General features: G+C 46.8%; 5 protein-coding genes, 2 long non-coding RNA genes and 1 pseudogene across 15 annotated transcripts; 6 read left to right on the forward strand and 2 right to left on the reverse strand.

The window, feature by feature from the left end:
• Positions 1–453: 453 nt before the first annotated feature.
• MRPL46 (mitochondrial ribosomal protein L46) lies at positions 454–9,076 on the reverse strand. Of its 2 annotated transcripts, none has more exons than XM_010975724.3 (4): positions 8,826–9,073; positions 7,555–7,741; positions 6,632–6,805; positions 454–844 (listed from the first exon to the last, which is right to left on the reverse strand). In XM_010975724.3, the coding sequence occupies exons 1-4, from the start codon at positions 9,051–9,053 to the stop codon at positions 594–596; spliced, it is 840 nt and encodes a 279-aa protein (XP_010974026.1). In that variant the 5' UTR covers positions 9,054–9,073; the 3' UTR covers positions 454–593. The 2 variants fall into 2 exon arrangements, with proteins under 2 accessions (XP_010974026.1, XP_031296398.1); XM_031440538.2 differs by lacking the exon at positions 454–844 and adding an exon at positions 851–1,144 and having other exon boundaries at positions 8,826–9,076.
• Positions 4,871–6,119, forward strand: LOC135319548 (tudor domain-containing protein 3-like; annotated as a pseudogene).
• Positions 9,077–9,163: 87 nt separating the features above from the next.
• MRPS11 (mitochondrial ribosomal protein S11) lies at positions 9,164–19,020 on the forward strand. Its single transcript, XM_010975725.3, has 6 exons — positions 9,164–9,503; positions 9,631–9,753; positions 15,070–15,168; positions 16,356–16,485; positions 17,796–17,861; positions 18,608–19,020. Exons 1-6 carry the CDS (start codon positions 9,439–9,441, stop codon positions 18,713–18,715), a joined length of 591 nt encoding a protein of 196 aa, XP_010974027.1. The 5' UTR covers positions 9,164–9,438; the 3' UTR covers positions 18,716–19,020.
• Positions 19,021–25,788: 6,768 nt separating this feature from the next.
• LOC135319563 (uncharacterized) lies at positions 25,789–32,803 on the forward strand. Its single transcript, XR_010378270.1, has 3 exons — positions 25,789–25,926; positions 31,712–31,878; positions 32,708–32,803. It is a non-coding gene; the product is annotated as an uncharacterized LOC135319563 (long non-coding RNA).
• Positions 32,804–38,826: 6,023 nt separating this feature from the next.
• Positions 38,827–59,705, reverse strand: DET1 (DET1 partner of COP1 E3 ubiquitin ligase). Of its 2 annotated transcripts, none has more exons than XM_010975726.3 (5): positions 59,586–59,705; positions 52,806–53,898; positions 49,810–49,997; positions 42,902–43,093; positions 38,827–39,490 (listed from the first exon to the last, which is right to left on the reverse strand). In XM_010975726.3, exons 2-5 carry the CDS (start codon positions 53,886–53,888, stop codon positions 39,301–39,303), a joined length of 1,653 nt encoding a protein of 550 aa, XP_010974028.1. In that variant the 5' UTR covers positions 53,889–53,898; positions 59,586–59,705; the 3' UTR covers positions 38,827–39,300. The 2 variants fall into 2 exon arrangements, with proteins under 2 accessions (XP_010974028.1, XP_031296399.1); XM_031440539.2 differs by having other exon boundaries at positions 42,902–42,964; positions 59,586–59,704.
• A 21,493-nt stretch (positions 59,706–81,198) lies between these two features.
• AEN (apoptosis enhancing nuclease) lies at positions 81,199–103,881 on the forward strand. 4 transcript variants are annotated; one of them, XM_064480568.1, is made up of 6 exons: positions 81,199–82,474; positions 85,217–85,333; positions 91,698–91,780; positions 98,968–99,571; positions 101,929–102,129; positions 102,735–103,881. In XM_064480568.1, the coding sequence occupies exons 3-6, from the start codon at positions 91,776–91,778 to the stop codon at positions 102,969–102,971; spliced, it is 1,047 nt and encodes a 348-aa protein (XP_064336638.1). In that variant the 5' UTR covers positions 81,199–82,474; positions 85,217–85,333; positions 91,698–91,775; the 3' UTR covers positions 102,972–103,881. The 4 variants fall into 4 exon arrangements, with proteins under 4 accessions (XP_064336638.1, XP_064336639.1, XP_031296400.1 ...); XM_064480569.1 differs by having other exon boundaries at positions 81,199–81,515; XM_031440540.2 differs by lacking the exons at positions 81,199–82,474; positions 85,217–85,333; positions 91,698–91,780 and adding an exon at positions 94,689–94,778.
• Positions 103,882–105,304: 1,423 nt separating this feature from the next.
• LOC135319595 (uncharacterized) lies at positions 105,305–108,614 on the forward strand. 3 transcript variants are annotated; one of them, XR_010378392.1, is made up of 4 exons: positions 105,305–105,546; positions 105,876–105,940; positions 106,147–106,929; positions 107,089–108,614. It is a non-coding gene; the product is annotated as an uncharacterized LOC135319595 (long non-coding RNA). The 3 variants fall into 3 exon arrangements; XR_010378391.1 differs by having other exon boundaries at positions 105,876–106,929; XR_010378393.1 differs by having other exon boundaries at positions 105,876–106,929; positions 107,094–108,614.
• A 107-nt stretch (positions 108,615–108,721) lies between these two features.
• ISG20 (interferon stimulated exonuclease gene 20) lies at positions 108,722–119,301 on the forward strand. 2 transcript variants are annotated; one of them, XM_010975728.3, is made up of 4 exons: positions 108,722–108,913; positions 109,210–109,461; positions 118,561–118,761; positions 119,092–119,301. In XM_010975728.3, the coding sequence occupies exons 2-4, from the start codon at positions 109,234–109,236 to the stop codon at positions 119,176–119,178; spliced, it is 516 nt and encodes a 171-aa protein (XP_010974030.1). In that variant the 5' UTR covers positions 108,722–108,913; positions 109,210–109,233; the 3' UTR covers positions 119,179–119,301. The 2 variants fall into 2 exon arrangements, with proteins under 2 accessions (XP_010974030.1, XP_010974031.1); XM_010975729.3 differs by lacking the exon at positions 108,722–108,913 and adding an exon at positions 108,920–109,093.
• Positions 119,302–141,208: the final 21,907 nt, after the last annotated feature.

The following is a 141,208-nucleotide window of genomic DNA, read 5'->3' on the forward strand; positions in this document are numbered from 1 at the left end:
AAACACATAAGCCGTGATTAAATTGTTTAAATATAAAATGCTTTAAAGAAAAAAAGAAAGAAGGCATGAAAATAGGAAGGAGGGGAGGGAAGGAGTGAGGAAGGGGAAGGGAAGGAAGCAAAGTAAAGCAAGGAAAAAAGAAGGAATCATTTCCTAGGCTAGACTGATACACTTTTACATCAAGTAAAAAGAAATACAAAACAAAATGACTAAGAAACTACATAGCACTGGGTTTTGTTTCATGAGCCTTGAAGCTTTCACAGAACTCAAGGCTTTTGATTCATTTCCTTCTGTGCTTTCTTCATGGGCCCAGGAAGCCAGCTGATTCACTACAAAGTAATGCAACACAACTCAGTTACCAGCCTGGGAGAAAAGGAAGGGCACCCTAAAAGGCGGCTCTCTCTTCACAGGGAGAAGCCAGCAGTCCTCAAAGGACAAATCAGCCGAGACCCACACGATAATAAACTCGTTTATTTCTCAGAGTTTAGTTTGCCACTTGACATTCTCTGCAAAGATGAGGCAACCCCACGACATCCGTTCTTCAGGCCAAACCGCAGACCCGTCCGAGCACTGACCACAGGCAGCTCAGTCCATCAGAGGTCCAAGAGAAACCTCTTAACCTGGGCCAGGTATTTTGGTTTCAAATAGTCATCCAGCTCCTCCTTACTGACCCATACATGATGGCCCTTCTTCCCGGCCTGGGAAAAGTCTCCAGTTAGTAGTAGTGCTTTAAAGAAGAATATTTTGGCCCCAAGGCTGCTCTCTGTCCGCACTGCCTGGGGGAACTTGAACTTGTAGTGGCCACAGGGTGCATTTCCCAGGAACTTGGCTTCCATGTTGTTTTCTGAGGGAGGAGGGGAAACAGAATCGGAAGATGAGGACACACCCACCTGTTTACTCTGGTGCCCAAAATCATCGGGGTCTCTGTGAGAGTCACTTCCGGCCTGAAGTAAAAAGCAATCCCTGGGAGTGAGAGCTCGGGTCACTCCTGAAGACCCTTGTCTCCTCTCAATCCAAAGGCTCCCGATTCAGAGTCCACTCCTCGTGCCAAGCTACTGCTCTCAGGCTGAGGCCAGCAATGCAGCTCAAACACCACCACCGGGGAGTCAGAGCCCCGAGCTTCTAGACTCAGCCGGGTCACTAGCTGTTGACAAAGGATCAAGACACTCGGTATCTGTAAAGCAAGGTTCGTCAGCCTTTTAAAGGGAGTGTCTCATGGAAAGCATAAAAAGGACCCGATTTGACTGCTGCAGGGTGAAAACCAAAGTTAAAAGGCAAAGACAGATGGACAGATGATATCTGCAATCTACAACAAAGGGTTAGTAACCCCAACCCAGCTTTTCAAAGGATGAGGAAATGACGAATGAATTACTAAATGGCACTGGGATGATGGACTAGCTAACAGGAAAAAATAAAGCTCACTCCCCACATCAAAACTGATACCATACAGATCAAGGATTTAACAGAAATGTAAAATTTTCATAAACGGTTTGTACATTCTGGGTGATGGTTTAATGGATGTTTAACAGTTTCTGAGTTTTCCTGTATTTTAAATTTTTTCATTAAAAAAGAAACCATAAGAGTACTATTTTAAAATGTGGGATACTTTCTGTATCATTTATGAGAGGGGGAAGTCCTAACCAAGACACAAAATTCAGAAATCCAAAAAGAAAAAACATATTTATTCACATAAAAACTAAAATCTTTCTGCAAGGAAAAATGAAGCATAAAAATGTCACAGACCCAAAAAAACACAAACAAGGAAAAATATTTTCAACACATTCAACAAAGGAATAATATCTTAAGGTATAAGTAGTACTTAGAAATCAATGAGGAAAAAAACCAACAACTCTAAAAGAAAAATGAATCAAAATATGAATAAGAAGTTTACATGAAAATAAGTATCAATGACCTATAAGCTCATTAAAAGATGCTCAATCTCATTAACAATCCAAGAAATATAAATTAAAACACAAACAATACATCATTATTACTGAAGCTCCAAAACTGAGCTATACACTGCTCGTCAAGGATAAGGGAAAACTGGGTTCTCTCACACACACTGTGAGGATGTAATCAGTATAACTGCTATGCTTGGCAAGAGGTATCAATTTTAATTACATACACCCTTTGATCTAGCTACTCTGCTTCTAGAATTTCATCTTTCTGGGTATATTTATTTGCCCATGTGAGCACAGCGGAGTATACACAGATGTTCACTGTAGTTTTATTTGTAAAAGCAACAGACTGGTTAAAGTGCAGTACACACATATATGAAATGGTACACTGGCATTAAAAGTATAAGATATGTTTTCACTTGCTGATAAAGAACTATGTTTAAAAGCTGTATATAAGAGAAAGGAAGGCATGTAACTGTGTGTGTGTGTGTGTGTGTGTGTGTGTGTACACATGCTCCCACTATGAAAAGAAAGAAACATAAAAAACCTATGTGCCTGCAAATTCTAAATGGATACACAAAAAACTATTCATGGTGGCTGCCTCTGAGATGGGAAAATTACTTATTATTTCCTATAGTACTACATTTACTAGACACTGTTAGATATTTTTTCACAATATACAAGGAATTGCTCTTCTCAATATTAAAAACACCACCACCATGATCAGCATGAGATGAGGAATTCATGTATGACATGAGTTCTCCTATAATACAGAATGTCAGCAGTGGGGATCTGTAGGTTGTGGAATTATCTTGACATGCTTCTTTATACTTTTCTGAACTTTCCACTTAATTAAGTGAATACATACTGCTTTTCTATATCTGGAAAAAGTGGATTAAATGTAATCAAATTTTTTAAAAAATTTCATTACAAACACAAGCCAAGAATCTAAACGGGTGGTTCACAGAAGAGATACAAACAGCCATAGGAAATACGAACATATGAAAAGATGATCAATCTCACCAGCAATCAAGAAACTGCTAATCCAAAAGAGATCATTTTTTTACTGACTGGACAGGCAAAAATTTTAAAAAGAGACTATTTCACACGTTGGGAGGTCGAGACAAACAGGCACTCTTATACACCACTCCTGAAAACGTCAAATGTTGTGCACGTTCTGCAGGACACTTGGGCAGTATCTATCAAATACTGAAATGCGTCATCCTTGACCACTACTTCCACGTCGAGGAGTTCCATCTTGCAGACACACTTGGGAAGTGTGCCAGCGGGGAGGAAAGGAACATTTGACTTTTTTATGTATGTACTTTTATACTGCTTAAGCTTTCCTTTACTGTTTTAATTATTTTATATTATTTGCCACTCTAATGAATTTGAAATAAATCAACATATTTCATTTTACGTGCACCTATAAAATACTGATGTATCCCTTCACACTTATTTATGACAATGGGAATGTTAAAAGGAAAAAAGTGTGGTGCTAAGGGGAGCCCCTTCCACGTGGCGCACGACAGGTGGGGCGGAGCATCTAGATACAATAACCCCACAAGAAACCCAGCTGCCAACTCCAGTGTGATGGTTGAAAAACTGAGAGCGCAGCACAAGCTCCTCCCATTCCATCTGTCTCCTTACCTCTCCTGCAGGCCACAAGGCCCCTCTCCGGAAAGGATCAAGACAGCACACCCGGCTGCTGACATTTCATTGGCAGGTACTTACGCTGGTGGCAAGGCCAGTTAAGTGGCTGTGCGCTTACACCACCAAATCATTTACTCAGTACGCACTCAGCAAGTACCTACTATGTGCCAGGTACTTTGCTAGACATTAACTATATTTTCAAGGGAGTCAGAATTCTGGCTGGGGAGAGACCATGTGGTACTAATTATACAGCAATAGAATAAATGAAGAACGTCTTCTCCGCTGAACGTAATCTCCCAGGAAGCACAGGCAGTGCCCTGTTCATCACTGTGACCCCACTGCCTGGGGAGTGTCCAGCAAACAGTGGGCACAGAGTAAATGTCTGCTGCATCAACTGAGTAAGGGCACACACAAGTGCTAGGAAGCCTAGAGGGAGGAGTAGCTCCCTCTACCTACAAGGCTCCACCACAGAAGACAGAATGTACGAGCTGCATTTTAAAAACTGAGCAGTCAGACTAGAGAGGAATAAAGCCTTCCAGGCAGGGACCAGCAGGCCCCAAAACAGAGACACATGAAAAACCACATTATTCAGGGAATACAAAAGGTTTGCTAGGTTAGAACTTAGAATATACGTTAATGAGAGGCAAGATGGAAGACTGATGAGCTTGAGAACAGAGCAAAAAGGATCTGTAGACCACGCTCGAAAGTCTGCTTTTATGGGACACCCTTTAAGAATTCTAGGCAGAGAAGTGACAAGGGAATTGTGTTTTAGAAGGCTCATCCTGGGGCACTGAAGATACGACACGAAAGCAAGGGGGAACTTATTTGGCATCTACTTCAATGGTCCAGTGTAGTGGTTCTCAACCACTGTGACTTCACTGCCCCGGTAACATCTGGCAATGCCAAGAGATATTTTTGGTTATCACACTAGGAGGAGTGGGGATGGGTTAGTGCTACCGGCATCCAGTAGGCAGAGATCAGAGATGTTGCTAAACGTCTTACAATGCACAGAAGCCCCCACAAAGAATCATCTCGCCCCAAATTTCAACAGTGCTAAAGCTGAGAAACCCTGGTCTAGTGAGAAGTGAAAAGGGTCACAGTTAAAGCCACAGGAATCAACAAGGCACTACTGAGAACAAACCATGTTGGATTCACAGACTTATGGATGCTAGAAAGAGGTCAGGGATAACTCTGAGGTTTCTAGTTAGGTAAATGGGTAAAGGGTGGTGTCAGTAAGCAAGGCTGCAAGGACAAAAAGAGAAGTAGCTGAGAGAATGGTAGAAACAGCAACTCTGAATGTACTAAATATAAAAATCTCCATGGGGGAGAGGGAGCACGCAGGGATGGTGCCTGCCAGCCTCTGTCCATGAAGGGTATTCCAGTAGGCCCCTAGATGTGTGCTGAATTGGAGGCCTGCCCCCCCAGGCCAATGCTTTATGTTAAGTAAACAAGCCTTTTTCACAGAAAGTCTGGGTGCTTTTCAATTGGCTGCCTCTGTACTGGGCCTTCAGGGGCAGAATCTCAATCATAGCTGTCAGGGACAATACAGACTGTTAAAAACCAAGCAAAATGGGGCAAAAGAGAATAACCAACCAAGATATCTTCCTCAAAATGGTATCAGATGACCAAGAAATGAAAAATCTCATTTTCAAAGGAACACCCAAAATTCAAAGTCAATCTTAGAACTAGGCAGCGGATTACCTAGACACAGAGGTTCTGAAAGACTGAGCACTTCTCCAAGATCTGAAGTACAGGCTGCAGAGATGGAATGTGACAGACCACATTCGAGATGTGACAGAACTGAAGCTACTCCACATCCTCTAAGTTCCCAGCACAATGATGCTGCTTTAAAAAAGAGGGGTAGCTCTATGTAAAGCAGATCAGGAAAAGGTCCATACTCTGCAGAGGTGAAAGAAAATCCACTCCCCTCAAGAATCCATAAATTATAATAACCAAAAATGTGGGAAAAGAGAAGACCAAACAGCAAATCCTGATCATTTTTATGACAGGAACCACAACAATAAATAATGACGCTTTCAGTGCTGTAAAACCTGAAACACATCTCAACATAAGTACTAATTATCAGAATCTTGTTGAAACTAACAGTTTCACTGGTGCTCCAAATGGAGAGACAAACATGCCACTGAAGGGAAGGCCAATAGGATCTATTAAGCCAGACCCATCATAGCTACACCCTATTGATGATAGAACAGTTTACAGCACTGCACCCAAAAGAAGATCTCGGTCAATTAAACCAGAAACATTACTGGAATCACTTATTTCTATGGAGAATGCAAAACTGTGGAAACCTGGAGGAAAATGTTTTGCACTTTATTGGAAGACACAAGTTTTACCGAGCAGAAGCTGCAACTCCATTCTTCAAGTATGACAGCAGTGTATGGAAACTGAAGTGCTACTAAGCAACATTCGGCCCATCCAAATAGAGGCAGCGAGGAAGACCACATCTAAAACCAAACTCCTGACCTCTGCAGAGGAGGTGATGGCCACCCAGGATGATGCACTCAGCCAACCCAACAGTTCTACCAACCTCCCCAGGCTCAGAACTAATAATGAGAAGAGTCTTTGTGAAGAAAGCAGTGGTGACTGAAATATCCTGGTCAACACCTGTTGCCAGACCTCCTACTTTCCCAACAGAATAAAATGCAGCCATGGTGGATATTATCATTTGGAGAATGAAAAAGCAGATTTTAGGGGAAAAAGAATTCAACCCACACAAAGAATGGGAAAAAATGTGCAGTTAAATAAAGCAAAGAACTTTTATAAGTGAAAGAGAGAATTCTTCCTTCTGCCATCAATAAAACCAATGCACTGTTATAAAATAAATAAATAAATAAATAATTTAAAAGAAATAAAATAGAAATAAAATTTTAAAGTCTCAGTGATAGAAAGACTCTCACTTGATCTAAGATTATCTTCCTAGCTGAAATTTTTATAAATACCCAAGTTTCCATTAACCTTCCCACCTTCGATCCTTAAAGTCATGCCCACAGTCAGCCTGCATATCCTCTGGCTGAGTCCACAGTGTGTTTTGTGGTGCTTAAGGGAGGCAAAGAACTCACCTGAGAGGTTCGCCAGGCTTCGCTCAGCTGTTTGTCGCAGGGTCTCCCCAGGCTGCCACTCTGCCTGTGGCAGCATCCACAGATCCTGGTCTCCAAGCTTCTCTTTTATCAACAGAATAAGGTTCCTGTCCAGTTTGCGGTGCAATGAGGTTTGGTCATTCTTTTCATCGGCTTCTGCAAAGAAAACAGGGGGTCAGAGGAGATAAGAACTCTATGATCTGCCAGAACCAAGAAGATTAGAGTTTTACAGTTCTCCTTTAAGGTAGAGCCACAACCTTGGCCCTCAAAGAGCTATTAAACAAATTACAACCCTGACCCGTCACTCAAACTCTGGCCCTCTCTCAAGATACTCTCCCAATCTTGAGGAAACTAAAATGTACGGAAGAAACCAGAAGCTGAACTCTTCCTTTGAAGAGCAAACTATAAGTACTCTGAACCTTTGGAAAAGCAATATCCAAACACTATTTCTTTGGTTTGGACACTCTTACTGACTTAACCAGTCCCTACTTTCTCTGTTCTTTGGTCTTCATCATGAAACAAAGATAAGAGAACTCATTCCCCTGCTTTAGGATATATTTCAGCTAAAACACAGGAAACTAATGGGAAAGGCTTAATTCCTGCACTCTTAGTCCCAAACTAGGAGTTAAACTCAGATAATACCCATGAATTTTAACTGAGACAGAAAAGGCTATCCCAAAACCCTTACCTCCCAGTCAAAAATAATAGACTTTTTAAAAAGTAAACTAGGGTAGATGTGAGGAACAGGGAAAATAATTCATTTTTCTTTTACCTGAAAGAAGTCTTGTCATCTGAAATCATTTGTAACTTAATACACAAAGCAGGGGTGAAGCAAATGTCCTCTGTTTGGGAACCATACCACCCACCTTTTCCATACCTCTAACTGGCCTGAATATACCACAAACCTGTTATTCGAGCCCCAGGTTTGAACTGTAGGAATTTCTGCTCCCACATGTCTTCCAAATCCTGAGCCAGCAATATATTTCGCTCATCTTCTTCTTCATAAAGGTCACTTTTCCTCTTTTCCAGTTGCTGGGCTTCATCCAAAGCTCGAAGCTCATGATCTGAATACAGACTTCTCTCTATCTCGATCTGAGAAAATTAAAAGGGCAAAAATCTACCCCAAACTGGGAAAATTAAAAGGATCAAAAAACAGGCAGACTAAAACAGAGCTACAGCACACTTGACAGACTCAGACTGTTTACCACCCAACATAACCAGACACATAATCAAAACACCACAGTGAAAACAGAGAAAGGATAAAGGTCACCTGCACTTTGGGCCTAAGTTATATTTGCTAAAATGTCTAATTGTGACTGGAGGTCAGGGCTACTACAAAGAACAGGAGACTAGGACAGGCATTGCCTACCCAGTTACCACCCTCTAGTCATGTAAGTCTTTGATCAGAATCTCACTCATCATGGACTTTCCTGCCTCAGGAAGTTTACAGATGCTGATCCTTCTTCCTAGGGTGTTTTAACTCATGCTTTACTGGGAGATTACTACTCACCCTTTGGAACTCAATTTAAATATCATTTTCTTAAGAAAGATATTTCTTGACACCTCCCATAAAATCAAATTAAGTGTCTCTGTTAAACACTCTTTCTGTACCCTGTGTTTTCCTTTACAACGCTAACCAGAGACTGCAGTTCCACATAGGATTACTTGGTTATTGACTGACACCTCCTCCACTAGCCTGAAGTGCTCTGAGAACCAGAGCTATGTCTGTCTTACTCACCACTGCATCTCTAACAGTTAACATAAGGTCTGTATCAAACAGCTGCTAAATGATTATCTGTAAAGTGATTAATAAAATATTTACAGAGTAAATTAAAGTAAAAAGCACGTAAGTGAGGTTTATATCTCTCAGTAGCCAAGACAAAAACATCACAAGTTCTGGGAAAACATAGTATCTTGTAATCACTCTCTATGGGGATTTAACCCCCTCAGAGCCATTACACTTGTTTTTGCCCATGTTTCTTCATTTGCCCCTCATACAAATAAACTTTAGTACTTACTCTTGCATGTAAGTATACTGAAGTTCATAGAACTAAAGTGACTTTCCCAAGGTCATACAGATTAATCGGTGCCTGAGTCAGTCTCAAACTCAGGCCAGCGTGCCTCTACTGCTTCCCCAACTGTGGCCTTGAAGCCACGGCCCGCACCTCAGTCTCACCTGCTGCAGCAGAGCCGCCATCTCTTCCTGCAAGGGGGTCAGCGGCTTCGAGACGAGAGGTGGCCGCTGCAGGCACAACGCGCCCATCAGGCGCCATGGAGACCCGCTGCTCGAGGGCGCGGCAGCAAGGGCCAGGCTGCGAGAACCCAGGCTACGGGGCCAGGGGCCCTCGAAACGCCGCCAGCCTCTCGCCACCCCTAACACAGTCCGCTTTATGGGCGCTGCCATCTTACAACTTTCCCACAAGGTACCGCGCTCCCAACGGGGTTTTGGGCCAATCCCTTGTTCCCACAAGGCAGCGCGGGAGCGGCCAGAAGGGAAGAGCTCGGTTCCCCAGAACTACTAGAACGAACCATTCCAATTTGGAGGGGTGGGCGAAGATCTCATATTAAAAAATTAGGAAAAGTGGGGGATTCCCAGTTGCACTCGTAACGATAGTTATTATGGAGCGTATAAATGGGAATACAAATCTTTAATGTACCTTATGAAGAGGAATCAGGTGACTTTTCCTCTGCACACACCCCCCACTAGCGCTCGTGGTGCTGGCGCCGCTGCAACTCCACCAAGCTCCGCGGTCGCCGCGGCCGGGTCCTGACTGGGGTCAACTCAAGTCATGCAGGTTGTAAGAAACGCGGGATCTCAGCTCTTGAGGTCATGGGCTTGGCCACCGACTGCCAGGTAAGAATGATTACCCTCTCCGAACCCAGAGCCACCCCCGGGAATGTGCTCCTGCCCATGTCGCACGAGCCATCTAAACGCCAGTGGTAGTTAGGCCTGGACCTCACCGAGCTTTCCTTCTCCGCAGGGTCGTGGCAACAGTGCCGGCCCCCACCATCCACACGGGCGCCCAGCAGCTGCAAGACGCGGCGGCCAAGCAGGAAGTTGAGGCGAAAGCGGAGGCTCCGGCTCCGAGTCGCAGCAGCTTCAGGTGAGGGTCGCTTAGGTCCAGCCCTCAGGAGACTAGCACCACCTTCCAGAGTCAGAACCGTGAATTCCCAACTCTGTCACTTGCCATCCGTGGGACCTTATGCAGATTAATCTCTGAGCGTCAGCTTTTTCGTCTAAAAATGGAACTAATGCCGATAGAGGTTGTGAGGATCAAATGAGATGAGCTTTGGCACAAGGTGTACGCTCATGAACTTTGTTTCCCTCTGAGACGGGGAATCACAGACTAATGGCCTTCTTGGGCCTCGGACACAAAATTGCTCGGTGAGGAAGTGGGGAGAGGCGGTGTTTACACTAGGATATAGATTGTTGTGCACTTTCTAGAGTTGGTCCAAGGTCAAGGGTGGTTTTTGTCCTCAGTCCCAGGACTGGCATCTTGCTTTCCACCAGTACCACCGCCTCTATGTGCTAGTTGTCCTTCACATGCGTTTAACAAACATTTACTGAGAACCAGCTTGGTGCCAGGCACCATGCTGGGTACTGGGGATACAAATACAGGGGATGATTTCTCCCCACAAGTAGTTCACAGTCTACCAGGGAAGACAAACATGCATAATCTGATCAATGGTGTGCTGGAGGTAAGAGATGGATACTTTGAAGTGTGAAAGAAAGAGTGTCTCACTCCTGAGGAAGCCAGGCAGGAGTGCTGGAGAGATCTGAAGCTTAGAACTGAACTGAAGGGGAGTTCAGCTGGACAAGATAAAAGATTGTTTTAGGCAAAGCTATCGGTAAAGGCGTGTGGTATGACAGAACATGGTGTATTCAAGTGTATGTGAGAGGTGGCAGATGAGGCCAGCAGAGCAGGAAGAAATCAGAAAGACGAGGGTCTTTTCTGGAACACTGGGGCTTTTACTCTGCCTCCACTATAGGCAGTGGGGAGCTGCTGAAGGAATTTAAGCCAAGATTCTGTTGTAGTCATTCAGTGACCAAACACACAAAAATCCCTGCCCCCATGGAACTTAAACTTGAGTGGATAGGGGACAGTAAACAGAAAACAAGTGAAACAGATACGACAGATTGTAGAGGTGTGCCTAGTGTTTGTGAGCAGCAGCAGGAAGGTGGATGTGGAGTGAGGGGTAAAGATAGGAGAAGGGGGCAGAGCGAGCAGCAGGTACACAGAGCTCCATCCTGTTGGCCATGTGGACCATCGCGAGGACTTCAGCTTATTCGCTCAGTGAGATGGGAAGCCACTGGAGAATTCTGAATAGAGGGTTAACACGATCATGCTTACATTTGAAAGAGTCCCTTTGGCAGCTGTGTGGATATTGAACTGTAGGAAAGCAAAGATGGAAGCTGAGAGAAGTCTCCTAAGCAGTTAGAAGACTAGTGAAATAACGTAGACAAGAAATGATGGTGGCTTGGACCAGAGTGACAGCTGTAGAGCTGGTCAGACTAATATACTTAGAAAGTGGAACGAACAGGATTTGTTAGCATAAGATGGGAGAAAAGGACAGGAGTGAAGAAAACACTCTAAAATTTTTGGCCTAAACAACTGGAAAGATAGAGTTGTCACTAAGACTACAGGAGTTTTGATTTGGGTCGTTAAGTTTGAGACGCTTAATTAACATCCAAGTGGAAATACAGTATTGTTTATTAGAAATGGAGTTCAGGGGACAGATTTGGGCTAAAGATATACTTTTGGGAGACTTACCACATAGACGATGTTTAAAACCATAAGATACAAGGTCATCAAGAGAGCAAGTGTAGATGAAAAGAAGAGGTCCAAAGACTGAACCCTGGAGCCCTGTGGCATTTAGAGATTTGGGAGATGAGGAAGAATCAGCAAAAGAGAAAGAATGACCCTCCAGAAAAGTAGTAAGAAAACCTGGAAAGATTTTTCTTTTTTTTAATGATTCAAGATCAGAGAGATCAGCTATATCGAATGCTGCTGATATGATAGATCCATAGACTGATGACAGAATTGGTCCTTGGATTAAACATTGTAAGTTGGTTGGTGACCTTGACTAGAGCATTTCTGGTGGAGTGTTAGGGGCTAAAGTCTGAATGGAGTGGATCCAAGGAGAATAGAAGACGGGAAGAAATAGCAAGTATGGTCAGTTCTTTAAGGGGTTTCTGCTGTAAGGGGGAATAGAGAAATGGGTATGAGCTCGAGGAGGCTTTGAAATCAAGAGGTTTTTTTTTTCCGTTTGTCTTTACTTTGGGAAAATGACAGCATGTTTTGCTGATGGGAAAGATGCAGTAGAGAGGAGAAAGGATGATGATGCCAGAGCAGAAACATTGCCGGAGTGCTGTCCTTGAGAGGCTAACGCACAAATGGAGCATCATAGCAGGAGAGGAGGCAGAGACTGTGGACACAGATGTTTGGTAGTGGGAGCTGGAAGAAATTCTGATTGCTTCTATTTCTCTGTGAAGGTCATCAGCTGGCAGTGAGGAAGCAGGAAGGAGTTGGCGGTTTGAGGAGACAAAAGAAGGTATAAAACAGTCATCTAGGACAGTGGAAGGATAATTGAACTGGGGATGTGCTGTATGATTGCCAGGCAGTGCTGAGGGCCCACTTGATGTTAGAAGTCATTAAAATAAAGCAGTGGTTCTCAACCTGGGGCAGTTTTGTGTCGAAGGGGATTTTTAGCAATGTCTGGAGACATTTTTGGTTATCACAAGTTGAGGGACAGTATCTAGTTAAGTAGAGGCCAGCATGCTGCTGAACACCCCATAATGTGCAGGACAGCCCCCCTCCCCCAATAAAGAATTATCTTACCCAAAATGTCAATAGTACTGAGGTTGAGAAACCATGGTACAGAGAGAGAACAGTCGGCACTACTGTGTATTTTTCTCTAGCCAACTGTGCAGGTCCATGCACAGGCTCAGAGCAGCTGGGGAGGGGATTTAACCAGGGTTAGGGGCTTGCCAAGACAACACAATGAAGTAAGAGGGGTCAGAGAATTAAAGGTATATGCAAGGGAGTGATTATAATGATTGTCCGTGGAATTAACTCAATGTCAGGAGAGGAGTGAAAGTGTGAGGGGTGTGAGGGCAAGTGAAAGGGTGGTAGGATCAGTGCGACTGAAGGGTTCCTGGAGGGAGGATAGGAAAGGGAGCCAGTGGGTGTGCCGATGGGTGGTGGCCAAAGTGTGATGCTTGCAACCAGGGTAATGATGGGGTTGCAGGAATGGTCGTGACAGGGACTAGCTGTGACCACCAGAGTAAGTAGCCAGGGTAGGATAGAAAACACAGGAGTACTGGAGAAAAGGAGGTCAAAAAACGGAAGCCACGCAGTTGGAAGGATCTTACTGAAATCATACGTATAATCATGACAGGAGTAGTGAGCAGGAAGCTGTCATCTTTGCATTTTTCTATATTATTTGCATTTTTTAAAAATCATCTCTAGCTGCAATTAGAAAATGGGCTGAAGAGCATGAAGTAGAGCCTTCTCTAGTGAGAGCAGAACTGCAGCTTACCCACCCCAGATTCCAAAAGCTGCCACATTCATGTCAGGGTCAATGTGCGTTGGCTTTGCCCAGGGATCAGCAAATTCTCATGCCTGGAGTGCTAACAGCAGAAGTCAGCCCCCAGACCCTCAGCCAGAGAGAACAGTGGGCTGTTTTCAGGCCTCTCAGCCATTTGGAAGAGATGCCATGTGTGCAGACCTGGTGTGTGGATGGGTATGAAGGGGCAGCAGACCAGCACCCAAAAACTTTGTCTTTCCTTTTTCTGGGCTGCCTCAGGATGAACCACTTGTTCGTTTGTACACTGGACCTGGGAGGCTTAAAAGCTTGATCTTATCTGTACCTTCAACTAAATGATTCAAGCTCTAAATCCTTCCTAGCTCAAAAACTTTGCTCTACATAAAAGGCATCATGCTGGTATGTTCAGACTTTAGAAGGCTTAAGCTTTTGACCCCCAAGATAATAGAGGAAGTTATCGATGGGGATATGATGATGTTTTAAATGTTAATGTCATCTCAGAGCCTCAAACACTTTCCGTCTCTGCCTGCAGGCTGAGAAGCTGGCAACCTGATGGGATGCTAAATCATCTCTAAGATCAGGCCAAGCAGGGAAGAATACACTTGTAACTTTGAATGCCACTCTGTTATTGTTTTGTTTTTAAAAATACCTCTAGGAAAGCGGGTCAGGCTTGGGGGAGGACAGTGCTCAGAGAAATAGCGTATTCTCTAAACCAGAATCCGCTGTAGTTCAGGTGGCCTGAGGGAGTACAAACTCGGACGTGATCTGTGCACGTGGGCAGGGCGCAGCAGCGGGTTTCCTCAAGCCTGGAGTGCTGAACAACATTTGTGTGCGTGAATAAAAGAAAGCACAGGTGGTGAGGAGAGCTCTGAACCTAGGCAAGTCCCCTCAGCCCACGGCCTGGCTTCCCTTGCTAACCTTGTTCCCCTGTTTGTCCTCAGTTTCTCCACCTGCAAGTGAAGAGTTCTGACCTGGAGATAGCCAGAGAACAGATCTGACTGAGATAGAGACAGATCTTGAACTCAACACGATGCCTTGGCCATGTGCTGAACCCTGCATTCACCTCGGCTATTTCAAAATGGATACTTCCCGGGTCCCATCCAGAAGTCCTCAGTGGAGCTTAAACATCAGAATCACTTGATTCTGCTGTTCAGCCCGGGGGGACAGCCACTGGTCCGGGGGTTGGCAAGCTGAGCCCCGTCCCCATCTGGCCAGTTGCCCATGTTTTCTAAATAGAGCTTTATTGGGACATAGTGACACCCATTAACTCACCGTTGTCTGTGGCTGTTTTCGCACCACAGTGGCAAAGTTGAGTAGTTGTGACTTCATGGTCAGCAAAGCCTAAGCTATTTACCATCTGGACCTTTACAGAGAGAGTTTGCTGACCTCTATTCCAGGCAGTAATGGGTTTTCTTTTTTTACAATTATATTATTGTAAGTATTATTGAGATTATTTTGTCTTTTTTTTGATAAAGTAGAGAGTCAAGATATCTGTGGTTGTTGAAACAAGAAATAGAGGGTTGCCTTTATTTAATTGCAGGAAGAGTAGCCTATAGTAGACTGAAAATAGTGATCTGATGATATTAGAAGGGACAGGGAAGATGGGGAGTGTGGGTTAAATCCTCTTCGCTCCTAGCAGAAAGTCACTAGCTGTGTCTAGAGTCAACAACTCGAGAAACGGCCACTGAAGCACAGTGCTCACAGACGGGCCACAGCCCTGGAAGGACCAGGGGCAGCGACTGTAGGAGCAGGTCGGGTGGAGGGCTACCGTTTGTTATTATGAGTTCATCTGTACTGTTTGATTTTTTTAAAAAAACATGTAATTTTTTTTTTAATCAGGATAATTTTACCTAAAATGTTTTTTCTAATTGCAGCATTTACCCTCCAGTTCCAGGACAGGAGAGCTCTCTGAGGTGGGCAGGAAAGAAATTTGAGGAAATCCCAATTGCACACATTAAAGCATCCTACAACAAGTAAGCGGGGACGGGGGCAGGTCTCAATGAGCTTCTTTCCCATTCGCGGGGAGGACGCGTCAGGTTGGCCCCGGGCACTCTGCTTGGGGCGGAAGTCAGGGTGCCGCGTTCTGCATGATGGTGCTGATGCTGGGGTTCCCCCCAGGCTCCCTCCTGGTTTGGGGAAACCCACCTCTCTCTCTATAAAGTTTATCCAGATTTCATGAAAATGTGAAGTAGGTTGGGCATATTGTACTGATAAGATTTCTTTGTTCTCCTTGGAATTGTATTTCCTGGTTCTGCTCAGAAGTTGGAGAGAGTGTATTTTAGGGCCGGGGTCCCTCCATGAAAGTATTTGTTAGGTGTTAGTACTGGGGATAGGTGATTACTAGATAAGCAAGATTATTGAAGAATATGGTTTATTAACAAACTAAGCAAACCTCCAAATAAAGGTCGCTTTAAAGTACTCACCTTGGGCGACTGCAGCAACCTCTGCCTCGCAGGGCTGAGCGTGGGTGGAAGGTTAGCATTGCCCATTTTCAGATGGGTGCGGGGAGACTTCCTGACTGTGTGTTGGCGACAAGCCTTGCTGACATCTTTGCAGGCCACCCCTAGCTTGTAGATTATGGAGCTATGTTAGCTCAGGCTACTGTAACAGAATACCACAAACTGGGTGGCTTAAACAAAACACATTTGTTTCCCACAATCCTGGAGACCAGAAGTCAGAGGTCAGTGTGCCAACATGGTCAGGTTCTAGTGAGAGCTCTTCCTGGTTGCAGGCGGCTGGCTTTTCATTTTGTCCTCATGTAGTGGAAGAGGCAGGGGAACTCCCTGGGGTCCCTTTTAAAAGGCACTGATCCCCCTCATAAGGGTTCCACCCTCCTGACCTAATCACCTGCCAAAGGCCCCACCTCCAGATACCATCACATCAGGAGTTAGAATTGCAACATGGGTTTGCGGGGGACACAAACATTCCGTCCATAACAGAGCTCTCTTTAGAGTATATGACTTGTCAGTTTTTGATGCAGTTTAGAGGTTGATCCTGACCTTTCCCGACACCTCTTGCGGTGGTTCAAAAACACTCATCTGATAAACTCTTCGCAAAAGCATCTGTCTTCTTTACTACTTGGACTTTTGTGGGCGTAGGTTAGTGCTCTCTTACTTCCCTGAACAGTCATTATATTCTGAATGCCTCCCTCCTCTCCCAGCACACAGATCCAGGTAGTGTCTGCCACGCACCAGCCCCTTGCCTGCACTTCCTGCGGCACAGAGGGGTTTCGGAATGCCAAGAAGGGGACGGGCATCGCAGCGCAAACAGCGGGCATAGCTGCCGCGGCGGTGAGTGTGTGTGCTTTCCCCGGGCTCCCTCTCTGGTGGGCTCCGCCTTCTGCATGGCTGGTCACCGCAAGGAAAATCATCCTTGAAGTAGTCATTCAGAGCCAAGAATAATTACCAGCTCTTGTTGGATACCCTAACTTTGGGGCTGCTTTGAAGAGGTCTGTGTGAAAAGGCTTCCCTTGTCTCTCTCTCTCTCTTAGCTTCGGTAGAAGTGAAGCACTTGGTTCATTCTAGAAGAGGCAAGAGCCAGGTGCTGAAGCCCTTACCAAGCCTCCTCAATTTAAAGACCAGTGGGGTGGGGTCGGGGTTGGCGGTAATTGCCTGTCTGGAGAAGATGTGGTGTGGTGAAGACTCTCATGCAAGTAAGTTTGAGCGTGAGCTGTTGCAGACATTGCTAGAAGCCATTGGCAGTATGCTGCAGTTAGTATATTTACTGTGCACCTACTACATGCCAGACACTTTACATTTATTACCTTGAGTCCTCAGAAGACCCTCACATTACCCACGTTCTTAAGTCAGTGGATTTCAGAGCGCGACTTGCTCAGAGCCATGCAGCCAGTTCACTTCCCTGGGATGACCCCACCTGGTCTGGGACCAGAGCCTGGGCACTGTGTGCTGCAGCGCAGGCCTCACCAAGGTTCACACTCCGCCAAACCAGGAGTGTTTCCTGAAAGAAAACCTTGACCTTCAAACAAAGCTCAGTGCCCAAAAGTACTTATAGCTGTGTACTAATGATCATCAAAACGCACTAAATGGCCATCAATGGACACTTTATATATATATATATATGTAAAAGAAATATGCCAGTGTTAACAGTGGCTTCTGCATTGAGTGTGTTGAGGTACATAGAGTGACTTCTGTGTATTTTCTAGACTTTCTGTAATAAACTGCCTTTGTAATCAAGAAAGAAAAATTTAACTATAAAGATTTAGAAGATAAAATAACCGTTTTTAAGTGGGTATTGAGGCTTAGCCTTGGAGTCCAGGGCCCCTTACATTCTGAAATTCTGCATTTACCCACCTGAGAGAAACCTGAGCGATATTTAGAAGTCTCCATTAGGTGGCAGTGCTGTCCTGGGCTAAAAGGGATCACAGCTGACTTCAAATCTGTGACTTGACAAGTTCGGTGCTGTCCTGCACCGCAGTCATCTGTCCTTTGCTTCCTTCCCTGTCTTCTGCCTGTTTATATGTGTGGGTGCCTGTTCCCTGGGGCTCGTAACCCTGTTGCTCCAGGTGGCAGTTCTCCCTCCCTCCCTCTCTCCCTCTCTCTGTGACTCTCTTGAGCACTAACCACTTGCTACTTCTCTCCAGAAAGCTACAGGGAAGGGCGTGACCCACGTCCGCGTTGTGGTGAAAGGCCTGGGGCCAGGGCGCTTGGTAAGTGACCTTGGTTTTCCCCAGCCCAGTCAGTGAGAGAAGTGGGGGTGAGAGCAGAGCAGGGAGAGTGGACCCTGCCGTGGATTTCCCTGACAGCTTGAAGTTTCTTTCAGTTGCTCTTCTAATCTGCTAAGCTTCTCAAAGCAAGCCCTGATCACTTAGTCTCAATTCATCAGACACTTACTGAGTGCCTGCTGTATGCCAGGCATCATGAATAGAAAGGTGGTCCCTGGGGGACTGTCACAAATGTGTCCCTCAGTACAGACTAGTGAGTGCAGTGGTAAAGCTCGTGCCCAGGGTGCTGGGAGCCCATGGGGTGTGATAAAGAACGCTTCCACAAAGAGGTGACATCTCTACTGATATTTCAGGAATGACAAGGGATTAGCCAGGAGTGGTGTGGGGTTGCAGGGGGTAGGGGGGGCCACAGTCCAGGCAGAGGAATCTACAGAAGCCTAATGCTTAAGATGTGTTGAGGTTTACGGTAGCCGTTGTTCTTAGATTGTAAAGCACACGGTGGGCCGTGGCAGGTGCGACCAGGGAAGTGGGAAGCATTGAGGACCTGGTTAAGGGCTTGGTTGGCAGACCTCTGTGAGAGAAGAGGCTGGGATTGCAGGTGTCAAAGCCAGTGAGCCTCCCCACTCTCTTCCCTGCCGCACCCCACCCTGTCCCTCTCCAAACCTGTGTGGACACGCGGGGTCATCGTTTCTGGGACCGTGCCATTCGACTCTTCCTTCTGCTCCTCCCAGTCTGCCATCAAGGGACTGACCATGGGGGGCCTGGAGGTGATCTCAATCACAGACAACACCCCCATCCCGCACAACGGCTGCCGCCCTAGGAAGGCTCGGAGGCTGTGACGGGCAGGAAGCCTGCACCTGAATCTGACCTCAAGTCCCTCCTCCAGCCTGGAGCTCATAGAAAGCACGCTGTCAGAGCTCTCTCCGGAGGAGGGCTTGGTGGAGGTCCCTCAGGCACTGAGGGAGAGCTCTGCCCCCTTACCTGATGGCCTTTGTTGTTCTTCCAACTAGAGACCAGTGTGCCCAGTAGTGAGGCCATGCCTCTCTTGGACATGAGGGGAGCTACAGGGGTGGCTGTGGCCCAGACTCCAACCAGTAAACGCTGCCTCTGCTCTGTGAAAATAAAAATATCTCTACCGTCTGTAGTAATTTGTTAGGTTTTTTGCTTCCGGAATTGCAAACAGTTACCCCCACTTCCTCCTGAAAGTGAGATTGTGAATTGAGGGGTGCCCCTGGATGGAAGGATTGAGTTGTAAATGTGAGCTGCTTTGTACCAGATACCTGCCTCGGGTTATTGCTACGAGTGCCTCTGTGGGTCAAAGCCAGTAGCACAGGACTGGCTACAGAGGGAGGCCGCTCCTCTCCTCCCCTCCCCTGCTCTCCCCTTCCCTCCCCAGGCAAAAAGACAAATAGAATTTCTTTCCTTTCAGTGTAGATGCAGTGTTTTCCCTTCTTTCAGCCAAGATCATCACCTGACACCAAGCTGTACCGTCACCACTAAAATAAACCTATTTAACACTAGAGTACCTGGATGCTGGCAGAATATCCCTTGGCATTTAGGAGAAACAATTTTCCAGCCATCTGCCTGCAACCTGGCTCTGACATGGCCATAAATTTTTTTTTTTCCTAAAAAGCATATATACCCTCCCCCGGGTGCCTTTATTCCTTCTCTCTAGTCATTCTTCTCCTACCCTGGGAAGACACATTGCTTTTTAAATCTAAGTATTATCAGTCCAAAGTGATGGCGCGGCCACTGCCAAAGCAGGAACGGTCCATCCGACCAACGTGAGCAGACGCGGACTACCGCACAAACACAGGCTGAGCACTGGGGGAACAGGTGTGGCGCCGTCATTCCTGTCCCAGAGCTCACAGGCATGTGGCTGAATTAGTCAGAAAGAGGTTCCATACGAGGCATGAATCTTATCGGTGTTTGAGTGAAAGAATGATCCCCTCAGTTCATCCCATCAAGGGATCAACCGATGTCTTCAGGATTAGAAACCGGCAAAGCAGCATGGCCACAGGCTGAGAGGTAAGAGATTATCAGGTTACTGGGTCTGGCTCAGTTGGCATGTGGGTCAGGGGTTTAGACCAGATAGGAAGACAAATGGAGGTAAAAGCTTACCAAAGCGTTGAGAGAAAAGGAAGGAGGAAAAAACCTGTGGTCACACTAAGAAGTAGGTTCGACAGATGTGATGGAGAAAGGGAGGTGAGCATGTCAAAGGCTGCAGTCAGAAAGAACTTGAGAGTTAAAGAGATGTTAGAGCTAGCTCATTTACCGGCAATGAAGTTGGGTACATAGGCATCAAAAAGAGAGTGAGAATAGTCACTGAGGTGGACAAGAAACTATGAGAGGTGGACAAAGAAAGTTGTCAGCCTCTATGCTGAAGCGCCATAGTGGGCATCAGGGCCGGGGATAGAGAAGTCTGAGAGTGAGAGTCCGCAAGCAGCACGGAGCAGCCAGAGCGCAGGAAGGAGTACAGGGGCTTAGGAAGAGGTGGGTAACATGCACGAACAGAAGACAAGGACAGTTGGGAGGAGATGGCAGAATGATGTCCCAGAAGGGAGGAGGCGTTGGCAACACGCTGATTCCCATCCCGGGCCACTGTGGGTGAGATGTGCAGAGTTGGGAGGAACGGGGAGAATGATGGTAATGAACTGAGCCCTAGGGACTGCAGAGGAAAGGGCAGGCTGATGAGAGTCCTGGAGAACACAGGCTGCAGGCTGGGGCAGGGGTGCCTGGTATGGTGACAGTGGAGATGCTAAGAGGATGTGGGGACAGAAGAGGCCGGGGAGTGCCTGGAGGGGGTGAGGACAGAGCGCCACCATGGCCATGTCTGGATTGGAACCTGTGTCCAGTGTCTGCTCTGCCTCTAACCTGCTTTTATAAAGGATACTGAAGGTTAGAACCAATGGGAAGATGCTCAGTCTTACTAGTAATCAAGGAAATGCTAATTAAAACATTTAATGCGCATGACCATCATTCCCCAAGTGGTGCTAATCCAAGCCACAATGGTGACAAGATCTCCCAGGAAAAAAGCAGAGAACAGGGAAAATCAGACCCGGTGTTCTATCCTGCGAGAAGGACGAGGCTGCAAGGAGGCAGGGATGGAGCAATCAGGGAGACAGCAGGTGCGGCATCTCAGAAGCCAAAGGGCTGAGCACTTCAGGAGGGAGGGGACAGCCAAGGTGCAGACTGCGGCTGAGAGGCCAGGTAGGAGCTCAAGCAAGGTGAGGACTGGGCAACGCCCTTGGATTTGGCAATGTGGAGGTCATGATTCACCAAAGGGGAAGAGGGGGGAAGATTCCACGGAGGACGCCAAGTCTTCTGGTAGAAGCTGTGTCATGGCCATGGGGCATGTGTGAGGAGATGGCGGCCATGAGTTGGGGTGTGCAGGAACCCTGGACCTGAGGGAGAGGGGAGGGGAGAGGCTTGGAGCTGGGGGGAAGCAGACCTCAGTGTGGCAGTGGCAGAAGGCCAGGGCTCAGAGGGAGACAGCGGTGTGGGGCCCCCTGTGACAGGCGCCTGGTCTAAGTCGGGAACAGCAGTGTCTGACTCCAGCCACTAGGGCACCGACAACAAAAACAAAGTCCCTGCAATCAGTAGGCAGGGAAACTTTTTTCCCCCAATATTCCATAAATTGTTCTGAAATAAAAGTGCTCTCCCTCTCTGAGCTCTTACTGGGGTGGGAGGTGCAGATATAAATAGCCAGAGCCTCGTCAGAGGGAGATCTGGCCACATCGGTGAACACCTAAGATGGACAGACCTTGGGCTTCCCAACTCCCTCCTAGGAATTTACCAGACGGAGCAGTGCTGTCCCTGCTCGGGGACTCCTCGCTCTACGTCAGTGCCCTGTAGCCACACTGCCAGCCCAGCAGCCGGTAGCCCCACGGGACTCTTGAGCACCTGCGACGTGGCTTGCTTCACAGAGGAGCTGAGAGTTCAGTTTTATTTAATTTCAATTAACTGAGATATAAATCCAACATGCGGCTGGTGGCTACTATACTGAACACCGTAGCTGAGGTCCGCTTTCACGTGGGTGGGAGGACGCAGATATGAACGCTCACCGAGGCACCGTGAGGAGCAGTGGAAGACTGGAACCCGACTGTCCATCAGCAGTTAAAGAAATTACAGTCCATCCACGTAATGGAATGTTAGCGCTGAAACAGGCCAAGATACACTGCTAAGGGAAACAGTGTGCATAGCATAGCGACAAATTTCATAGATAAAGACAGGATATGGGTACGTAAATGTATATGCATCGAGTATTTGGAAAGACACACCCCAAGTGGTAGCGTTCTCTACAGGCAGAGAAATTAAATGACTGGGAAACAGGCAGAAAGAAGACTTTTTACCTTTTTCACCTTTGGAAGAGGGTGCCATATACAGTTGCCCCTTGAACAACGTAGGGGTGAGGGGCCCAGACCCTCCATATAGTTAAAAATGTGAGAATAACCCACAGTTGAGCCTCTGTATCCACAGTTGTACATCCAGGGATTCATGTAGTATTGTATGTATTTAAGGGGAAAAATCTAAGTGTAAGTGGACTCTCGAAATTCAAACCGTGTTGTCCAAGGGTTAACTGTCCATGTTGTTTATTCAGATTAATTAGTGAACCAATTAAAATAAAAAATAGAGAAGTAAAGAGCTAGTTGATAAGAAATGTGTAGAAGCTGCAGTCAGGCATCATGTAAATTTTCTGAAGTATGCAGATAACATTTTTTTAAATAGACATTTTGACACACACAGACCTGGAACAGCCCCCAATCTGCAGCTGGCCCGGTTCTTGGGGAAAGACATCCGCCTTAGCTCTGAAATTTGTTCTGGTAATCAGTCTGCCCTCTCCCCTCTGCCTGCCTGGGGTTCAAATTAAATTGTGCACATGCTCTGAGATTCAGCGTAACAAGTCTTGCCAGAAAAGTCAGTCCAGGTGTCATTATTGCTTGGCTGGAAGGAGGGGGCAGACGGAGCGCAGAGCCTGGTTTCCATAGTGCCTGGTGGCAGCTTAACCCCCCTGGATTTGTGTAATCCCCTTGAACTGAAAGGAAATGTCAACTGAGGGGCAGCATGGTGTCGCAGGGGCCCTGGCTGCAGGACACCTGTCGTCTCAACCCAGCTTGAGCACAGACTCAGCAGGCTGTCAGCCACACTACCCTCCCCACAATGGACCTCAGTTTCCCCCTCAGGAACAAGAGGCAGTCTAGTGGGCTGTGGCTCTGGCACCTGGGAGCGCACAGATCAACCACAATGGGGAGGAAAGCCCAGGTTCCCACGCGCTGGCTTGCACTGGCGGAGAGCCTCAGCCTGCGACACAGGCCTGACTGGATGCCCTGGAAATGCCATTGGCTCTTCTCCCCACGTGCTCTCCCCAGGGCTGAGGGCTGCCATTCCTCCCAGCCTGCTTGCAGCCAGGAGGGCAGGAGCTTCAGGGACACCCAGCCCCAGCTGGAATCCTATCTCTGCATCAGGTGAAGCTCAGCCGCTCCATCTCCACGGGGCTGTTAGGGGCATTTGCTCAGACAGCCATGCACTCGCTTGAACACCGCTGGTGCTCATCCTGGCTCCTTGGTTCTCATCCTGCACCGCTCCCTCCACTCCAGCCTGCAGGGTCCTGGCTGGGAACAGAGGTGGATGCAGATGCAAGCCCTTCTTGCTGTTGTTGTTGTTGTTGTTGTTGTTGTTGTTGTTGTTGTTGTTGTTGTTGTTGTTGTTATTATTATTATTATTATTCTCAAAGCTTTTTTTCCTGTCATTTTAATCAGAAAATATTCTGTAGGAGCCAACCTCCTACTCTGTTAAACCCACTCAACTGTAGATTAAGCCAGATTGTTACAAATTTGCAGCCAAAAATTAAATTAAATTTAAAAGCCAAATGACTCAAGAGTCTATCCTTCAAGAATCTTTCCTCCGTCCCTCCTTCCTTGAAAATCTATCCACACTCAGATAAAATACATGTAGAAGCTGGTATCTGCCCTCAGCAGCTTCGAGGCTGGCAGGGAAGACATTTTCAGAAAAAGTCCATTGTAATCCCACTGGTGCAGGTGTGTGTGTGTGTGATGGTAGTGGTGATGAGAAGAGGTATCAAGGAAGACTTCCTAGAGGAGGTGACACTTGAGCTCAAAATATGAGTAAACATTAGAAGGAAAATGTGGGGGATGAGGGGTGATGGGGAAAGTTTCCAGCAGAGAGGATGGCGTGGACAAAGGGCAGAGTGCAGAAATGACAGTCTGTGCAGTAAACTACAGACAGTAGCGAGCATCATGTGAGGGAGTAGAGAGGCTGCAGCAGGCTGAATAATGGCCCCCAAAGACATCAGATCCTAACGCTGAAATCTGTACATGTCACCTCACATGGGAACAGGGTCTTTGTAGATGGACAAAGGATCTGAAAATGAGGAGATTATCCTGGATTATCTGGGTGGACCCTAAATGAGATCACAGGTATCCTTAAGAAATGGAGGCAGCAGGAGATCTGATGGCACTGACAAGGAGGGGCAGGCCATGTGACCACAGAGGCAGAGCTTGGAGTGATGAAGCCACAAGCCAAGGACTGCCTGGAGCCACCAGAAACTCCTAGAGGCAAAGAACAGACTCCCACTAGAGATGAGATGAGAGTTTGCTGGAGAACAGATGTCAGGACTGCCTGGCAGGTCTCATTCAAGAAAGGTTTAGAGGCAAAATTGCTCTGGGTTGAAGAGGACCAAGAAGCACCGGAGCTGCCACAGGGCGTGTCTAACAGGAGGGACTCGGGGCTGCGGCAGCCTTGACTCCGCACCAGCGCCCCACCTCTGCGGGACCGACGGGGCTCCCTTCCTGGGTCCTGCATCCCGGGCCCCTCTCCAGCCCCTGGGCTGTGTGAGAGGAGCACAAAGCCGCCTCCAGGAGAGGACAGTCAGGATCCTGGCGGCATGTCCCTGGAAGCAGGCAAAGCACATTGTCCTGTCAGGACTGGGATAATTGGGGCAGCAACGGAAATGCACTTCTCACCTATTTTCTGCCTGATTGAAGAGAACTTTGCAGTCATTTAGGGCCCTCACACCCCTATAATCAGAGCATGTGTCACTCAGATGGAGGCAGAAAACTGGGTCACCGTGTGGGCTCCAGAGCCTCCAGGATGTGACAAAGAGAACAGGCCCACCAGGTCCTGTGCCCCGCAAGGACATGGCCCACTCCATGCAGCCCCTCAGCAAGGGCCACGTTCAGGAAGCAGGCCGAACGCACATCACTGCCTCAGATCAACAATATCAGATCTCCTCTTCGGTACGTCAGGACCCCTGTCTCAGGAAGATTCCATGGCGTTCTGGTTGCTTTTATTTTAAGCCTAAGTACCATTATGATATTCAGTTCTCTCCAGGGATCTAAAATTCAGTCAAATCTATAACAAAACTGCAGTCTCCAGGACTTTCAAAGCTTCTCCCCTGGCCGCTCTGCAGATTCTGTCTTCACTCCTCCTTGGTCGGCATGGGGGAGGATAGAACGAGAGGGAAAGTGCAAAGCTTGTCCTGCTCTCCGGGGGGCTCTCTTGGCCGGCACACTTCCTTTACAACAGGCTGGCTCTCATATGGGCCCCTGGTGGGTTCTTTGGGCCCAGTCTCCATATGCCACCATGCCGAGACCTCTGCCCTGGGCCTATCTATGGTGGACATGATGTGCTGCCCCAACACCCACTCCCCCAGGGAAGGGCCTGTTGCCCAGCCGCTGTCAGCCCCAGGGAGAGCCACAGAGAGCTGCAGTGCCCAGGTCACACCCTTCCAACGGCACGCCCACCTGCTGGCTGATGGAGGCCCAGTGTTAGGGCCTGGTCCCCTCTGACAGGCACCTTGGGATTGGTTTAGGTCTGCAGCACAGCTCGCCTTCTATCCACCCACCCTGCTTCCTCCCCTCCCTTCCACAGGGTCTCTCCTGGGCCGCTCCCTAACAAACATCCCGCACACAGGAGTGTCTCAGAGTCTGCTCTCTGGAGGATCCGAACACAACCCCTTAAGCGACAAGCTCCCGGCCCTGTGGCTCAGCCCACCCAGCCTCCTACTGCAGGGACCCCTCAGCCCCAGCAGGTGAGTGGGCTCAAGCCCAGCTCCCTCCACAATCCCCACTGAGCCACAGGAACCGTGGGGATGCCCCACTTGTCCTTGCCGCACCAGCTGCTGCCCCTCTCCCCTGCCCCGCTTTGCCAGCATCATCCCTCCTGGAAGCAGGCACCACTCTCCATCTTCATGTGTGTCCCCCACCCGCACGCTCTGTGAGATACATCAATGTTTTGCTGTCAGGAACTCACTTGAACTCTGCCTTAGAGGTGGCACGGAGCAGGCTCTTAGGTTTTCTGCCGCTCAGTATGTGGCCAGCCAGGGCATGAGACACTACTCTCCCCTGCTGATAGATGCCCCAAACCCCCCAAGTCCTTCCCCCCAGCACTTGACTCTGAAGCAGGGGAAAGCCGCCATGGCTGTCTGTAGGGTCTCATTAGTTAGCTGTGCTCACACAAGATCTGGAAGGAAGAACAGAGGTAGAGACCACGCCCTCCCCGCTGCTTCAGTTGCAGAGATGTTGAATTTTTTTTCCCCGGCAGCTTTGCCAGTGTTGAGAGGCAGTTGTAGCTGTGGCCGTGGCAGCGTCCCCATCCTTGGGTCAAGGAGAGGCAGTGGTCTGAGGTCTCCCACGCCTGCAAATGCTCCCGAAGCCCTGTCTTCCTTGTGAGGCAGAGGCAGCATCTCCCGCAGGGTCTGCAGGGGTGTTCTGGGTCCTTGAAATGGTGTTGTAAACACCAAATTTCCAGTAACAAATCCTTTCCTACCCAAAACAGCCAGAGGGCTTTCTGTTTGTCTTGCATGTACATGACTAGCCTTTCTCTTTACCACCCCTTCTCATCCTCAACTGTGCACATGGAATCCTTGGGGACCCTTGTCAAAATGCAGGTTCTGATCAGTGGGTCTTGTGTGAAGCCTGAGAGCCTGCATTTCTGACAAGTTCCAGGTAATGCCTTTGCAGTCACCCCACCTAAGAAAGTGCTAACATGCAATAGTGCTCAGCAAACACTGGCAGGACTCACCGAGGGGAGGAGCCGAAGCCAGTGGCTGGGGTGGGAGCCTCACCTCCAGCCTCACTTACCCAGGGCTGCCCTGACTGGCCCATGCTGCAGGGCAGACAATACCCAGCTGCAAACTCAGCCATATTCCAGACAATGCCGTGAGAATGCTGGTGAGCGTTAGACATGCAGTACTTAACACAGTTTTGTAGAATATTTCTGGAGAAACTTTACAAAACAATAAGGAAAAGACTAGATTACCAACAAGATGAATAACTAAAATGATATGTGGGAGTGGATTCTTGAGTGTTGTCTAGAATTCAAAATATTAGTCATTGTCAGATACTGAAAGGACACACCTTACTGATGTCTCTAAAATGTGACAAAAGAATTTAGAGGGGGGAGGGTATGGCTCAGTGGCAGAGTGCGTGCTTAGCATGCATGAGGTCCTGGGTTCTATCCCTGGTACCTCCACTAAAAAATAAATAAATAAACCTAGTTCCTCCCCCTAACCCCAGAAAAAGAAAAATTTGGAAAAAAAAAAAAAAGGACAGGAAAAACAAGAGTTTAAAAAAAAGAGAATTTAGAAATTAAAATGATGGGGATATTTTTCTTCTTTTTTTACATAGGTACTTAAATATTTATTGAGTGAATTAACTGCCTATGTAATATGAAAAAGAAAATATGCCCAAAATGTCATTCTAAGCTTTAAAGTATGAGACAGACTAGAATGGTTCCAGAGGCCGTATTCTGGAAAGGGGTCACTAAAAAATCCCAGCATTCCATACTTACTTCCAGTAGCTTACCCATATATTCCTCTGGCCCCAAGTTATGCAAATTTTTATTTCATTGTCCTATTATTTTCAACGTATTTTTGAGAACTGCTTCAAATCCTTTGTGAAACGAGGCAGGAGACAGAAGAGCAGACAAAACCAATGAAATCAGCAGCCCCAAATCGAACGGGATATAGACTATGGATGTGGACGAGAGAGGGGTTGCGCATAAGACAGGAGAGATACCGTTCACCCCAGTTACAGACAGCCTCCGGCCCAACGTCTTAATTTTACATCTTACTTTCTAAAAGGGCAGGAGGTTCTCTGATCATTTGGAAGAGCTCCCTGGCCATCAAGAGGTAGGAGATTCCACAGCCTTGGCGATGGCCCAGTCACCTCCTGCTGCCATGGGGACAGAGATTAGCAGGCACTAAGCTCCCTGGGCTCAGAGGTGCTGGCAGGGCCAGGCAGAAGGGCCCACTGTGCCTCTCCACCCGGGGGTCACTGAGGGTGCTGGGTACACCTAATCCAGCTGCAAACAACAGCTGCTCGGGGCTGGGCTCCACGGCTGCCCATCTGCCGCCCTCCCTCCTTGGCCAGAGATGCTCAGGTGTCCTTAAGATGGCCCCTATCCCTCACAGCATCCCTCCTCGTTCCCCCGGGTTTGGATCTGTGTCTGGGATGGGGATTTTCCTTCCCCCGGGCAGGGTGGGTCCCGGACATGCCATCTGCCCTCCACTATCCCACGCCCTTCCCCAGGGCCCCTCACCACATGCAGCAGGAGAGGGAGGGAGGGGCTGAGCTGGAGGCTCTGAAGCCATCTGAATCCTGGCTCCAGCTTTGTGACTTTTGGCAAGTTACTTAGTCTCTCTGTGCCTGATTCCTTAGCTACAGTATGGAGACAGCAACAGTAGGCGCTTCAGAGAAGCGGAGCTGAGTCCATTAGATAACGTGAAGACGTCTACAGCGTCTGGCTCAGGTGCCCGCGCCCGCTAGCTCTTTGTAGCCCCCGCATTCCCTCTGACCCTCCAGAAGGCACCCCGGCAGCATACCTCCCCTCTAACTCCAGCAGGGCCTTCAATTCCATCTGTCTGCGCTCTGACAAGGTGAGCCAGAGGCAGCCTTGTATATATAACCCTCTTCAGGAAGTGTCCTGAAATCTATGAATGGACCTTAAGAATCTAGTGGAAGACTATAAAACTAAAGGCCTGCAGCTGAATTCTGGCCCTGTCAGTGAGCCCTCATCCTAGTGGAGATCCCGTTGCCAAAGCCTCATCACCCCGGCAGCAGAGTCTCAATAATTGTATGCTGCTTCCTGTTGGGAACTGGATTTAGAAAACACAGTTTTATACTAAAATATGAGTATCTGGGGGCCACTGTCCTAGGAAGGGGGCTCCGCCTGCTCTCCCTCCTGTCCGGCAGGGTCGGCAGGCTTGCACAGCCTCAGCTGTGAGGCCCCTAGAGGGGAGCTGGTCTTTGTTCCCTATTAGAACACCTAAAATGTAGAACCCCACAAACTCAGAAAAAGGTTCAAAAGCTGTTTGAAAGGATCAAATGATAATGTTATGCAAAACTGGGGGGAGCCCACTGAAGTCAATGGAAGGGTGAATGGAGGCCATGAACCTGAATCTGTAGGGAGCTTCTGAATTAGGTGGCCTCTGACACCCCTTCGAGTTGTGCCTCGTGGCAGTGACGCCTTCCGTTCTGTGATACTTGCAGCCCCTAGGGGCCCCAGCCCAGCCTCTCCGTTCTGTTCTTGAGAGGAGGGATTGTGGAGCGGTCACACTCTTCCCTGGCCTCCCTCTCACTGCACCCCTGGGCCGGGCTCACACAGGATAAAACACGCACCGGGAAGGTGTCTGCAAGCTGAGACAAGCCGGCCCTCGCCTGTGCGGTGGGGCAACTCGAAGGTGGTGGCTTCCTATTTTCACCTCATCAGTGAGAAGCAGCTGGAAGGCAAGCCAGAACCGAGGGTCGCCATCTCCCAGGTCTCTCCAGCAATGGAATGAGCTAGTCCTTTCTCACCAAGGTTTGAATGACTTGAAAATGCAGATTAACCCTTCACACACTTACTGGCACCCACCCAGACCCGGGGGGGAGGATGTGTGCTCCTTGGGAGGGGGGCTGCGGAGCCTCAGGCTTGACTTGTGCTTTCTGCCGTGGGTCCTGGGCACCAACCACATGTCAGACGGGAGCCAGAGATGCAGTCTCTTATTTCATCCTCACAACAACCCTCAAAAGTTGGTATTATTATGCCTTTTTATATGTGATGAAACAGGCTCAGGGGACACTAGAGAAGTGTGGAGTCAGAATTCCAGAGACCAGAGTCTTAGCCGTTCCCTCCCTCCCGGAGAGGTTAATGCCTCTGGCTGTTCTCTTCCCTCCACACTGCCCCCTTTTCTCACCAGGCTAACTCCTCTCATCCTTCAGATGAGACCCCAGCTCAGGTCCCAGCTCTGCCAGAAGCCTTCCTGGACCCCGCCAGTCTGGGTCAGGCGCCCGGGGTCTCTGCTCCCATAGTCCCTTGTGCACCTGTCTCTCACCTGCTCTCAGTGAACCCCACCCCAGCCTGCTGCTTTCTCTGCCTCCCCATCTGGTCTGTAAACTTGGGTCTGCAAAGACCACACCCTATCGCCCTTTCAGCCCAATGCCTTGTTCAGGCTGTGATACTCAAAAAGCTCAAGAAATGTTTGTGGAAAGAATTAATGAGGAAATACAAGGGGACCCCTGCAAACCCAGCCTCACTCACCACTGTGGACACAGAAGGCTGCAGGGGCCGCAGGGCAGCAGGCCAGTAGGCCAGTGGCCGGGTGAGATGGGTTATGCAAGCCGGATGCGCAGCCACCCAGTCCGAAACGGCCCCAACCCTGGGACTGTCCGCCAGCCTCCTGCCGGCAACGTGAAAAAGCAGGCTATTTTACAAACCTTCAAAATTGTAAAAACACCACGAATACCCAAAAAGCATGTCACTGAGCTGCATCTCATCTCAAAGTGTCCAGTTTGCAACCTCTGCAGAAGCATCTGGGAGGAATTAGGACCTAAAGTCTGGCTCCCGAGCAGCCATCTCCCACTCGCCTTGAGAAGTGGCAAGTTCAGCCTCAGGACGGGGCCTGCTGCCGACATCTACCTCCCCACGCCCTTTTCCAAAGCCCCTGGAAACCCAGAGCAGGTACAGGGCCACCAGGGATGAGGTTTTCCTTTTCCCCTTGCCCAGGACAGGTGCTCCCAGAGCCTCCAACTCCCCCAAGTCCATTCTGAAAGGCAGGCTCTACCTACTGCGGGGCAAGATCACTCTTCCCCGAGGTCTCTCAGCCGCACTTCACAATCCCAGCAGACTTTTCTAGACCGTGTCGCTCTGTCTGAGTTATAGCTGGTGACATTGTCTCTGCTCTGATCATGAACTTGAAGACGAGGGAAGGAGTGGATAGTTTAGCACCATACCGGGCTTTGCAGGAATAACACGTTCGGGTCACTCACTTCCTCTGGAGAATTAGCCCTAGACCCAGGGACAACTGCCTCACCCCCACCCCAGGCTGTGACAGCAGGTGGGCCGGCCACCCACCTTATCTGGAGAGCCGCAATCAGATGTGAGTGCTGCGCGTTGCTAGGGAGCAACTGGCAACAGCTGGCTGAGAAACAAGTCGTGTCCTCGGGAAAGCATGTTCTTGGCCTCTAATTAAATGCTGCTGCAGCGTCTTCTCCTTCAGGGAGCTATAGAAATGTGCCGAATTAATGCAGGCAGGAGCAGGCAGGGAGCAGCAGGTTCACAAGCCTGTTAAGGCCCCTCCTGTCTGTGCAAAGGAAAGGCTCAGGGGGCAGGAATGAAATTGCTAAGCCCCCAGGAGGTTGCTAAAGAAAATCCTGGCCTCAGACTACTCAGCTCAACTAAGCCCACAGAGAGTCTATCTAATACCACTTCTGTTGCTACAGCTAAATTCATTGCTTAAACACTTTTAGAAGCTTATTAAATCTCACTTCTGGGTATATATCCAAAAGAATTGAAAGCAGGATCTCAAAGAGGTATTTGCACACTTATGTTCACAGGAGAATTATTCACAATAGCCATGAGGTGGAAGCAACCCAAATGTCCATCAACGGATGAATGGATAAATAAAATGTAGTATATACATATAATGGAATATTATTCAGCCTTAAAAAGGAAGGAAATTCTGACCCATGCTACAACATGGATGAACCTTGAGAACACCACGGTAAGTGAAATAAGAGACACAAAATGACAAATACTGTACAATTCTATTTATATGAGGTAACTAAAGTAGTCATTCATAGAAACAGAAGGAGCTGGGATGAGGGGGAGATGCGGAATTATCGTTTAATGGATATAGAAGTTTGCAAGGTGAAAAAGTTGTAGAGATTCGTTGCACAACAATGTGAACGTACTTAACACTACTGAACAATACTCTTAGAAATAGGTAAGGTGGGTAATTTAATGTTTTTTACCAAAATTACAAATTAAGAAAAAGCTCATTAAAAATGTTTAAGTAACACATGTTCACAGTAAAAAGAGTTACAAAGATAAAAGGAATAAGCTAAAACATGAATGTCCAGCCCCTCCACCCCCGGGCCCCCTCTGCAAAGGTAACTAATAGCACCTTGTGTGCCTTCAAAAGGGTTTATGACTCTAAGAACATGTGTGTATTTATGTCCATATTGATTTTAATGTCAGTTCAGATTTTAGTCTTTTTTTTTTTTTTTTTTTTTTACAAAAAATAGCATCACATTAAACACAGTTGGTCAATTTAATACGTCTCAGAGAGCTTTCCAAATCAGTACGTATGGGTCTGCTTCAATATTTTTTAACAGCTGGATCAGATCCCATGTTACGGACATTTTATTTAGTCTGTCCTCTATTGATGCACATTTAGTAGTTTCTACTTTTTCATTTTAAAAAAAGTTGCAATGAAAAGCTTTATACATATTATTTTGCTCTCATATGCAAATGTTTTGGCTTGATACATAGAATTTGACTGGGCTAAAAGATACGCATATTTATTAAGATACTGCTCTTTGTCTTTCAAGAAATCTGAATCTACTCCCTCTCCTACCAACAGTGGAGAGCGCCCTACGCTCCTGACAATACTGGGTCATCAAACGTTTTTAACCTTTGCTAATCTGATGGGTGAAAAATACATATTTTAAGCATTTTTCGTATTGCTGTTGACCATGTATATTATTTTCTGTGAACATCCTGCTAATAATATTCTGTGCCCATTTTTTTCCCTTGGGATGGTTCATCTTTTTATTGTATATTTTTTTAAATGTTTTAAGCTAAGGAAATCAATCCTTTGATAAAGGGGCTGTCATTTGATTTTGCTTTGATATTTTTTTGCCACGCGTAAGTTTTCATTTGTATGTATTCAATGTTTTGGAGGTTTTGTCCCCTTCTTAAAAGGGGCTTACTGCAATTATAAACAGAAACCTAGAGGGCAATGGCACCTCAGCAATTAGAGGTCTATTTTGTGTCTCTTATCTTTCTCTGACCTTGACACTTGCTGCCTGCCCCTCCCTGAATCTTCTCTTGGTGAGACCCAGAGAAATGTTCCTTCTCCATCTCTCCCCATTCTACCTTTTTTAGGAAACTCGACATCTTTCTAACAATGCTTTCCAGCCTTCCAAAACTCATCCTCCTACTTGATAACCAGGAAAGAAATCTCCTGTCCCTCCAGAATCTTGAGGGGATGTGTCACAGTCATGAGGCTGGCTGCCACAATGTACCACTAACAAAGAAGAGCCCAGATACTTAAACCATGACAAAGCTTTTTCAGTCCTTGCAAGCACTATTTTATACAGTATTAACTATGCCTTTTATTTTCTGATGCTTTGACATCTTGGGGCCTTGCTGACCCTGTAGGGAATTCCAGTCCCAGAGTTCGGGAATTCCTGGATTAGCAAACAATTTCCTGGGAGTGTGCCTTTCATAACACACCAACCAATCCAGAGTCAATACCCAACCACCTCCTACATGGGGCTCTCACACTCTGAGCCACTATCCAGCTGCCCTAATCACCCCAGGGCCAAGGATGAGACAACTAGTGACAGCCCTCCGTCCCAGAGCCCACCCGAATTACTCAGGGCATCCTGAAGAACATCCAGTTTCATCAGCGTTTCCCATTTGACTTCAACCTTAATTTCATTTTCTTCCTATATGGAATCACATATCCCTGGAAGTTAATTCACATATCCCAACGTCAGCATGAAGTTTCCAACAGATTGGTCCATGCCTTGATGATGAGTCCTGTGCTTTGCATGAACTGGTCACACTAGGCCTCTCACTGCATTAGGAACATCTTCATTTATTCCAAGGGATGTGACAGTTTCCCCTTCATTCTTTGCCTTATCTGGTGTTTGACAGGCAAACGTTTTGCACCCATCTCAGCATGTCAGTAAAATTTCAGTTACTAGTGTGTATCTTTCTTTAGTTCCAAAAAGCACTTAGTTGCTGCTTTGCAACAAATATGGGTTCATAATATTCTTCCAGTGGCAAAGCTTTGCTTCAGTAATACCAAAATTAACCCCTCTGCTCTACTTCTGTACCTTTCTCAGTACAAAATAACCTTTCATTATATTACGAAATCACAGTATAATCTTTTTGAAGACACCTTAAATAGCACATCCATTTAACACACGTGGTATCAGTAATGCATACGACCGGACAGAAATGATGGCAACATGCTCACTGTGCACACGCACCTTGAGTATTCTGTCCAGGTGACGACAGCAGTGACATCACAGCTGCTGCCTGGCACTGATACGATGACAATTTTAGATACACTCCGATTTCGAAAAATGCATCCCAGAATTGACGCGATGAAGTAAACACCTTCCTGTGTAAAGTACTCATTAGCATCATTTCTGGTCCATAGTAAGCTCTTAATGTTAACAACAGACTCTCAGCAAACAAAGCTCCCTCTATCCAAAGTGTCTGGCTGCAAAGAGGGTTAGGGATGGTCTGATCTTTTCAGACCTGGGTAACTGGGGACAGCAGTCATAGTAGCAGAATGGTACCATCTCAGAGGCCACCAGCCTCCTGTGGGTGATCAGGGGCTGGGCCTGGAAAAAGGCAACCGTATGTCGCTTGGTCATCAAGGAATGAAGTATTTAGTTAATACTCATTTAGTGCTCACATCTACCTGCAAAGTGGAAATTATCTTCATTTGACAGAGGGGACACAGAGACTCGGTAAAGTTTTTGTTATCAACCCCAGGGTTACATGGCTGGTAGGCACCAGACCTCATCTGCCGGCCTGAGCTGTTCTCATAATTCTGTCAGGGCACCATCTGTAAAGAACTGGAGTCCTACTATTCATCTCTCTGCTTCCTACATTGTTTCTGCCTCTGGTAATCAAATGTTATATGAGGGTGAAAGCTTTCAGAATTTTCTTTTTAAACAACAGAGGATTGTAGCTATAAAGGGTATACACTGAGCAGATTAATGTTGTAAACAAAATTACCCCCTAGAACATCAAAACCACTTAATATGCTCAATTGCTTTCAGAGCACGCATTGCCGAGAACCGTTATGCTGATTACCAATAATTATAATCTACTCATTAAGGAAAGTCCCTAAGGGCTTCTACAAAGGAACACTTCATGGCTAAGATGGAGTTACTCTGTGTACTTGAAAATAATGAAGCTACCATTCTTTTAAAAATTATCTAATTTAGGCTTTTCACTGATTTATGTGCTTCTCTGTAAGGCCTCAAAATGAAACGTTTTGCTAAATTTAAATGGAAGCTTTCTCTCAAAGGTCTAGAGCATCTTCAAACTGATGGTTGACATGCTACCTTCCTGTGTCAGTAGGGCTGAGAGGAGAGAGGTTCAGGGAAGGAAGAATTTAGATCTGAAAGGTATATACCTTGAAATCTCTGCTTTTCTTTAACATTTTGGTTCCAAAGAACTTGTTTCTCCAAAGATTCTTGAGATTCACTGGATCTTTGTGGAAAGAAGACACTAGAATTTACATAAAGCAGCTTTAAATCCTTTAGAAACAAAGTTAGTATAAACAAACACATAGGGGTTGAGAACTAATTATGGGTCAAGTACACAATTGGCTGAGTGATTTATCTCCCATTTTAGTTAAATCCTTTTAGGCACAAGAAACAGCCAGGCCAGCTCATGTACGACTGCAGAGGGCTAAAGGGAGAGCCAGAAATCGAAGAATAGGAATCGAAGAATAGGAATCATAACGGGCCTCACGGGAACTGGGACTGACTCTAAGAATGTTCCCAGACATCAAGAATTTCATGACTCTTTCCAGAGGTGACCTGCCTTTCTCTTTGTATTTGCTTTCTCAACTGTAAGAAACAAAAAAATCCAATTCAAAGTGGCCTAAATAGTAAGGCAACTTACTGTCTCACAGAACTAGAAATCCAGATGTACAGAGGGTTGCAGGGGTTTGTGACCTAGTCAACCGACTCTGCCACCTCTGAGCTGGCTTCTTTCTTCTCCATTTCGCCAGGCAGAAGGCCAGCTTCATCCTGAAACTGGCTCTTATTGAGTATGATCACAGGGTACTGGCTGGTGGAAATGTAAGCTCTGTTTCTTCACTGACATTTTCAAGAGAAGTGTTTCCCCAGAAGCCCCAGGAACTTTTATCTCAAGGTATCACTGACCTGAACTAAGTCACATGACATTCCTAAACTAATCTCTGACGACGACTGGTCTTAGCCTAGTTCTAGTCACTAGCAAAGAGTACAGGACTGTTATGACTGGTTTAGACTGCTCGGGCACATCCCTGGAGTGAAGTCAGGTATGTGGGGGATGAAGGGAAGGGAGGGGTATAGAAAAAAGAAATCGAGAATAACTCCTAAGTTTTTGTCTCAAGTAAATGAATAGATACTGAAGTCATTTGGGAAAACCTGGAGGAAAATCAGGTTGGAGTCGGGTGCGGGAACCAAGAGCATTATTTTGGATATGCTAGTTTTGAAATGCCTTTTAGACATCCAGATGAAGGTGCCATGTCAGCCATGGGGTATATGCATTTGGCTCAAGGAAGGGGTCAGGGCCGGAGTTAGAATTTCGATAATCATCAGCTTACACCTAGAATTTAAAAACAGAGGAATGGATGAAATCAACTAAAGAAAGAGAAAAAGAGGTGAAGACCCACGGCCAAGGGCTGGGGCACTCCAACAACTAAAGGTAGAGCAGAGGAACCAATAACTAAAGGGGGAAATGGGGTCAAAGCAGGAGTTTTTAAAGAAAGATCCTAGAATGTATCTTTATGCTAATGGGAATGACCTATCAAGAGAAAGATGGAGAGAGAAAATAACTGCAGAAGCAAAGACCTTGAGAAGTCATAAGGAGGCAGGATTCCCTGAACAGGTGGAGGGGGCTGGCCTTTTATAGAGGGCTATTTCATTCAGGAGGAAAGGCAGAGACTGACCACAGAGGCAAGGAAAGATAAGGAATTCCCACCTGATTGTTTCTATTTCTGCCATGAAGTAGGTGGCCAGTTGATCAGCGAGAAAGGGGAGGAGGGACTTTGAAGAGAGAAATGAAGGCATGAAATAAAGAAAACAGCAGTTTCAGGGGGTGGGAGGGTACGTGAGGACTGCTCAGCTTTTAGAGGTGATGGAAAGATCTAAGACACGACAAGGGAATGCATGACTGAGATGGGGAAAAGGCTGGGAAACTGGCCATGGTCACACAGCGAACGAGCAGAAGGGCCGGGACTCACATTCAGGCCCAGGTGACCTCATGTTCTGTGCTCTTGCTACTCGACCAAGCCTTCAGATACAATCAAGCCACCTGATACAAAGAAAAAGCTACAGGTGAAGCGCCTCTACAAAGGTGAACTCAGCCCCACAAACATGTGACTGCTGATTTCCTCATGGCCTACTCCTTCCTCATGACTAGGAGAATGCTGCAGCACGTCACCCACCCAGATGGCCAGAGAAATTGTTCAAGCCCTACCTCTGGAGTGCCACTGACTTGTCTGGTCTATCTCTAGTCTCCACTCCCTCCAAACCACCTTCCAGACTGCTGAAAATTACCTTTGTGGAAACCCTATTACGCCTTGACTGCATAAAGCCACGCACAAGGCTTCTCTGTGTTTCAGTCATTCCCCCAACCCCAACCCCGGTTTGTGCTGTAGCCATTTAGATTACTTGCCATTTCACAACTGCGACAGCCCTCTTGATGCTTCTATGCCTTTGCACGTACTGGACCTCTCCCTGAAATGCCCTCGGCCCAGTTCACACAACACATTCCCACCCATCCAATTTCAATATCCCTTCCCCAGTATAGCTTTCCTTCTCCGCTTCCTTCACTCCACTATTCCCAGATATACACCACTGGGGCTTTTACCATTTTGCATTATAATTCTATTTGCCTATTTCTCTCCTCATCCTAAGCATCTTGGCACAGCATCTACCTGACACATAGTAGGCGCTCAAATCTCATGCTGAATGCTGAGTGAGGATGAATTTAGCTGTTCAAAATTGGAGATGATGAAAGCAGCTGAACTGTTTTTCGTGGGGCTCAGCATCTCATGTCACATTTCCCAAGGGAAGCCAATCTAGATGGCAGAAGGATAGAGGATCCACAGCACCTTTCACAGCCTGCTTGGAAACCCAACATTTCAATGGTGTCTTCAAAGTCAGAGGCTACTACATAAGCTTATCACATAAACGGTGGACACATCATGAAGATGAAACATAAACACCCTGACAAGCCCTGTGGTGGAGACTGGCTGAGAACGTGACAGAAGGATGCTGGCTGCAGGCCCGCAGGTACCTGCAGGAGAGCTGTGATGGCTCAGCCATCCAGGAACAACCAGTCTGATCTCTTCAGGGACACCTGCAGCTTGCCAGCTCCCCCTACCCAAATTACAGTACGTGCTGCACAGTGTTTGTCTCTGCTGTGGCCAAAGAGAACCGCTCGCTCTTCCACCTGCCCAACCCAGATGGTACAGATGGGAGCATGCCTCTACACGAGGATGTGCAATTACGCCCTGTTCCTCCAGCTGTAACAATTACCAGGAGAACACCCGAGGGAAGGAACAATCCTGGCAGATAGCTGTCTTCCACACTGGCACACACCACTTAGTCCATGGCCTCTGGTCCCTCTCAGTCCTTCCTGGACCCCATGTATTTAAAAAGCACTGGGTGAGATCACAACATAAAGCAGTCTTCAAACAGGATATTTTTAAGTAAGAAAATACCAAGACTTTATTTTTTTTTTTCTTATAAAGACAGCCCTGCTGTTGGCTAAGTGGAAAGGATGTACACAGTTCTGATGAGTAAACAAGATTTACCTGCTTCAGGCTGCAGACCATAATGCCAAAGAAGTGACATGAAGGGGCAGAGGTATAATGCTCTCATCTTCATAGCAATAAAATGCAAAATAAAACAAAAATGAAACGGACTTAATTAACGCTGGACATTCCCACAGGGAAAAGGCAAGAGGACTTTAGGTCAATCAGTAGTGGTACTGTGTCCGATAAAAAAAATCCAGCAGGCTAACCCTCCCTCGCTCCCCTCTCCAGCTCTCCTCTCCGAGGTGTATCAGTCTGGAACCGACAAAGCTGGGAATCAGGAGCTTTTGCTTTGCAGTCCACTGAGATAAGGAGGGGCAAAGTCTTGGAAGACCAGATAACCTGGCTTTGGCGAGGCCCCTACGTGCAGCAGTGTCGCATGTGGAAGTTGACAACGTACTCAGCGTTAGTCCTCTGCACAGAGATAGCAAAAGGCTCGAAAGGGTGGAAGGTGAAGGCAACAAGGCGTCGCACGGTGTGGTTGATGGGGCGGCCCAGTAAGCCTGCCTGAATCTCAAACTTGAGCAGACCAGAGTCCCGGGCATAGAACCTAAACAGAACAAGGAGAGAAGGAGAGGATGGATGGGATAGATATTCATCACCATCTCGAAATCTGAACAGCGGGGAAATGTGGCAACTCTTCATTTAACTTCACTGATGAAATCTCCTCTTACATCAGCCCCAGGTTATTGGAACTGCAAAAGCACCTTTATCTGCTCAGCTCATTTTATGCCAGGCTGATCATGAACTTCACTATGCTGTCCTGAGTCACTGGGTCATTTCTCTTTCCCAAGATGACCTTTAGTTACAGCCTCCCCTTTTCCAGAAGATTGTCTAGACCAGGGCTGGAAGGGAAATGTGAGCCACCTGTATGATTTTTAATTTTCAGGTAGGTAGGTAATTTTAATTTTCTTAGAAGAAAAAGGTGAAGTTAATTTTAATAATATTTTAACCAAATATTCATATCTAAAATAATATCACTTCAACCTACAACTTTACATTCAAGCTTATATTGAATAAAAGATATTAAAGATATATTTCTTTTTTTTTGTACTAAGCCTCTGAAATCTGATGTGTGTTTGACACCTGAGCATACTTCAGTGCTCAACAGCCAAAGAGGCTAATGGCTACTCTAGGACAGTGCAGATCTAGGCCTGTATTTGAGTTTTTCATTTTTAAGAATAAATACTTCTGGAAGGTTCTTCTTTTTCAGAGACAAAAACAAAATACTAAGTAGTTTTTACTTTTTCATCTAACACAGTTAAGACTAAAGATGTTTCCATCCATCCCAGTACTTAAATGCCTTTTCTACAGGCAAAATAAGTGCCCTGTGAACCTGGGAACCAGAGATGATCAGCAGGGTTGGGGCTGAATCGGGGTAAGTTCTAGAAAATAAGGAGCTCTGAATTAAAGAGCTCTATAATTTCTTTTTTGGAAAGCAAATATATAGTAGACAGAAAGATATTCATACCCTTTGACTTAATAATCCCATTTCCAAGAATTTATATCCTCAGAATTTAATTTAAATGAATTCAATAGTGACATGAATAAAGATGGCAACTACAGCATTAGCTCTAAAGCAAAAATGCAGAAAGAGAATAAATGCTCAGTAACAGGGGATAGTTAAATAAAGTATGGTGCATCTACTTGATGGAATAACAGGCTATTGTTAGGACTGCAACTGTAAGGACAACGTAACAACATGAAAAAATGTTTCTGAAATAAAAGCGGACTACAAAATATGCCAACCATGATTCCAACTGTGTGAACGTAAACATGCACATCGGCAAAGACTAGAATGGAATATACAATAAAGGTGGTAGAGTAACGGCATTATCTCTTCAAATGACTTTGATATCCTTACATTTCTCACTTTAAATTAAAAATAAATAAGAATTGGGGGGGTATAGCTTACTGGTAGAGTGTATGCTTAGCATGCATGAGGTCATGGGTTCATTCCTCAGTACCTCCATTAAATAAAGAAATAAACAAACAAACTTAATTACCTCCACCCCTCAAAACAACCCAAAATTTTAAAAATAAATAAATACATAAATAAATAAATAAGGATAACAAGAAAAGCCTTTTTAGTCAGGGGCAATGGCATTTCCAGATTTGTTCCTTAGGCCCATCTTTTCAAATCACAAAGGCAGGGAAATGGAAAAGGAGAGAAATTTATCTCGTGCTACCTAACAAGATCAAATGAGGCCCATTATGTGCTTTTATGTGTGACAAACACATTCACATTACCCACACAGTCCCCAGCACACAAAGGGCTTATAATTTAAAGTAAGTTGTTGGAGCTACTAATTCTAACTACCAGTTTACAGGAGATACGGGGGAATGAGATAAATACTATACCAGGATGCAATGAGCAAAATCTAGAATGTGGGGAACACTACAGGACGAACAACCTGGTTTCTTCAACAATTAAACTGCAAGGAGAGTAAGAGGGAAGCAAAATCTATAGAATAAAAAAGACTTAAGGGGATAGCGGCCAAATACAATGTGCTAACCTTGTTTAGCTCCTGACTGGAACAAACTGTAAGAAGAGTGTGTACAAAGGATACGAGACAATAGGGAAATGTGAAACCTAACTAAATGTTTGGCCACCTTAAGAAATTTTTGTTTAAACTTTTAAAATTTTGTTAGTGCTTGAGATGGAATAAAATGTAATTAAGGTTGTATTTTTTTAAGTCCTAATCTTTTAGAAATTCATACTGAAATATTTACAAGTGAAATGCTATGATACCTAGGATTTGATAATCTGGGGGGCAGTTGGGAAGGGAGGAGTAGTGGTGGTGGAAAGAGATGAAACAACACTGACCACGAGGTGATAACTGTTGAAGCTGGGTGACGGGTCTGTGGAGGTTCATTATACTTTTTTTTTTTTTTGAGGGAACAAGATTCAGCCCATAACAGGAGGTGTTTTGCTCATGCTCACATCAAACAAGCAGAAAAAGTCTTTTTGGGGGTGGGAAGGAGATAATTACATTTATTTTATTCATATACATATTTTTTAATGGAGGTACGGGGGGGATGAACCCAGGACCTTGTGTAGGCTAAGCATACACTCTACCACTGAGCTGTACCCTCCCCTCTACTCTTCTACTTTTATACATTTAAAAATTTCCATAATAAAAAAAAAATTTTAACTGGTTTTTGGAACTTGACTGCAATCTCCCAAAGGAAATACCACAAATGGTGATTAATCATACAAAATACATTACCCAGACCTATTTAATACACAATCAAGCTGGTTTATGAAATACTAACTACCACTGTTTCTAAGGGATGAACCTTCCATAATCCAGCACAGGGCACCAGGAACACACCTGCCTCATAATAACCCCACTCGTGACAGTGGTGCCAGCTCCTCTCCCTAGTATCACCACAGCACACGGAACAACACAAGCTCCCAACATGGAAAGACAGGTGGGTCTGTGAACTGGACATCTGTGAGGGAGGGACTGTTTATAAGAGGTTAGTTTCAAGGTTCTAGCAGTAATACAGTAATCTGCATTCCAAAACTCTTCCAAGTGAGGAAACTGCCTGTTCTCCAAATTGTCTTTGCTATCTTTTCTACTAGGTAACATGAGGGGATAAACTAATTTGAGCTGGATAAAATTTAAGTCTCAATTATAAACACTATTATGAAATGGTATTAAATTATCAGACTGAAAAAATATGGTTTTCTCCCCTGGATACCTTTAAAAAGGAACAACACTCATCTGAATTCCATGTTTTAATGAGAAGCAAAGAGCAGAACTAATTAATTTATGAGACTAGTGCCTAAATGATCAAAGCACTCACCACATTATAGAAACAGCCAGCCCTCTGAATTCAACCCATGAGTACAAGTGGATAGAATCACAGCAAAATGATGTTCAAGAAGAAGAGAAAAACAAAGCCGGCCATATTCAGCCCTTAGGCAGTGTGCAGCTGAAGCAGTGACGTATACCTGATAGGGTGATCTCCACAAGTCTTGGGCCGCTCCATGACTGACACCCACTTGTCATCGTAGCTGAAGAGAGACAAATCAAGGTAAGGGCTACCACTGTAAGACTGGGCACTGATGGGGAGCTGACCCAGCAGCCGGCGCACTGCCTCCGTGTGCCCTCCATACTTGGCATTTACAATAGTGTCTTTAAACCTACAATAAAGCACCAGTGAGGAAGGCTGTGTTAGTGGGCACACAAGCGGCCTTGGATTTTAAACTGACAAACGTTAAGTCTAAAAACAACTCATTCTGAACACAGAAATCTAGATATTGAACTCTCACACATTACAAGTCTGCCTAGCTACAAATACTCTCAAAAAGCAGAAAACAGAATTAGAAAAGAACATCAAGTTACTTCACAGAAGTTAACAGAGATTCTGTACAAGTTTAAAATGAATATAACTGATCTATGACAACTATTTCTACTCATACTTACTTCCCCCAAGTAATAGCCTTAGATTGCGTTAAAAAGGAGTCACCGAAAGCAGAGAATCCTGAAGAGGAGCAGCCTGACTCTTCCTGGGATCAGTTATAAGCCAACTTGCATCAAACCTTTTGACAAATTACTCATTCTTTGTTTAAATAAAGTTTGGGAACTAGCTAACTACACTCCTGCAGAAACACGAGTATCTAGTAGATAGTAACATGGACATAGAGTCACCCATCTGACTTATCTTGAACAATAGTAGTAGTAGTCGTAGTAGTAGTGGTAATAATAATAATAATAATAATAATAACAACAACAACAACAACAATAATAATAATAAAGCAGTTATTTCTCACAATTATAATGAATACTAAATTTAATACCCTTTGAGTATTTCTGTTCATCTGGAAATTTGCCTCAGGAAGCAATCTTATATGCAGAAAAATCTCTCTGCATATTCAATACAGCCTTGTTTATGACAATGAAAAACTGACAGAAAAATTAACCTAATGGAAAACTATAATTTTCAAAGATTATATGGTAACAGAGGAAATGTTCATCATAATGGTGAGTAAAAGAAGTAGGCTAAATTCTGTATAGTATGATAAAACACACAAATTTTATGCCCCAAAATTTAAAAAACTGGTGGAAATACATCAAAATGCTAATGAGTTTGTGTAATGACATTTTAGATTAAAAATTTTTTTTTGCTTTCCTATAGTTTCTTAGAAAAAAATTTATCAGTTCAATTTTTTAAAATCTCTGTATCGAAGCATATCATATGGTTTAACAATCAAGGGGAAAATAAACTATTTTTTTAATCCAAGGAAGAAAATGTAACACCTCATCCCTAAAACTAATGGAGTAAAAAACTTGAATGACGAGACCAGAAAGATTGATCAGACGGGATTTGATTTTTGCTTCCATGTGAACCTGTGGTGCTAGATGGGCATTAGCACTTCTCCGCTCCCCCTGAAGAAAGCCTAGCATCAGCACTGCTTTTCCATTACTTCTCTTGACAGTAGTTTTCACAGCCTCAGTGTAAATCATACAATTAAACCCTGGGCCACAAAGAACTTCTTTCTTTCCCTTTCATTGGAGCTAATATCAGATCCTGGGCTCTTTGGTTTTCAGCCCATTTTCAGCAAAGATCTTGTATTCCAACCATGCCTGGCTCACTGGCTTCAAATATGAGGCTGGCCCACATCTTTGTGATGACCACAAATCAAAGCCTCCATGACAATCTATAGGCTGAAGCAATTTCTACTCCCTAGCATTACCCACCACTTCCAGTCTCCAAGGTCCCCAATGACTGAAAGTAAAGCAGCCATCTCTCTGATGTCTTCACCTGATTAACTTCTGGCTCACTGTCACTCTGTCCAACTATGCCTCTCTTAATTTACAATTACACAACTGTCAGAGATGATCCTTCCAACACCACAGCCTCCTAGTTCCTGGATCTCCTCTCTGCCTCAGCCACTCATTCCCATGGTCATATCCTCATGTCACTATTACTAATGACTGCAACCCCTCTGTAACCTCAGGGTGCAGCACCACAGTCTCCAACTACCTTCTCTCCTACCTCTCCAGCTAACTCCCTCTACTCATCCCAGCTTCAACATACTTCAACCCCAATGGGACCTAATTCCATTGATTCTATCAACTTTTTGCCATCCTACACCTGCATCATGTCCTCTTATCCTTCCTTAGCCAGCTTAAATTCCACAATCATTAAAGTCACTCCACTGCACTCATCCTCAACAACTTTGTCTTCTCTTGCTTTGTGGTACTTACTTGAAAAAACTACAACTCTAGTTAACCTCAGTTCTGCCTGTCCCATGCCTGTATCAACTCAGTTTTCTCCATGGCTGGAGAAAAACATAATTCTCACTTTAAAGTTATAATCATGAACTCATGTGGGCCTTTAATGTTGCAGAGCACTCGTGCTGCATTCCCACGGTCCAGCGAGTCTCCCACTCTCTTTGATGACCACTTCATCCGCCCTCCTCCATGCTCACCCTCCTGTAATGGCACTGCCTACTTTGTAACTGACAAGCAGAAGCAATGAGAAGAAAACTTTAAAGTTCCCATCAGCACATCTGCACTGTGCTGCCTTGTAAGGCCAGTCCCTCCACTTGGGCACTAGGTCCCATCCTCTGATCTCACATACTTAACCAATTCTCCCCCTCCCCCCATCACCCCACTGTTCCTAAACTCAGTTCCCCCCTACCCATCTGCATACAAACACACCGTTTTCCCCTCCCATTTAAAAAATAACAAGAACAGAAACTTAACACCATTTGCCCCTCCAGCTAATGCACCATTTTTTAGCTCTCCTTTACAGTAAAACCTCTCAAAACACTTTTTCCTACTATCTCCAATTCTTTTCCTTCCATTCTTTTTTAAACCACTCCAAACAGGCTCCCCTTCTCCGCTACCATCTCACTGAAACTACTCACTGAAACTACTCTTATCAAGGTCAACAGTGACCTCCATGTTGCTAACTCTAATAGTTGATTATCAGTCCTCACTGTACTTGACCTGTCAGGAAGCTCTCATACTCCTTCCTCTGAGAAACTACTAGACCTCTCCACTTATAGAACCTCTGATCTTCTCCGCTAAACCTGCTCTACTCACAAGCTTCACCATCAGAGTTTCACGGTAACTCAAAAAATGTTAGAATCATCTTTGACTTTGCTCTTTCACAGCCTATAGCCCATCCTCCACTAATCTTTTGGGCTCTATCTTCAAAATACATTGAGAATACAATTACTTACCACCTCCAATGTCACTACCCTGGATCCAAGCCACCATTATTCAACCAACAAAGTATTACTGACAGCCTAGTATGTACCAGGAGCTCTTCTAGGTGCTTAAGATACAATAGGTGAACAAAAAAGAACTTAAATCCTAATGTCAGGAAACAGAATGTAGGAATTTTATTTATTGGATCATTGCAATACCACCACCTTCACATTCTTTTGAGGTTTGGGAAAATACATCTTCCAGAGGCTTCCTTAGAAAAGTTACATGGGAAGTAATTTTCTGAGGCCGTGTATCCGAAAATGTCTTTGTTACACCCTATTATTTGGATACAGAATTCTAGCTTGAAAATCATTTTTTTCACAGAATTCTGAGAACATGATTTTAATGGCTTCAAGCTTTCAGTATTAAGTCTAATAAAACTGATGACTTAATTTTTTATATGTGAAATGTATGTGTTCTAAAATTTCATGGTGATATGCCTCAGTATGGATCTTTTTTTAATTGACTGCACTGGGTGCTTGATGGAGCCAGTGATGTGCTAATAAGTTTAATAATTATTTCTCTGAAGGGAAAAAAGCCAGGATTTGCAGCGCTTGCCCATTTCTATGATGTAAATCCTCCTGCTGTCGTCAATCTCAAGGCACTAATGTGACATCACTGACGGCAGAATTGTCAAGAGATGAGCAGCGGCACATCACTGTATAGTATTTTCAACAAACAGATAAGACAGATACAAATAACTTCAAGAGCTTAAGTGATAGTAAAATAATCATGAATTAATAATTAGAAAATAATTAATTGTTAATGTCTGTGTTTTGCAACAATCAGCTTGCAAAAAGTTCCTGAAAGTTTAACAACTGGCTCTCACAAGCCAGTATGAGCCAGCTCCAGCACACCACTGCATGGTCCTTGCCAATCTGGAAATGTATATTCTTCACACTAGAAAACTGCCTTACATTGCTTCCTCCTCTTTATTTTCTCTACTGCTCCTTTTGGAATTAGCCAGATACTGGACCTCCTGGGCAAATCCTCTAAATTTTTTTTTACCATTTCTCTCCCATTTTCCTACTCTTATCTTTTTATTCTACTTTCCTGGAGAATTCCTCAACTATATCTAACAAAGCTTAAATTTCTAAAGCACCTCACTGTTCTAGCAATGTTCCTGTTTTTATAGTTTCAATTATTTCAGTGAACACCATGTTGTTTATTTTTACACTGTTTTATTTTAGTCACTATCTTTCAAAATAAAGGCTTTTCTTAGTAACTCATGATCCCTGGTGCCCATTTTTTTTTCCTTAAACATTTATTCTAACCTAAAATAGATCAATTTTCATTTCTTTTTAACAGAAGTTTACTGAAGATTATAAAATTGAGCACTTGGACCCATGTGTTCACAAGAAATAATTTCAATTTATATATACATTATGTTTTCAATGCAGCAAAGTATAAGATGATTAATAATTTGAAAATAAGAAGAAAAATGTAATGAAATAATATAAAATTTCAAACAGTATGAGAATAATTTGCTCTATACTTTTTATGTCAAATATTGAAAACTAATTTGACTATGGCATTTAGATTCCCTTGGCTATATTTAAAAGTGTGACACCTTAAACTTATACAATATTACATGCCAACTGTATCTCAATAAACCTGGGGAAAATAGAAATGTTATAGTAATTTTATTTTTAAATGTAAATGTTTAATATACACTGAAAATTAAATCCTCTGTAATTATTTAAATTTAATAGTAAAAAAATTTTTTAATCAACTTAAAAATTAATATGTCAGGAGATCTAGTTTTTCAAAAACTTCTGCTGGTATGAGGCAAAATTTTGAAGAGATCGCAAAGCTAGAATGCCACCCTTCTCTTCAACCTTTTATTTTCTCCTCCTGGAGCCTCCTACAGTTTCACTTAATTATGGGTGCATTCTGAAATGAATTTTTAGAAAACACTGCTTCCTCTCGTTCCTGATGACATCAGTCATTCAACAAATACCTAATGTGCTCCTCCCACATGAATGACACTGGCCTAGGTGCTGTGGACAAGGCAGAATAGACAAAAATCCCTGCCCCCATACAGTGTACCTTCCAGTAACTTCTCTGATGTTTTGACTGAGTGTACTCAGCTTTTGTTATTTAGTTAATAATAACCTGCTTAATTTTAAAGTTAATTTTAAAAGCAGAAAATTCTTTTCAAAATGAAAAAAGGCAAAATCTGTCCACGTTCTGCTTTCAAAACTCCTTCTATACTGATTAGAGACGTTAACAAGGCAGAAAATTTGACTAAACCAGAGGAAAAGGAAAAAGCGTGTTTAATTTTCTGAAAAGCAATATTTATCTATTTTTAATCAAGTACTGTCCTTCTACATAAATGTGATGCCACTGAATTAGGTCTCTGCTTTGCTCATTTTCCCCAGTGGCAGTAAGGCTTACTCTGATTCATCCACTCACTCTATTCTGATTTATCCTGGAACCTAAAACAGGTATTTCCCATAACTGGCTGAGGTTAGGGAAGAAATAATTTAGGCATGTGGAATCTGATGAGGCACTGACTGATTAAAGTAGGATTGAACTTAGGCCCTTGGTCCAAAATAACCAGTCATTTCACAATAAGGCACCCAGACAGCCATGAGGAGCTCTGGTTTACAGGAGGTGGGGATCAGCTTAGGGTGACCTAGGTGTCCTGTGAAGAGCCTCCAAGTGTCTCTTCTTCAAGTCGGTCAGTTTCCCTAGGGAATTATCTCTAATCTCCCGCCCAGGGAGTATAAGCCTCGATGCCATCTGTGATAAGGGAGATGGGAGTCTTCCCCATCAGCATATCAATTTTCACTTAATTTTTGTTTTAATCGTGACATGTCTCACCTATCTGCTCAGCCATGCCACATGAACATAAAACCCAGAGCCTGCATGGTTCAGTTTCTCCAGAGAATAAAGCCTTTTGCTGAGGTGGGGAAGAGGCTGTCATTTGGCAGTGCAGGCTTAAGGAAAGGAGCTAGAGTATCTGATTGCTCCTGTTAAGACTTTCATGCAATCCTACTGATTTCAGCCTCATAGGTATCTTCGAAGTGTGGAGGGCCTCCAATTTCTTAGCCTTTTCCAGAGCTCTCTGGTGCAAGGCAACTTGTTTCTTGACAGCTAAGCTCTGGAGTCTTAAGTTTTTGTTCCCTGAGGTATGCCCAGGTAGTTATCACTCCTCCACTGGCTCTTCAGCTTCTAAAACTCTGTTGTTATCTTCTCTCCCATTCTCCTTGTTCTTGTAGGGTTATACCTCTTCTTTTATTGTCATTTTAGTGGGGTTGAGAGATGAAGCAGAGATAAACATAGCTGTTCAACACACGTTTAATAAAAAGTTATAAAATTATTTCCCTAGTCATTCACTCAAAAAATATTTAAGTGCTTGACAGTGCATCACTGAAGATAAAGCAATAAATACCAAAGACACAGTCTCCATCTTTCTGCAGCTTACATACAGTCTACAAGGAATAATGGACAACACACAAGTAATTCCTCAAGTGCTGAGAGAAAGGAGAAGGTTAGGACGACAAAAGAGGTCACAACAGGCGGACCGCCCCAAGGCCTGGTGGGCAGAAAGAATATGGGAAGGTTTCCTGAGGTAAACGACTCAATTTCCTAAAGAAAAATTCAGCCTGTTAAGCCTAGTGGAACAGCTTACCGGCGCTGGATCTGTCTTGCAAAATTGTTGCTGGAGGCTGAGCAGGGAAACTGGACTTCACTATGCAGGGTGGCATTACGGAAGAGATCACAGAAGTTCTCAAAGAGCTCCAAAAGCTCATCTGACGTGTTCTCAAACACAGCGATCACCTCTGTTGTCACCATATTATACACCACAAAGAAAGATGCCTGCAGAAGAACAGAGAGACCTGAGGGGCAGCTGAGTATAGCATCATGCCTAGCAAATTTATTAGTTGGCTAAAAATGCAAGTTACCCAAGTAAAACAACCAAACACCCCTGCTCCAGCAGCAGGGCAGAAACGTGGCGCCAAGTGGTTCTGGAAAAGGAGGAAGCCTCAGTGGGCTTTATCCATCAAGAGCCTCGGTGTTCCCTGATTTCCCACTGTACCTGTGCAGCTGGAATTACTGAGCTGTTCAGCATATATGTATAAAATAGTTTCCAACCTTTTATTTCAAACTGTGCAAATTTAGTATTTTTTCCTTCCAAGTGTTTATTCCTTACTGGCTCCCCAACTCACCTTGAGATTAAAAACATTGTTTTAAAATGCCAGATTTAATTTTCCTTCCAGCTGAGAAAGTGATTTGCAGCTACAAGTCGCCTGTTGGTAAATTATTTTCTCTTGTGTATCTATACTTGAAAGTTCAATTTAGGGGCATTTCTTTTTCCTCTCAATATTTCTAACATGCAGAGGAACACCTTAAGTATACTATGTCCACTCAGGCAAATTGTAACCAAGCAGGGTGCTACTGCTAAACAAATGAAAAAAATCAAAGCAGCATTTTCCATTTCCTTCCCATAAATGTTCTTTCAGCCAAGAGCATTTGTAACATACATTTGAGATTTGTAGCAATTAAGATCAGAGGAGGAGCCTGAAAAGCATTCAAATGCCATAGGTGGCAGAGTTACTGCTTTCTCTGAAAGGGCCCCTGGGTGACTGGCCCTCTTTAAACCCCCAGTGCAGTGCTCTGCTCAGCCTAATGAGGAAGCTCCAGGCACCCCTAGTTTTTGTCAGAGTGGATGCAGCAGTATGAATCAATCTGCAAGCTTCCAACAGGATTCTATAAGTTTTCAGAACAGTAGGATTAGTACTCCCCCTCCTATGATTAAATTTAAATCTCCATTACCAATTTCTTGAGACACTGGCCCACCTGTTTCACTGGTAATTAGTCCTTCCCAAAGCTTATGTTACATGACTTTTGTGGTCACCTGGAAATTAAATTTGGCTGTAAATTAAAGAGGCTGGAAGGTAACCTGAGAATAATACCCATAATATTAGCAAGGCTTTGTGTTTAGGTGCACTTTTTACTCATTAACCTTACTGGAACCTATCAAATTAAACTGGGGAAGGCGAGGGGAGGACAAGTAGGGCAGAGAGATTTGGTTTAAAGTTACAAACTCTATAAGCAAAGCACAGAGCCCTAGTAATGTTTCTGGCTATAACTTACTGTAGGTACTGGAAATAAGTAGGTCATGTTTTAGCAAAGGCAAAAAGGATAATCTCAAATGCAACAGTCACAGACAACTTATTCCCTCCAAAATAAAAAGGTAATTATAGCTCAAGCCTAAATAAGAAACTGACTCATGTCCTTTCTATAAACCTGGACAACACTTTGATCATACCAGGGCTTCACCAGGATTCATCATAATTATGTGAATATAGAATTATACAAACATTTACTAGCCTTTCCTCTAGTGGACTGGGAAATACAGGGCAGGAAGGTACAGAAATCAAGGGCTTCACCACCAACCTCCCATGACACAAAACATGAACTAGATGCTCACCCATGATGGCTCAATGGGTGACCTCACCTTTAATAGGGAAGAAAAAGAATCCAGAAAAAAATTATCTCTAACCATATTACTCACTCCGCCCACTCCCACCCTTTTTTTTTAGAATACACAAGTTATGATTCAGAAGACAAATGTTAGAAAACATTTTACCATGGATGGCTCGAAAGGTCTTAGGAGACAATTTCCTGTACAGCCTCTCTTAAGGGTAGAATCAGCCACAGGTCAGTGAGAGATACCAGGCTCAGCTGACTTCACAGTTTACTGGTTTGCTCTGCTCTGAATTTCCAAGCTAGTATCTAAGAGACAATCTGGAAACAGGAGAATGGGGGGCAAATGTACAGAAAGGTAGTTCTCTTATTTGGTCAACACTACAGTAGAGCTTCTCAAAGGGAAATGCCCAAATAATCCTGAATTTCAGCATGGTGTTTCAACTCAAGAGTCAGAGCTCTTACTGTGATCTTAATACCACCTTGTTCCTATTGTGAAATGCCTCTCTCCCCTACCAACATCTTTCACCCAAACTGAAAAGCCCTCAGGACCTGCAGTCTGGATGATCCACTTGGCAGATCAGATATTTTGGCTTCCTTTTGATCTTGTCAATGCTCTGCAACCTATGTTCCAGCACATGGGCAAGGTCAGGGTAAAGTCATAACACTTAACTCTGTCAAATGAACTTACCTGATAGTTACATCCTAAAGAAGACTTTGTGAAGAAATATATTGACATTAACTACTTAAGCAGGAAAGAAAAGATCACATTCTTAGAAGACTTTCTTTTTTGCATGGTGGGCTCATTCTCACTGCCAGAACTAAAACAGTCAGACCAACAAGCACAATCTAATACCAAATCAAGGCAGTATCCATAGGCAGTCAAACCTTGACCTTTTAGCATTTGGGCTTCCATCTCAACAGTACTGAACATGCTCTGCAGAGGAATCAGGGTAATAATCACAGAGCTGACTACCTGCATGTCAACAGCTTGGGATTTGGCTTCTGTTTGTCCAAATTACTACATGTGTCCAGAGAAAAATGGAGCTGTTTTAAGTTTGACTGAACCCTAGGAAGGCAAAACTTCAAGACTACAAAAAATGTGCGTTTCTGAGATGTTGGCCATAGGCAAAAAGAGAAATCTTCCTGTTTTGCCACAGAAACTGGAAAGGTAAATGGCAAGAAGGCTTCTCATACCTGTGATGGGTCTGTGACCCGCAGGGTTACGACATCCTCACTAGTATACTTGATAAACAGATGGTTTTCATCCAGAAGCTGCATTTTCCACATGCGCAGCTGCCGTAGTTGGTCAAAATACTGGAAGAAGCGCCTCTTGGCCATCGCACTCCCATCCTGTTCTGCTCGGCGCCACAGGTATACGAGCAGCCGGTGTTTCAGAGAGTTGATGAAAGGATCCCTGAAAGGACTGGCCATGCCCGTCTGGCTGTCGCGCTGTACCTCAGGGAAAACAGCTGACACAGTGAGCAGATCATCCTCATAGCAGAAGCGGCCAATGGTCCTCACGTCGATGAAAGTGCCTTCAGGAGTCACCTGGAAGACATGGATGGTCTGCTGCTGCACTGACAAGATGGCCAAGATATTCTTGTACAAGTACAGCCCCTGGTTGTGTGACAGGACGACTTTATCACACTTGAAGGTACGTGTGTCACATAAGCGGCCAGTGTGGAGGTCAATGATGTGCAGGGAGTAGTCCTCCAGAGGGGACCGTGGGTTGGGGGTCACAGATTCACTGTTCCGATAGACCTCATAAAAAGGAGGGTGAGGTTCGTCCGGGAGGTAGGCAGCTGAGCCCACGATGACACACCGGCAGTCGTCAGTGAAGAGGCTGCACTCCCGGTTCAGGTGCTCACCATTGGCTGCTACATTGGTAATGTGCAGCAGGACAAAAAAGCGTTCGAAGAGCCGACCGCGGATGTTGACTGACCTCTGGTCATTGCCATTGGACAGGATCTCCCCCTCATAGCCCTGCAGTAGGTCCTCGGCTGCCTGGCAGCCCTGGTACTCATAGATTTCGAGAGATGTCTGGTCTGAAGAGAAAGCAATGAAGTAGCGTCCATCAGGTGAGAATTTACGCAAGAAACAAGGTGGCTTCTCAACGTTGACAACCGTGAAGTTGGGGAAGACATTCTGGTGGAACACTCGAACCTGATGCCAGTGGGTGCCTGCCTTGCCTGAACTGATCCGCCGGCGTTCCAAGCGGTGAATGACATTTTGGTTTTGGATTCTTCGAGGTTTGATAGTAGAAACATGATGATCCATTATCACATTGCTGCATGGAAAAATAAAGTACGAGTCAAGCAAATAAAAGACAATTTCTCAAAACATAAATACAGTTGACCTTTGAACAACAAGGGCGTTTGAGGTGCCAACCCCCTGCAGCCAAAAATTCAAGTATAACTTACAGTCAGCCCTCAGTATACACAGTTCCTCCACATTCGCAAATTCAACCAAATCTGTGTTTTCAAGGGTCAACTACATACGCAAGTCAAATAGATTTCCCTCCATATATCCTGGGCCTAGGGGCTCCCAAGATGATAGTGATCAGCACTTCTCCTTCCCAGATGATAGTTAGGAAGTGGTCCAGACATTTCTGAGTCTAGAAACAGGTTTTAGGGAAGGATCTAACTCACTAGGAATACGTTCAAAGCATGCTTAGCTGTTGGGAATACTCAACAGAATAAATCTATAACTACACCGAATTTGTTCAGTGTAAGCATCACACTCAATGCACATTCATTAAATAAAACCATATTTATTGGGCTGTTAAGATGTCCATAATATCCAAAGCAATCTACAAACTTAATGCAATCCTTATCAAAACCCCAATGTTATTTTTTGCAAAAAGAAAAAAAAAGGAGAAACAAAAGAAAAATTCGTCCTAAAATGCACATGTAATCTCAAATAGTCAAAACAATTTTGCAAAAGAACAAAGTTGGAGGACCCAGGCTTCCTGACTTCAAAACCTGTTACAAAGACACAGTAATCAAAAAAGTGTAGCACTGGCATAAAGACAGAAAAATATACTAAAAGAACACAATTAAGAGTCGAGAAATAAACCCTCATGTATATAAACTCAAATTAAGAAGTTCAGAGAACCCCGAACATTATAAACCCAAAGAAATCCATGCCCAGACATATCATAATCAATCTGTGAAAAACTAAGTCACAAAGGAAAAATCTTGAAAGCAACCAGGTAAATGACACATTACCTATTGGAAAACAACAATTTATATATCCATGATGTCTCATGAGGAACTACAGAGGCCAGAAAAAAAAGCAGAACAACATTTTTAAGTGTTGAAATGGCTGTCAGTTTCATCATTCATATCTCAGCTAAAAATAGTAGCACTTTAGAATTTTCCGACTACCTTACCTAAAGTCATGCCTTTTTCCAACCACATCAATCTATCATTTTGCCCTATTTTCTTCAGCTCTTCTTACTTTCTCAAATTATCTTATTTGTTTACCTTGTTAGTATCTGTCTCCCCATATCAGACAGCAGAGACCTGTCGAATTCCTTGCTGAATCCCCAAGACCTAGAACAGTGCCTGAGACAAGGTAAGTGTTCATAAATATGTTAAATGAATGAATGGAACATCTCACAAGGGACTTGAAGGATAAAGAACTCACTAGGCAAAGTAAAGGATGAATATTCCAGAAAGAAGGTAGCTTTAAGATACATTTAGAAAGAGCACAGCATGGCACATTTGGGAAACAATAATTCCAAGAGGTCAGAACACAGGAAGCACAGAGTGAATAAGAGGAGATAAGAAAAGTAGAACTAGAGCCAGATTGTAAAATAAAATACTTTTTTATGTCAGGCCACACAAGTTATTACAGGTTTTAAGCAGAGGAGGGACTGATCCAATCAATCTATATTTCAGAAATAAAAACATACACACAATGAGGGAATTTATTTATATTGTCTCCTAAGAGATTTGAAATTCCTTATATAAGTACATATATGATCTAGTCAAGCTAAAGATGTACATACCTCTGACTGAGCAAATCAAGTTTCTCAGACTGCTAGTCATAACTCACTAATGGCGCTTTGAAATCAATTTACTGGATATACTGATTAACATTTTTAAAAATGGAATGAGAAAGAGAATACCAAACTGTATCACACATAGTAAGGGTAAGCACTGTTGTGTGAAACTTCTGTTTCAATTACATATACGAGTTACAAGGGATGGGAGAGGCTGCGCCATCCAGGTGATGAGGGCTCAGACCAAGGGTGTACCAGGGAGCCCCCTTAATGACTGGCAGGCTTCTCTTAAGGGTGACAGGCAGGGAACAGCCTGATTCACCCCCTCCCCAATGACTGAAAGAAGAATGTCCCCTAGACAAGGAGTTCTTAACCATACAAGCACTGGGTGAGGATATAAAATATATTTCCTAATGATCCAGACTAGAGCAAGAGACTGCAGACTTCTACCCTCAGGCCAAATCTAGCCTGCCTGCCTGTTTTTATAAATAAAGTTTTACTGGAACACAGTCATACCCCCTCATTTACATCTTGCCTATGGCTGTTTTTGCCCTACAAAGGCATAGCTGATTAGTTGAGACCAAAGAGCACACAGCCCACAAGCCTAAAATAGTCTGTCAGCCCCTGATCTTAAGCACTGATTCCCAACTGGGGCAATTTTGTAATATATGGACATATTTTTGGTTGTCCTAACTTGGGAGGGAGTGAGGGGTGCTACGAGTGTCCAGCAAATAAAAGCCGGGATGCTGCTAAACATCCTACAGTAAACAGGACAGCCTCTCACATCTGGCCCAAAATGTCAATAATGCTAACGCTGAGAAATCCTGATCTAAGAGAAATGTCTGTAGATATATTAACAGGAGACATATACAAGAACATCTGTAGCAGGACTGTTAACAACAGCAAAAACTGACAATACTCCAAATGCCCATCAATGGTAGACTAGATAAATTTATCCAGTTCTATTCATGCAGTGGAATCTTATGAAGCAATGAATTAACACCCTACAGTTATATATAACAACATAGATGAATCTCAGGCACAACGCTGAATGAAGGAGGCAAGCTGCAGGATATATACACTGTGATTCCATTTACGTAAGTTTCAAACAATGTCTATTTTAAGAATACAAATATGTATGGTATATATTTACAAAAGCAAAGGAATTATAAAATTCAAAATAGTGCTTAGCTCTGATGAAGAAATGTGATGGGAGTTAGAGATACACTGGCAATTCCAAGTGTTATGTTTTCTTGAATCAGCATTCATTGTACTGTTACTCTTTTAAAAATTACATGTTTTGAAAGTATTATTTGTACATACTCAGAAATTTTTTTTAAATTAGAAAACAATCATTGTAAAGGGAAAACAAAGCTAGGACAATAAAATTAAGCCTGAAGTACACAGAAACACATACCATGAGGACCTGCAGAACTGCCAAGCTTCTAATTTGGCTCTGACTTTCTCAGCAGACAAGGCACAGGAAAATACAATCAGTTACAGAATTTGCACTGCCAATAAGATAAAAACTTAATGGCTGCTTGGAAGGAGCACAGCAATTCCGAGCACTGGATTTTAAAAGAAATCTCTCTCATGAGTCTTCTCAAAGGACCTTGGCATGATACGGTGAACAATATCCTCCACTTTGGAATAATAAACACAATATTGAGTTTCATAAAGCTACTCCTTTAAATAGTGACAGAGCTGATGTGACTATTTTGATACAGTCCAAAAAACACACTATTAAGGTTTAAGCACTTTAAAATACCAAGTAATGCACAAAACTGCCTTTCTCAATCCCTGCCCAGGCCACCTCTGCCACCAGCACTGTGCCAACTTAAAATGGGGCTTGGAGGCAGAGAGGGAGACCAGAATGGGATGAGAGAAGTAGGTAAAGCCCAAGAATGGGAGAAGGAATAGGCATTAGGCACCATCGAGCAGATCAACCACATATAACTGAGTTGAATAAGGGATACTAGTGGTTCCACTCAGAAAGAGCCACTGATCATTTTAAGCAAAGTAGATGCTTAATTCTAAAAAAAAAAAAAAAAAACTTGTGTACCTTTTGAGCAGTCCCATCTTAAACTCTCTGATTTGCTTTTTTAAGGGAAAGACACCAGTACTAGGGTGGAGAGAGTAGAGGGGTGGGGTGGGTGGAGATGAAGGCCTGTTAGCTTCAGCTCCAAATTGTACAGGAAATCCTCACTGAACTTCCTAACACTTCTCTCGGTGTGCACTCCCCCGCCCCGTCTGTCTCTCTAAATTTTTTTATCACACAATTATGGTTTCTAGAGACGATGGAATTCTAAGTCTTTTTCAACATGTCCTGTTATTATTCCAATTATAAGATACATGATCATAGAAAAATTCAAATATAGAAAAAGTACATAATGAAAGTCCTTTCTAGTCAGAGTGGGCATTAGGAAAAAAGTAGAGTAATTTAGGATATTCTTCCCAAAAGCTGCCCTGTTCCAGTGAGTGGCCCATGCTAAAAGCAACCAGAAACCTGAGCGTCTTCCTTGATACCTCTTTCCTTCAGCCCCTATCCCTGATCAGTCACCAAACTCTGGAGATTTTCCATTCTAGATAGTCCTCTACTGCACCACCTTCTCTCTATCATGATCTGCCAGAACCTTCATCCGAAATTTATAATTTCATGTCTACATTACTGCAACTGCTTCCTAAGTGGTCTCCCTAAACCCACTCCTGTCCACTTCTAATCCATTCAACACCAGAGTAATCTTTTCAAAATGCTTTTGTGATCACATCCTTTCTCCTATGGATTAAAATATGTACCTTCCAATTGCTCTTAATGATAAGGACCAAAATCCTTACTATGCCAACCAGATGCCTCAAAGCTCTCAGCTCTGCCTCTCCAGCCTCATCTTTTTCCATTCAACCCATTTCTCCCACAGGTGTCCTCCCTCCTGCTTCAGAACCTTGGCACCTGCTCTTCACCTCTGTCTCAAAAGGCTCTTCTCACTTTACCGACTTAATTTCTATTTCAGATATCAGCCTAATCACCACTTCCTCAAAGAAATCTTCCTTCACCCTCCCCATCAGTTAAATACCAACATATCAGCCATACCTTTCCTTCATAGCACCTACCACACTTGCAACTTTGTCTCTGCATTTTACTTATGTCTATGGCCCTAGATGATGAACTCCTGACCAGTACACAAACACACTCTGTATGCCCATCACAGCACTTAACTCCTTGCTAGGCCTCCTTTCCTGAATGTTGGAAAGTTCTTTGCCAACTCAAGTATCTACTGGGGCTGTTCCCTCTGCCTTGAATGTGTTTCCTCTCGCCCTTGCCATACTTCTCAAGTTGCAGCTTGAATGTCATCTCCTTCAGGAAGTCTTACTCTGACCACCCTTTCTAAAACATATTTTTTGCTTTCCCATTACTTTTTCTGTTCGTCTTCTCCATAGTACTTGTCACAGTTTGAATCTATACTTTCAGTTGCACGGTTAGGTGTTTAATGTCAGACTCCCCCGTAAACTATACTCTCCAGACAGAAGTAACCATGTCTACTTCAGTCCCCTTAGTTTTCTCAGAGCCTAGCACTGGGGCTGACCCGTAGCATGTGTTCGGTACGTTATCTATGAAACGGAAGAAGCAAGCCTGGCTGAACTGGGCAACTCATTATGTGGTACTAAGCAAGTCCTTTTCCCCTGCTGGGTCTGTTTCCCCGTGCCGGCAGGTGCACCTAACCCTCAGTTCCTTCTGATGGCTTCCTAAACGGGAAGGGGATACCTAGGGGCGGGCACACACGCCCAAGGGGGCGCCCCCGGAAAGAAAAGCCCGGGGCGGGGCCTCAATGGGAAGAGAATTCTGAAGGAGGGCGGGGGCCGCTGGGCCTCCGCGTCATGCGGGGAGGGGGCACCCCATGGCGGCAATCCGAGGAGGCCCGGGGAGGGCCTGACGGGCTTGGAGTCTGGGCCAAAGAATGAGAAGTCCTCACCTGTTCGGTCCGGGTTCAAAGGGTCGAGGCGAGGTACCCCCCGGCCTGCTGGGCGCGCGCCTCCCCCGGCCCCGCCCCCGCCATGCCTCGGGACCCGGCGCCTGCAGCGGCAAAGCCCGCTTCCGCTAGCCACCGGAAGTGCGGCGCAGCGAGAAGGGAAGTGGGGAGAGCGCCGTGCCGTCCAGCGGCACTGAGAGACATTACAGCGCTCCCTGGTGCCCGGAGGAGGCTAGAAGCCGTAGGGGCCCAATGGCAGCAAAGGAAAAATTTAACCAGGCGCCCTAACCCGGGCACCTGGGTGATCTGTGGCAAGGTCTCTGCCCCTGCTGGGCACATTTGCAAAACCATGAATAAAAATTAACTTTTCACCTTTTGATTAGTTGCACCATTTTATCAGCTGAGAAACTATTTTCTGTTTTCCCCTCCTAGACACTGAGCACTTTAAAGACCAGGGCTCCACTTATCTCTAGAGAACACTGCCTAATACATTTACCAGCACACAGAGGACGTATGGTAAAATCTTCTTGCACTAAATTAATCTTGTAACATTTACTTTCACTTACATTATCTCATTTGGTCTCTTACAAGCTGGTTCCTCCCTTGAAGTGTTTGCTTTGTCCCCTTTCTGGATAACTTGCCCCCAAATTTCCCCACAGCCTCCTTCAGGTAATTCAGATCTAAGTGCAAATGTCACCTCTTCAGAGGGCTTCCCTGTCCACTCTCATTCCACTGCCATCAAGCTATTTCTGCATAGCACTCATCATCGTCTGATATTACCCTGTTCTTCCTTTTGTTTCAATGTCTTTCTTTGTTATGTTTCCTTTGCCCCCACTAGAATGTAAACTCCATGAGAGCAGGGGGTTTTGTCCTGTTTTCTGTTATATCCTCACCTAGATAGGGATTTGGCATCTTGCCGATGCTCTCAATCTGAGACAGGACGGGACCTGGGACCTGGGATACTTTGCTGCAGTGCTTGCACCTGGACAAATAATGTCTCCTCCAGCAACATAATATAAGGAAACTATAAGGGACTAAATATGAATGTGCAATGTGCAACTGGGGCAAATTATAAACAGCAAGATACAAAAGGGCAAAATCCCAACTGCCACTTCTGAGGTGTTGGAAACAAAAGCAGGGTATTGTGCACGATCCCTGCACATAGCACCACCAGTGGGTGAGCAGACCACCTGAGCCACCCCTCTGGCCTGACCCATGAATCTGCCCCTACCCTCACCCCATTTAAGGGACAAGCTCATCCCCACTTTGGGAACCAGCAAGGGAACCTGTTACTTATTTTCCATCCCTCATGCTTCAGCACGAGTCCCAATAAAGCCTTGCCTGAATTTCTGGTCTGGCTTCTTATCAATTTCTGTTGATTAGGGAGTCCAAGAACCCTGGTCAATAACAAATGCATGAATGAATGGCTCTGCTCACAAGGCTCACAGCATCTCTATGAGGATGAATATTTATTGGCTCTTACAGAGGAGGAAACTGAGGTTCCAGGAGGAGAAGTGACTTGGAGATGAAGGGTGGATAAGAGAAAACAGTGTGGTTTGTAGGCCCCTCTTGACATTTCCAAGCTGAGTGTTCTCCGATAACAGACTTTAGAGTCTCTGTTTCCGCTCCGTAAAATGAAGATATCGTATGCAGACAATACCTTAAGTTTAAAAAAAAAAAAGGAGGATTTCTACATTTCAGGTTGTCCCCAGCTTCGTGGCTGGGGTGGCCCTTGGAGCCAGGTCTGAGTGAGCTGCTGGCCTTCTCCATTCAGCCTATCAGATGATTTCCCTCTCCAGGGGTCAGCTCTCTCTCACCCCTCCATGGCCCTCCCTGGCCACTCCTGCCCACCATGAGGGAGGCAAGACTTTCTTGAGCTACTCTGATTTTTTCAAGGAGAACCATTCCTGTCGAGTTGAGTGGTTTAGACCAAAAGCATTCTGGGACATGGAATTCATCACACTTTTCTCCTTACTTTTGTATGGGTTTCAAGTGGTCCATAACAGCAACAGTAACAAAAGCTGAAGCTTCTCTGCAACCTGCCTGGCACCCAGTTTATGTTTCTGTTTACAGATTAATTTACTCTCATGCTTCATCTACGAGAAGAGAAAGCACCTCTCCTAGAATGTAGACCCATACTGCCCTGTCCCTGGCATGCCACTTCCTGGGGATGACAGGAAAATGGGGGCTGTGCCTTCCCTTCTCTGCTGACTCTCAGCTTATAAATTTTGCTTAAAGGGGAAAAAAAAAGGGAGTTTTGCAGTGAAGCTGGTACAGTTCAGAGTCCAATATTTCATACCTACAAATTACTTTACTTATCTATACCCCAGTTTCCCCATCTGTAAAATGGGGTTAATAATTGAACTACCTTTATCATAGGATCAGTGGGCAATAAGATTGCATGTAACACTGTCTGATACATATTTAGCCTCAATAAATGTTAACTGGTATTAATTTGGCTCTTACCATGTGGGACCACCTTGTCTTGGAATCCTATAGGTTTGTCCCATCAATGAGGCTGTAAGCCCCTGGAGAATGAAAACTATGTTTCATACTCCCATGCTCCCACCTCATACTGACAGATATAAGTTCTCTGTGAGTCAGCTCCATCCTGTGATCCTGCCACTAGCTTACATGGCCTTGGCAAATCACTTTTCTCTGTCTGCTTTCCCATCTGTGAAATGGGTACACTAGGGAGTTAAGGGGTGGGGAAGCCATTGTGTTCGTGAAAGATCTAATTTTTACAAGAACTTTCAAATCAAATAAATAATATATGAATACATTTACACAGATTTAATTACACAAATAACAGGAATATATTACTCTTGTAAAACTGCCAATAATATAGAAAGTATAAAAAGTGAAAATCCTCCTTCACATCTTCAATCTCATCTCTCCCATTGTAGTAATTGTATGTCCACCCTTCCCGGCCTTTCTATAAATTATCATTATGTATGAATGAATATACAGAGATCTATAAATAGGACTTTGCTTCACTTTTTTCTTTCAATACAAATGGACATTGACTTAATATTGTTTTGTAAATTGCTCTTTCAATAAACACATTTATCAATATGTTTTGAAAGTTGTTCTATGTCAGCACGTACACATGTGACTCATCCGCTCTATTTCACAGTATGAATGTCCCATCATTTAACTATACTACTATTTATGGGCATTTAGATTTCTTCCAGTTTTCACCCTTATAAGCTGTCTCGGTGAATACTCTTCTGCATTCAACCCTGGGCAACTTTTTCAATAGCCAGTGCCTCCATCAAAAGAAATAAATAAATAAACCTACTTACCACCCTTCCTCCCAAAAAAACAATAAAAATGATTAAAAAGAAGAAAGTAATGTAATATTTACATTGGGCTACATTCGAAGTCAGCTCCATGAAGACCAGACCATTTCTCTTTTGCAACTCCTGTTTTACAGGACTATGCCTCTGTGGGGCGGGCCTCAAGCACACCAGAGGACACTTTCTCCTTCCACAGCTCTTCAGCCTGCCTCTCCCAGATGTTCCAACTCCTAATTCTCCACTGCTCCCTCTCAGTGTCCTCTAGCCCTAGGTCCTGAGCTCCCACTGCGCCCCATACCCCTTCCTCCTTTGTCCCTCTCAGGAGTCTCTATGCACACAGGGTCCCCAAGTGAGTGGGATGATGGAGTGGCAGAGGAGGGGCCTGAAGGACTTGAGAGCCTTTCTGTTCTCACTCCGGTCCTCCTGTGGCCCTTCTGCCGAGGCTTTTAGCAACTCTGCTCGCTATCTGCATTAGCCATGAGAGAAGGAGATGGGAACAAAAGCAAGTTGAGAGGCTCTTGTTCTATCTCCCTTTCCCGACGAGGCTGACAGAGCTCTTTCATTTCTATACTCAGTGGCAGACGTTCCTTACCCTGAGTATTAAACCATCCCACCATCATCATCATCAATCCTTTAATCATTAGTACATGTTTACTGTACACCAGACTTTTCGCCCATCATTTCACCTCCATGGGCTCACTTAATCCCCTGGGTAACCCTGTGTTAGGTGTTATCCCCACTTTACAGACACAGAAACCGAGACTCAGCTTCACTCCACCCTCTTGTGAAGCCCCGACCCTATTCTTGCTTTTCAAGGCTCTCTTCTTCATAAGTCCTTTACGGATAGTTGCAAGAAATTCTCAGTTTCTGCTTGCAGTTCTTCAGCCTTTAGATTTCAAATCCAAATTCTTATCAACTGCTTGAAGACATAGCTTCCCTCAATGCTCTCTGCTTAGTGCGTCTTGCCCCAGGAGTGTTGTTGTCATTGTTGGGGTTTTTTTGTTGCTGTAGTTTTGTTCTATTTTGTTTTAATCTTCAGTGACCCTGCAGGCTTGGGTCTTTCTCAGACAATCTTCCCGCTGCCTCTGGCACCTATGGCTTAGTGCTCAGGCCACAGGATGAGTTTTGTTCTGTTCGGTTTGGTGGGGGAAGACTAACTTCCAGATTTGGATCAAGAGGAACATGGCAGCAGTGTCTGACCCATTTCTTACCCAAAATCTCACACACACACACACACACACACACACACACACACACAGAGCTTTCTCTTGGCTTGAAAACGTTTAGGGAGAATTGCTCTTGTTCATATAGCAGAGAAGTATGGGCTTCAGAGTGAGACTGATTTGCGTTTAAACAGGCTCTGCCTTGCTGTCCTGTGCTGGGCTGCCCAGGGAGCAAGAATGGGGCTGAAATTTAGTTCTTGCTGACACCCTGGGATGTAAGGACCCCTGACACAGGACTGTATCAGCCAGGGAAGGAGTGTCTTTTTCTCCTTGGTTCATCCAGAGGACTTGCCTCTTTTGCAGTCAATCCACTCAGAGAGGGAGCTTTGTCCTAATTCACACAAAGGTGCCTTATGGTAGCAGCAACCATGGTTCAAATCTCATTTTTATCCTATGCTAGCAGTGTGACTTTACACAAGTGATTTCACCAATCTATTCCATTCAGCCAGTCTTTTTAGAACACTGGCTCTGTGCCCAGGTGCTGTGCTGGGCGTAGCAGAACCAAGGTAAGTCAGTCATGATTCCTGCCTCAGAGAAGCTGTCAGTCTAGTTGGAAAGACACAAACAGCTAATTTCTATATAATGTGGTGAGCACACAGTTGGAGGTCTGTACAACGTGGATGGATGGACACCTAACCCAAGACTCTGAGAATGGATGCTGCAGAAGATGCTGAAGGAGAGATGGGGATGGTGTTCCAGGCAACAGGGACCACGTGGGCAAAGGTATGAGATGCAAAACAGCATAGTGACTACAGGCAACAAAGCACAGCTGGGCATAACTGAGGCAGAAAGGGTAAGGTAGAAAGCAATGGGAGAAAGGGCCAAAGGCCCTGAGCCTCACTTTTCTCATCTTTAAAATGAGGGGGCAACAGTATTACTTCAAACAGTGCTAGATCCAGTTAGGTTATTCAATCAACAATCACTTCCCTGACCAAGCAGATTTGAAACTTCCCAAAGACAGCTACTGTGTCTTAGAATTACAGCTCAGGCCACACCTCACCTGGACACTGTGCTGAGAATAAAGTCTGTGTTAAGTAAGCAGTTTTTGATTGTATAGTGCCTAGTACATATTAGAGACCTAATGAGAATTTGTTGAATGCGTGCATGGATGAATAAGATAAGCCAAACCTGACATCTCCTCCTAGCCGTGCCTGAGGTACGGGGTTGGAGGAAGGTCTCTGGAGATGAGGAGAAATGGGAAAGACATCAGCCCCTTCCTTTTCCTGTGGAAGTAGCTCCCCCTTAAACCAGGGGTCCCCGGGGTACCTCAGGGCTGCCCTGTTCACTTCGACTCTCAGGGGCAGGACAAGGGAGCACGGCTGAGGTGTGCGTGGCAGGGCTGGAGAAGGGTGCAGGCGGAGCTCCCAGAAAACGATGTGTTTGCTCATGTTGCTTGCTGGAAATGAAAGCAAGAGGCTGGGGGGCTGAGAAGGCAAAGCCCAGGGAAAATAAAAAAACTTAGCTGCAGGGAAGAGCACTCTTCTTCCTGTGAAGGCAATGAAATTAGAGGTAATTGTGAGACACAGAGATTCGATAAAACCCAGGGAGGCTATCAGGTGAGGGGGGCCAGGACTGGCTGGGGACGTGGAACAGCTGGTCCTCCCCTCCAGCACCCGGTAATCGCCCCTCTGTTGTGACAATTGAACAAACAGTCCTTCCTGGCCCCGCACCGGCGCTGCCCCGTATTGGGGGCAGCTGGGACAGCTGGAGGAGCGGGGTGGCCTGGCTGGTACCCACAAGGCACCAGCCTAATCCTAACCCACCCCACGCCTGGGGTCTGGGGGCCCAAGAACTGTGGAGCTGAAACCTGCTTGGAGGCGATAGACTAACTGGAGTGGCTAAACTAGGACTGACCTTGACTTCCTATCGACCTGCAGGTGACAGGCCCCCAGAGGGGGGAGGATCTGTGGGGGAGGGGCAGGGCATCCCCTCCCTCCCTTCCTTTCCCCCATTGTCCTCCCGTTCACTCACTGAGGACCCAGGGTGAGGAACTCATACAGTAAAACAGAAAATGCGGTGCGGAGAGTGCTGGTTATGGAAGCATTGGCCCATGAGGATACACGCAGCAGGTGAGAGTGAGCCCAGATGCTCCCTAGTTAGGGAAGAAGTGATCTTTAACCAGGTCCGGTGCATGGCTCTCGGCTCTTGGGGGAGGAGGCAGAAGAGGGCAGCAGGGGAGAAAGCACAAGGCAAGGGATGCCTTCTGTTATTTTTATAATTTACAGTTTTCACTGTATTTTCAAAACTAAAAATGTTGCAGGTAAGGCTGGGAACAACGTAACCAGCTACGAAGAAGACACTGGTGAAACAAAGGCGGAATATCAGGCAGTGATCAGAGGTCTGGGATGAGTCTCTGTGTTGACTGGAAAGAGTATTCGTGACTGCTGTGCAGTGAGGAAAGCAGCATGTGGAGTGTGGACCCATTTCAGAGGGGAAAAGTTTATGTGGATAAGAAGAAGTCAGCAAGTTTGTACACTGGTCCATTGACAACAGTTATTCCTGGAAGGAGTAATGGGAAGAGATTCACTTTCTATTTCACACACACACATCGCTGCTTTTGATTTATAATGAGTGTGTTTTATTTAAATCATCAGCAAAATCAGTACAGATATGTAGCTTGAAGTATCTGAAAAAAAAAAAAACACAAGTAACAGCCCCCAGAAATGGTAGGTTGAGAAAAATGCTGAGTTTTCATACTGCTTATAATCCCCCTTTTCCCTCAGAACAATGCCATCCATGGCTGGAGCATCTCAGGGAGGACAAACTGTGTCCTTCATGTCACAGCCTAGAGACCTTGCCTTCAGCTCAGCTCAATTTGGCTTGACAAGCCCTGTATGTGAGCACCTTTATGCATGATGCCTGGTTAGCAGGGCATGGGGAGGCAACACAGGAGGAGCAAAATGAACCCCTGTCCTCAATGTGACTGACATATAGGGCTGGGGAGGAAATTCAGTTAGAAAGAAAAATGTGGAGATGTTTTGGAAGATCTCCACTGTCTGGACTTGGTCTGCAGGGAGAAGGGCAAGTGTGTGACAGGATTAGTGCTGATCCTCAGGGAGCTCATTCGGGGTGCTGTGGGAGGATGGGCAGGGAGGGTGGGGACAGGGCCATGAGGGATGAGAGAGGCGGGCTCATCCCTCCAGGTGATGAGTACATCCAGGTCAGAGGTGTACCAGGGAGCCCTCTCTAATGACTGACAGGCTTCTCTTAAGGGTGGCCGGCAGAGAACAAGCTGATTCAGCCCCTCCCCAATGCCTGAAAGAAGAGTGTCCCCTAGAGCAGGGGTTCTCAACCATGCCTGCCCAATGAACACAGCTGGGGAGCTTCAGAAATGCTTCGCCCTGGGTCCCATCCCCACGTATTCTGATTTAACTGATCCAGGGTTATCAGCCTGGGCACTGGACTATTTCAGAGCTTTCAGGGGATTTTAAAGTGGCATAATCAAACACAGTAAGAGCCTCAGGGGTCTGTCCCCAGACAGGCTCTCTCACCTCCCTCCTGGAATAGATGCCAAGCAGCTGAATGCTCTCTTCATAAGACTCTGAATTTTGGAGCTTTTCTGGGGAAAGTGACAACTGCATCCCCTGCAGTGTCGAGAGTATTCAGCTACCGTTGTCCAGTGTTACCCATTACGTTCTGCCTTCCAGAAATTCATGAATCACTTAATCCGCTGTTGATCTGTCTTCCTGTTTCCCTCGTCACTATGGGTCTATTTCCTTCTGTACATCATCGCCTTCTGCATGGGATTTCAAGAAAGCAGGAGGAAAACACATGTGTGCAGGGAGCCTCCCTAACCTGGAGGCTCTTTTCTGTCTTTTATGGGAACAGAGGTGCTGGGAAGAATTGTGGCCCTGGGGACCGCCAGCCTCCATAGTCCTTGGTGGTTGAATATAGGAAAAGGATACCATTTCAAGTATATTCATAAAGAAGCTGGATTCGGTCCCAAGATGCTAGGGGTGGGCTTTTGGAATTGGAAGTTGATATGTGTGGTCTGTAACCAATAACCACAGTAGCTGGATGTCAAGTTGGCCACCCCGTCCATGGTGAAGCCACCCAGAGTTACTCTCTTCTTCCCTCCACTCCACTGACCAAAACTAAAGCTGGAAGCCTGGGCTCAGCACAAGAGGGCAGAGTGTGGTGTGTGGGAATGCCCAAGCCCTCCATTGTGACTGCGGAAAGGTTAGTCACCCTCTTCTCTAATTTTTTTTCATTTCCTTTTTTTTAATTAAAAAAAGTTTTTAAAGTTTTTTTGTGGGGGAGGGGAGTAATTAGGTTTATTTATTTATTTTCTAGAAGAGGTACTAGGGATTGAACCCAGGACCTTGTGCACGCAAAGCATGCACTCTAGCCCTTTGAGCTATACCCTCCCCTAGTTACGCTCTGCTCTAACAGGAATCTCCCACATAACCGTCCAGGGAGGGATTTTTACAGCCCATCCCCCTGCCAGTCCATACATGATGAGTCTGGGAGACATCCAAGGTCCTTCTGGAGACTAGCCAGCCTTTGCCAGGGATCTGGTACAATGGGGACAGAGTGAAAGCCTGCAGCTAAGGACCACTGGATGGCCTTCTGACCAAAATGGGGCAGGCCGAAGGGATGGGAGGAAGAGAGAGAAGAGTGGGTATGCCTTCCCCTGCCACCTTCACAAAACATTACTGTCTGCTAGGGGCTGGGCCCCTCGGGGCATCTGATAAGGTTGTTAAGTCAGCCGGAACACCTGCTTACCATCTGGCACTTTCATCCTCCAGACAGGGCCACCCAGGCCTCCTTGCTCACCTTCTTGAGCCCAGTGGGCTGCAGGGGTCCCAACCACCTGCCGGGGTGAATGAAACCCCCAAAGCCCCAAGGGCTGTAAGTCAGGGTTCTGGGTTCTCAGGTACCACTTCAGGAATACTTCTTTGACTTCGTTAAGAGATGGGTTTCTAGCGATGATGTGCCCTCTCTGAGGCTCCTGGTAGTTTACACACAGATTGATTCTGACCTCGCTGAGATAACAGAGCAGCGTGGTTGCCGGGGCTGGAACAGGGAGAGTTTAAACAAGGCTGCCCTCTCTCCATATCAGACTGAACGGGAGCTGCCGCCCAGGGACCATCAATCATCTCAAATGCTGAGCTTCAGGATTTTATCTGCTGTACAATCACCTCATCCATTCCTCTCCTGGGCTCTGGAAACCATAGCATTTAGGGAGAAAGCACAGTACCTATGTTAGCAAATCTTGTTAGGTTCTATCTAGTGGCACATGATCCACTGATGTATATACTTAACTGTTTCAATAGAGTTCTGATTTGTGCTAAGAAAAACACAATTGGGGCTGATGGAAATATTCTGTATCCTCCCTGGATGATGATTATGCAGGTGATTATTAATGATTAAACATTATCCAGCTATATGCTTGTGTCCTTTATTCATGTCCTCTCTATATTATCCCTCTACTTAAAAATTTAAAAAAAACAAATCTATTTTTTTTAAAAAAAAAAAAGAATGTAAAACTGAATGATGCTAAACTATTCAGTTTAACACCCCCACTCCACAACCAAGGAGCCCAGGATGTATGTGCACAACTGGAGCCTTAGTGCTTGGATCTCTGCCTGCTTGGGGGTAGAGGGGTCAGCAGCAAGGTGGAAAGAGGTGAAAAATTTAGAGGTGGCACATCTGTATTTGAATCTTGACTCTGCTGTTTCGTGAGTCACTGGGCAGGTCACTTGACCTCTCTGTGTCTCAGTTTCCTCACCTGTAGAGTGGGGATAATATTCCCTGCCTTACCAGTTGTGGTGATGATCAAAGACATTAAATGGAAAGCACCTGAGACATCACAGATGACAGCGCGGATCACAGAGTAACAGCTGGTCCTTCAGGAGCCTGCTTCTCCTGCTGACCTTTACTTACCTTAGGTTGACACACCCACCATCTGAAATGAACTCTGATGTCACGTGGCACCAACTCTTCTCCTTCCACCTCCTCTAATGCATTCTCTGATTTTCCAACCTTATTCCAACTGCAGAAGTCCTGCTTATAACCCTTGACCTGTCCCCTGTTCATGCTGCCACCTGTTCCAGCAAGAGAGGGTCAGTCTTTCCTACTGTTTATTCTCAAGACCACCCAAACCCTACTTCTGTGCTCAGTGGCCCCAGCAGGAGCCCAGGCCACACCAGCTGTGGCCCCAACCCTACCTGTGGATTCAGGAGACCTTGGGCTAGGATTCCCATAGTGGATGAAGGGAAGGTCAACAGTATATTCAACACTTGCCAGTGTATACCAGAGGGTGGCCGGTTCTTAGGACGCAGGGTACAGCCTCAGTGCCCGCACACAGAGCTACCTGTACCCACTCAGACCTGTCCAGGTGAGGTGTCAGAGATGTGCATGGACACATCAAAGGCATCAGTGTCCATCTGTGCTCGTCCTTCCCCCAGCAAGCATGCCTGTGCTGCAGAGAATTCACTGCCTCCCCCAAACTAACCCTTTCCTCTATGGACCACGCAGTTTTCAAAACCACTCCCTCATCATGGACCCACTTTCGTTTCCCTCTCATGCCACCTAGAACCAGGCTACCCCCTTTCCTGCACTCTCAGATTCTGAATATTTAAAAACAACCATGTCTCCTGTTCTCAAAAGGAGTCTCCTCCATATTAAAGATGCCCCATTCCTTCAACAGTAGCCCAGACATGGGCCTAAAAAGATCCCCTTTGCAATGCCCTGCTTGGGTTCCATCATGGAGGCAGTAAGGAGCAAAATTAAGAAATAATGGCTGTTTTCACACCAGCTCCCAAGTGCCCATCCCAGGCCCTCCTCTGTGCTCTTCACACCCTTTTACCATCCTGCACCACGCCCCACCTGCCACCAGCTTCCTCTATGATTGATTCCTGGTTCACACTAATTAGACTTTGCTTGCAATGTGACAGGAACGAGAGCTTTGCCATTTTCTTTAAGGAAACCATGTGAGAGGCCAACCTGCTGGTAGTTTCCAAGCAACCCTGATGAGCCTACAGGAAAGACAAACTTAAGAGTGATAGGGCCAGAGAGCCTAGTTAGCAGCTATTGAATACCAGCCTCTGGTCCACTGAGAGGCACAAGTAAGGCCTGGCTGGCATTGGCTCCCATTGCTCCAACTGTCTTTTTAGATGGAGTGTGTGTGTGTGTGTGTGTGTGTGTGTGTGTGTGTGTGTGTGTGTGTGTTGTGGATGCATATGGAAGGGAGCTGGGAAAGACTAAAGGAGTGTTAGTCTTTCAGGGGAAACATAATAATGTATGCCATGGCAGGACAATTTACGAAATATCACATTTTATCAGTCTACTATTTAATTTTCCTTCCTGCCTCCTTAATTCTAGAAACTGAGCAGGACTTGTAATTCTGTACCTCAGAACAGGACAAAAAGCAGAAACAGCCTATTGGCCAAGACCTTTCCCCTCTTGTAAAATATTAAGCCACAAAACAAGAAACAATGTGAGGAATCTTGGAAAGGGTAGGGAAGAAGTGTGACAGTGGGGAAGGAGGATTTCCTGGGGTCCAGGAAGGAAACAGAGGTCTATGTGACTGCTGTTTAAGGACCTGGACACACTCCTCAGCAGTGCCCTAAGGTGATGGCAAGATTTTGTTAAAACCAAACTTGGGTCCACTCACCCAACACACAGCAAAGCCAATCAGCTGACACCGGGTTGTGGTGAAGGAAAGTACAGAATTCATTGCAGGGCACCAAGCAAGAAGAATGGGCAGTCCATGCTCAAAAGACCCAAACTCCCCAATGGCTTTCAGGGAAAGATTTTAAAAGACACTGTGTGTTGGTGGCAGGGGGGTTATAATTCAGTGGTAGAGTGTGTGCTTGATGTGCATGAGGTCCTGGGTTCAGTGCCTCTGTTAAGGGGAGAAAAAGACAGTGTGAGGGAGAGTCACAGGGTATGTGATCGGCTTGTGCACAATTCGCTGACTGGTTAATGGTGAGGTAACAGGGTGAGGTTTCAGGAATGTCAATCATCAACCTTCTGGTTCCAACCAGTCTGGGGTCTACATGCTGGTGGGCAGCATGCAGTGAACTTCTTCCACCAGGTGGAGGTTTCAGTATCTGCAAAACTACACAAGGATATGCCTCAGGATATTATCTATAGTCCTTGAGGAGGAACGAAAGATCCTTAACTTTGTTTTATGGTGAACTATTATTATTATTTATTATTGTTGTTATTGTTATTATTTTGTCTTGCTTGACTGCTTTTCTTTGTTTCTGCATTTTCTCACTTCCCTGATTAAATCTGCTCTTTGGAACTCAAGAAAGGCCTAGGGAGCTAAAGATTTTCTAACAAACAAGAGATGGGGGACACAAGGGGTGACGGGGACAGAGAGGGCTCTGTCCCTGGGAAGGCCCAGCAGAGTCCTGCTCCATTTCAGTTTCAGGTGGGTCCGTGCACCTGAGCTCCCAGCCTCACCAAAGGGCTCCTTAACCCAGAAGTGGCATAGCACCTCCTGATGAGAAGAAACCACAAGGGTGGCCGACAATGCATGGCTTCAGGGAAACTCATGTGAGCTGGGGAATCACAGAGGGGCCACCCTTATGCCTTAGTAACCCAGAGCCTCTGCACAACCCTGGTGGATGGGAGAGGAAACAATGACTTAGAGTGCATTTCCCTCACACTGAGGCCAGATGGGGACTCAGCAGAGTGGGCTTGGTGGAGAGCTATTAAAACTTTTTAGGTGGACAGCATGGTGGGGCTCACACCCACTAATTTCACCTGTAATAAGAGGTCACATTTATCACACCTTCAACACGTGCCAGGCAATGCTCTAAGGACTCTCCTAGTTACACTCCCAGCAGCAGCACCTACGTCTCCCACACACTTGCCATCAGAGAATGTTACCAATTTCTAAAGTTTTTGCCAATCTATCATTGGGAAAATGGCATTTTGTTGTTGCTTTAATGTGTATAATACCGAGTTCTGATCTTTTACTTATATTTCTGTATTGTTTGCATCTTAACAATGAGGCTGCATTTGTGTATTAACTTGTGTATAAAATAAAACTAAATAAAAATCATGATTTCTTATGCTCTTAATAGGTTGGCTTTGAAGTATATAGAGCAAAAATGGATAGAAAAACAAGGTGAAATTAATAAATCCACATGGTAGGAGGTTTTGACAGTATCAGATAATTAGGTAAAAATAAGAAATTTGGTAACATAATTAAATTTGATCATATATAAATGTATATTGCATATGTATATATGTATGTGTATACACATTATACACACAAATACACACAAAAATCCAATAAAATGATGCACATAAACACAACATATAAGCAATAGTCTCAAAAAATTGACTCTGCCTTAGGAAAAGTCAGGACAAGGAAAGTGGACAAATTCTGAAAATCAAAACCCATAAAGAGTCCACAGTCTCTGAACACAATGAAATAATATTCAAGATTAATAATTTTTTTTCAGTTTTCTGTTTTATTAGGTAGAATTGTTACAATTTGACTGCACATATACAATATATTGCATGTAAATACATATGCACAATATACTGCACATATTTTTTAATTTACATATATATATATATATATATACTGTTCATTATTTCTAAGAATGTTTAGAGTGTTAGCTTTTTAAACCTACATAGTTATCAAAGGAATAAAACCAACCACAAAATAAGAATTAATTTAAAAAGATGCATACACCCTGCTATTAACAGCAACATTCTTTATAACGGCCAAGATATGGAAGCATCCTAAGTGCACATCAACAGCTGAATGGGTAAAGAAGATACAGCATATATATGTAACGGAATATAATTCACCCATAAGAAAGAAGGATATTTTGCCATTTGTGGCCATTAATTCACTTTTTTTTTTAATTTCAAAAACCAGAACTTTATAACTGGCATAAACACTTCCATTGCATCAAAAACAACAAAATATCTAGAAATAAACTTAACCAAGGAGGGTACCCTATCCTCTGAAAACGGCAAAATATTGATGAAGGAAATCGAAGATGATACAAAGAAATAGAAAGATATATTGTGCTCTTAGATTGGAAGAATCAACATAATCAAAATGGCTGTACTGCCCAAAGCAATCTACAGATCCAATGCAACCCCTGTAAAAATACTCATGACATGCTTCACAGATCTAGAACAAACAATTCCAAAATTTATATGGAACCATAAAAGACCATGAACTGCCAAGGCAATCTTTTGTAGGTCATTCTTTTTCTCTCTCTCCTCTTTTTGTTCTCTTTTCTTATGGTTTGATGACTAGAGAAGTTCCTTTAACATTTGTTGTAAAGCTGCTTTGGTTGTGCTGAACTTTTTTAGCTTTTGTTTATCCGTGAAGCTTTTGATTTCTCCACAAAATCTGAACAAGAGCCTATCAATAGATGCAGAAAAGAAATCCAACATCCATTCATTCATGATAAAAATACTCTCTGTAAAACTTTAACTAGATAAAGAACATCTACAAAAAAAAATCTATAGCTAACATCATACTTAATAGTGAGAAACTAGAAGGTTTCCCATTAAGATTAGGAATAAGGCAAGGATGTCTCCTCTCACCATTACTTTTCAATGTCATACTGGAAGTTCCAGCTAATGCAATAAGCCAAGAAAAGGAAATAAAAAGTATATAGTTTGGGAAGGAATAAATAAAACTGCCTTTGTTTGAAGATCACAAGATTGTCTATGTAGAAAATCCAAAAGAACTGACAAAAAACTCCTGAAATTAGTAAGTGACGATAGCAATGTTGCAAGACGCAAAGTTAATATCCAAAAGTCCATCATTTTCCTATGTGACAGCAATGAAACAAATGGAATTTGAAGTTGAAAACACAATACAATTTACATTAGGCCCTACAAAAATGAAATACTTTGGTGTATTTCTAACAAAATCTAACAAAATATCAAGATTTATGTGAGGAAAACTACAAAACTCTGATAAAAGAAAGCAAAGAAGAACCAAATAAACGGAGAGATATTCCATGTTCATGGATAGGAGAATTCAATATTGTCAAGAGGTCTGTTCTTCCCAAATTGATCTATAAATTCAACATAATCCAAATCAAAATCCCAGCAGGTTATTCTGTGGATATTGACAAACTGATTCTGAAGTTTATGTGGAGAGGCAGAAGACTTAAAATAGCCAACATAATTTTAAAGGAGAAGAACAAAGTTAGAGAGAGAACAAAGTTACCCAATTTCAAGACTAAACTGTAAATCTACAGTAATCATGACAATGTAAACTGGTAAAAGAAAAGTCAAATAGATCAAAGGAACAGAACAGAGGGCCCAGAAATAGACCTACATAAATATAGCCAATTCACCTTTGACAAAAGACCAAAGGCAATACAATAAAACAATGATAGTTTTTTCAACAAATGATGCTGGAACAACTGGACATCCACATGCAAAAAAAATGACTCTAGACACAGACCTTATGCACTTCACAAAAATTAACTCAAAAATGGATCATAGACATAAATGTAAAATGCAAAACTATAAAACCTCTAAAAGATAACATAAGAGAAAATCTAGATGACCTTGAGCATGGTAATAACTTTATAGATACAATACCAAAGGCATGATCATTGATAAGCTGGACTTATTAAAATTAAGAATTCTGCTCTGAAGAAAAACACTGTCAAAAGAATGAGAAGAAAATGGAAGAAAATATTTGTAAAAGAAGTATCTGATAAAGGACCATATCCAAAATATACAGAGAACTTTCAAAACCCATAACTAAGAAAATGAAACACCTGATTAAAAAGTGGGCAAAATAGCTGAACAGACACTTCACCAAAAAGACATACAGAGGACCAAAACGCAAGCCTATGAAAACACGGTCCACATCATATGTCATTAGAGAAATACAAATTAAAACAAAAATAAGATACTACTACACACCTATTTGAATGGCCAAAATCCAGAACACTGACAATACCAAAATGCTTGTGAGGATATGGAACAATAGGAACTCTCATTCATTGCTGGTAGGAATGTAAAATGGTAAAGACACTTTAGAAAATAGTTTGGTAGTTTCTTAAACAAAACTAAACATACTCTTACCATAAGATTCAGCAATTGTGATTCTTTGTATTTACCCAAGTGAGTTGGAAACTTATATCCACAAAAAAAACCTGCACACAGATGTTTATAGCAGTTTTATTCATAATTGCCAAAACTTGGAAATAGCCAAGATGTCTTTCAGTAGATGGATAAATGAGCTGTGATACATCCAGACAATTGATATTATTTAGTGCTAAAGAGAAATGAGCTATTGAACCACAAAAAAGACATGGAGGAAACTTAAATGCATATTTCTAAGTAAAAGAACCCAATCTGAAAGGTCTACATACTGTATGATACCAACTATGACGTTCTGTAAAAAGCAAAAATCGGAAACAGTAAAAAGACGATGGTTGGTGGAGGGGTGGGTGGAGGAAGGATTGAAGAGGCAGAACACAATGGAGTTTTAGGGCAGTGAAACTGTTCTTTACGATACCATACTGGTAGAGCCATGTCATTATACATTTGTCAAAATCCATAGACTGTACAACACCAAGAGTGAACCCTAATGTAAGCTATGGAGTGTGGGTGATAATATGTCAATGTAGGTTCATCAGTTGTAACAAATGTACCACTCTAGTGAGGAATGTTGACAGTGGGGGAGGCTATGCATATGTGGAGGCTGGGGAAATGTGGGAACTCTGTGCTTTCTGCTCAAGTTTACTGAGAACTTAAAACTGCTATAAAATCGATTTTAAAAGGAAAAATTACATTTAATGCTAATTCTGAATGGATAGGGGCACTGTCTTGATAGTCGCAACAGGAGTCCTCAAGTCATTTTGTAGGGCAGTTGAAGTTGTATATGTGTGTGTGTCTTTGACACAAACTGCAAACCTCCAGTTCACCCCTGGGTCTCCCAGAGTCAAAAATTCATGAAGGCCATTGAGCCGCAGGGCCTGGAGCAACAAGAAATTTCTTTACCAAGAGGAAATGTTATTTTAGAAAGAAATCCCAGCCAAGGCTGCCAGGAACTGTGGAACACAAACCCATAAAACCAAGGTCCTTAGAGCACTTAACAAGATTTCCACCTGATGATAGGAAAACAATGATTTTATTGAGATTTCCCCAGGAAACTGGTTTTTCCCAATCTAGCTGAATGGCTGAGATCATTTTAGTAATAATAGTGAGGATCAGAAGCAATGCTGCATCTCCTGTGCATATTAATTAACTCGTCAATTTCCTTCCCAAGGGCAGGGCAATATGAGCTGCTCAGAGGCAAGTCTTGCAGGCCTTCCTGTCTCAAGAATGCCAAGAACTCACTGGTATCCTCTCTTAAATGATTTGCCCCCTGGATAAATGAACCGATCACTTCTGCAGGCTGCTTTCTGTTGCCGCCTCTGGCATTTTCCACTAAAAGCCTCCTGTGATAGTCCAGGAGACTGTCAAAGGAGTGATTTATGCTCACCATTAAACCCAGGACCTTCTCACCCACCTCCCTGGGCAAAACGCCTTTATCTGCACTGCTTAGAACACCCTGGGGAAACATGAAGGGGAAATTGAGTACCGTCTCTTTATCTGCAATCTAATTCAAAATTAGTGCGTGCTCTAGTTGTAAATCTCAGATTAAGCCGTTCTTAGCTCATTATGTTTTCACCATTTCATTTTATGTGATAACAATAGTATCAGCATTAAGCAGAATTTATAGTTTTCAAAGTGCTCTCTTGTGTGTGAGCATATTTGATGCTTACCGAAACACTATTGAAAAAAAAAGAAGGGTCACCAGTCCTATTTGAGTAAAGAGAACCTGTGACACAGAGGTTAAAGGGCTCCCTGTGGTCAAACATCAATTTCTACCATCAAACAACCCTGTGCAAGGGTTGTTATTTATTTATTTTATAAATAAATTATTCAATATTACAAAGATATGTTAAATATAGAAAATATAAATCATGTTATATCCCAGTTTCAACAATTGTTAACATATTTCCTTCAGACGCTTTCAATAAGAAATAAAATGATACAGATAGTTAGCATCACTCCACTTCCTCTCTTTCTTGCTAGAGGTACAGGTTTTCTAGATGTCCAAGCTGACTAATGCAGAGCTACAAGTCAATTGATCTCTGTATTTGTTCATTCAACTATAGTATTTCATTGCATAAACAGACCACAATCTACCCATCCTCCTACTGAATGATATTCAAGCTGCTTCCATGTCTAATTATTTTCAAACAGTGCTGCAGTGGACACTTCTGCTCATTCTTCCTGGTGACCACACAGGGGAACTTCTTTAGAGTATGTATCTAGAAAGAGGGTTGCTGGGTTGAAGGATATACACACCTTCAGATTTATTAGATGTTGTCAAATTATTCTCCAAAGGGACTGCAGCAATTTATACTTCTAATGACAATGTCTAAGAATTCCTGTTTCCCCATATCTTCACCAACACTGGGATTATTAATCTAGTTAATTTTCCAATTTGATGGGTGTGATTGCTGTCATAATTGTTTTAATTACATTGTCCTCAAGACTGGTCAGTTTGGCCATCTATCCTAAGTTAATTGGCCATTTGAGTGCCCTTTTCTGTGTATTGCCTGGTTATACCTTTTCCTCAATTTTCAATATTTTTGTCCTTTTTTTATTGATTTATACAAGTTTGTTAGGGGCTCTAGATATTAATTCCTTGTTTACGATATGCATTGCAAATATCTTTTTCCAGTTTTTAGCTTGATTTTAACTTAGCTTATGTCACTTGCCTCCACTCATGTTTTAAAGTTTAATGTTATTGAACTTATCTTTTTATTTGTGCTTTTTGTGTGTTGTTTAAGAAATCATTCACTGTTCTGAGGTCATAAAGATATTCTCCTCTACATTTTCTTGTCTATTGTTTTTACAGGTTTTTCACATTTTTGCTTTTAATCCTAAGTGCAAATCATTTCTGTATGTGGTATGACGTTAGAAACTAATTTTATTTTATTTTCCTTATTAATGTTTTCATACATATGTTCCAGTTGTCAAATACCCACAGGCCAGTTTCCCAGACATCCATGATTCTATTTCTGGGCTCTCTAGTTGACTCTGTCAACATATTTGGACATCTCTATGGCTATCCCACACAGTAGTAATTACCAAAGCTTCAAGATAAACTTTGATATTTCATAGGGAAGTCTCCTTCCTTAATCCTCATAATTCTCTTGAGTATTCCTGGCTTTTGTCTTTCATATAAACTTTAAGATCAGTTTGTTAAGTTCACACGAGAAAATCCCCTGGCTTTTTATTAGAATTGCCATAAATTTATAAATTAACTTTGGAAAGTTAACATTATAATCTTTCACCATTAAGTATAATGTTAGCTGTGAGTTTTTTGGTAGACGCCTTTTGACAGTTTGAGAAAGTTCCTTTCTACTCCCAGTACATTGGGAGTGTTCATCATGAGAGGGTGTAGAATTTTGTCAAAGCTTTTTGTTACCTATCGAATTGACCTTGTGGGTTTCTTTCCATTATTCTATCAATATGGGATATTACACTGGTTAATTTCTAGATTTTAAATCAATCTTGCATTGCTGGAATACATCCCTCTTTGCCATGGTGTATAATCCTTTTAGCACACTTCTGGCTTGGGGTTTCCTTTTTTGTTGTTGAGGATTTTTGCATCTATATTCATAAGGACTGTTGGTCTGTAGTTTTCTTTTCTATAATATCTCTGTCTGGTTAGGGTTTGGGTTAGGTTTAGGGTTAGGGTTAGTTGCATTCACAAAATTTTTTTTTTCACAGCTATATTTAAACTACCAGGCAGAAAATGTAAAACATTGTTATGTTTAGGTGGTAAGTGATTAAAATTTTCTTCTTCTCCCTATTTTTCTATATATTTATGCATTTTGAAATGTGGAAATGGAAGAAAACCCCAGTCTTACTAGCAGGAAACATCCTGCTGCGTGTTATCTGTGTGGGTAGCACAGATGTCTGTGTCAGTCAAAGGTGTGACCTGCCTGGCACCAAGCAGCCAGTAGTGAAGTAAAAATTTCAGCTTGAGTGAAGTCATTACCAGTTCCTGTCAGACACAGGGGGGCAGAAAGCTCCCATAACTGCAGGGCCTAACAGGTGACATTAAGGAAGTAAGCAGGTGAGCTGGGGACAAAAATATTTCACTTTCCTCTTTCCTATTAAAAAAAAGATAGGGTTGATGATAAATGGCCTTGATGACACTTACCAAAAGGAGAGGTAGGCCTAGGTTGGACTGGGCCCAGCCCTTCCTACAGGGGTCAGTGCTTTTCCATGGTGTGCATGCTGGCCCGGTGTTCAAGAGGCAGGGAAATCCCAGTTTCTATGTGAATATTTTCAGTCTTGGTAGACAAGTACTTCAAAATTTTAAAATTCTGTGAGAGCCCAGTTAACACTTCTGTGCCCCCATTTGGTCCCCTGGCCACCAGTTTGCAAACCCTAGTTCCATGGTTATTTTCTCGGCAATTTTGGCTGTTTTCTGAAGCAATAGGGTAAGGTTGGAGCCTCAGTTTACCCGAGTATGCAAGGAGGATTCCTGCAGGTAGTTCTATGTGAGTGCTAATGCACAGTGAGTCCCTGAAGAGTGAGCCTTTGCCTCCTTGAATTCAGGGAGAACAACTCTGTGTGGTCAGGTGACTGGGGTCTGATCTGCCAAAACACAAGCTATAGGAAATGTCACTGTGGAAATGAGGGCTTCTGCGTGATCACCATTTGTGTCCTTTGGGTCAGGCAGCCCCTCTTGTGCCCTGCTCAGCCAGAGCAGTGGGACAAGGACCAGGACAGAGAAGTGGACCCGGGTCTAGCTCTTAGTGCCTCACCCCGCATGGGTAAGGCTGGCTTGGGCACTAATGCCGGGCCCTACTCCAGCACTGAACACCACGGGGGCTTGGGATCCCGGAGCCCAAGCATGCAGCAGGAGAGGGAAAAGACAGCGAGCTCCTGGCCTGCCAACCTCCACAAGCTGTTGCCATGGCCACAGGGGACTTTTGATGTGAAGTACGGTGACCCCCCTCCATTTCCCTTCTCTGCTATACTTCTGAATGACGTCATGGACGTCCGTGGCCCTGACAGGCCACCTGTGGGTTGGTCTCGGCTTAAAAGCAGCTGTTCTCTACTGGCCCCCGCAGCAGGGGCGATTGTGTCAGCACCGGGAGGACCATGCTGGGACTCTGGACCTGCCTCTCGCCCTGGAGGAACGGCCACCGCTCCGGACAACACTGATTACCCGAGAGAGGCAAGTATTCAAGGGGTGCTTCACAAATTATCTTCCTTAAACCCCAACCCCCTTCCCATCCCAAGACAACACCCCCGCTTCTGGTCTGCAGCTCTTGGGGGACAAGCGACGAGCTGGCGGCAAGGTGGTGAGGGAACTTTCTTCCAGAATGAAGTGGAAAGCAGTGGTCTTTCTTCCTGGCTGTGGCGACCCATGCCAGGTAAAACCCCAACCAGGGTCTCCCGTCCAATTCTCTGTCCCAGGTAAAGGGGTCGGGATTGGAGGAGCAGCCTATTGGAACTGAGGTTCGCTGAGCCTGGGGCTGCTTCGGAGGGCCGTAGGAGCGGGTAATAGGGCTTGGAATCTGCCAAAGGTGCCGAGCCCGCCGCCAAGTTCACAAAGAAGAAAGGAGGCAGTGAGGGCGCCTGGAAAGCGGCAAGCGGCTTCTCAGCCCGGAACCTGAGAGCTCCTAAGGGGTACTCGACCAGCTCGAGCTGTAGGGGCGTCTAGTTTTCGTACCTACCCGCGGGGCGACGCCGAAACCCAGCTTGCAGTTTATCTGGCTCGGTCTGGCGCCGCGTCGGAGGTGGGCAGCATCACAGATTTGGGAGTGCGCGCTCTCCGGACCCAGCCTCTCCAAGCCCACCGCCGCCGCCTCGTCTCCCGCACTGCTCGCCCTTCAGACTCTGGATGCCGCTGACGAGTTGCATGCAGAAAAGCGGCGGGGTTAGGTGTTCCAGACCTCTCCTCTCTGATTTGCCCGCCACAAGATCTTGAGCGCCAGGAGTCCTGGGATTCTGCCTGCAGAAGACCAGAGAGCCCAGTGCCGAAAGATAAAATCTGAGAAGTGCCGGGAGGCAGCTGGGTAACCATCCCAGTGCAAAGGGCTCTGCGTACCCGCTGCAACTGAGGCAAATAATCCCACTAATCCGGGAGGGAAAAGGAGAGGCTCCGGTGATTGCACCCAGGAGGGAGCCAGGTCCGCTGGCAAAGCGCATCTGGTGCAGACACGTTCTTGTCTCGCCTTTTACCCTGGCGGATGGAGCGCCTGTACTTCAGGGCCCTACCTCGGGATTAGAATCAGGCTGCTGAAGGTCCCCAGAGCCCCTCCACTGCGAGTCCGAGACTCCAGCTTCAGCACTAGAGGCTGGACAGCGCCCTGGTCCGAGAGCGCCCAAGGTGGGTTCCCACGCGCTACTTGGCCTCCTAGCCCGACGACGCTAGCAGGCCCTCAGGTCCCACGCGGAGGAGGCTAGAGTTCACTAAGAAAGGAGGTATTCATCTTCCCCATTTCTCCAGGAGTTTGGGTATCAGATTCTAGGAGGGCATTCTATCTCCCCTTCGCAAAAAGCGGTTGAAATAACTTGGTCCTAAATGCTGGCAGGTTGCCGAAGAGAAAAGAGGAGCGCCTGTAAGTGATGATCTTAGGGGCCAGCGGGGCGGTGGGTCTACCGGGAACCCCAGGCACAGGTGAACTGTGAAAGAGCGCCACTTCCAAGTCGTGCTCTCTCTCGCGACCGCGTCCCCATCTCCCCTTCTTTCTCTTTCCACAATCTCCATACGCCTTATCGCCAGTGAATGAAGGGAAAAGCGTGGGATGGTGGGAGAAGATATTGAGATATTGAGGCTGAGGATAAAAAGCACATTTTATCAAGGTTGCAATATGTCCAAAACGAACATCAAGGTCCGCATTTTTAGCCAAAAGAGCCTAAATTGATCCTTTGTATGAGGAGCAGAATGACTGTTTTGATGGGAAGGAAAAAAGTCACGGAGGGGAAGACGTTATCACAAAAAGGCTAGCAGGGGTGGGGGAGGAGAAGAGGGGGACAGGACCCCCGCACTAGAGTGTGGTTACCAGGCAACCAGCCCCAGCCTCTTGTTGCCTTGGTTACACTGAGTGGAGGGGCTCCAGTTATTGATTATCCGTGAGCACCTTTATTCTTTAAAATAGCTTCTAGAGAGCCTGGGCCTTCCCAGGTCTCAATGGGTGTCAACAGCCGCTCCTGCAAAATCCCTGGGGGTTAAGAAGAAATCCCGGAATGTGAATTTTTCCTTTTAAGTCAAGGTGAAAGGCGAAGTAGAAGTAGCTACCTTTCCACCATCTCAGTCCTTCCCACCCTGTCCCCGGCCCCCTTCAGAGAGGCAATCATATCCTATTCTGTTCTTTCTCTGGGATTTACAATTAAGGCTTTTTCCCCCATGTGGTTCTTTAGACAGAAGGGCTGATTCCTACCTCCATCCCTCACTTTTTCCTCTAATGAGAAAGACATATTTGTTCTTCATGGATGAACCGGAGGGAGGAAATTATCTAAAGGTGTCTCCAGTAAAAAAAAGGCTTTCTCCTTGGTTTGGCAGTGTTTTCTCCCTCCCTAAACACCCCCCTCATGCTGGAAGGGCTGAATTCTAGATCATCCCTTCTTTTCACCTCTTTGCACAGACCACACAGAAAGCACATGTACATAGAAATGGGATTCTCTTAGCAAAAACCACTAGCATCACCAGTATCTGATTCCTCAGAATTCTTTTATCTTTTCTCCCTCTTCAGCTCTGCCTTCAAAATTAGCAAATGCAGCACTTAAAGGTCCTAATCCTCTGAACTTTTCCGTTTCCCTTGATTGACAAATGTTGATTCCACTTTTCACCTGTCAGATTTGTCTGCCTGCATTCATTTGTAGTATCCCTGGTGGAAAATAATTTTACCCATAATTATCCAAAGGCAGCTGTAAAATTCTCAGTATGATTTAGGGGAAAATCACTAATAAGTTAAAAGAATAACCTGTGTTCTGTGCACTGTTTCATCTAGAATACTTCTTAAGAGCCATGAGCTTTCTCTTTTCAAAGCAAAACCTTGTTTTAAACAAGCTCTTACTTGACAACAGAGGAAGGGAAGGAAAGTCCATTATAGGCAGTAACTGTCATATTTTTATCTTTATTGCCCTGCATCAACAAACACACATATCTTTCCTTTTCTCTTCTTCAATTTTTCTTCACTCATTGCTAATGTAAAACTTTTTAAAAAATTATTATTATTTCAGATTAAGTTAAAGGCCAAAATTATCCTGCATGGGCTGGCCAGATATAGTTTTGGAGACATTTACATTAAAATGCTTTACCTGCACGTTATTATAAAAACTTTTTTTTAAGTCCAAACTGGACAGCTGGTCTGCTTTTTGTACTTTTTTCTTTGGTGCCCTCCTTTATGAATTCTCCAGGCAGCTATCATCACATCAATAATGTCCCATAGCAACAGTCTGGTTTTTTAAAAATTATTATTCCCTTTCTGTTCATTTTCTTTATGGACAAAGGGTCTACTTTCCTATCAAGAAGAGAACTGAGATCTTATTGACCAGAAAGGAAGAGGCATTCTTTCATTGGTTGGTATGTATTGCCTTGTCAACCAATCAGAGGGTGCCATTTATCCTTTTCTGACTAGCTAAGTGAGCAGGGTGCCCAGAATGATTGAATCTGCCTTAGTTCCATCAAGCAGCAAAGGATGAACTCAAGAGTTCTGAGACCCAGGATTTGCTATTTGCTTTGGCTAATCCAGATTGTATTTGACTTGTAAGGATGAATTTAGCTACCTAATTATTTTTAGCTTACTTGAGCACATCTGGATTACACATTATTCTATGAATTTTTTTTCATTTAAAAATATATTATGATTATCTTTCCAAGTCAGTGCAGATTATTGGTATCAGCACACCAATGGTCCAGGGATCTTTGTGATTTCCTGTAAAAGTATAGAATTGGTCCCCCACCCTTAAAGATTTAGTGAAAATTTGGGGGCATGAGGATTGGAAGGTAGAAGAGTGAAGAGCTATGTTACCTATGATGAACAAATATCTCAGCTTTTGGATTCATTCTGTCCAACTTTGGTGTCCCTGGTAGTTTTGTTTGTTTCTCTATTTTAATTCTTCACAGCTGCCCTTCTGGCCCACATTTTCAGTGACAAGTAGAAAAGCTGGATGGATGGAGACAATGGCCTCTAATTCCGTGTAAGAGAAGACCCATAACGAACGTCCCAGGAAGGCTGTGCCGGTAGGTGGTGGTGATCCCTGGAACTAGGGATTACCCTAGTGTGCCGTGGCACTGGGGTTGGACATGTCTTTTTTCTTTCTTTCTTTCTCCCTCCACCAAATAGTCCTATTTAGGGATGCTGGCACTAGTCTCCATGCTTCTAAAAGGAAGAGGGCATCAAAGTTCTTTCCCTCTTATAACAGAAAACGTCTGACAACAGCCTGAGAAAACTTAACGTAAATACAGACCCTCTTGGCCAGTCTTTTCTTGTTCTTGGCTGGAGGGGATGCTGCGAGGGGACAGATGCTTGACCGTGATGGTGCTATCAAGAGCCACCTCCTTCAGTGACCCCATCTGTGCCAGGATTTGAGTGGACTGTGAGCCCCAGTGTTAGACTATAAGCCCTTCAATATTAGGGGCAATGTCGTGTACACTAGTGATTTCCTGAAGCTTAGCGTCAGGGCTCAGCAAATATTTGAACTGAATCCTACAGGCTAGCATTAAGACAACTCCCTTAACTTCCTTTTTATGACAATGGCAGCTCTAGCCCTGCCCCCTCCCCCATCTCTCTCTTCCAAAAGCTTCATATTCCCTAGCTCTCTTCACAAAAGATAAATGAAGGCTCAGTTAATTGTTACCATGGTTACATGGAGTGGCCACACTGAGGATCCCTATCACCCCTTACTGTCAGAAGGAAAAAGAGAGGAGGGGTTTGGGGATCTTTGTCACAGAGGGAACCATGGAAACAAGCGTTGCTAGGGGGATGGCTCTAAATTCAGGGGAAAGAAACTAGAAGTGGGGAGAGGGAGTTGGTGGGCTCAAGGGCAGGTCATTTTTTCAAGGTACATTTCTCTGAGACTAGAGCAGCCTCTTTCACTTCTTGCATCCTCCCCCAACCCAGATAGAGCCCAGAGTTAAAGAATTTTAGAAAACTGGGGCCACTGTCAGGTTCAAATCCATCTTCATTGGTCCTGCAAGGGAAAAGCCAATGAAAATGGACTTCTTTTGTTCACATCCCAAGGTTATACTCTACCTCTGAACTCTGCCTTTTTGCCAATCAGTTTTATATACTATAAGCCAGGCTCTGTGCTAGGCACTGGGATGTAATAGTCAGCAAAAGAGTCCCTGCTCTCACGGTGAGCTGACAGCAGGACAGCCACTTGGCTTGAAGGCCAGAGTTGCTCACATAGGCTAGATTGGACAGTCCTGCAGGGCAGTGTCCAGAGGGCTGCCAGGAGTCTCTCCAAACTCTCTTTGTAATACCTTTTAGCTTATCTATTACCACCTGAAGTTTACCTGAGAGCTTGCTGATAAAGGCCTGTTTTCCATGGGAACACCTAGAGCTCTAACCCCTCAGGTGAACACCTTGAATATACCTTTGGTAGTCTTGTCCTGTAAAATTACACTGATGTCTTTTTCTCTGAAACTGTACGCCAAGGATCATGAACTAGTCCTTTCTGAAAAGTGCCAAAGAGATGAAGGGTTGTTATTATTCTTTTTATTTTACAAGAAATTGAAGACAACAAATCCCTCTCTCTTCCTTGATGGGTTAGGTGGGGGCTGAGTTAGGTTCCAAGGTAGGGTATAATCATGGGGCGTGAACACAGTAAGTCCATTTTCATTGGCTTTCATTCCCCGAAGCTTGGAGTTGCACTCTGCTGGGGAGTGGAGAGGGGGTACCCTGAAGAGGGATACCCCTCTCTTACATCCTCCCAGAAGAAGCTGTCTGAGGCCTACCTGTCCTACCTGTCTCTAATCTTCAGTTTCTCTGGGCCAGCTCTTCCCCACTCTGGGTGGAGAGGACTGGCCCAAGGATGGAGGGCTGGGCTACAGAGGGGGAGTTTGTAATTAAAAAGAAAAAGAATTAAAAGCAGCACCAAAAGGGAAGGGTAATTATCCTTCAGCTGCTGCAGAAATACAATTAGGGCCGTGCTCTCTGAGCCGCCAGGATATTGTGGCTTTTGCTAATTAAGAAGCGGATATGCCCTGCCAAGCGCAATTAGAGGCCAGCCGGGCAGTGAGGGCCATGCCTCTCCTCCACCAGTGCCTAGGCCTGGGGAAATTAACCCGTGAGCCCAGCGCTGGGCCAGGCTGGGGGTGGGGGGCAGGAGCAGGACTCCACGCTCCCCCTGCCCACAGCCCTTTCCCTTTTTCCTTTCCTCTCCATTCTGCTCACCCCAGCACCCCCACCTCCACTGCATTCTGAGCTGTGGCACTGGGAGGATTTTTCACCCTGGGCCTGGACTGTGAACTCTGGGGCGCGGGCGACCTGGTAAAGAGGGGTCACCATAACCTGGAGCTCTTCCTTTTTCCCTTCCCCACGATAGTCCAGGGCTTTAGGATGCCTGGAGAAAGGCGGAGAAATGAGCCGCCTGCTGCCTCTCTTTAAAAATAAGCTCCTCTTATTATTAAAGGAGGTATGTTCGCTATAGAAAATTGAACACTCCGAAGAAAAAGAAAATAAGGACATAATCTCCACCCCCGTCTCCACCGCCCATACTGAGTGGAGGTTCGGGACCATGCCGGGTTGGGGGAGGGGCGGCGGGAGGAGACGGGCCGGGCGGTGGGGCGGAGACAGAAGCCGCCCGGCAGGACCGTGGGGCTGGCTGACCGCCGGGTGGACCTGAGGTCACGCACCGCCTGGTGGCAGCGGCCCGGGCGCGGACGTGGACCAGCCAGCCCCATCTGGAAGACTAGTGATTTTGTTGTTGTCTCACTGCGCTCAACAACAAGTCCCAGTCTGCCGCATGGTGCCGGCTACCGCAGCCTGGGAGCGGGACTGGGGCTGGCTCGGCCCGTGCGCCCTTTGGGGCTCTCCTTCCCGAGTGTCTTTATGTGCTTTCTCTGTCCCCTAGAAAGCACACCTGGAAACTATCCTGAACAGCTCCCTAGGCAGCACACCTCAGGCAAACTCTTGAGAAACAAGGACAGACTACAGTGTGGAGGGGGGGAGCATGAGGGTGGGAGAGGTGGACAGGGTCTCAGTCCTCCGGGAACGGTGGGCTGCTTCCACACCACTAACAATGAGGTGGGGGGCGGGAGAGAGAATCTCTCCCCAGTCACTCACTGACTCACCCAACAGGCTTTTTTGATTGGGTTCCCTAAGTCCGCAGTACCTCCCACCCCGGGACCTGAGGTTTGATTGTTTTTGGCAGGAGACAGCCAGGGTGTGTGCCAGGCTAGGGGTTGGGGGTGGGGCAGGAAGGGGCATGCGTCCATGACCACGGTGCCTGCCATGCTTGGTGCCCTGGCAGCCACCTGAGGACATGCCTGATTCTGGGCAGCCTGGACCTTGCCTTGCCTACCCCAAGGTTGAGAGAGTGGACTTGACTGTATAGAACTTCTTCGTGGCCCCAGTCAGTGCTGCTGCGCCCAGCGGTGTCACCAAAACTGGGCTGAGGAAGCCCAGTCCTCCAACTGAGCTTGGGGCCACCCCACCAAGATGGCAGAAGCATTGATCTTGAAAACCACTTCCCAGCCTGCCTCCATGCCTCTGGGGGGCGGGGGGCACTTTGCCCTAGCATGGTCTCCAAGTCCCAATGATGAGACCCTCAGTGAAGACAAATTTTTCAAGCAACAAACTCGAATGCTCTCCCCAGTGTTTCCTACTGTATTCCCACCCTGGAGAAGGAGGCACTTCTGGGACCCTTGCACCACAGAAGGGAAGGGTTGGTCAGCAGCCTTGGGAGGCAGAAAAGAATGGGAAAGTCTTTTTTCTTCTTTAGAACACTAAAACATCTCACTAATTTAAGTTTGGTTGGGAATTTTACTCCTTTAGGGAGCCCTAAAAAAATGCAACCATTGCTGAGCTCACCCTGCCTCTTCCACTTGCTGGCTGTGTGACCTTTGGCAAGGCACTTAACCTCTCTGATCCAATCAGTCATTCACTTCCACTCAGAGGCTGCTTCTGTCACTGTTTCAGCTTCTCTTTCAGCTCCTCCAAACTGATTCTCTTCTTCCCCATTTCCTTCTTCTTAAATTTCTCTTTACTCCAATTCTGCCTAAAGCCAGTGGGCAGCCAGTCCTACTAGAAATCTCATTTTCACTTGAGAAGGCTGCAAATTAGTGTCACTCAGCAGGTGCTGGCCCTTCACTGGAGGAAAGGGGCCTGGGTTGGGCCAGAAGGGTCAGCACTGGGGAACAACGGGAGGGAAGGGGAGTCAAATCTCTCCTAGACAGTCTTCAGTATCCAGGGCTGCTGTGGAGACAGAAGGGAAAGAGATCCTGCTTCAGTGAAATAAACATCTGGGGAGTGGGGAGGGATTCCTGGCTTTGAAGTCAGACATATCCCAGTTCCAATCCTGGCTGCATCACTTACTAGCTGTGTGACTTTGAGGCAGTCACTTAACATCTCTGAGCCTCAGATTCCTTTTTCATAAAATGGAATTGATCACATCTACCTTGCTAGGTTGTTAAAATAATTAATCAAAAGTGTCATAACATATAATGGCACATGTAAACACTCAGTTGTAGTATCTTGGGCCTCTTCTTTCATAGTTTTTCTCTTCCCTGATCTGGGGCACCCACAGGTCCTCTTCCCTGAAGAAGGAACAAATGAGAACCACCATCTCGCTATCAGTCTCTCTCATCACATAGAAGTTTTATGCCATTTAAGTGTTTATCCTTCCCCTCCCAGGTCAATATCTTGTCCATTTCAAGAGGCTCCATATATATTTAAAGAATGACTATAGACCAAGTCTTCCCCTCCCACTCCCTGGTACCTCCCCTTTTTAAATATTCAGAAACCAAGACTTATGTTGTATGACCTACCTCTAAGTCACTCAGCAAGATATACTGCTTACTACTTTTTAAGGTAACTTTCTAGAAGCCTCAGAACACAAAAAGGTTGGTGATCCAAGGGTCAGGCATCTGAGTCCCCCTACCTTAACTGCATGTCCCAGTTTATGCAGCCAGCAGCCAGGCCTCTTGCGTCCACGTCTCCCCGGATGAACAGGGAGGCAGCGCCCTCTGCTGGATCCTCTAGGTAGCTGCGCTCTAGCTCCCGTTATCAGGCCTCCCTACCAGCTAGAATCACCTGGTGAGCTTTATAAAACTGTATGTTCAGGTCACACTGCAGACCAGTTAAACCAGAATCTTGGGGTGTGACCCGAGTGTCAGTATTTTTTAAATCTCTGCAGGCTATTCCAATGTTCAGCCAAGATGGAGGAATAATTACAGATTAATTTTCTATGTGAAGAAACTGTAGTCTAGAATGGAAAAAGTAACAGTATAGAATGAAATTCCCCTGGAACAAATTTGGCCAGTTTTCCGTACAAAATTAGTCATGTGAGACTTGACATGGGTCTAAAAGTCCTGGAAAATCTCAGGAGCTGGGGGAAGGTGTAAAGGTACCATAAATGTTGTGATGTTAGGCTGTGTCCAGGTAGGTCCAAAGTCAGTGTTGGATCAAGGGCGCTAGTAGAGGGTGAATCTCCTTGAATATAATGAGTAAATCATCTACCTTGGCTCCCAGAATTGCGTCAGCTTCACACCTTCTAATACATCAGATTTTAAAGTGCATCAGGAAGCTGTTACTTAGCTTATTAAAACAGAGATTGCCGGGCCCCACCCACCCCTGAGTTTCTGAGTCAGTTGGTCCAACACATTTCCAGGGGATGCCTAGGCTGCTGGTTTAGGAACACACTTGGGGAAGCGCTGCTATAAAAAATGACCGAAAATGATCAGTATCTGCCTTTATTTCTGTACCTGGTCCAGCAGTATGGGAATCCCCACAGCATCCCAAATAGTCCTCAAAGCAGGCACACTAGGAAGGCAGAATGGTGCTTGGAGTGTGGCATAATGATTTTAAGTGCAAGCACATGTCAGGTCCTCTGTACTCAAGTGCTTCCAGATTGACAAGGTGGAGGGGGAAAGGGTGGGGTCCCTGGGGGCCAGGCTTGGATCATGGGCTTTCCCTCACCAAGCCCCAGCTTCAAGGGATCTGTTATAGAGAAGCACCAGTCTTTGCGGAAGAAGATAGTTTCACTTCAGGCATCAGAAGTTGAGGTCCCTAAAGCTTGAGGTTGGAGGTACTGCAATTCACAAGTGAAGATGCCAACATTGGGCTATCCATATTGCATACGTGTGGACCTTCAACTTTTTTGCTTGATCATATTTTTTATCATAAGTCTCAATAGTTACAAAGGATGTATTGTAAATACCAATGTCCTTAAAAATAAATGTACCTGAGGTGGGTGGGGAAGAAAAAAAAGTGTCCATAAATGAATGCAGTGGAGTCTAAATATCCTAGCAATTTGATAACAATATTAGCCATTTTTAAAGTACATGAAACAACTATTACTGACAATGTTAAATTTTACCTGCACCCTGTGCACTTGGAAAAGAGCAATGGTGAACAAATTTCCCCCATTATTTTGTGTTTCAGAAACAACTTACTGTGAAGAAACACCCTGCCCCATAAGACCAAGAAAAGACACCTGGGTTCCCCCATTGTGTATCTTTGATGAGGTATGGACATTCCAAATTCCCATTCTTTGCTTCTTTGGTGATTAGCTGAACTGGTGGGCTCACAGATCAATTGGAATAAAATGCTTTATTAAGCTTTTTTCTTCCCCCTGGTCCCTGAACTATGGCCCACCCTCAACCAGAGCCAGTTTACAATCCCTCCTTAATGACCTCTCCAGGGAACAGGCTGGCCTCAGGGTAAAACAATCTCCATATCTAATATCTGATCTGATCACTTGGCTTCCACATCCTGGTCTTTCTAGCCTTGATTACTCCTCCCTATAAAAGAAAACCTTTTCTGCTAGCTACCTTTGAGAGCTAAAAGAGCATTCTCCATATTGCAATAAATCTGCCTCCTCCCCCCCAGTCCTTTCAAATAAAATCTCTGCTTACTAAATCTGGATTTATTTTTCATTGACATTATTTGTTTTTATTTACATTTTATATTACATTTACATGCAATATTCTTTTTACTTTTTGAACTTATATTTTCATTCAGCTTCTGCTATGGAGCTTTATCCTAGCATAATATATTTTCCTGCTTGGCAATATTTGCTGCAGAATCCAATCCTACATTTTTTTTCATCAAATAATTCTTTGCAGCTTTTGTGTGTGTGTGTGGGTAATTAGGTTTATTTATATGTTTGTTTGTTTGTTTTAATGGAGATACTGGGGATCAAACCCAGGACCTGATGCATGCTAAGCATGTGCTCTGCCACTGAGCTATACCCTCCCCCTGTCATACTTTTTTGTCACCAAATTTTACATATATATATATATAATTTAACTTGTTCACTCTAGAAAAATGTTCTGGGACCCATAAGGCTCCAAGTATTATTATTATTATTATTATTATTATTATTTTGCCTTCTGGATTGAGATATTGTTGTAATTATTTGTATTACATGTGAGCAAACAATAAACACACAGCATTTCATTATATGAGCTAACCTTTAAGCATAAAAAATAAATTTTCATTAGAAGTGCCATTGAAATTATGTCTCTTCTGGACATAGATTGAGCCAGTTACTTTTCCATTAAGTTTATAAATCTGGGGACGAATATCACTTTTTGCAAGAATGAGACAGAGTTGGGCCTTCTGCTTTGTTTTATGGGTGTAAGCACTGATAAACATTGTTCACATAAAAAACAGAAGTGGAAGGAGGTTTATTCTGGCAATGTCTCTCAGTTCTCCTAATTTCTGATAATTGTCTAGTCTCAAAAAAATTTTTAATGACCTATTAGCTGACAAAATGATTAAATCCTCCTTGGGTCATAGTGAAAGCAAAGAATTAGAAACTAGACTTGTAGAAGGATTTTTTGCCCACTTCTCAATAACAACCCATATTTAGAACAGCCTTATTTTCCTTCTTCTCTGGAGACTATCTTTATTTCCCAGGGTAATGCAACAGAGCAAGATTTAGAATGGTTGTGTGTGTGTAACTTTCCTTTGTAAAATGGGAGACAGCTGATTGTAAAAGAGGAGCGGGCAGTTGGACCCCAAGGACTCGAGGCACATTCCCAGGTCTAGTCCTACGGGAGCTGACAATCTGATTATTGGCTCTCTTAAAAACCCTCTTTGCCCCCAGAGTTACCTCTCACAGAGTCTCCAGGTCTGAATACAGCTGCTCTCCATTCTCTTCCCTTCTGCTCTCTTCCCCTCAGCGTTGCCTCCTAAGAAGCTCTGGAATCTGTCCCAAGCTCTTTATCCTCTCCACCACTCTGGCCACCAGGATCTTATCCTGCCTGAATGTCCACAATCACTCCCCTCCACCCCTCTTTCTCCTGGCGGGATCATTCCTCTGTTACTGCAGCCAGAGTGAACTCCTCCCAGTGCAAATCGCTGGTGAACCAGCTCTGGCTTCAACTCTTTCCAGCTTCCCCAAACTTTCAGGAGTCTGAGTAGAAGGACTGATTTTCTCTAGTGGCTTTATCCTTTGTCCTACTACCCTCAAATCTGTACCCTGGTCAGAAATAGCCAATTTCTGGACACACATACCCCTGGTCTTCTGAGTACTTTTGAGATGCCACTACTGCTTGCAAAATGGAGCTAGAAGGAAACTGACTGCCTCGATAAGGGTCTTTGGATCCTAGCTATTTCTCCTTAATTTTTTAAAATGTCAATTTCTTTCATTGTAAAACAGAAATAATAACGGTACATATCTCAAAGTATTCGTCTGATTAAATGGTTATGTTGCCCAGCATACTGTTAGTACTCATATAATAAATGCGAACTGTTTATTATTTTTTTTGTTGTTATTCACGTTGCACTAAGTTGTCTGTTAGTCTCTGTTACTGTACAGACCATGAGCAACCAGGGTCCCCAGTGATTGTGCTTATTCTGTGTATCCCAATGCCGAGCCCATAATAGGAAGCTATTTTTTATGAGTAAAGTATTGTAAAAGGATAAATGAAAAAATAGCGCCGAAGGAGCAAACTTGACTTAAAAAAAAACTTTCTTTAGTGACCATCATGTATATTATTTCACTGAAATCCCCTGACCTAGCTGACGCGTCAGAACCAACAATTAATTGGTTAATGTATATTATTTCACTGAAGTCTCGAGGAGGTAGGGGGTATTATTTCCATTCTGCAAATGTGAGTGTGTACGCTGTAAGTCATTCTGCCTTTAGTGCAGGGAGCTCACAGGATCCCACATCCCGACCCAGGGAGCGGGATGGACTGGAACCTGGGGACACAGATGAGAGCCGACCCGGGAGAGAGGAGGCCAAGCGCGCCTCACCAGTCTCTTTAAAATTTCCCGCGGGCTTGGATGTCCTGTGGCACCAACCACGCCCCTTTGGGAGTCCCCGCCCCTCCTACTCCCAAGCGCCAACCGGCAGCTAGCCAGGCTCCCGGCCAATCAGAAGAGGTCCTAGGCGGGCGCTGCCATTTAGCGAGCCAATAGGCGGGCGACCGGAGCGGGACTTGCCCGGGCATGTGGGAGCTGCGGGCTGCCTGGACACCACGTGCGAGCGTGAGGAGAATCGCGGGGCTTCAGGTGATCTCGGGGACCCTGCTGGGGATCGCGGGGTCGGGCGGGCTGACGCGATGAGCCCCTGGCCGCGGGGCCCTGCGCCTTGTGTCCGCCCCCGGCCTGCGCGGCGGACGCCCCGGCCGGGCCGATCCGGCTCCCGGGATCCGCGGTGTGCAGGCCTGGCCTCGGGCGCAGCCTGGTCCCGGCCTCATCTGCTCCGGGGTCTCGGGCCTGAGAGGCGGCTCTGGGCGATGAGGCTCGGCCTGGTGGGCGTCTGCTGGGCGCCAAGAACAGGGAGTGACCAACGCCCCAGTCCTTGCCGGGGTGAGGCCAGGCCTCCCACACGTCACTTCTCGGAGAACGCCGGCGGCTGGGGAAGACAGTGCGGGGCTTTCCTCGGACTTTTCTTGTCTCGTGAACTTCCTGGTAGCATAGGGGACTTTATAGAGCCAACCTTTCTCAATTTCGGGCGATTATTAGTATCATGGCTTGGTGGGGGGGGCGCGCTCTTTAAAATGCAGATTCTCAGGCCCTGTTTCCCCAAATGGCAGATAAGAAGGTGTGGGGGTAGACCTAGAAATCGGCCTTTTACAAGATGTCTTAATTGATTCTGGTAATGAACTGCTTTTGGGAAGCCCTTAACCTAGTTGGATGCTCCGGTTAAATAAACCCTCGTTTTCTGTTAGGAGACTCTGTCTTGGTCCAGTTCATCTAGCTCTGGTTCTGGGCTGGAGAGAGATATGTTCGCCTTCACTGAAAGAGTTGTTATTAGAGCAAAACTCTTCCCCAGCCTCACTGAGCTCCATGTGGGGGCCCAGGATGAGGGAGGCGTGCCCTTCCTGATTAATTGTTGGTTCTGACGCGTCAGCTAGGTCAGGGCTTGTAGAGAGGACTGTTTTCATCTCTTGGAACACAAGGCCACAGAGACCTTGTTTCTTAGGGATCCTAACTTGTGCGGCCTTTGGAACCTTGCCAGTAGTGTCAGGGAGGCCACCGACCGACCGTAGCCCGGCCTCAACTCCTGACCGGGAGGAGAAAGTAAAGGGCCCTCCTCTCCAACGGAAGTCATTTATTAGTGGGATCAGTCTGTCTTCTTAGTCCTCATTCTCCCTATTGCTGGGCTGAGGCAAACTGAGGTTCTGTATTTGTCAGCCCGAATATGTGGCTTGTTAACGTGAGGAAGCTGATTATAGTTAAGGAGCCTCTTTAACAAGGAGAAGGCTTCTTGGGGAAGGAATAAGCAAGCAGAGGAGGATGAGTCAGAATGGGTCACCTGTCCCAAAACTCTAGGGAGATTGATGGCTCCCATCTATCTCTGGATTTTAGGGTGGGAGGGGCGAGGGGAGATAATTAGTTTTGTTTGTTTATTTATTTATTAATGGAAGTACTGGGGATTGAACCCAGGACCTCAAGCAAGCTAAGCATGCACCCTACCACTGAGCAGTTAAGTGCATCCCCACCTTCCCCCGCATCCGTCTCTGGATTAAACTCAAATTTTTGCCGCTGTCCAGGGACAATTCTCTCTCACTGTCCCCACTTCACTCATCACCTCATCCCCTACCTTCTTGCTTTCCAATTGCTGCACCAAACTCCTTGCCTTCCCACAGTGGATGTGCTTTGCCTCTTGGACTTTGTCTGTCTGGATGCCCTTCCCTTCCTGGGCTGCCTGGCAGACCTTTCTGAAACCCTTCAAAGTGCTTCTCTTTCCCCCCAGCTCCTGCCAACTGCCAGGCCTTCTCTGATCCAGCGTTTCTGCTTTTTCAAATACCTGGCTTGGTGAGTCAGGCATGAGTCCTTAGTCCATGGCTCCCATCCTCAGCACACCCTTGTAAGTTTCTGACTGTCTCTCACTTTCCCCACCTAGAGTTCCTGAAGATGTTCCTCCAGCTCTGTAGTCCCCACAGGTTGGCAGAGAGCAGGCCTGGTGTCAGCTCCGTTCACACACTTCTGGGGGAGGATCTGCTCCATGCCAAGTCACAGGGTGGCTGTTGGAGAAGGGACAGAGACAAACAAGGCTCTATCCCTGCCTTCAGAGTGCTCTGAGGCAGACTGTAATTACTGACTTTGAAGGGTGTAGTAAATTCTCTGATTGTGCTGTCAGAGCACAGAGGGGTGAACTTCTTTGCTCCCCAGCTAGACTGTAAATGTCTGGGGTCAGGGCTACTGCTCCATATTTCAGTGACCTCCTGAGGTACCTCTGGGGCTCCCTCACTTGACCAGCAGAGACCAGTTGGGGACATTAATTGAGGGTAGGAACAGCTTGGGGAAAAGCCACCAGTGTGCTGGACTTCCTAGAGTGGGGGCAGAAGGTTAAGTGGTAAAAAGTGGAGAAGAGTAGTTCCTGCAGCCAGGCCCACCTTGTGCCTCACGGCCAAATGGCATCAGGGTGCTGGTGGGCCCCTCTTCCTCCATCGTAGGGTACTTCTCTCAGGCCTTTTCCCCTGATGTGGCCACTCATTCCTCTCCCTTCCACCTGGAGGGATGCTATTCCACCTTCACCCAGACTTGACCTCCTCCCCTGGCACTTCACACACAGCCCTTCACACACTTTCTGCTTCATTTCTGTCTCTGCAGTGACACTAAACTCCTTGGAGTCCAGGATTCATTTTTGTAACTCTCTGCCCAGCACTTGGCCCAGTTGGGACCCCAGAGGCCTCTGTGGCATTGGCCTATGCAACCCAGAGGCATAAAGGGTTGTTCCTGAAGGGCTTCCTGGAGGACACAGAAAGGGTATGAGGGATGTGAGTGGGAAGGGAGGCAGGAGGAAGGCCTGTGGGAGGGGCCAGTGAGTCCAGGCTGAGGCAGCTCTGGCCTGGGAAGAGCTGGTAACCAACCATGAGCTGGAGTCCTCAGCTCTCGGGGCAGAGTGGGTGGAGGAGGGAGCAGGTAGTTAGTTATTGAGCCCCTACTGCATGTAATATACACAGATCCCAGCACACATAGATTGGGCCATTTCCTCTTCCCCTAAGAAGGGTAGTCAGGCCGTTTTACATGCAAAGAATCTGACACTCAGTGGTTAGGTAACATACAAATCTGAGTTAGCCCCTGCTTTGCCTACTTCAAAGCCCTGGTTTTCTGGTGTTTTAAAAATGTGCCAGCTGACTTAGCACAGCAAACAAGAGGAAGCTTTCCCAGCTACATCTGCTGTTGGGAAGATGCTGGCCTGATTGCATGGGATTTGCAAACCCATGTGAACATCAAACCTTTCCTGTGGCAGTGGTTTGCAACAGCATCTCTTCTCAGGGTTGGAGAACTTGTGGGAGGGTATCACAGAAATCTGCAGCACTATAGAGCAGGGTTTTTTTCTGTTTCTCTTTAAGATTTGAGCTGGTTTACCAGCACACCAGTGCCTATAGGCTTCAGTGATAAAACTACACATCCAACTATTTTTAAATGTTTGTAGACATTGTTGTGATGAATGAATTAGAAAGTCATTTAGTGGATTACATCATTTTTGTTAACACATACCCCAAAACAACTATTGTGAGCTTCCTGTGAAATATTTTCTCCAGGTTCTGCTGTGGAAATGTGCCTTCACATTTCATGAAGATTTTTGGTTTTATTTTTAATGGGACTTCATATATATACCTTTTCTGTAACCTTTATTTTCCCGTAACTATACCTTTCTAAAATTTTTGATACTAACATTGCAGGTAAGCTACGGCTTGGAGGTTGAGAGCGTGGATTCTGAGTTTACATCAGCCTTTGTTACTAATTGAGCAAGTTTCTTAACTTCTATGCCTCAGTTTTTTTTGAAGATTTAAAATTTTTGTTGAAATATCTTTTATTTAAATTTTTATTTAGCTATTTTAAAATTGAATTATAGTTGATCAACAATGTTGTGTTAGTTTCAGGTGTACAGCAAAGTGATTCAATTATATATACATATATATATATATTCTTTTTCAGATTCTTTTTCATTACAGGTTATAGGCCTCAGCTTCTGTACCTGTATATGAGGATAATGATACTTTGTTCAAGTTTTTGGGAAGACTGAGTGATTCCATGTGTGATTCCGCATGTGAGATTGACTGTGTGAGTGCGATTATTATTAAAATAGATCTGTGACTCCACTTGGGATCCTGAGACAAAGTATAGGGCTCTAGGGCAGCCCGGCAGTAAACACTGCAGGGAGGAAGTGGGGGATGGAGGGGCAGGGCTGGCCTGGCACCCTCCTCACCCAGCCCCTCTGCCCTCTGTGTTCTCTCCCCAGGTTGTTGCCTCACTGGCAGGTTACCTCCCAGGCCTCCCTTGCCCTGAGCGGTGAGCTGATTGGGATGGTACCCCGGGAAGCTCCTGAGTCTGCCCAGTGCCTGTGTCCTTCTCTGGCCAGCCTGAATGCCAAGGATGTGCTTCGGAGGAAGCACAAGAGGAGGAGCCGACAGCACCAGCGGTTCATGGCCCGGAAGGCTTTGCTTCAGGAGCAGGGGCTGCTGAGCACACCCCCAGAACCGGGATCCTCCCCACTGCCCATGCGGTGGGGGGCACCGCCTGGCAGGGAAGCCTCCAGCAGGGCGAGGCAGCATCCAAAGGCTGAATCTGGAAATGCCTCTGCCAGCAGAAAGCCCACCCCCAGGGAATTTGCTGGGCCCGTGCCCACCAGGTGCGTGGCTATCGACTGTGAGATGGTGGGCACGGGACCCCGAGGGCGAGTGAGTGAGCTGGCCCGCTGCTCCGTGGTGAGTTACCATGGCGACGTCCTCTACGACAAGTACATCCGGCCTGAGATGCCCATCGTGGACTACCGTACTCGCTGGAGTGGCATCACTCGGCAGCACATGCGCAAGGCCATCCCCTTCCAGGTGGCCCAGAAGGAGGTGAGGTCAGGGCTGGGGGCTTGTCTGGGTCAGTGTGATGGGCTGGGAAGAGCAGTCCCTGGTCTGAGTCAACACTTAGCCAGCCTCTGGAAGCGAGAGACCTCAGGAAACTTACTTCTCCAAACAGTGGGTTTTTTCTCCATAGAAAAGGGTGAATAGAAATCTGCCCTTCCTGCATGGAAGGACTGCTGGGGTGTTCGCGATCGTTTTTGTGGAAAGGCTGTGCGGACTGTAAGATTTGAAATAGCTTACACTCTGCATTTGCTTTTCTGTTATAAAAGTGTTACATGTCTGCATAAAATTTGTAAGGCCCATGGTGGTATCACCTTCAGGTGTTTTTTCATTGCTTTGAAAAAAATTAATTAGTGGTTGGAACCACACTAACATGCCAGGAATGTCCCAAACATCCTTGAGCATGGGAGATGCCTAAATCCTTATTAACAATTCTGGATCCTTGTCCCCAGACCACTCCATAGAGATTCTAATCCAGCAGGTCTCTAATCCTTGGGAGGGTTCTGGTGTGTGTGTTCCTAAAAGCCATCACACTGTTCAAACTTGCACAATAAAAACCTTAGAGCTAATAGGGAAAATGGGGTTAGGGACACAACCCTCAGAAAACTTCATCAGTGACAGCCAAAAATAAAAAGATAGAAACTTAATAATAGTGGTAGCGCCATTTTGCATAGGTTCAGTGGTTAAGAAATGCATAAATACACCAGTAAGTATGGCACTTTGCCTTGAAAAAGCCCTGGAACTCTCGGGGAAGTGGGTGTCAGGAGGGTGGCTGCCAGCACTATGGTGGAAGGGTGGAGGGAGTTACCAGAAGTCAGGAAGTGGGGACGCCAGGTGCAGGCAGCTGTGGCTCAGCAGGCAGGTGAATTAAGCTGGCTGGTAGGTGTTGGAGGTGTGGGCACTTTGTGGATTCCCTGGTGTCTCGGTGCAGCTGGGTGCGGTTCCTGCATTCACGGGGTGTTTCTCAAGGGCGAAATTTGCGTTATTCTTAAATCAAGTCCTAATACGTTAACCACTGTTGGACCATTTTGCATTTTCAAAAGAAGGGTTGTAGCAGAACTACGTAACATTTCTGGGTTATTTGTGGGATTAGGTAAATTTAGGAGATACCCGTATAAGTCATCTTGTGTCTTCCTTTTTCACATAAGATACAGCCTACGCATATCTTTCAAAAGGTTGTTTATCAAGCAGGCTGATCAGGAGTGGGAGGAACAGGAAAGGAGGCCTATGGAGAACCCTCTAGCTCTTTGGTGCTTCCCTCGACCTGCCAAGAGCAGGGCCACTTTTGATCTGCCCAGACTCTGAGCCAGTGTGGAGTGCGCTACATGGCTTGTGTGTGTGTGAGGGGTGACTGGGGTAGGTGGCACTCCCCTACCACAGAAGTCTAAACGCACCTTACCCATATGCTGTGAGAGCTGAGTTTAGCGATAATCCACACTTGGCACCAGCAGAGGCAGGCCGTGGGAGGCCAGCGGCGGGAGATAAGGAGATCCAAGCCCAGTAAAGAGGGTGTTGCAGGCCCGTGGCTCTGGTTGTGGCCTCCCCGGGGCCTGAGGAGAGTGGAAGGCGGGAAAGAAAGGAACACATTGTGCCGATGGTCAGAGCTGAGCCGGAGGGCAGACTTCGAGGGTGAGAAATGGGAGTCGTGTACAGCAGAGGGGCAACGGGATGGAATCCTGAAGGGAGGGACTGTTCTGTTAATAGTATAGAAGCTGCTGTTGGTGATAATGTCTCCAGTGCCCTGCCCAGTTTTGTGACTTCACCCAGCGGGTCTCCACTGAGCACCCACTGTGTGCTGAGCATTCGTTGATCATCACTAGTCCAGGAAAACATGGTCCCTGCATGTTACAATGAGCTTACAGTAGGGGGAGGTGGACAGACCCTGCTGGAGCTAAACATGTCCTTAGAAAATGTGTGAATCTCCCCCTAAGGAGGGAACAGGAGGAGGCCTCCCAACCTTCAAGCTGAGACCTGCTGGGTGGGGCGGGAGGGCTGGCGAGGGCTTCCAGGCTGAGAGAGAAGGGCCTGTGCCAGCAGGGAGGAGTGCTTTTATTGGGTGACCTACCGCCCGAGAGCTCCCTGATGCTCAGGACCACCCCGTCAGGGCTGTTGGCAGCTTTCCTGTTTTGCAGGTGTGGGGGATGCTTATGCACACCCCTGGGTATGGTGAGTAGTGAGTAGAGGGTCTGGATTCAAACTTGGGCAGCCTGGTTGAGGGGGGGGAGCCCATGGTCTCCCCGCTCCGTGCTGCCTCCCTCCAAAGGGGTCCCCGCACCCCTGATTAGGGTGTCGGGATGTGTCTTGTGCCCACCTGATGGTGGGGCCCTCCTGACTCCTGCTTATAGATCCTGAAGCTCCTGAAGGGCAAGGTGGTGGTGGGCCACGCGCTACACAACGACTTCCAGGCTCTCAAATACGTCCACCCTCGGGGCCAGACCCGGGATACCACTTATGTCCCGAACCTCCTCAGCCAGCCGGGCCTCCACACCCGGACCCGGGTCTCTCTCAAGGACCTGGCCCTGCAGCTGCTGCACAAGAAAATCCAGGTACGTGGTGCAGGAGCATTGGGCAGAGGGTGTGGGGAGAAGGCCTGGCCTCCATGCCCTTTGGACCACGGACAGGCCATGCCTCCAGCCTCCCAGTCAGGTCCCGGGGCTCCCGCGTGTAGCCCTGGGGGTTTTCCCTCCACAGTCCTCCTTCCCCAGTGTAGTGTGACAGCCAGCCACATCCCCCAGGCTGATCTCTTTCAGACCTGTCTCCTGCCCAGTTCCTGGCTCTGTCCCTGTGTTTTCATGTAGAACCTCATCTCCTGCAACCAGAGTGGAGCCTTCAGCCGGGACCCCGAGTAACTTGCTCCTGCTGCACCTCGTGTTCCTTATTCCATCTGCTTTATGAGCCTTTGAAGCAAGGATTTTTTTTTTTTTCCACCATGTTTTATATTTGAAGAAACAGGCTTAGAGAAGCCAGCTGGCTTGTGGCACGGCTGAGATTCCACCACTTTGCTGGGTGACTAGGACCCATGCCCTTTTCACTGTACCAGGCAGTGCACCCCCATTCTGAGAATAAGCGCCCCTTGGCTTGTCCACAGAGTCCAGAGTGCCAGGCCTCCCACCAGGACTGCAGGCAGTGATGGGTGGGCTGTCATCCGCAGGTGGGCCAGCACGGGCACTCGTCGGTGGAAGATGCCATGACGGCCATGGAGCTCTACCGGCTGGTGGAGGTGCGGTGGGAAGAGCAGGAGGCCAGCAGCCTCCAGACGCACGCTGAGGACAGAGACCCCGACAGCAGCACGGACATGGAGCAGTATATGGAGGACCAGTACTGGCCTGAGGACCTGGCCCAGGGCACCAGCAGAGGAATGGGGGAGGCGCAAGGCAGGAGGGAGTGAGGGAGGAGAGGCTCCCGTGGAGAGTGGGGTCAGGAGAGCACTAGGGCGTCATCCTGGCTGGGGCAGGATGCTGCCAGCTGCCCCAAGAGTCAGTGGAGTTGGGACCATCTGTCCTCTGAGCTCCCTTTGCCCCCAGCCCTCCCCTCTCCAGGGCTGTGGTCTGCTTTTTCCCCCTGACTCCTGTGGTTTTGCTAATGGCACTTTACAGACACCAGGAAAATGTCAGGTGGGCCAGCTGCTGGAGCCCAGCAGGAGTAGGGAAGGTGCCCACAGACAGCCCCAGGCTGTCATGCCTTCCCGCCCCCAAGGTGTGCTCTCTCCAGGGGTAATGTCTCCTCTGGGGGTGGTAGGGGGAGGGGTCAATGACCTGGACCTCCCTTAGCTCAGCTCAGTGGCCTGGGGTAAGGTTTTCTTCTGTTGTTGCCATCTACCTCTTCCTCCACAGTCATTTTCAGGTTCGGAATAAAGATGCCCTGAAGCTGTAGAGATAAGGCCATCTCTCTGTAGACTTCAGGGACATTTCTTCCCCTTCTCTCAGGACTGGCACTCTGGCTGAGCCATTGTAGGAACTACTAGGCTACAATGGAACAGCAGAGCCCACAGGCCCGTGGGGAGCTGGTCCTCATAGCTGCCAGACATCACTATTCTGGGAGGAGGGGAAACAGGCTTTGGGTAGAGACCAGCATGTTTATTTTGACCGAAATCAGGCATTCCTCCTGCCCACCCAGCACGAGGCTCTCTTAAGCAAAAGCCTGAGAAGCAAGACAGCAGTTTGAATTCTGGGACCCCGGTGCAGAATTGCCCACAAGGAACCTTTATTTATTGCGGGCAGGGCGGCGGGGCTGTAGAGGAGCAGAGGGCAGGTCCGCTGGGACCAGGCTGGGCCTTGATGGCCATGCAGCTGTGCCTGCACTCGGGTGGGTGCCCCTAGTCACCATGGTGCTTGAGTTGTCTCCAGTTTTCTAAAAATGTTCTCTGTCAGGATTTCATCCCCCAGCCCTCTTTCCTTCTTTCTTCCTAAGGGGCAATTCTGGGGTACTGGCATAACCAAGAGCTCAGGTCACACAGGACCTTTGAACCCCATCTTTGCTTGCCACTTAATGGCTTGGAGACTTAGGCAAGTGTGTGACCTCTCTTGAGTCTGTTGCCTCATCTGTAAAACAAGGATAGTGATACAGCCTACCTCACAGGGTTACGAGGATGAAGTGCTAACTCCTTGGCACAGTGCTCGGCACATAGTGAGCTGAGGTCAGTGTGAGCAGCTCTTTTTCTTTAAGGATTGGTGTCAGCCTCTTCTGGATAACCCTTGAACATGCCCTCGGGTTGAGTGGCCTTGGCCCAGGCAGAACGGTCCTTGTGGCTGTTGCAGCAGGTGGGGCCCAGGTCGGTGAGGACACAAGGTGGAAGTTCCGGCTCTCACCGTTCCCTGTGCTGCATGACCTGTCTTCACTCAGCGTCCCTCTGCTGCAGGCAGGAAGTGACAATGGATTTCATGTCAGTGTGAGCAAGTTTCCTGGACCAGGAAGGAAGAGACACTACTGAAACCACACTACTGTGAACTCGAGACCACAGATTGTTCTGGGAGCTGATTGAGTCACTGTCTGCTGCTGGCCTGGCTCCAGGACTTAAAAGTGTAGCTGACGCCACACTCACAGCCAAGCTATAGCTTCAGTTCTTTGGTCTGCTGGTTGAGGGAGGATGGAGCAGTGGGGAAACATACTGGATTTAAAATTGGCTTTGTAAAACCATTTGTTCTGGAATAAAACTCAATTGGAAAACTGGGTGAATTGGCCTTTTCTTTGAATTCTTCCACTAGGGTGGGAGGCTGGCTTGGTGGAGGGTTTGGGGGCTACTGGGACACGGAATCTTGCTCACAGCTTTCGCCTTTGAAGTGGGTGGCTTTCAAGATGATGCTATGGGATGTGGCAAGAAAATACTAGAACTGCAGAATATGTTTCTTTTTTAATTTTATAACTGCCCTGTTATATAGAGCACAATTTTATTAAACTTGTTTCTCTGAAGGTATGTACTCACTTTTTTCTCTTAAAATTTTTTTAGTTTTAAATGAAAATAGATAATGTAAATTTACCATCTTCACCACTTTTAAGTGTAGAGTTAAGTTTGTTAAATGTATTCACTTTGTTGTGCAACTAAGTCTCCAGAACTGTTTCATCTTGCAAAACTGAAACTCTACTCAGTAAACAATAACCCCTCATTCCCTCCTCCCTTCAGCTCCTGGCAACTACAGTTCTACTTTCTGTTTCTATGAATTTGAGTAGATATTTCCTATAAGTGGAATCCTGTAGTATTTGCCTTTTTGCATCTGGCTTATTTCAGTTAACATAATGTCTTCAGAGTTCATCTCTGAGGTTGCAGTGTGTGTCAGAATTTCCTTCCATTTTAAGGCTGACTAATCATTTGGAGGTACCTGCCACCTTCTGTTTAACCATCCGTCCACTGGCATTTGGGTTATGCCCCTGTCCTGGGCTATTGTGAATAATGCTGCTATATCTCTTCAGGACCCTGCTTTCCGTTCTTTTGGGTGTATACCTGGAAGTGGGATTGCTGGATCATGGTAATTCTGTGTTCAATTTTTTAAGGACTACAATTGTGTTTTTGAGGAACACAATTTTTTGTGTTCACTTTGCACAGTGGCTGCACACTTTTACGTTCCCACTAACAGTGAACAAGGGTTCCAATTTCTCCACATCCTCTCTGACAATTTGTTATTTGTGGTCTTTTTAAGAATAGCCATTCTGACAGACATGGGGTGATATCTTGTTTTGATTTGCATTTCCCTGGTAGTGATGCTAAGCATCTTTTTCACATGTTTATTGGTATATAGTTTATTTTTAACTCATTCTTTTTATATCTGTCTTAAAAAAATGTATTCCTTTGGTACAGTTTGACCTGTTTAAAGTTGAACCACATACAGTTGCTGGTATTTGACTGCGATGGTTCCATCTGTGGTATGTAACTTACAAATTTACATACATACTTTAGGGGTCCGTGTCTGGCTGAGGTTGGAGAAGGCTGAGCTGGATTTCCAAGGGCAGGTTGCCTGTGGGGAGAGGTATCTGGCCCATTGCTATGAATCATCTGCCTGGCCTGCGCCCTGTACTCTGCTGGGGCTTCAGAGAAGGCCACACAGTGGTAACCTTTGTACCTGCTACAGGCACGAGAGGTGGGCCAACTGTGGCAGAATGTGTGTCTTGTAAGGCTGAGAGGTTTGCTCTGAGTGACTCACTTTCCTGCTGTCCCCTGAACCACTGAGATTCGTGGACTTGGTCTGGCCGATGAGTGACACCAGGTAAAACTGGGACGCATCATCGCTAGGGAATTCCCAGCCCACCTTCCTGGCTGGGGTCAGGGATTCCTCCCCTAGGCACTGCTCGCCAGTGCCTGGGTCTATCCTCAGAGCACAAAGACAATACACTTGAAAACAGTCAGCATGATCCACGCAGGATTCCAGGTGCTGGGGGCCCTCACAGCAAACCAAACAAATGGGAGGGGGAAAGTTAAGTGAACAAGTAAACTTTGCGGTATTTCAGGGGATGCGAATTTCTATGCAAGAGACCCAGGGAAGGGGATAGGAGGTGCAGTTTAAGATAGAGGCCAGGAAGGCGTTGGTGAGAGAAGGGAGGGAAAGGGAACAAACCAGAGAGATAACCTGCAGGAAGCTTTCCAGACTAGGGACAGCACATGTCCAGGCTCTGGGGACAGAAAAGGCCAGTGCTGGGAAAGGAGGTGAGAAGGGGGTGTGGGTGAAGGTGTAGGAGAGGGGCTGACCTTTGTCTCCTCCACCTGAAGGCGGAGGTCTGTCCTCCCCTAGCATGTGGTGAATGAATTAAGGAATGACACACCTCTGAAGGAGAGAGGCCGGTGGTACAGCTCAGTGGTAGAGCGTGTGCTTAGCATGCACAACGTCCCGGCTTCAATCCCCAGTACCTCTGCCAAGGTAAATAAACCTAGTTATTTATTAATTAGATATTAATTAAATTAATTTATTAATTAGACATTACTCAATTATTAACATCTTATTTATTTAAAAAATAAGCCTGATTACCTCCCCTCCCTCACAAAAAATTAAATTAAAAATTAAAAAATTTTTAAAAAGTAAAGGAGGCAGGATGACCTATTGAAGCACTGGGAAGAGTCACCATTTTGACAACGTGAAGACAGTGGTCCAAGATGAGATTGAAAGACAGGTACGATGCATGCAAGAGGGTCTTGGGAACTGTGCGGGAGTTGAGGTTTGAATTTTGATTTTTGTTTCTGATTTGACAACACTAAGTTCTTGAGCAAAGTGCTGTGACAAACAATGCAAGATATTAGGTTTTGGGAAAATTAATCTGGTAAGATTTGAAGGACAATTGAGAGCAGGGCATGAAGGAGGTGGGGAGACCCCGGTGCCAGCTGGGGCAGGTGAGGACTGGGGCAGGGCCATGCGTAGAAAAGAGAAACGCAGGGAAGACTTGAAGGTGCAGATTTGGACCTGACCATGGAGCAGGCCCACAACGACCATGGGGAAAAAATCGGAGGGGCAGGAATGTGTTCCGAGTCCCAGGGAGGCTAGAGGAGGTGAGGGGGTGAGGCCTGCAGTGGGGACGTTGATGTGTGCAGTTCAACCAGAGGGATGTGGGGTCCTATGGGGATTGTAGAAACAGAAACCTCCAACTGGATCTTTAGAGGGTTACTTTTTCAATGCACAATCATTTAAAGTAACAGGAATTTTACTTCATCTCCCCCTAAATCAGAATAACAAGCCTTTATGCATCTGAGAAACAAAAAGTTCCCAGTCTGAATTCAAGCAAAAGTTGCTCATTCAAAAATAGGAACCAAACACAACTCCTAACTCAAATTTGAACCAGTTGAACAACAAACAGGAACAATGCCTTATCCTTTAAACATATTTCAGTATCTGGTTTTATTTTTGAGATCTGTTAAATGAAGTTGTATGTCACTCGGTGAAAACACCAAGTACCTGGGGAAATTTCTTTCTAAGCCACAAATCTTTGTGACAACTGCGGACAATCAGATCTGACTGCTCAAAGCTTGTCCTGTATGGATCTGGGGAAGGAGGGAAGATGGGGAGCTCCCAACTCATCATTCAATCTCGTCTGATGAATGATTTCCTCATTATAGCTGATTCTGTTTTTGCCCCAGTTATAACTCACTCATTTATTCAGTAAATACTGAGTGCTCCCTATGTTCAGGCACTGTTCTAAGGGGTCAAAGTTCTAGCCTGGGAGAGAGTAGCCCCTAGGAAATATGGTGGGGCTGGTGGAATCTCCCTCCACAGCTGCTTCTTTGTCCTCAACTGTCAGCCCAGTCAGAGGCAGAGAGCGTTGAGGGCAGACAGATGGCCATTTCTGAGGCACCCCTGAACCAGTGGGGGCTATGAGGCCCCCTCACTGCCTGCTGGCCTTTGCTGGGCCTTTGCCGGCCCTTCCCAATTAATAGCCTCAGTGTCCCAAGAGCCAGCTCTCCCAGCCCCTGTAAAAGACCTCACAGAGTGTCAGATCAGTGGCTGCCCGGAAGTTGTGGGACATTCCCTGGGCTCAAGTCCTGGGGATGTTTGTTCTCTGGGCGGAGGGTAAGAAAGGAAAGACAGCTGTTGCAATGCACTCCATCCACTCAGCTGCGTCATCTGAGGTGGGGGAGGGCTTCAGCGGTTAGGGGGAGGGCAGGGGACAAGGGGGGACACCCAGACAGGGGGCGTGCCAGCTTCATCAGTCCTGACTTAGGCCACGGAGCTCCCCACCTGCCGGCAGCCAGAGGAAATGGAGCAGCCCAGCCCATGTGCCCGGCCTCCCACCCCTGACTTCACTTGATAACGAACCAGAAACTGAAACGGTCAGGATTCCCGGCTTGAAGTCAGAGATGAGTCACTGCTAAGAGCAACTGCAGTAGTCGTGGAGTGACACCCTAGAGGCAGACAGGTGAGAACGGGAGACAGGATGGAGGGTTCAAGGCATTTCTCCTGAGTAGCGGCCAGAGGAGGTGGTGGGAGGGGGCCTCCTGTTCCTAAGGCTGCCAGGCAGGACCAGAGAGAGACCCCGGGACGGCCATGCTGAAGAAGTCAGCTGGGGTGGCAAGAGGCCAACTTCCTTCTGTGCCAGGTGGTGTTTGTGACAAAGGGCAGGGCAGAGGGTGTAGGCTGGCTGGGAGGTGGCTGAGGATGCCTGGGGCCTCGGCTGGCCCTCGAGTGATACCTCTCCTGCCGCCCCCTCTCCAGCACATCTGAGGGTCCTGGTGGAACATGGCGAGAGGCATGGATGTGGTGGCCATGGACTGCGAGATGGTGGGGCTGGGGCCCTTTCGGGAGAGCGGCTTGGCTCGTTGCAGCCTCGTGGACATCCACGGAACCGTGCTCTACGACAAGTTCATCCGGCCCGAGGGGGAGATCACTGATTACAGAACCCCTGTCAGCGGGATCACCGCTCAGAGCATGGAGGGGGCTGTCCCGTTCGCCGTGGCCAGGCTGGAGGTAAGTGAAGGGCCATGTGCCGGCTAGGCCAATGAAAGATGCAGACAATCCCCTAGACCGCCCACACTTCCCTGGCACCTTCCTCGGTTGCCAAATCTGTGACCTGTGACCCCAGCCACATAAGATTCCCTGCCACCCCTGTGTGGGGAGAAACCCGTTGGTGTGTCTGTCCCTGAGAAGGCTTCCTGCCATCAGACAGCCTTAGACTCACATCTGGGAGCAGCCTTCAGGGCATCTGGTCTACTTTACTGGTCTTGTGATGGGGAAACAGAATCCTGCCTGATGTTCCCTGCACAATGATTTGGGGGCTAATTCCCCATTCTTTCTTCTTCACCTGGCTGTCCCTGGGGAGCCCTGTGGGGAGATGATGGGCAGGTCACTGGCTGGGCCCTTGGAAGGGGGCCTTCCTGATCTTGGAGGACAGGCCAGAGCCCCTTGGGCTGAGTGAGGGGAAGCTCACTTCCAGACCTGCAGCAGGCCATCCACTCACAGAAGTCAGTATGCCACCCCAAGATCTCCACCCTCTTGCCCTCCAGCTTATTGTGACATCTTCTCCAGTTTACTTTCTGTTTCTCTGAATCACTAGGTGAAAAGGAAACTTAATCACTGTAAAAGTGGCACCAGGGTTCGTCATTTCTGGGAAGGTGAACTCATCTGGGGGAAGTTCAGGTAGAACCCAGGGAGCTGAGGTTCGCCGCAATCCCACACTGTGCGTGCCAGGCTCCAGGCGCTGGAGACACGGCCACAACAATGGCCACTGTTTCCTGAGCACCGGTCACTCACCCGCCGTTCTCCTGAGCACTTGCCACCCAGGAGCCATTCACCAAACAGCCCGCCAGGAGCCGTTAGCACAGAGCTAAGAAGGCCAGGTTTGAATCTTGGCTTTGTTCCTCACCTGCTAAGTTACCTTGGGCAAGTTCCTCACCCTCTCTGTACCCCATTTCTCCACCTGGAAATGAAAATGAGGGTGATAATGATAGCAATTTCATAGGGTTATTGAGAGGAAGGAGGAAGTGCCTGGAGAGAGTGTGTGTGTAAGTCCTCAGAAACTGTTAGCTGCTCTGATTGTTGCTTAATAGTCCTCACATCCCAGATGAGGAAACTGAGGCTCTCTTGAGCCTCACAAACCAAACATTGGTTTGCTAGGGCTGCTGTAAAAAAGTACCACAAATGGGTGGCTTAGACAACGGAAATGTCTTGTCTCACAGTTCTGGAGGCTAGAAGTCCGAGATCAAGGTGTCTGCAGAGCTGGTTCCTTCTGAGGGCTGCGAGGGAGAACCTGCCTGTGTCTCTCTCTCAGCTTCTGACAATTTGCTGGCCATCTTTGGTTCCTTGACTTGGAGAAATATGGCCCAATCTCCACCTTCGTGCTCACATGGCATTCTCCCTGTGCGCTTGTCTCTGTACTCAAATTTCCCCTTTTTATAAGGACCCCGGTCATATAGGTTAGGGACCCAACCTACTCCAGTATGACCTCATCCTAACAATAATACCTTCAATGACCCTATTTCCAAAGAAGTCACATTTTGAGGTACTGAGGGTTAGGATTTCAACAAATGAATTGGAGAGGGGAACACAATTCAACCCATACTAGTAAATAATTCACATACGTTCAGATAATAGAATGAGGAAGGCTCCAATCCTCTAGAGCTGTGTGTCCAGCAGGGGGCCACCGGTCACGTGTGGTGGGTGGACACCTGAAAAGTGGCTGGTCTGAACTGAGATTTGCTATAAGTGTAAAATACACACTGGATTTCAAAGACTTGTATAAAAAAATCAGAAATTACCTCAATAATTTTTTATATAAACTGTTTATTGAAATAGTAATATTTTTGATATATTAGGTTAAATAAAACACAGTAAAACTGATTTCACCTATTTCTTTTTACCTTTTTAAATATGGCTGTTGGATGATCTAAAGTTACATACGTGGCTCACATTATATATTTTTCTATTGGACAACACTGTTCTAGAAGTACTAAGGGGATACTGAGGAGCCCTGAGGGCAGGGCACAGTACATCAGGGTGGTTCTGGAAAGACTCCATGAGGCTGGTGCTATTTGCAAGGGATGGGAGGAATCTGTATGCAACTCAGTGGGCCGTCGAGAGCCATGGAAGATTCTTGAGCAAGAGCACGGCAGGATCAAAACCACTGTCAAGAAAACCTCAACGGGGCTGCTGGGGAGGATGGATGGGAGTGAGGAGAGAGTTGACAGCAGAGAGAAGAGTCAGGGCCCCCGGGGAGCAGTTGCAAGGGCTTTGGTCATTAGTCATCCCAGACGATGGGAAAAAAGGAAGCATTAGGACAGAGGAGAACAACGGTGAGCCACTGGGAAGGGGTGCAATGTAAAGAAGAGGAGGGTCTGTTCAGGTGCTGATGGGAGGCCCAGGGACACTGCTTGGAGTTGCCCACAGTCAGATCCCCACTGAGCAGTTAGGCGGGCTGCACGGACCCATGCCTTCTTCTCCTCCACAGCCTCCCTTCCCATTATGGGGCAGAAAGAGCAGAAGAGCCCAGAGCAGGGGGAGAGGAGGCAGCGGAGAAATGCATTTCCATGGACGCCCTTGGCACTGGCCTGGGAGCTGGGACTCCTCGGTCCTCATCCAGACTTGGTGCCGAAATGCTTTTGTTTCTCAGTTGGAGATTATGCCAGGCCCTTACAGTGAGTAACACGGAGCACTGCCCAGAGTGGATACTTAGCCATTCAGCGGGGGAGGCAGGGATCTGAAGACCAGGCAGCTCTTTGGAACCACATCTGGGGTGCATATTTCCTGCTCCATTACTTACTGGTTCTGTGACCTTTGCAATTTATTGAATCTTTTTGAGCCTCAGTTTTCTCATCATGAAAAAGGAGTGTAGTGCCTCCTCCCTGGCCTCCTGTAGGTTGGGAATAGTGACATGGCTGGTAGCCCTAAGGATAGTGCCCAGTTCATTGCTGATGCTCACTGTGTGCCTGTGAGAGAATAGGGTGGAAACCCAGATAATACATCCAGGACCCTTCTCCAACTTCCCTGGAGAGCCATGGTCTTAGGTTCTGGCCCTCCAGACAGGCTCGTTGCCAGTATCTCCTACCCTGCTGCCCAAGAAACTTCCCCAGACCTGGCTCAGATCATAGCCCTCGTCCCCATCCCCACCCCCCTGTTCAAATAGTGCTAAGACTCCCCATTGCCTAAGGTTCTCCAGCCCAACGTCCATGGTCCTCCACACCCCACCTACCTGCCTTTTCTTCCTTCTCTCAGCTCAGCCATTGCCCTCCTGTGGTTCAGCCCAACCCTACTCTCCCCGTCCCTTATCCATTCCCTTAGAAATACTGACATTCTGGCCGGTCCAGGCCAGAGGAGTCCTGTGTGATGCCCTTCCCCACCCCTCCCCCTCCCCACCCCACCCCACCCTTGCCCTCCTTGCTACATACAGGTGCAGCTCACACACTTTAAAGCTTACCTAGCCACCCACTCAGGCCTGCCTAGCTCCACAGCTCCTGCCCTGTACTTCCTCTGCCCCCAGGTTGGACGTTGTGCTTGGCACACAGAAGTTGCCCTGAGAATGTTTCCGGGATTGGAGTTGAATTGATTTATACAATGCAGGAGTTCTGGCAGCCGCATGGAACAGAATCGCCTCTGTCCTCGTGTTGGCCTTTGCTGTCAAGGTGCAGCTATACACATCTAGCCCAGGGGGCAGAGAGCAAGCTCACTGCCTTTAGACTTGGCTGGATGTGGGTCCAATCTGAGCTCTGTCATCTGATTTTCCTGTGTCCTCTGGCTTGTTGCCAAACCTCCCTGTGCCCTGCAGTAGGCCCCTCTGCAACACAGGGGAGATGAAGTAGCACAGGGATATCCAGCATCCTGTCCAGGCCTTATTCTAAGCACTTTTTAACACACCATTGCCTTTACTCCCACTGCAACCCATTTTATAGATGAGCAAACTAAGGCACAAGGCTGAGCAAACTGTGCAAGGAAGGGGTGGAGCAGAGACAAATTCTGGCCCCAGGGCTTGCTCTGTAATGTTCTGATCCCATGATGAAAGTGTGTAAATGCGCTCTGTGAACGCTAAGGGCAGTGTCGGCGCAGTGTGGTGGGGGGGGTGTGGTACAAGGCAGCCGCCATCATTGGTTTTCATGAACGAAGACAAGGAGGCAGCTGGATCCCACTCATCACCCACAGTGTTTTAACCCCAAAGGGCAGAAGCCTATCAGCCATTTATCAGTCCCCTCAGGCCAGGTGACACCTCTTAGGTGAGTCTAGGGCTCACCAGGCATTGGTGTCACACAGTTATTTCTCAAAGGCCACTCACCAACCGGTCTCTCCCTCCCACAGGAGCGGTGAGTGGGCCTGGCTAGCGGCGAGCCACAGACTAGGCCATAGAAGCCAGGAGGGCTCTGGGGAGACACTAAGCCCCCAATTCCACCGAGGAACGGTGCTGCCACCAGGCACTGAGATTTTGAGTGGGTTCCCCTCACCTACTTCTCTTTCTTATTTTTATTTTTTTTTGTAATCTGATTACATCGCTTTTACAACGCAAGGTAATTGCCTCATTATCTTCTGACACCTGTAGGTCTGACTGTCTTCTAGAGCAGTGGTTCTCAATGCACTGTGATGTTGCCCCCGGGGGGACTTGTAGCAGTACCTGGAGACATTTTTGTTTGGCATAAGTGAGGCGGGGAGCTGATTCTTTCATCCAGTGGATTGAGGCCAGGGATGATGGTGAACATCCTACAGTGCACAGGCTAAACACTCATACCAAAGAAGCATCTGGCCCCAAATGCTAATAATGCCAAGGTTGGGAACCCTGGTCTACAGAGAGCCCCACAAATCAGACTGTCAGTACAGGAGGGAACCCTGAGGAGACCGAGGTCCAGAGAAGGGTGGTGATGTGCTCAGGACCACACAGCAAGCTGGGATACAACTCAGTGCTCAGATTCAGGGCTCTCACCTGGCAGGTTCATGCTTTTTTAATTAATTTTTCAATCTAACAGTAATTGTTAATTGCTTGTAACTCACTCTTGTAACTAAATGCTCTTTTAATGTTAACCCAGTATGGCAGTAGCATCCACCCCGTGACTTAGGTCGGGGAATAACAATGACTGTTAGTTGTAAATAAAGAAACTGAATCTTGGGTGGCATCGTGGTTTAGGTGGGAAACAGGAGGTGACAGTGGCTTGTGAACAGGGAGTGATTGCAGCTGTACCCGTGGGTAGCCCTTGCCTGGGTCAGAGTGCCTCGTCGGGCCTCTCTGGGGCTCAGCCAGATGGATGAGGGTAAACCTCGCCATCCAGGTTTACCCCACGTAAGCTGCCTTGTGGGAAGCAGACACGAGCTGGGGACAGGGGCACCTGGAGAGCTTGGCAGGGGACAGGAGGAAAGAGGGGGACCAGAGCCACTCCTGAAGATGACAGTAGGGGACCCGGGCCTCCACAAGGGCAACGCTCTTCAGAGGCCCTTAGAATCACGTCTCCTGGCAGCCAGGAATGGATGAATGGATGCATGAACCAGTAGAAAGATGGAAAGACAGAGGCACAGTGGAGGTGGCGGGCTCTGAGCTGCTGGACAGGCTTCTGTGCAGGGATTTCCAAACTTGGCAGTAGGGAAGAACACCCTGGAACCTTTGCTAATGCCCCTCTCCTGGTACTGTTGATTCAGTAGGTGAAGAGTAGGGTCCTGTCCTCTGGATTTTTCACGAGGTCCCCCAGGTGATTTTTTGATCAGGACCATCTGGGAAATACTTGCACTAGAGGGGAAACACAGTGGGGAGAGAATGCAGGCGGACTGGGCCTGTCACCCCCCACCCCCCGCATGTGACGTGGGTACACACCACTCTGCATCTCCCCTTCCCTGTTGATAAGATGATATGATAATCCCCGCCTTATAGGGGCCATATTCCCAGTTCAAGAAATCTTCACTGAGTGCTGTCAAGGCCCAGCAGTGCTCTGCACTCTGAAATTAATAATGCTAACAGAGCCCCACGGTTCCCAGTAGGTGGTAATAATAACAACTATAATAATAGTGACAGGGTCAGGCAGATCCGGACACTGCATCTTGGCAATCAACTGTGTGACCTGGGCAAGCCTCTTACCCTCTCTGATCCCCAGCCTCCTTCACCATAAAATCAAAGGAAGATTATTCTTGTTGAGAGGCCTCATGATGAAGCGAGGAAAGTACCTGGCACAGTGCCAGGTGATGAGAACAGATGGATGAATGTCCCTTTCCCCTGCCCACTCCAGTTCTTTCCAGGAATCCGAGCCGCCCCTGCGTTTGACACACCAGCCTCATGACACTGATTCAGGGCAGGTCAGCTGCCAGCAGGTCACAGAGCCCTGAGGCTCTGCCAGCTGGCCCCTCTCCCTTTCCTGGGTTTCCCTCCCAGCCTGACCTCAGAAAGTCTGTGGAGCCTCACCTTACCAGGCCCTCCCCTTACAAATGGGGAAACTGAAGCCCAGAGGTGGTCTTCAACCTCCCTGAGACCACACAGCAAGTCCCAGTAGCCTTTCCTACCAGGTGCCCAGCATCTTTATTCTGAAGAGCTGGCGTCTCTCTGCCAGATAAACTCTTCTGTTTTCCCTACGTCTTCTTCCTTTCTTCTGCTTGTCCACCCCCTCTTATTTTATTTGTCTCATGATGAGTCTCATGGTCCTGAATGTAGCCCCTTTGGGGGCCCTTGGGCTCAGGAAGTGATGAATTTCTCAGGAAACCACCTCATGATGACTTGGCCCTTTTACGCCTGGGACTGGCTGCGGCCGACACTGGGATGCGTGGACAGTCCCCTCAGAGCTTTGCGTAAACTGGGCCTGAGCCAGCCCCTAGACCGGGAAAACAGACCACGTTATTCAGAAACATAAAGATGTCAGCAAGGAAAGGCATGTGGCCCACAGCCGGCCTGCGCCTCTACCCCTGCCCTGGGTGCCGGCCAGAGCGCTTTCCCCCACTCGGAGGAGTCCCCTGGAGCCGCTGCTCTGAGGTCGTGCGCCCTGGTCACCCAGACCAGCAGCATGGGCACTACCTGTTAGAAAAGCAGCATCCGAGTCCAAGTACCTCCTAAGCTCAAGTGTGACAAATGCTGGTGTCTCTCATGGGGCGGCCCAGCTTCATTCTTCGAGCGCGCTTTCCCCAGTCCCCAGGCTGGGCGGGGGCTCTGTCCAGAGGTGCCCCCAGCAGAACCATGGTAATGGCGGGGCAGGCTGGTGAGGCCGCCTGTTGCCCTAGCAGGACAGACCCTGCCTCCAGTGCTTTCAGAGCCTCGGCCTCCTCTTCTGCAAAGTGGCCACAAGGGGGAGCATATCAAAGGCCCCGCATGGTAGTGTTGGGGTGGGGGACACCAGCAGCAGGAACAGGACACGGGAGGGTGTGAGCCATCCAGAAGGCTCCTTGCCAGGCACAGTGGAAGAGATGAAGGCTGCCAGAAAGCTGTCCAAGGTGGGCCTGAGACAGCGTGAGCTGCTCTTCGGCCGGGGCCTGTTACAGCTGGCCCAAGGCTCCCCTTCCATCCTCCCCAGGGGCAGCCAAGGGACGGAAAGGTGACCCACCTGTGTGGCCAAGATTGAGGCTCTCCATGGGGCCACCATGGGAGAGGAGGTGGGAATGGAGGCACACGTGCAGGGCACAGGGCTGGGGCACTCTTGGGGTGTCCTCCGCAGCTTGGCCACTGGGCTGGTGGAGGCCTGGAGCAGGCTGGCTCCTTCTGCATAACATGGTGGGTGACACGCAGGCACCGGAGCCAGCCTGCTGGCTTAGAGGCCTGGCTCTGTCACTACCTAGCTGTGTGACTGTCCCAGGTATCTCATGTGCTTAGCGAGGCACCCCAAAAGCCCATGCTCCAAACAATGTCAATATTTACGTCACTCAAGCATCTGCAGTCCGGGCAGGGCTTGGCAGAGGGGCACAGCGGGTTGGCTGAGGCATCTGGCAGGACAAGGATTGGAATCCTGGGATGGTTTGCTTACCCACCTGTCCTGGCGTTCTTGGGCACATCTCCCTACCTCAGGGTGGTCTCCCCAGCATGGTGGCTTCAGGTAACTCAGGGCTGCCGGGACACTGGCCCCGCAGAGAGGTCAGACGTTACACAGCCCAGGCCATGTTTAAGGTGAGGGGAGTTAGACTCCATCTTTTGTGAGAGGAGTGTCAAGGAAAACCTGAAAATTTGTTTATAACCGTCAGAGTCACCTTGAGTAAATTACTGCACTTGTCAGGGCTTCAGTTTTTTCATCTATAAAATTCAGTTAAACGCAGCCTGACCCCTGCCACCTGCCCCATAGCTGTATGAGTTTTCTATGCCTGCTGTAACAAAACCATAGACCCGGTGGCTTAAAACAATGCAAATGTATTGTCTTACAGTTCTGTGGTCCAGAAGTCCCACGCAGGTCTCCCTGGGCTGAGACTGAGGTCTTGGCGGGGGTGGGGGGGTGGGGCTGTTCCTCTCTGGAGCCTCTGCAAGAGGATCTGTTCCTTTGTCCTTTCCAGCTGCTAAGGCTGCCGGCCTTCCTGACTCTCGGCCCTTCCCTCACCTTCCCAGCCAGCGACAGCCCATCAAGTTCTCACATCGGATCTCTCTGATCTTCACATATAAGGTCCCTTGGGGTGATGTTGGGCTTACCTGGATAATCCAGAAATTCTGCCTATTATCAGATCATCTGATTAGCAACCTAAAGTCCACCTGCAACTTTAATTTCCCTTTGCCAAGTAACATGTTCACAGGTCCTGGGGATTAGGGCGTGGGCATCTTTGGGAGGTGGTTATTCCACCTGCCACTGTAGGGTTTTTGAAAGGATTAGATGATGTAATGTATGTGACATACTTCGAGGCTGCCTGGCCCATGGGACGTGCTCAGTAAGTTCTAGCCATTGCTATAACACACAGGAACCACGGAAGGTGTGGGGATGGGCCTTCTGCACAGAAGGAAACTGTTGAGGGTGAGGAGGGGCCTGGACCAGTCTCCTCTTTTTATCGATGATGTATGTTTGAAGCCCAGAGAGGGATGGTGATTTGCTCATAGTCACACAGCATCTTAAGGAGGGGCTGCTCTCCGCCAGCCTCCATGATGGCACCAAGTTGCCCCACACCCACCCAGAGGACCTGGGTGATGTGTGGGGTGCATGTCTTCCTGGCCAGATCCTGCAGCTCCTGAAAGGCAAGCTGGTGGTGGGTCACGACCTGAAGCATGACTTCAAGGCACTGAAGGAGAACATGAGCAACTACGCCATATACGACACGGCCGCCGACAAGCTGCTGTGGCGCGAGGCCAACCTGCAGTACTGCAGACGTGTGTCCCTCCGCGTGCTGAGCCAGCGCCTCCTCGGGCGCCACATCCAGGTGAGGACCACCGCCTTCCCAGGCTGGGGCTGCACCCGGCTCTGGGGGCCTGGCCTTCCCTCCAGGACTCTAAAGTCTAGGACTCAAAAGGGCACAGCCTGGCTCTCAGGATACTGGACTTCGTGGCGGCCACACCTGGCCTAGTGCTAATGGGTGAGGCCAGGCCTGCTCCAGCCACCTGCTGAGTCCAGGGTGTTGGAGGCCTGGGGAGACTCACCCACAGACCCACGTTGGGCCCTGGAAGTCAGGTGTGAGCAGGGGAGGCCCGGTCCCACGGGGCACCTGGATGCAGCCCCGTCCCAGTTCCCCACTCTGTGCCTGTGTCTGCAGGACAGCCGGTTGGGACACAACTCCGTGGAGGACGCCAGGGCCACGATGGAGCTCTACCGAATCTCCCGGCGAATTCGAGAGCAGTGAGGGCTCCGCCTGGTGGTAACCAGCCCCCTCCCCATGGACTAGAGGCCTTCGTCTATGGGACAAAATCTCCCTTGCTTTTGGAAAATGCATCATTAGCAGTAAAATGGCTTTATATTTTCTTTACTCCTTTGGATCCTCTTCTTGGCTTTTTCTTTCTTCTCTCAGAGCTGGGAAATGGTGGACAGGACCCAGCACCGAGAGGACAACAAACATTTGAGCCAGGATGGCTGCTAGTGACAATTTCCTTAACACCTTGAATCCTGTGAATACCAGAAGTCCGTGTGACTTAATTCACATTCCTGTCTCTGCCTCCCCTTTCCAGCTACATTTCTGCCCAGAAAGGTGGCATTATTTCCTGGGGGTGGCACCTGGCTCAGAGGCCCATTCATCCCATCTTGAAGTTGGTGCCACGGTACTGATGAGCTTCAAGGCAAAGGTACAGGAACTGTGATGGGTGCCACCCTTGGTGACCTTCAGCAAGTCATCCCTCCTCTTATTTGTAAAACAAGGAAGGAAAAGTAGGGGACTCTGGAGTCTGAGGGAACTAGGTTGGAATCCAGGATCTGCCACTTAGTAGCTGTGTGCCCTAAGGCGAGTTACTTAACCTCTCTGTGCCTCAGTTTCTCCATCTATAAAATAGGGAAATCTAACAATTCATAGGGTTCTTGAGATGTTGATACAAAGCCCCCAGCACCAGGCCTGTAGTAGCTCAAGCAGCCACCAGATGTCAATAACTGATGATTATTCTCTGCACCACCCGCTGATCTAGGAGAGAAGTTGCTCTCTGCTGCCGGGCCCCCCTCTGAAGGAAGGGCATGCGTAGTGTATGGGGAGAAGGGTCCAAAACCAGAGCAGTGACTGCTGATTAGAATCAGCTGCAGACTTATTTTAATCCACACCTGGATCCCACTTCAGATTCACTGACCCAGAATCGCTGGGGGTGGGGTGTAGGGTAGGGGAGTAGGGGCGTGGCAGGCACCTGTGAGTATTTTGACCTCCACAGGTGATTCTGATGCCTAAGACACTGGACTAACCCGAGGTGCTTTTTCAGCACCCCCACTACTGAAGCACTGGGTTCTCACACTGGACCCGACATTGGCATCACCTGGAGGCTGCTGGGCCCCAGCCCAGAGTTTCTGATTTAGCACGTCTGGGGTGGAAGCCAAGAATCTGAATTCCCAACAAGTTCCCCATTGATGTTATGCTGCTGGTCCAGGGACCGGCTTTGAGAAGCACTGCCTGACATCAGGTGACTGATGTGCAGCCACCTTTGAACCACTGGCCTGTGGGTTGAGCACTAGCAGGTGGATTCCTGTCACCAGTCCAGCCTTGTCCCTTCCATCTCCTTTGGATGCCTGTTCATGCAGAGAGAGGGTCACAGCCTTGCAGAACATGTCCTAAATAGCCCACTGCAGGGATGAGGGACAGGAGGCGAGATTAAAGAACACAAGAGATTCAAATCCAGGCCCATCAGACTCCAAACTTAAGTGGTTTTCACTCAGACTGCTTTACATTGGTAGTGCCTCCTTTTGGCACCACTGACCTCTGGGAACCTGATCTGGGAGGGCGGGGAGGTGCAGCTCCGTCTTGGGGTTCTCTCCTGCCCTGTCTCCCCCGTTGCAGGGTCTTGATCTTTGCTGTTATGTGGAAGCTTCTGGGTGCAGCTGTATGTCTGACTGCAACTGGCCACCAGGGGGAGCACGAGGGCCGTTTATCCACCAAGCTGCCTTGCAGGCAGAGCAGCCTGAGGGACACTGGCATGAGGTGTCAGGGGCATGGGCCTCTAAGTCTCAGGGGGCTATTCCTGGGACCTTCTAGATGCCCTGACTCAGCCACTGAGCTGAGGCTCGGAGGGGCCAGGGCAGTGGTGCAGCCTGGCCTGGAAGGTGACCCCAGGCTCCCTGACTCCCAGGGGCCCAACATTCCTTCTAGGGCTTCAGGCTTCCTTGAAAGGACAGGAACCAGAGTCCCAGAGGAAAAGTGTTCCCAAAGGAAATCTCTAACCCGACTTCCTGCTTCCAGCTCTAGGCCTGGATGCCCCCAGGGGAGAGAAAGCTGGGGTGCGCCCCCTACTCCCAGGTGGGCCCCAAGGTGGGGTCAGGACCCCAGAGGGCAGCCTGTGCTGTGCTCCAGCCCCACCCCGGGCTCCCTTCCTCCTGCACAGACAGCTTCTCAGGGAGTGAGGCACACAGTCACGTGGCAGCACAGAGATTGGGGGCTCTAGGGGGACCACCAGCTGCAGCCAGCTCACCTAGCTTGAGTGGCTCCCTCTGTGAGGCACAGGGGCCCTGCGCATCAGAGGGGCTGGAGGGGATTGAGATCTCATAGGTGGGGTGCCCAGGGCCGAGCTGGGGGTGGTGGGGACCCACAGACAGCACTGTCACCACTGAGCCTAATCGAAGTGGGGAGCTGCCCCTGCTGCCCCTCTAGACCCGGCCTGCCTGGGTCCCGACACAGCTGGACTGATGTCTGCAAACGCTGGTTTTATTCACTGAGGTTGTAAGGATGGAGGACGGGAAGGTGCTGCCTTGTGACTAGTTCTGTGCTCGGGGCTTCACACACGTCATCTTACACAGTCCTCCGGTGTCCCTGCCTGGGGTGGGGGGAGTTATTTCCCATCTTACCAAGTAGGAAACCAAGCTTGGCTTCTCAGCCCAAGCTCTGTCATCCCCAGCAGACCCTCTCCTGGTGGCCTGGAGCAGCTCCTCAGAAAGCAGAGCTGGAAAACAGCCAGGAGCCCTCTGTTACCTAGCGACCCCACTCATTCCCGGCAATTCCTGCCTCAGGCTTCAACTCTGTAAAATGGGGATATTAGTCCCAACTCTCACAGCTACCATGGAAACTTATGGGACCACGATGACACCTACCCAGCCTGCTCAGGCATCAGGTGGAACTCTCTCTCCATGGAGGCTACTCCCTCCTGGTCTTCTGCCCTCAATTCTGGAAAGTGCAAGTCAGGGTCCACCCCAGGCCCACGGGGAGAAGGCAGAGCAGGGCAGCTCAGCACCACCGGGCCCTCCAGCCTCTTCTTCCCGAGCCGTTTAGCTTCCCCACGGTGCTTCCCAGGTTAGTGTCCAGCCCCCTTTCCCCCTAGTCCACCCCCACCTCTCCCCAGACCCACTGCTGCCTGCATCCTCCCTGGGCCGTCCTCCTGGACCAGGGGGAGGGCGCACGTCCTCACCTCGTCCTTCGTCTCAACTCACATGTACCTGCCCTGGTGCCCTTCCCAGGCCCTCAGCACCCAGGGGATGGTCTCTGTTCCAGGACAGGAGGCCTGGTGAATGACTCTGTTGGCCTGGGTGGGAAGAACTGGTCCCTGGAGACCATGAGAGACCCGGGCAGGATGGCAGGGTGAGGAGGTGGAGGAGGAGCAGGCAGGGGGCTGGTCTCCAGCCGGGTAGTGTCTATCCGGCATCGCAGCCGTGGCAGGACACTCACGCCCTGTGCTCTCACCTGAGCCCATGGCAACATACTGCCGCCGCCTCCTCCTGCCCCAGGTGGGCCTGCGGGTGACCCGAGACGGGGAGAAGGTGACGAGTGCGGGCAGAGCCTCTCCTCTGAGGTTCACAGTGTCAGTGCCTAAGAAGGTCTTCAAGATATGTTTAAGTTCCCAACACTAGGTCCCTCAGCATCACTCACCTGAGTCAGAGACTCTTCTCTGGAGTGATTCTCTTCCTACTGCTCAGTCGCTCCTCTGTCTCTCTCTCCCCCCTCCTCCTCTCCCATAGTCCGAGTGTTTCAGCCCTCAGGACATGGGCCTCGACTGCCTCTTCTCTGTGCTCCTTCTCTTCCTCATCCAGTCTGTTGGCTTTAAGTTTCCATTTAGCTGACAAATACTTGTGCACTGAGTGCGTGCCAGTGACTGTTCTAGACACTGGACAGAAAGCAGAGAACAAAACCAATAGATCTACCCTCATGGAGTTTACACCCTAGCGCAGGAGATGGATAATGTGCAAATCAATATATAACATAACATCATGTCAGCTGGTGACAAAGGCCAGGACAAAAGTAAAACAGGTGAAAAAAAGAGTGATAGGACTGGAGGGGTGGGTGAGGCTCCTATTTTGGGTGGGAGGACAGGGTACCTGCTCTGTTGATGTGACACTTAGCAAGATACTGAGTGAAATGAATAGGCTGCATGATGGCAGCTTCCCAATTTGTGCCTCCGGAGCTGACCTCCACTGAGACCGAGTCACGTCCAGCTGCCGCCTGGTATCTCCCTCCCCATGTCTCATGACGCCTCACGCTCAGCGTGTCCAACCTTATCTCCTGAATCCTCCACCCCAACACACTGATCCTTCCTTATCTGTCGTGAATAAGAGCACTTAAAAGGAGTATCTAAAGAACAGAAAGACTTCCTCACAATTAAAAATACCACAGCATAAATTATAAATTCAACAAAAAATTGGAAAATGAAGTTTGTCACTCTTTCAGAAAATAGACCGAAATATTAAGAGAGAGAAAATAGGACAGAAGAGATAAGAGAATTAGAGGCTCCATTTGGACTTTAATACCTAACAAATAGGATTTTAGAAGGAGAGAAGAAAGAAAACAGAGAGGAGGGAAATGTCTCGGAGTTGAAGGATATGAATTTCCTAAGACAAAGGGCTCACCGGGTGCTTGGCAAGAGGACTAGAGGCAGACCCAGTCGAAGGCACATCACTGTGGAAGTTAAATCCCTGGGGGTAACGAGCAGACCCAGAAGGCTCCAGAGTGGAGAAACAAGGTTCACATCAGAGACCAGGAGTCAGAAAGACATCAGACTTCTTAACACTAGAAACTTGGAGACAATGGTGTCATAACCTCAGAATTCTTCCATCCTTAAGTGCTACGCCTAACCAAACTCCAGATCAAACATGAAGACAAAATAAAGGTAGTGTAAGAAATCTACACTTTTAAACATTTACCTATCATATCCTTTTAAAAAAGAAGCTTCTGGAGGATGTGCTCCACCCAAACGCAGGAGGAAAGCAGGGAGAGGCAAAGGGTGCTCCAGGGAGGATGGGGAAGGGACGCCTCCAGGTGGCAGTGTGTGTCAAGCCCAGAGAAGAGGCAACTCAGACCGCAGCAGGATTGCAGGGAGTCCTGGATATCTCTACATAAAGAAGGGACTCATTCCAAGAGGACAGCTGTCATTCTATTGGTTACTTAACAACAGGCACACAGAAAACTAAGCAAAAGAAAATGTGGGATGATTATTAATGCCAAGAAACAAAAAATGTACAAGAATAGTAGAAACATTGCCCTTTTATCAATATTTGTGTAGTCTTACCAATAGAAACATTGAATATTGATTTAACCCTCCCAAATCATGAAATAACTATTTTGGGAGGATGGGCAAAGGGTGTGAGTGTGTGCGTGCCTATTACCTTTACGCTTCATAGGAAGGAGCCAATAAATGATATTCCGAATAGGAAAACAAATAACCACCAGTGTAAGCATGCCATTTTGAAATAAAGAGGTAACTACCAGAAAACAGTATTAAATGAATTGAAAATGTTTACTTTTGGGTAGCAGTTATTTGGGACAAAGCGGGTGGTTGGCCAGAGAACTACAGGGTTTTTTTTTTATTATTATTATAAGCCGTGGCATATTATTTACTTTAAACAACTTTGGGAATTTTTGGGGGTATTTACTTTGGGTATTATTTTTAGAATAAGATGTGAAATAAAATGTGATGGGAGAGACAGGTAAATTGAACTGGAAAGAGTTACACGGGGGCTCCAACTCTATTAATATTTTTTAGGTAATAGGTGCACAGGTGTTTGTTTTACATTATTAATATGTCTCTCAATACCTAAAATATTTTATAATTATTTTTAAACTGCAACAGCAAAGCAATGCTATTGAGAGAGGGCAACTGAAGGTCCAGGGTTATGGAGTGTAGGTGTTGGGACAGAGTGTAAACACAGAAGTTAGCTAGGGACAGGAGGAAGGACAGTTCTGACTGTGAAGAAGAGAGGTTAGAGAAGGTTTTGAATTACAGTTGGGAGAAGTTGAGAAATTATAAACCCAGTGCAGGAGATGGAGTCGTAGTTCTGGTTTTCAGCTGAAGACAGAGGAGCTAAGGGAGTATATTAGTCTCCTAGGGCTGCTGTAACCAATGACCACAACCTGCATGGCTGAAAATACCAGAGTTATTCTCTCACAGCTCTGGAGGCCAGATGTCTGAACTCAGGCTGTGAGCACGGCCATGCTCCTCTGGAGGCCTGAGGACGATTCTGTTCCTTCTCTTCTAGCTTCTGGTAGCTGCTGGCATTCCATGTGTTCCAGGGCTTGTGGCAGCCTCACTCCAATCCCTGCCTCCATCTTCACACAACATTCTCCTTCTGTGTGTTGGTCTATAATCTCCTGTCTGTCTTTGATAAGAACACTGGTTGTGGCATTCAGCGCCCGCGCATATAATCCAGGATCAGCGCCTCTTCTCAAGATCTCAACTTAGCCACACCTGCAAAGGTATTTTTTTCCCAAATAAAATAACATTTACAGGGTGCAGGGATTTGACATGGAGATCTCCTGGGGTATACTTTTCAGCCTCCCAGAGGGAGTAATTGAATTTAAGGAAATCAGAATTTGGGGGCTATTCCCCATGGGACATCCAGTAAGGACTCAACAAGAGTAGAAAAGAAATTACTGAATAACAAGGAAAATGAAACTGACCTGAATCAACCAATGTGAATTTTGGGGTGGACTTTTTCAACAAAGCTGCTAGGCTCAATTTTGTGTCAAAGAATCTTATTTTCTGTGATTCCCTTTCTATGATTCACTTTGACTAGCCAAAAAACTGAAATACTGGTGTAGATTGTGTAAATTTCAGGTGTGGTAGGAAATAAAACAGTGTGATGAAAGATACTTTGGATAAATGTAAATCAGCTAAAGCCTGTGTTACAAATTCGAATTCTGGCAAATAGAATTTGATGTACCAAACATCGTAAGAGACGAAGAGACGTTTTATAAATTGAGAAAATGAACCTACAGCAAGAAGACGTACCAAACAGAATCACATATACATCTAACAAAATAGCTCTGGAATATATAAAGCAGAGCAGTCCAACAGAGCTTTCTGCCATAAAAGAAATGCTCTGTGTCTGCAGTGTCCAGTACAGTAGCCACTAGTGACATGTGGTTACAGAGCACTTGAAATGTGGTGAGTGGAACTGAGAGGTTGAATTTTAAATTCTATTTAATTCTAATTAGTTAAAAATTAAATAGCCACAAGTATCTACTGGTTGCTATGCTAGACAGTGCAGATAAAACAATAACTGAAAGAATTAGGAGGAGGAATAGAGCAGTCCTAATAGCTGGATATATTCATGTGCTCCTCTCAGAACCAGGCTGATGATACAATCAAGAAAGATGACCCTGAGGCAGTAGCAAGCAGCAGTTCTCTCCGCAATAAAAACCTTTACCATCTTTGCTTTTATGTCATGTTTTGAACCAAAAAGAATCGAACTATTCACACTGATAACAAATAGACAGATTCACTATTTATATAACTGATTTCGTCCACTGTCATCATGATTTACGTTTTATCATGTTTTTGGCATTAAAAGATATTTTCCATTTGGACCATGGGTCAATATTTGGATGTTCCATTGGGTTGAAGTTAAGCAATAGTAACCAGCCTTCTGCAAACTTATCAGCTAGGTTTCTTTGATGCCTGGCTCCTCTCCAGCTCCTGCCATCTCTCCCCTTCCCCTCACAGCCAGTAGTTGCCCCAGGAGAAGCCTTATATTTGTCTTCCCTTCTCCTTTTCCCTCTCCAGTGCACTGGCTTCTGTCCTGAGGACTTGTCTGAAAATGCTCTAACCAAGACTCTCAATGACCTTCAAATGGTCAAATCTCATGGACACTTTTCTTTTTCTTTTCTTTTTTTTTTAACACCTTTATTGTGGTACAGTAAACTCTGTACAGTAAACGACACATATTTCAGATGTACAATTTGATGAATTCTGATAGATGTACACACCTATGCAACCACCACTACTATCCAATGGACATTTTTCAGTGCTTATTCTCTGTGACTCCCCTGAAGCATTTAACATTGTTGACCACACCCTCCTAGAACTCTCTTCTCTGTAATTTTTTTAATGACATGAACCTCTCCTGGTTCCCTCCACTTCATAACCTACTTCTTTGCAGATTCCTCTTTTGCTTGCCATTTAAACATCGGTGTTTACTCAACTCCTTCTTTTCAGTCTCTGCCTCTCACTCCCTGGGAAGTTTTACTTATGTTCATAACTTCAATTATCCCTTCAAGTGATGACTCACCAGTCTCTTACTTAAGCTCTAAACCTGTCCAATTAATTAGACTATCCACAGACACTTCAAGTCAGCATGTCTCAGAATTCTATCTCGCACCATCATTCCCATTTTACTTTCCTCATGTATTTCTTTCTTGATTTCATGAATTCATCCATCCAACCAGTCACTTAAGCCAGAAATCAGGGCTTTCCTTAGCTCCTCCTTCTCTCTTTCACTTCCCATATCCAGTCGTCCTTCAAATACCTCCTGCATTTACCCTCATCTTCATTGCCTTAGCCCATGACCTCATCATCACTCTCCTAGATTATTTAAACTTTCTTCCACTGGCCCCTTATCTACAACCTTGCTGTCTTTCATTCCTTATTGCATATTGACTTCCTAAAAGTCAAAAACTTGTTATTCTTCTGCCCAGAAGATCTTTTATAGTCAAGTTTAGTGGATATTTGTAACACAGTATTAATTTCTTCTTTTGGAAGTAACACTTCGTCATTTCTTTGAGAGCTACTCCTCTATAGTACACACACCTGAAGGGATCACAAATCAAGAGTCTTGGCCTTTCCAGATGACTGGATAAAGAAGTTGTGATATAGTTATACAATGGAATACTACTCTACCATAAAAAAGAATAAAATAATGCCATTTGCAGCAACATAGATGGACCTAGAGATCATCATTCTAAGTGAAGTAAGCCAGAAAGAGAAAGAAAAATACCATATGATATCACTTATATGTGGAATCTAAAAAAAAAAGAAGAAGAAGAAGAAGAACACTATGAATTCACCTACAAAACAGAAGCTGACTCTCAGTAAACAATCTTATGGTTACCGGGGAAAGGGGGTGGGAGGGGATAAACTGGGGAGTTTGATATTTACAAATGTTAGCAACTATATATAAAAGTAGATTAAAAAAAAAAGAGTCTTGGCCTTCCCAAGCAAGACCCATTGGTCTCTGTATCCAAGAGCTTTGAATGTTGTATGGATTGACTCAAGGCTGCAAAAATATTGCTCATTTATTCCAGGAGCTGCAGCACTCTGGCAAATCAGATGTTCTCACTGCCTAGACTCTTAGTATTTCCTCAGATTACCAGATATTCTCCAAATAAACCCATTTTACGATGAAATTAGGTGAAATCTATTTTTGCTGCTTACTACTAGGTGGCCTTCTGCAAAATCTGAATTCATTGGTAAGGCAGACCAGGTCCCTCAGTAAGTGGCCTCCACCATCTTATCCTGCATCACCTCCTGTCATGGTCTCCCTCCGCCATTCACTCCAGCCTCCAGAATAACACGTCACACCCCTAACACTCCACGCCTAGAATATTCCTCCCCCACCTCCTTCAAATCTCAACTTATGCCACTTTCTCTGTGAAGCCCTACCACCACTTCCAGTCACTCCACCTTCCATGGCCCCTTGTAGACACTGTTATTATGTTTTACTGAAACTTCCCCCTTATATGTTTAACCTCACCCACTCCTGAAATGAGACCAGAGCACAGCCTGGCACGCAGCAGTACTGTGCTCAGTCAGTGCTGCTCTGAACCTCAGTTTCCTCAGCCAGAGAATGGAGATGATAGCATTTGCTTTGAGACATGAATTTCTTGATTAGACCCTGCAGAGAACATCTATGACACTTAAGCCAAGAACAACTCGCCCAAAAGGAAGCTGCGTAGCTTGGAGAATTATTAGGGAGGGACCAGGCTCAGAACAGGATCAGACCAGGAAGGAGGGGTGATGGGCAGCCAGGCCACAGTCAAGGGCAGCTGGTCCAGGCACCGTGGCCATTGGAAGGACACACTGGATGCTGCTGCAGCTCCAAGCTGAATGAATTCTGATTTGACCCTGTGTCTGTGTGTCACCTGCTCCTGAAGTGTGTGTCTGGGCCCCAGTTGTGGGTCAGGACAAATGTTTGCCTGACCTTTTAAACTTCTCATTGAGAGTGAGGCCCAATTTCTTACCAAGACTCACACGATGGGGACATCCTCAAATACGGTGGGGAGTTCAGGTTCAAGGGTCTCCTTCCATGGAGAACAAGGCCTTGGGGTTGTTAGGAGGATTAAATGAGATAAAACATGACCCAGTGACTCTCAGACACTTCCCCTAAAGGCAGAAGAAGTGGAATGCATCCCAGGCAGGAAGGCCAGTCTGCAGCCTGAGACTCTAAGCTTGTGTTGTATTCATTCAGCAAACACCTTGATGTGCCAGGCCCTTGTCTCAGCCCTGGGAATAAAGAGGAGGCTACTGCTTGGTGGATCTGTATGCTAGTGATTAACTTTGAAGCCTCATGCTTGACTTGAAACGGAATGTAGAGTTTTTCATTCTATTTTATAAAAGACCATAGTAATATCCCAGGAACATAGCAGGGCTTGTTTCAATACAAAAATAATGGCTTCCTACAAATGGTCTGGTGGCTGCCCTGCCTGTTTGCCTGAAGATACAGAGAACTGTGTCTTTATGTGCCTATATTGGAGCAGGTTCCAGTTGCCACCAAGAGCAAAGCTCTACCAGTTTGTGGGAGGGGAGAAGAGACAGCCGGGATGCTCAGGCCCTTGGGAGTGGGGCAGAGGGTGAGAGAGATGATGGAGGACTCTCGGCCCTGCCAGCCTCTGCCAGGGTCCAGGAACAGATATTCTGGAAGTCCTTCCTTCTGCCTGAGGCACCAGAAAGAGCCACACACTTTTTATTCTAAAGAATTTGCACAAGGAGTGGTCCCAGACTAGCAACAGGAGTGTTACTGGGGGGCAGTGGTCTGGGCCTATGGGCAGCTGGCCCCAGCTCAGCATGGACTTGGACCACTGTGGTCATCAGGTGGCCTGAGGGAGGGTGTGCAGTTGCTGAGAGTGTGGCACTGAACCTAAGGTTAGCCAGGAACAGTGTAGAGAGGGAAGGAGGCCCCGAGAGGACTGCCCACCCCATGAGCAGCTGGGTTGACTAGACGGGTTGGAGAATTTGTTGCCTGAGGATGTTCACAGTCCTTCCCAGGCAAACCCCTGGAGGGATCTGTGGGAAACAGATGCTGGATGGAGTAGGGCTGAGCTTCCCCTGCCATGTCCCCACGCCTGGTTAGAAGCAGACCCAGAAAAGACCACCTCAGGCAAACCCTCACCAGCCCAGCCTGGCTTGGATAGGGGCCTCAGATTACAGCTCACATGTGTCGTCAGCTAAGAAAGGTCCACGAGGACTGGGGCTGCAGACACAGCGATGACAGGAGGTGACACACACAGGGCTCACTGCACGCCCGGTGCTGCTCTAGACTCACTGGTCCCTCCCGGCAGCCCGGGAACTGCATACTCATTGTCCCCGTATTCACAGCACAGGGTGGTTAACTGGCCAACATCACACAGGGAGTAGGTGCAGAGCTGGGATCTGAACCCAGGCACTTGGCTTCGGGAACTTAAACTGTGCCTGGCATTCACCATGCACCTTCTACCCGAGAGGGAAAAAGTAGGCAATATTTTTTCAGCACCAACTGTTTGATTAGATGACTTACTATCTCTATTTCATCTCATCTTCAAAGATATTATTGTTGTCACCCTGGTTTTATAGATGATGACACTGAGGCTCAGAGAGTCCATATGTCACTGCTCAAGACTGAACAGTTACTCCCTGACAGCCTGGATTTTAATACAAGTATGTTCCCCGGCAAAGCTCAGCACACAATAGTATCTCAGTAAATGCTGAGCCCCTTCCCTCTTTTCTTGGGTCCAGGAGTCAACCCTGGACTCCTGTCTGTCCTGGTCTGACTGCAGTGTCCCACCCAGAGGTCCTGCACAGCGCCCCCATCTCAGCCAGACCACTTCCTGTTGACAAGCCAGCCAGAAAACGCCAGCCAGTGTGTGGAGAGCTTAGAAAGGGACTGATTGGAACCTCTTCACCTTCTTTTGGCCCAGTCATCTCCATACAGGGATCTTGGGACAGGAGTCAGCCACACAGATGAGGACCACGTGGATTGGCAGCTGGCACTGGCCCCAGCGGCAGGCAGGCAGGTGCCTGAAGCCACAGGAGAGAAGGGCCCCTCTTCGCTCCCCTCAAAGTTGCAGTGACGAAGGCTGGATCCATGATTTTTCCAAGAAGCTGATCCAGAGCCAGAGAATGGGACCATCTGTGCCCTGGGCTCTGTTCTGGACGCAGCTCAGGCCACCGTCTGGGGTGGTGTCAGCTGGAGTCATCCCTGCGTGGAGGAGGCCCTGGCTGGCCGGCTGATGAGGGACCTGCTGACCTCCCCCCTAGAGATGGGGAGCCCGGGGCCAGCAGGGGAGAAAGGGAAGGGCCTGAGGCTTGGGCCCTGGGGATCTTCTCCATCAATGGTGTGTGCTAAAGGGTTGGGGGGAGGCCCCGGCCACTCAGGCTCTCCCTCCCCAGACCCCTGGACCCAAGGCACCTCCCTTCCCTCTGACATGTAGACAGGCATTTGAGGGCATCTCTCAGCTCCTCCCCAGCCTGCCCATGCAGGCTGCAGGGAATGTGGAGATCAGCTGGGAAACTAACCCTTCCCCTTCTTCTTCATTTGGTGTATTTCTCAAACTTAAGTTTTATTTTCTAAAGCTGGTTTGAACATCTGCAGAGAGGGCTGTGTGATGCGGAGCTCAGCACCTCAGGAGGGAGGAAGTGGGGGTGGGCAGAGAAGGAAGAAGTCTCAGGGTCTTGATTGATCAAAGAAGGAAAATAGGAACAGGTGGACAGGAAACAGGCAGATGAGAAAACAAAGATGACCATGAAAGAGCCAAAGAGATAAATGGGGAAGGACATGAGAAGTGAGGAGAGGGGACAGGAAGAGGACAGCAGAAGACAGCAGAACTCAGTAAAGATACCTGTGGTTAGAAGAGGAATCAGGAGTCCCTCGGCCCATCCTTAGTCCCTACAAAAGCCTCTCGGGCCAAGTACACTGTGTCAGCCACGTAAAGCAGCAGGTTGATGGCTGTCAAGATGGTCACAGTCAGTTGTTGGTTCCAGATGCACGCCAAGGAGGTGAATTTATCGCTCTAGCTCACATCGCTGGACCGCTGGGCCTGGCCGCCCAACTCCTCATGGAACTTGTAGAGAGGCCAGAGGATCACAGAGCAGGTGTAGAGGAGGACGGAGAGCACGGCCTGACCCACCAGGAGATGGGAAGGGGATGCGCAGCCTTTTGTTGTCACAGTCAGACCCATTCACAGGAAGTTCACGGCCCCCAGGATGAAGCAGATGGAGTACACGGCCACACACCACACCAGGGCCTACTGGTCCTGGTACAGGTAGGGGCTGCTGATGAAGGCGAAGATGACACAGGCCACATAGTTCTCCAGCCTCCTGAGCATATCTGGCAAGGTGGGCACAAAGCAGTACATATCTCCAGGCCAGAAACAGACCCAGGCCACTTCAGTGGCATAAAGCACAGAACTGATGTAGAAGAATGTGGTGGCGGCGATGGTGTGGTTCTGGGTGAGGCCCTGAGTCAAGAACTAGACGTAGGTAGTGCTGAAAATGATGGAGGCTGAGAGGCAGATGAAGGCAGAGTGAAAGGCGTAGGCACAGAGAAAGCCGTCCCAGGAGAAGGGGAGGCGGGACTGGCAGAAGCACCAGACGAACATGCACCAGTTAATTATGCCCCCCTTCAAAGTGTCCCCCCTGGCCCCCAGTGAGAAGGGCATGCAGGGGGAGAGCAGCTGCAGCAGGCAGAAGAAGAAGCCCACGATGGCCATGGATCCCAGGCCTGAGGACGAGCACATGGCGGTTGTGATGCACAGGCAGGTCGCTGTCACCGGTGTTTGTTTTACAACCAAAGACTTGTTCATAGCTCAACACAGCTCCAGGGTTTGATGGACAGATTCTGTTTTGCTTTGCCTGTTTTGCTCCAATTCTGTCTTTGATCTTGTTTTTCCAGGAATATCTGACCACTGACCCCTGGAACAGATGTGCTGATCTGCACAATGTGACGACCACACTTAGGTTTAAAAGACAGCCAGGCACCTCGGGACTGACTTATGTGTCTGGGAAAATAGATCAGCCAGCTCCCTGCAGGGGGCCTGGAGCTGTTTCCTGCTTTACTTCTTACATAAATCCTGCCTGAAACTTGAGGAGTTGGAAGTTGCTTCTTTCACACAGTTGCCCACCTTCTCCCCAGGTTGCCTGCTTCCTTAAGATAAAGCTACTTTTCTTTTACCCAACACTTGTCTCTCAGGATTGCCTTCTTCAGTGATGAGCTGCCAAGCCTCAGCTGGGTAACAAGTGTTGGCCAGCCAGGCAGGAGTCAAATCCCAGAGGCTCCTGGCCCCTCCTCCTCCTCTTGGGGTGAGGATGAGAGTGCGGCTGGGAAGGTCGGGGAGCCAGCTGCTCCGGGAGAGGATTTACAGGTATGTCCGAACAGCTGCTGAACTTGATAGTTTCCGGAACTTTCTCTGTCTCTCCCCACTCTTTGCCGACAGCCTACTTTCACTGTCTGTTGAAAGAAGGAAACTGGTCTCTGAAGGAGCAGATGTGCTCTGGACAAAGTCCCAGCGTGTGCACACCCTAGGATCAAGAAAAGAATGGGCTTTTATTGTAATACAGCCTGGTCCATGTATGTTTTTGATTCTGAAGAACAGAATGGGTTTCTCAGGTACTCTACTGTTTTGCAGTTAGAACTGTTTTGTCAGAGATCTGGCAAGCAGGACCGATTCCACACGCACTAGACTTCACGTTACTCTGTAATAAGGATACTTCCAACGAGGGCACTAAATTAATGGTACAAAAAGGGAAACTAGACTGTGAAAAGCCTACCGCTTTTACATATGAGTCTTTGCAGGCAAGGGAGGAAGAAGAGGGGGCGTCAGCTTCTTTGGGAATTCAGTCTACCCCAGCCAGCAGTGGTTCCTATCCTGATGCCTAAAGCAGTGGCTAACCAGGGTCTGAGGCCTCGCTCGCCTCCTTTCTCTGAAGGGAGGAGGACTTCAGGTGTACTGGGTGGAGCCTCAGCACCCCCACAGTACAAGGAAGAAACAAAGTCTGAAATAGTCTCTCCCTTTAAGAGGTGGCAGGGCACTCAGTTTGGCCAGGGTGTGTCCCTTACCAGAAGGGGAAGGGCGAGTACAATTTCCACTAAGAGAATTCCCACCAGGAAGTTTCAATGCACAAGGACAGCCAGTTGACTATTACTGGACTTACACTCCGTGTTCCACCTCAGCCCTACTAAACTGGAAAAACCCCCAACCTCCATGCTGAGATGATCCACAAAAAACGGTGGAAATGTTCGTTAGTATTTTTTTCAACCTACCACCCAACATGGGCTGATGTACAAGCCTTGATGATGGTTATGTTGACAGCCGATGAATGGCACCTTGTTCCAGACAAAGCCAGGAAAGCAGCCAGATGCCTCCACCAGGAGGACCCAGCCAACACCCCCCACCCAGCATTAGCAGTGCCATTAATAGAACCTGAAGGGGACCCCAGTGGGGACACATTTCTGCTGGAACATGACCATTGATGTGTTTTGGCATGTCTATGGAACGGAATCCCTAAGCAGCATAGTTTGAATAAAATCCAAGAGATGCAACTGGAGGCCAATGAAAACCCAGCCACTTGATTAGAAAGAGTGTATCAGGCATATAGAAAGTATTTAGATGTACACCCTGAGGCCCTGGAAAATCCTAGAAGGGTGAACTTGACATTTACAGGACAAAGTGCTCCTGATTTCTAAAAGCAGCTCCCAAAGCTGGACGGAGCATTAGGGATGTACCCCTCCCAGCGGCTGGACATAGCTTAGCAGGTGTTCGATGCCCAGGAGACAAGTGGGGGGAAGCAAGGCAGTGTGTCTGTTGACAGGGTACAGAGAGGTAAGAGGAAGGCCCCCCTGGGAAGGCCCCTCGGGGAAATTGGGGATCTCTTGGGGAAGATCAGTGAACCTACTGTAAAGAAGGCCATTGGAAAAAAGATGGCCCTAAGCAAAAAAGGGAACAAAGAAAGTAAGAGAGAAAAAGGAAGTCAGGAGAAGCTTACAAGACAAGTATTGGAACAGGGCTATGATTCAGATAGTAAGCGAAACTTTGACCTGTCCAATCCAACACCTGTTTCCCCAGAGGAGCCCCGGGTAGAACCGACGGTGGGGAACAAGACAGTAGACTTTCTGGTGGATACTGGGGCCACTTCCCGTGTCCTGTTTCACCTGCCTGGAGACTCCCAGCATGCAGCTGCCGTAGTGGGGGTCTCCGGGAAACTGGGGCAACACCCCTCCCTCCAGCCTGTGGAATGTAACCTGGGCAATTTGTCAATAAGTCATAGTTTTCTCTAATGCCAGACTGCCCAGTTCCTCTACTGGCTCGGGATTCGCTGTGTAAACTAAATGCTCAAGTCACTTCTAAAAAGCAAGGACTTTAGATCCAAGTTCGCCCTGAGGGGGCCTTATGTCTGCAGACTGCTCTACGCCAACCCAAGAAAGAGAAGGAGGAGGTGTCCCCACCCCACCCAGGCCTGTAACCAAATGGGCGGATGGAATACCAGGGCGGGCAAGAAATGCAACTCCTGTTCTGATCAAGCTGAAAGAACGGCTGCCAACCCCAAGAAGAAAACAACACCCACTGAAGAAGGAAGCTTCAGAGGGAATACATGCAATTTTTCACAAATGTTTGAAATATGGTGTTATTAGGGCATGCCAATCTCCATGCAATAAATCAGGCCATCCTGCTACCTGAGGACGCCCCCATTGTTCATTGCCCAGGGCGCCAGTGCACCAAGTCTCCTGTGACAAAAGGGGATCGAGTGGCTAAAGAGGCACCCGGCAGGCAGAGCAAGGATATGAAGGAGTGGCGGCCTTCATACCCTCGCCTCGCAGGACTTGTCCCGCTTTACGCCCATTTATAACGAGAAAGATAAAGGAAGGGCTCCAGAGTGGGGATTCACTAACATGGCCCTCAGTCTTGTTGCAAGGTGAACACCCACGACATGGTATTGTCACCGGAGGCCATCGTGTACCCGGTGCTAGACATTTACAGGGAGGATCCCATTATGGCTGGGACGCCTTATTCAACTTGATGTGGCCTTACCTCAAAGGGCCCGGTCTGCAGAAAACTGCTCAACGAATGGCCGGCGGTTGCCTGACGTGTGCTAACAATCCCCAAGCTGGAAAAGCACCCTCCAAGGTCTGGAGCACAATATAAAGGACTTTGTCTCTTTGAAGACTGGTAGATAGACTTTCCCTGAAAGCCAGGAGCCTCAGGGAGCGTGAGATACCTGCTGGGTTTTGTAGACACATTTTCTGGATGGGTGGAGGCCTTTCCCAGGAGAACAGAGAGAGCATCAGAAGTGACTGGGGCTCAGTTAAAGGAGATCGTCCCTTCCTTGGGGCTGCCAAGTTCCATTCAGAGGGACAGAAGCGGTGGCTTTGGCGTTACAGCTCAGGGGTAGAGCATTTGATTGCAGAGTGGTAATGGCCCAGGTTTTGTGTCCAACACTGTTCAGAAGGTGGGTGAGATCTTGCAAATTAGGTGAAAACTTTGCACTGCTTGGAGACCCCAATCGACCAGGAAAACAGAGAAGATGAATCATACACTGAGAAAGACAACAGCCAGGGTAAGTGGAGAGATAAATCTAAAATGGGATAAAGTCTTATCTACCACACTTCTCCTGGTAAGGGTGGTCCCCAGAAACAGGCTAAAATTAAGCCCTTTTGAAATTGTGTGTGGGAGACCCTTTCAGACCTCGGTAGTGGACATGTCCTCTCATGTGATGGAACAGGAAGGTTTAGTAAAACAGTATGTCCAACATCGAAGCCAGATCTTAACCACTCTTCACCAGTTTGCTCTTTCCAGGTCTACGTTTCCCTCAGATGAACTTCTGCATCTGTTTAACCTGGAGATCGGGTGCTTTCGAGGACCTGGAGGAATCAGGGAACTGATCAACAACTGGCAGATAGTGGGCAGGGCCCTAGGATGTACGGGAACCACCTGTACCTTCTTGAAGCTTGCAGGTGTAAAGCCTGGGGCCCATCACACTGGAATCAAGAAAGCACCTCCAGAGGATGAGGCCCCAGAACAGTGTGGGATGCCCCCCACAGGGAGCTCTTAAGCACCTCTTTACAAAAGGGCAAAGGGAGTCAGTGCCTATTTAGAAAGATGATTTGATTATGAATCTTAGGCACTTTTAACCTTCCTTCTGATGTTTGGTTAGAGAATGCTTTAGCGAGGATACCTCAGTCTGTCACTTCTCCTGATCTTTCACAGGGCTGGATCTGTCATCCAAAACCCTGATTAGTTCATGATCCTTCTGATCCTTTAGTGTTGCCTCTAGACAACTTCTCTAATCAGATACATCTCTCCTCCAAGAAGAATGAGATTGGTTCTCAAATCTACTCCCCTGGACCCCTCAGGAATTATGGGTGACCACCATATGCAGATCAACCACCCAGAGAACTGATACAGAGATGTCACTCTTAGATTCAGACTTAAAAATACTCAAAAGGAATATTTTTTAATACCATGTCAGGTCCTTCCATTCCAAGACCCTGTCACCACCGACTTTCAGCCTGAAGAAGTTACAGAAGGTGGACCTTGGCCCCTGTTCCATAGAAATGGAAAGAAAAACTGGCAGTGAGGACTTGGAACCGTGTTTGTTTTACAACCAAAGTTTTGTTAATAGTTAACACTGTTCAGGGGTTTGATGGACTGATTCTGTTTTGCTCTGTTTCTGTCTTTGTTCTTGTCCCTCCCACCCCAGAAATACATGACCATTAACTCCTAGAACAGACGTGCTGATGTGGACAATGTAAGGGTCACACTCACCGTCTCATGCCAGCAAGGTGCCTCGTGATTAATGCACACAACTCTGAAATAGAAGAGCAGGCCACCTCCAGCACGTGGCCCGCAGCCCTGTCCTGCTTCCCTTCTTGCGTAACTCCTGGCTAAAACTTGAGAAGTTGGGAGTTGGTTCTTACGCACACTAGTCCACTTTCTCCCCAGGTTGCCGGCTTCCTTAAGATAAAGCTACTTTTCCTTTACCCAACACTTGTCACTCAGTATTGCCTTCTTCAGCGGTGAGCCACTGAGCCTGACTCTGGTAACACTGCCACAGTTAAGGGGGCCTCCAGGAGCTAAAAGATGCAAGGAAAGACCCTGCCCTGGAGTGTTCAGAGAAAGCACGGCCCTGCTGACACTTTGACTCAGAATTCTGCTCTGGAACCATTAGAGAATACATTTCTATGGTTTTAAACCATCAAGCTTGTGATAATTTGTTTCATTTTAAATTGTTGGGGGGTGTGTAATTAGGTTATTTATCTATTTTAATGGCAGTTCTGGGGATCGAACCCAGGACCTCATGAATGCTGAGCTCACACTCTACCACTGAGCTATCCCCTCCCCTGAGCTTGTGATAATTTGTTGCAGTAACTCTATGAAACCAAGATGAATTTCCAGAAATGATAAAGATAGTCATTGTCATATATATTTTTTTAAGTTTCCAGAAAAGCTTGCTGACCTCTTGCTATAGAGCGCTTTGGTCTCAATGGATCCAAGGGCCCCTTGTCACAATCCTGTGGCCCCCAGTGTCTGAGACTCATAGAGGGAGGATCCACTGATCTCGAGAAGGGTGGTCAGTCCCGTGTCCACAGGAGCTGGGAGGGAAGGGAATAAGCAAAGCGGACGGAGAGGACTGAGCCCCCTGGAGAGGACCAGCTGCATCTGTAGGGGGTGGTGGAAAAGCACGATTCAGTGTGCGTGACATAATCTCATGTTTACAAACGGGGGAAAAAGATACAAATACCCTGACAAACACCTGTGCATCTAGGTACACACATGTCTAAATATAATTTCCGAGTGTGGGAAATGTGTTCAAGGCTGAATATTAAGTGGATGCTCCCTGGAGGAGGGGGAGGAACCTGAGCACATGTGATATGATCACAGTCCTGCTTTATGTCAGTTATATACGTGAATAAGAAAAATACACAAAACTAAACAAAATGAAGGAAGGAAAACAGTATAAATAAAGGAAGTACCAGCTGCTCAGCTCCAACACCCTCCCTTAAGGGAATGAAGGCCGAGTGACGCCAGCTTCAAAAGGAGCTGGAATTCTGGAGTTTTATGTGCAATTAAAGCACTGTGCAGCTATGAAACACTTAAGGAAGAAGAAACACCAGTTCTACACCATCTTTCCCACAAAACACTGTGAGGGAAAACAAACACATCTGCGAGCCACCTCCTGCATGTAAGTGGTTTGCAACCCCCGACCTGGAGCAAATCCAGCTTGCATGTGCTTCTGTGCAGAGCGGGGCCAGGGCCTCTGCGCCCTCTCTGAGGGGTGGGGGAGGGGAGCAGGTGGCTGGCATGTGCTGAGTGTGCCACATACCCTGGCCTCTGATAAGCCCTTCATGTGCTTTTATTCATTTAACTGACACAAAGTAGGTGTGAAGCCCATTGCATAGATGGGGAGACTGAGGCTCTGATGAGTAACTTGCCAGGATCATCCAGCTATGAAGTGTCTCCTCCACGCCCCACAGCCTCCTGTATCTCTGAGTGTCCATCTCAGCTCCTCCTTCTCTGCTCTTCTTGCACCTCCACCTTCTTTGCTTTGCCCCAGCCATGACCTTCCAGACTCACTACCTTCCAAGTCCAATGTGCCCGGCTGCTGGGCAGGCAGGGCTCAGCCAAGTCTAGGAAGTGCTCTGACACTTCCCTGCTCACAGATTAGGATGGAAGAGGGGCTGTTGAGGAAACTCAGGCAAACGTTTTGCTTTACAGGTGGGAGAAATGAGGCCCAGAGAGGGCACATGCCTCACCCAGGGTCACACAGCTGGAGTCCCCAGGCCCTCCCCCTCTGGCATCAAATGGATCCAGAGTTGTCTTTTGGCCTTAGGTGGAAATCCCAGGCTGAGTTTGGGGAGGTTGGTGGGAACAACCTGGGGGACAGACAGTGTGACACCCCTAGCCCCCCTCACAACCAGTGTCCCCACCTCGCCCCCAGCAGTGCCCACTGGAAGGCCAGCAGGCTCCTGGGCTCCTTGGACAACCAGGGCTGAAGGAGCTCTGTAAATTCAGGGAGATTCTTGGGGTTTGCTCTGTGTCTCTTTCCAGCCACAGCTGTTCCCAGGGTTGACTGTCAGCCAAGGTGACAAGGGCCCTCATGGCAGGAAGCTGGCTGCTGGCTCAGGGTGCTGGCCCTGAAGCCCTGGGGGTGCCTCTCAGTCAATAGCGCCTTTGAAACAGGGCAGTGTCCCTGAGGAGGGAGCAGGCTGGGGACGAGCTCTCCCCCCGACACGTGGGGACCCCTTGGAGGAGGCCCCTGTGTGAGGCGGGACTGCAGCCCTGGCTGGAGGGACTGTCTTGGGCAGGCAACCTGGGCAATTCCATCTCCATTGTCCCTTCTCACTCTGGCCACGTGTCCCTTGTCACCTCTGAATCCGCTTTAGGCCCCTGTTCTTCCCTCTCAGTTCCATTCCAGGCCCCTCCTACATGGGGAAGATGGCTCCACGCCTGTGTCCCCTTCTGGATCAGGAGACTCCTCCTTGGCTGCCTCAGGGCCACCCTGACCGTGGGAGTCCCCCCAGCCATCTCCACTCTGCCGCCCCCGCCCCGGCCCCAACCAGGTGCGTCCTCAGGGCTGCAATTCCCAGAAGTCCAGCAGGTACAGATCTCTCTCAGCTCCTGCCCTTAAAAGGGGGCCTATCACTGTCCCACTCCACCCCCTCCCCTGGGACGCCCTGAAGGCTCCACATCAGCACCCAGACACAACATCCCTGTTCATTTCCAATCCCTCTGCCCAGCTTGGAAGTTCTCACTAGTTTCCCACCCGAAAATCCTCGCTTAGGTAGCACCACTCCTATATCTTTCC

The sequence above is a fragment of the Camelus dromedarius genome, chromosome 29, assembly GCF_036321535.1.
Source record: "Camelus dromedarius isolate mCamDro1 chromosome 29, mCamDro1.pat, whole genome shotgun sequence".
In the NCBI taxonomy this organism is placed as follows: Eukaryota; Metazoa; Chordata; class Mammalia; order Artiodactyla; family Camelidae; genus Camelus; species Camelus dromedarius.

Bases quoted from the DNA above. Each gene is read 5' to 3' on its own strand.
- DET1 (XM_010975726.3), bottom strand. From the start codon at position 53,888: ATGGATCATCATGTTTCTACTATCAAACCTCGAAGAATCCAAAACCAA. The intron at 43,094-49,809 runs GTAAGCTGTTCC...GCTTTATTGTAG, and splicing joins GCAAGACAGATCCAGCGCCG to GTTTAAAGACACTATTGTAA. The intron at 39,491-42,901 runs GTATACGTCACT...TGTTCTGTTTAG, and splicing joins TGTGGAGATCACCCTATCAG to GTTCTATGCCCGGGACTCTG.
- AEN (XM_064480568.1), top strand. The intron at 99,572-101,928 runs GTGAGGTCAGGG...TCCTGCTTATAG, and splicing joins TCCAGGTGGCCCAGAAGGAG to ATCCTGAAGCTCCTGAAGGG. The intron at 102,130-102,734 runs GTACGTGGTGCA...TGTCATCCGCAG, and splicing joins TGCTGCACAAGAAAATCCAG to GTGGGCCAGCACGGGCACTC.
- MRPS11 (XM_010975725.3), top strand. From the start codon at position 9,439: ATGCAGGTTGTAAGAAACGCGGGATCTCAGCTCTTGAGGTCATGGGCT. The intron at 9,754-15,069 runs GTGAGGGTCGCT...TTCTAATTGCAG, and splicing joins CCGAGTCGCAGCAGCTTCAG to CATTTACCCTCCAGTTCCAG. The intron at 16,486-17,795 runs GTGAGTGTGTGT...ACTTCTCTCCAG, and splicing joins CGGGCATAGCTGCCGCGGCG to AAAGCTACAGGGAAGGGCGT.
- ISG20 (XM_010975728.3), top strand. From the start codon at position 109,234: ATGGCGAGAGGCATGGATGTGGTGGCCATGGACTGCGAGATGGTGGGG. The intron at 109,462-118,560 runs GTAAGTGAAGGG...CTTCCTGGCCAG, and splicing joins TCGCCGTGGCCAGGCTGGAG to ATCCTGCAGCTCCTGAAAGG. The intron at 118,762-119,091 runs GTGAGGACCACC...CTGTGTCTGCAG, and splicing joins TCCTCGGGCGCCACATCCAG to GACAGCCGGTTGGGACACAA.
- MRPL46 (XM_010975724.3), bottom strand. From the start codon at position 9,053: ATGGCAGCGCCCATAAAGCGGACTGTGTTAGGGGTGGCGAGAGGCTGG. The intron at 6,806-7,554 runs GTTTGTGGTATA...TTTTCTTTGCAG, and splicing joins ACCTGGGGCTCGAATAACAG to AAGCCGATGAAAAGAATGAC. The intron at 845-6,631 runs GTGAGTTCTTTG...CTCCTCCCTCAG, and splicing joins AAGCCTGGCGAACCTCTCAG to AAAACAACATGGAAGCCAAG.